The sequence below is a fragment of the Labeo rohita genome, chromosome 1, assembly GCF_022985175.1.
Source record: "Labeo rohita strain BAU-BD-2019 chromosome 1, IGBB_LRoh.1.0, whole genome shotgun sequence".
Classification (NCBI taxonomy): domain Eukaryota; kingdom Metazoa; phylum Chordata; class Actinopteri; order Cypriniformes; family Cyprinidae; genus Labeo; species Labeo rohita.
Genome location: NC_066869.1, coordinates 45,629,806 through 45,773,984, shown reverse-complemented (window position 1 = coordinate 45,773,984; position 144,179 = coordinate 45,629,806). Strand labels below are relative to the sequence as shown.

The following is a 144,179-nucleotide window of genomic DNA, read 5'->3' as shown; positions in this document are numbered from 1 at the left end:
TCATTGTCACATGATCCTTCAGAAATCATTCTAATATGCTGATTTGAGTTTAAACAGAACATTTAATTTTATTTTTTGTATTTTATTTATTTATTTATTTATTTATTTGTAAATCTTCTCTTTTGATGAATGTTTAAAACTCTTAATTTATTAAAAAAAAATCAAAATACATTTCCAGTTACTTTATATTGCACAAATTAAGTTCTTAATGTTAAACTTTAGTGACATGTAAGAATTGACCTCATCTTAACCAACCCAGCTCTGGCAGTTCTGCCATTTAAAGACTAACGTTTTTTAAGAGCGAGTTTTCAGTGCAGGCTTATCATTAAACACGAGCAGGCCTTTGATCGCTGCTCTGGGATCAGGGAGTTAAGAATCAAAGCGGTCCGGCAAAACCTCCTCATCTGTTCCAGTCTGGCTGCGGTGGATGACAGACCCAGATACATCCACAGGCCTCCAGCCGCACTGATCTTCAGTACATCACAGAAAACGGCTTGCTGTCTGCCGCCGAGACTAATGCTGATGCTCGTTAGGTTCGAGTCTGTGACACCAGTGACCCCTCTGGCCTTCTGCTGCCGTCCTCGTTATACCGGCAAGGAGCATGATGCCATTAAGTCAGTCTGTGTCAGCGGTGCTAAATAAGGGTCTCGGGGGCCTGGTTCGGTCTGGAGACTCAATATCTGCGAGTGTGGTGAGGGTAGGAAATGCGAAACTGACAAAGACGACGCTTGAAGATGTAGGATGGCTGGGGAAGTTGTCAAAAAGGCTGTATTTCAATAACTCAGAAGTTCCTAATAGACAAATAGTTTTTTTCTAGAGCAGTGGTTTTATATGTTGGTTTCGGGCAGATTCATATTGGGGCAAGTTGTCACATACAATCTATATTCATATTAATTACAATTTCTTTTCACCAAATCATTGATTTGACAATTATATGTTGTAATTGTTTTAAAAGGCCTATAATAGGCTGATTTCATAGTGGCAACTTATCTGTCTATCTGTCTATCTATCTATCTACTTTATAAAACATTTTTTGCTTCATGATTGTTTAAAATAGCTTGTAATAGGTTGATTCCATTGTGGAAAATAATTGTATTTTATTTTATTTTATTTTATTTTAAATATTTTTGTACTTCATAATTGTTTGAAATAACCTGTAAATAGCTGATTTCATGCTGAAAACTAACTAACTTACATGTTTCTTTCATTCATTCATTTATTCATTCATTTATTTATTCATTCATTTATATTTTATTTTAACATTTTTGTTCTGCATAATTGTTTAAAATGGCCTGTAGTAGGCTGATTCCATTGTGGAAAGATTTTTATTTTATTTTATTTTATTTTATTTTATTTTATTTTATTTTATTTTATTTTATTTTATTTTATTTTATTTTATTTTATTTTGTGCTTTATAATTGTTTTATTTTTTAATTTAATTTAATTTAATTTAATTTAATTTAATTTAATTTAATTTGTACTTCACAGTTTGAAATAGCCTGTAGTAGGCTGATTGTGGAAACTATCATACTTATATATTTAATTTCATCATTTTTTTTTTGTTTACTAATTTATTTATTTTTGTGCTTCATAATTGTTTAAAATAGCCCGTAAGACTTCATTTTGACAACTCATTCTTTGTTGATCTTTTTACATTTTTGCTGTTTTATAAAGCGTTTTGTGCTATATTGCTTCAGATAACTTATGTTGTGTTGTAATTTTTAGTTTTTTTTTTTTTTTTTTTTTTTTTTTTTTTTTTTTTTCCTGTTCAGTAACCATGGAAATGTTCCCTAACTTTGCTTTTTTTGAAAAATAAACCTGCCATAAGAAATATTCACAAAAATAAAAATGTGACAACCAGTCTATTCATTATATATTTAGCACAGGACTAGCAGTGAATAAGTTTCATTACGTCTATAAAAGCATCACCCTTCTTGAGGAGTGATGCATAAAAATATGTTTTTGTACTGTTGCTGATTCACAGCTGATTTTAATTTGTGTATGTGGAGTCCAAAAGTGTATTTTATAGGACTAAATATAATGGTGACCAAGCAACATGGCCATGATAAATCTGTCAGACTAAAGTAGTTGTACTTTTTTAAAGCAGGAGACACAGCTTGTGATTCAGTCATGACCACTCTCTGACCAAATACCCACAAAAAGACCACTGTTATTAATAGAACCAAATGGATTCAGTTTTTGAGCTCTTTGAAATGATCAATACACTCATGAAACTTCACGAACTATGTCTGAACTTGTAGCATAGTTTAGATATTGTTCATGAAACTTCATAGTTGTTTTTTTTTTTTTTTCTTTGCATGGTTCTAGTATAAAAGTTGTATACTGCCAAAAAGAATGTAAGTGTAATTTTATAGGTTAAGTCTTATAAATGTTTAAGTCTCAATATGGTTTTAGGACATTTTTTTCACTCCAACTGACCAACATAAAGCTCTGTTTTAAGTAAAGCTCCTTATTAATGTACAAACTGCATATTAAGGCATTTATGTTTAATGTTATTTTTAACAGCACCATCTTTCAATGACAGCCTCTTTGCCAAAATCTGCAATTATGTTGTGACAGGACCATAAAACAACTTGTGATACACAAAATGCATTGTTAGTTTTACCACTATCTCTTCTGCATATATTAGCTATGACTGGACAGGCTCAGTTTCTGTCAAGTGGTCCGTCGTATGTTAGTGTTTCAGCGCTCTGATGTCAGATTAAAGTTTGAGTCATATTTTTCCATGCTCTTTTTGGACTGGGGAGAAAGTTTTGACTACTGAAAAATACAGTATACATTCATAGATGATCTCTTTTATCTCCGAAGATGAAGGAAAAATGTAATTCCTCATGAAATGTGCCCTTTAGTTCAAGAGTGTCCTTTCTCTTTGTGTTACTCGAGATAGCCAATCACTTCGAGTGTGATCTGATGAATATTTTAGCGGCCCGTTTGATGAGGTATGATCGCATCCGATATCTGGTCAATTATAGCGCTACGAGCCAATCATATTGTTGATCCTTTTTTAAGCTATTCAGATGTGCTCAATTACGATGGGGCTAATGCGACGTGACGTGTGAATGTGTCTGGAGTCAAATACGTCGTATAGTAGCAGGAAACGGAGTCAAGTTTTTAAAGGGAGATAAATGGATGTTGTTATGTCTGACAATCAAGCCCGTGGTCCCCCTGGTGCTGTGTCAACATTGATTTAACGCAAGGCGAAATGTCCTGATTATGTAAAACCAATGTGAAAAGCTGGTGCTATTTATAAACACAGTGCACATCATCACACATCATGGCAGGCAGAGACTAGACAAGGAAGGGGGTTGTGTCAAATAAGCCGGTGGGAGGAAAGATCGGCCAGGCCTGAATCCCCGTATCCATCGCCATGGTGATAAGCATCGCATTCCAGACGACCAAGGTGCCCAGCGCAGCTGCGTATTTGCATAATCAAATGATAGCCTGATGAGAGGAAATTGCAAGACAAACAATAATGCAATCGAGGATGGTAAAGCAATCACCAGGCGGATGAGCTTGACCTTTGGCGCTTCTTCTTTTCTTTTTTAATCCCCCTTTCTCTCGAAATTAGGCACTCATCCCGCGTGAATTGAATGCAGTGAGCTTAAAATGCATTAAAATTTGTATTTCTAGGTGTTGCTAATGAATGACTTCTCAAGAACGGGGGAAGTTATATACATTTATAATGCATGACAATATAATGAAACTAGCTGGGTGAATCTTATGAGAATGTGTCCAGGTCACATTTCACTAATTATATATATATATATATATATATTATTATTTATTTATTTTTTTTCATTGTGCATTCCAATAATCTCAATCAAACTGCGGTTAGGTTATTATGATGAAGTAGAAATAAAGCAATAAAAACATAATAACGTAATAACATGATTTTTGACAATTAAAAAAACCCTGGGTTTCTGTTTTTGCAAAATAACATTGTCACATATATGTACATGTTTGACTGTTGTAGTCAAAAGTTTCGAAAAATTACAAAAAAAAAAAAAATGTTTTTTAAAAGAAATCTCTTATGCACATGAAGGTAAGAAAATAAATAAATAGTTTAAAGAAAAAAAAAATAGTGTACTTTCTTTGTTTTTCTTTTGTATTTGGGGTGAAGAATGACCACAAAAAAATGCAGGTTATGTGAGCTTTGTCTCATTAATTTCCATGCATCTTATATTTGGAAGTTCAGAAGGAAGAAAGGAAAGAAGGAAGAAAGTTCAGAAGGAAGAAAGTTCGGAAGTTTAGAAGAAAGGGCGGAAGGAAGGAAGGTAGGAAGTTCAGAAGGAAGAAAGTTTGAAAGGAAGTTTGGAAGTTCAGAAGGAAGTTCGGAAGTTCAGAAGGAAGGATGTTCGGATGGAAGGTTGGAAGGAAGAAAGAAAGTTAGGAAGGAAGGAAGAAAAGAAGGAAGTTCAGAAGAAAGTAAGTTTGAAAGGAAGTTTGGAAGTTCAGAAGAAAGTTCGGAAGTTCAGAAGGAAGGATGTTCGGACGGAAGGAAGGAAGGATGGAAGGAAGTTTGGAAGGACAGAAGGAAGGAAAGAAGGAAAGATGTTTGGGAGGAAGGACGGAAGGAAGGAAGTTCAGAAGGAAGAAAGTTCGGAAGTTTGGAAGTTCAGAAGGAAGAAAGTTTGGAAGGAAGTACGGAAGGACAGAAGGAAGGAAGTTCGGAAGGAAGGTCGGTAGGAAGGAAGAAAGGACGAAAGGAAGAAAGGAAGGAAGGAAGAAAAGGGGAAAAAAACTATTAAATTCCCCTATTATTACCATTACTAAATTTTACTACTATTAAATTATATAAAGACGGTTGAAAGTTTAAAATATTTAGGAACATTTATTGATAGTAAATTGAAATTTGCTGGAAATGTTGAGTATGTTTTTATAAATGCAATGCTGAAATTATATCTTATTAGGAGGTCACAACATTTTGGTGAGTCAACATATTTTAGAAATGGTATATAAGAATCTTGTTGAAAGTGTTATATGTTTTAATATGACTATGTGGTATGGACTATTGCCAGCAAAGACTGCGTCAAGTAGTTAAAATTGCTAGTGCATTCGTAAAACAACCACAAAGGCAATTGAATGAAATCTATCAAACAAGAGTTAAACAGGTTATTATGAAGACTGCTCTCAACCTTTAAATATTAAATTTCAGCTTTACCATTAAAAAGACGTTTTAGGCAACCTCAAGCAAGGAAAAATGTATATCAAATGTCATTTGTGCCAATTGCCGTTCGAATTTTAAATACTGGGAACTGAGTGTGAGTAGGGGTGACTGCATTACTTGTTGTCTTTCGTGTAATTTGTGCGATGATGGTAAATGTATTTTTGTGGTGAAGCCAAAGACAAATTTCCACTTGTGGAAAATAAAGTGACTAAACTAAAACTATTACATAAAACTATTCAATTCCCCTATTCCTCATGTAGTACATGTGATTATTAGCCCTGACACAGCAGTATCCTTTTAACTAGATGCAGGTCAGGTTCACCCAGACTGACTGATGTAACCCAGCAGGAACATCTGGCGGATTTTCTTCAAGGTTAAGTAGCTCTGCTCCTTCATAGCCTCCAATTAAACACCTTTAGCTAGGTTATTGCACAAAACCTACATCCAGCAAGATAATTACATTACTGCATGCTTATTAAAAGATAATCACACATATTACACTAATTAAAATTAAAGTCACTTCAGACAATTATTCATTTTAAGATTCAAGTGTGCAAAGCTAAACATGCATGTTATGCATTTAATTTAGATGGATTTAATTTTATTTGGATCAAACTGTTTTATTCATTGAATAACAATGAAACAAACAGCCTGCAGAGTGATATTCTGTATGCATTAAAATATCTCATAATTAAACTTCAGAAATATACCGATGTTCTCTCTCTCCCTCCTTTTCCATCCATTTTTCGGTTTTATGAGGTCACAGGCAAGTATCATTGGTGATTAAGATAAAGACGGAGCACTAAATGTGCCTTTCCTATTTTATCTGATGGTTATAACTGTGTACATTGCGGATGACTTGGCTGCAATGCCTACTAAGAGGTTTTGAAGGTCAGCAGTATTCTCAGATGTAGATGAAGCACTCATCATTTTTATTGACAGATTTAAAATGACTTTGATTTATTTATTTATTTTTTTTATTTTTTCTTCTTGTCTATTGCCATTCAAAATACGTCCTGCCAAATTTCCTTCACTTAGACGTCTGGAAAGTTAAGTCACTGGAGGCTACACAGACAAGTTGCAATTTCACTTAACTTAATAGGGCTTTTAAAATCATACTGGTGGTTATGATCTAATAAACAACTTTAAAACCTTGATTAAATTTCCTCTACAACCCATTTACATTTCATTACGAAATCAGCTGATGATTTAGGGCTGCAATTTTGAGGCAATATACAGGAAAATTTATATTCACATGGGGGGCAAAAAAGCTGAGCTTTGGAAACTGCACAGTCGGTAGTGTTTGGGTTGTCCACCGCACTTGGAAAAATGGCGTTTAAAATGCCGCGAGATGCTGTGCAGCTGCACAATCCTGCATATATCTATGCTAGACCAGGTGGGGAAACTCAATTGAGAAGTCAATAGTACACTTGAAACTTGAGTTTACCAAATGCTAAACATGTAATCGCACACTTAAGCCACACTTGAAACGTTTCATTGCATCAGAGAGGCCTAACAGAAATTATGGATTATGGACTTCCACTTTGGCGATTGCATTTCTGTTTGCAGCTGTGTTCAAAGGCACATGTAAGTGATTTCACTTGTAGTCATGCAGTCACTCAGTGTGATGGCCAATTGTCACAGCTTTTCCCTGCCTTTTTACTGTCATCTCCTATCTCAGCCAAATGCATCGGACGGCCCGGGATTGTAAATGTTCCCATCTTCTGAATTGCTGCTTGACATCTTGTACGCTTTGGCTCAGAGGGGCATAGATTAAGGGGGTCAGCGCTGATGCACTAATGACAAGGTCGCATTTGATTTGCCTCACAAGTCCTGGCTCTAGAAATGGTACTCTTTTGAGGGGCCTATGGAGAAATGAAGTAAGGTTTTGTTCATGCATTCTCTGATTGGCAAGCTTTGTACTGAATGGAAATTGAATTAAAGAACTACTACAATCAGTGCAGTGAAACATATTGGAATTTATGAACAAGAAGCAACTCTGAATGTTTCTTTCAAAACTAAGTTTGAGGTCAGTATGATTTTGTAATGAATGAGGTCTGTTATCGTAATAAGGCTGTATTTATTTCATCAGAAAAACATAGTATGGTTTTCTATTTGGATATACACTACCAGTCAAAAGTTTTTGAACAGTAAGATTTTTAATGTTTTTTTTTTAAAGACGTCTCTTCTGCTCACCAAGCTTGCATTTGTTTGGTCCAAAGTACAGCAAAAAGACTAAAATTTAAAAATATTTTTGCTATTTAAAATAACTGTTGTCTATTTGAATACATATTAAAATGTAATTTATTCCTGTGATTTCAAAGCTGAATTTTTAGCACCATTACTCCAGTCACATGATCCTTCAGAAATCATTTTATTTATTTATTTTTTTTCCTTTTCATAAATGCTAATTTTTTGGATCTTTCTATTCATCAAAGAAAAACTGTACTCAGCTGTTTTAAATATTGATAATAGTAATAATAATAATAATAGTAATAATAAAATGTTTCTTGATCAGCATATTAGAATGATTTCTGAAGGTTCATGTGACACTGAAGGCACTGACGTAATGATGCTGAAAATTTAGCTTTGATCACAGGAATAAATTACATTTTCAAATATATTCAAATAGAAAGCAGTTACTTTAAATAGTAAAAATATTTCACAGTATTACAGATTTTGCTGTATTTTGGATCAAATAAACACAGGCTTGGTGAGCAGAAGAGAATTCTTCAAAAAAAAAAAAAAAAAAAAAAAAAAATATATATATATATATATATATATGCTTATTTGCTGCTTAGTAAACTTTTATTATTATTATTATTATTATTATTGTGTCAAAAAAAACTATTGTGCTGTGTTTTATGTATGTAGTATTTATGTATATTATATATTAGTGAAAACAGTTATATTTTTTCTTTACAAAAAAAATAAAAAGAAAGAACATCATTTATTTGAAAAATTTTGAACATTAGAAATATCTTTACTGTCACTTTTAGTTTAATGTAATGTAGTTGAATTTAATTTATACTTAAATTAATGCAAATAACGGTTACACCAAAACTCAAGCAATTAGTTGAGCCAATATTGCTAAGCAATGTTTAGAAACCTGCTTATCAATTACTTGCTCGTGTGCGCATTTAAAACCGTCACAAAAGACGGTGTTTTAACCTCCAACAAATGGCACACTTCACCTTTAATGTAATGCTTGGGAATTGAAATGATAATTGAGATGTTGATTATGAATGGACGCCGAAGCGTTTCTGTCTAAAAGAAATTTCTCATCACAAAATTGCAGTATCGCCACGGTGTTAGTGAAGTGGGAAATTGCTTGAAAACCATCTTTTCATAATTTGCCTCTGTTTTGGTACTAATAAAAAAAATGCAGTCTGTAATAAACAAATTTTAACAAAGATTGCTCTCTATAGACAGATTTATTCCTCAGCACATCAATTAAGAGGTAATGGTGCATTGCATACGGATTTAAAAATAAAACATTGCAAAGGCACACAGACCATCCGAGTGTGACAGATTAACAGTTTTAGTTATGCAAAGAAATATTTGGTTGCGTTTAAGGCCGATCTGTATTCCACATAAACGTTTCCTGCATGCAATTCAAATAAGACTTTGTTTAGGCCTGCAGAACAAATCAATAGTGTTGTTGCAGCACCTGTCATTCCCCTGAGTTGGCTTTACCACAGTTAAATAAGTAAAGATAACCGCCTCGCCCCGGATCCAAGTAAGGCGGTGCAGCGGGGCTGGAGCTGCTTAATCACATCTTTCTCAGGTAATCATTGATTGCCCTTATCTTAAAGGGAAAATTCCCAGCCTCCTTTGAGTCCTTAATGAACACTGGTAGCGATAATAAATGAGCTCGGCCACTAAGCTCAGAGGCACTGGCTTAATCTCAGGGCTGTGGGCTAAACGCTGCTACTATCAGCTGCAGGTAGCTTTGCCCAGATATGTCAATTTACTGATATGACTGTACCTAGAATTATGATGAGCTCTTCTCAGAAATTGTTTTGCTTTCATGTGAAACTCATAGAGATGCGATTGGGGATGACTCATACTGAGTGTGCTATATTGTGCCATTATTATATATTAAGTATGAAATTATACATAATTGTATTCATGTTTTTGCATCTTTAGAGATATTTACAATTATGGAGGTTGTTGTTTACAGCCATGCAACAGCTTAAATCGAATGCATTTCATCATTGTTCATGATTGGCTGATTTGTTGCTTGAAATGATTGTGCATTCATTGAATGTATTTAAAAAATCTGCTTGCTTTGCCACAAAGACGTGGCATAAAAATACGTTTGTGTTATTTTTAGTGGTTAGTGAAGCCTGACACTAGTTAGATTAAAAACTATAATAGTATCGCAGGTTGCCAACTCTCACGCATTTGGCGTGAGACACACGCTTTCAGGCTCTGTCTCACGTTCTCACTCTGCCCATGTGAATCTCACGCCAAATTGGCAACCCCGTTTGCAATATGAAACAAAGTCTCAGCTTTCAAATTTAATAAATACCGTTTCAAATCGTAAAATGTAGCACTTCAGTTAAAGCCAGAGCCACTGAAAATCAGAGTTGCGACAAGCTTTGATGTCGCAGCCACGCGATCACGCAGTTCATTTAATTCTTCAAACAAACCAGCGTTGACAATACATTTGAATGAGTTTAAGTAGGATAGACGACAGCTTCACCATACAGGCAGCAATTTTTAGTAAACATTACAGCATATTAAGAATTGATTATTGCGTGGATGACATTTACAGTATCATTTTATTCTAGAGAGTGATGGGAAAGGCAACATCATTTTCATTTGCAGTGCCATGGTTTACCCACTAGGTACCTGTATCTAGATACATATACTTAGTATTTAAGTATTTATTTACTTATTTGTAAGGTTTTCATTTGAACATTTAATCTGGGCCTCTTCGTTTAGGAGTCACACTTGAAATCATTGTAAAATTTTTTTGCTCGGTAATATTTTTTGATTGTTATTTAGAATTTTAACGGGATTTTATGTCAATATGCAATGTTTATACAATTTTAATGAGCTATTTTTCCCATTAGAATTTATATATATATATATTTAAATAATTATTTTTAAAATAATTTTTCAATAAATGCAACCTTTCATATTAATACAGAGTGAACGCATTTAAAATCCATAAATTTGAAGTGAGAATTGTGCCATTTGGTGTCATTAAAAATAAAAACTTTTTTTTTAATGACACCAAATGTTTTGCTTTTAGATATACATTTAGACGTTTTGTCAAGGTTTAGATATTTTTGGTTAGATAAATATCAGGTTGAATTATGATTACAGTCAAACATTAAAATGTTTTGTTTGTCAGAAAGGGAGCACGTGGGAAGCACTGCTGTTACTCAGATAGCATGAACATCTAAAATAAGAGCAAAAACTAAAATTATCAAACAGTAAATTGAAGAAAAAGAGGTTAAAAAAATCTAAATAACCATAAATAAACATAATTGTAACTATTTACAGATAAACTAATTATTTTACAAGAAAATTGCTCTAACCATCTCACATATTCTTAAAATTTGCTCTGTTGCAGTCATACCAGTTAATTTCTGAGTGTGTGTGTGTGTGTGTGTGAGAGAGAGAGAGAGAGAGAGAGAGAGAGAGAGAGAGAGAATCTTGTATTTTTTCATTTATTCATTTTATTTCACATATTCTCAAAATTTGCTCTGCTGCATTTTATCAGTTCATTTATGTGTGTGTGTGTGTGTGTGTGTGTGTGTGTGCGTGGGTATTTTGCACTCTTGATATTTTAGAGTGTCACCCCTTGATTGCTGTGCACTTTTTATCTGCACAGCGGCTGATTTGTAGTTGGTACCACCAAAAGATTCTCAGAGTTTTCATATATTTTTTGTATTTCCCATTCATTTCCTATGTTGGTCATTTTTGAGTGTGTGTTCACATAGCTAATGCAACAAAAGTCACCAAGTGTCGTCATGTTCGATAAAGCTACAATTTTTTAAATTTCAAAATATACATGAATGTATATACAAAAATGACCGAAGAGGCCCAGAGGGTTAAAAAGTTAATAACTAATATCCTTTTTTAAATGACACTCGTATAAGTACATACATTGAATGCAAGCAAATACTGAATTTAACCCAAGTTTAAAATGGTGCTAAAACAGGCATTTAACTAAACATTTTTATCCCCTTATATGTACAGTATATACATATGAATTGATATTGAATCGAGATCGAAAACTCCAGAAACGTTATAATTAATAGAAGGCTGACTTTCGCATTTTTTGGCATGTTATTGTTAGATTCAGATGGTAAATAGCATATATTATGTTTGGTGTCCATCTTAGAGATAATTGCCGAAATCAGCATATTTAAAACTTGCTGTTAATCTTATCAAATAATGAAATATCATTTGTTACTACTATACTACTATATTCAGTTACTATTGGATCTCATTCAGTGCTTTCAGAATCTTTACATTTTAAGATGATTTTGTTTCTGTATTTTAAAATATGTTTTTTATTACTGTCATTTTAATGACAGTATATTTGTTGAACAAAAATCTATTCTTTTATTTAACAAAATAAGCAGAAAATAGTACAAGCTTTGCTAAAGTGATTGTTTTGAACAAGTATTAACTTAGACTTTATATAATAATAATAATAATAATAATAATAATAATAATAATAATACTTTAGCTAAAGTATTTGTATCAGTGTGTGCTATTTACCCCATGCTGGTGAGCCTTCCATGTGTGGGGTAAAAGGCCCCCCTTGCCACCTCATACATTTATAAGATTTTTAAACAAAATGAACAACTTGTATGATTTATTTTCACAGAAAATATGTTGCTCCATAAATGTTCAGTACAAATGTATGTATTTTTCTGCAATCATACAATTTGGGCACAGTGAAAAGCATATTTTTGTGCCCCATTGTACCCTACAATTTGCTATTTTTCACATTCTTCTTCTGAAGACAATAGATGTAACTTGGATTGGGCAAATAAATGCATCCTAAATCCTCATTAACCAGATTTAAATTTTGTTTTCTAGAAAATTCCAGCCAGCTCTCTAGGTTTTGTAAATTGTAGAATCATAGAATTTAAAATTTAAAAATCTCCCTGTTACGGAATGTTCATCATTCAAAATGTAACAAGCAGTGGTAATGGCAATAATATTTGCATAATGAATTCTGATTGCTGCACTCTTAAAACTAAAGATTCTGTATTGGCATCTAGTTTCATTGTAGTATAATGGATCTCCATACAGTATTGAAATGTTCTTCACATTAAAATAAATAAACAGTTCTTTAAAGAACTATTCATTGAAAGGTTCACTGACATTGCTTACTTTTGGAAGCTTTATTTTTTAAGAGTGTAACTTTAAATTGGAAATAGTTCTTTTTGTGTTTCACAGAAAGATGACATCATATGGGTTTAGAACAACATGACGCTGAATAAATGTAATAGTGAAAGTTCTAGTATACAAATGCTGCTATATCCTTCAGGAAAGCAAATCTACTGTAATATGACTGGATCAACCTGACTGCATAAAAAAGGTTAATTTTCAAATGTTAAATCAAGTAGAAACCATTAATTGAATTAGCAATATTTCCACATTTTTACAGTTTAATGCATAAGATTACACCAAGTTAATTGGCAGCTCAGTAGCTGCATGGCTAGGAGTTGCACCAGCACAGCAGATGGCAGATTACTTTCATCCCAGGTAGCTTGAGGAAGTTAATTAGCATTGACTAGAGAACGAGGGGACTTCAGTGAAGTACAAAGATTAGTCAAACAGGGATTGCTTACCTTGCAAGCAGACAGCCAATGCATAATGCAGTTCGGCTACATCGAAAATAATTTAGCATGCATACATAATGCATATATGCAGAGTCAACTGTAAATGTAATTCTGTGTCAATATGGGAATAAATTGTTTCTGGAATAGTAGCACATCCTGTTTGGTAAATAATCAAACAGCAATGGGAAAGTAAAAATTGAAATGTATGAGATTTGAAAAATTTAATCAGTAAATCTTCAGAAAGCACTGTACAAATGCACATTATCAGCATATGATAATATAATGTCCAGTGAACGACCACAACCCTGTATTCACCATATGGCGATGTTCTCAACCTTTTTTTAGTCTGCAGCCTATTTTTTCAGTATTTGTTCTTGAAGCAAACAAGTATATTAGCACTGGCAGTTTTAGGCCTTGTTCACCTAAATTCCTCTAGGAATGCGCTGTACGTTATAAATATAAAGTAGGCTATGTGATATATTCCACATTATATTTCAAGGACACAAAACTGCACAGTGTGCATATCAGTTATTGTCTAAATACTACAGAATAATACAGAATTTTTATATTATAACATAATGATTGGATTATCTGAGTTTTATTATTATTATAAATATCCCATGAATTAAAAGGTACAATTTATTAAATGTCTTACTCATACTTTTTATAATTAATGACTGTTAACCAACATTCAACAAGAGAGTTTCATTTCCTCCCTTTTGCAATATCCAACTTTCCATGCTCCATATGAGGTGTGATATAGCAATATCCCCAAGTTACCTGAAATTACAACAGTAGGCGTAGAAATTGATGCGCTCTGATAGTAAACTGCCCACATGTAGGTCCCAGCGCAGCTGTCTCTAGCTTCTAGACATCTATAGATTCACAATCACTTACAAACTTGCAAACACAATCAGTATGCTACTGTTTAAGAGGTTTCCCTATAGTAAATGCATGCTTATTAGCTTTGCATCAGCATTAAAGGAATAGTTCACCAAAAAAATGAAAATCTGCTGAAAATGTACTCGCAGGCTATCAAAGATAGGAATGAGTTTACCAGAACAGTTTTGGAGAAATTTAGAATTGCATCACTTTTGCTTACTAATGGATCCTCTGCAGTAAATGGGTGCCGTCAGAACAAGTCCAAACAGCTGATAAAAACATCACAATAATCCACAAGTAACCCACACCACCCCAGTCCATCAATTAATGTCTCGCAAAGTAAAAAGCTGCATGTTTGTAAGAAACAAATCATCATTAAGGGATTTTATCTTTAAACCATGGCTTCTAGCCAAAATATAGTTTATAATTAATAAAAGTGCTTTCTCCAGTGAAAAACTCCATCCCCTGTTGTCCTCTCACATTAAAATCCATTTGTTTACATCTGTTTCAGACCGTTTCCACTTGTAAACGGTGTATATTTCACTCCTGATTTAGATGAGACAACTTTTTCACTGGAAAAAGCAATATTAAGGACAGAGGATTCACATTTTAGCTGGAAGCAGCTGTCTTAAAAATGGATTTGTTTTTTTTACAAACATGCAGCTTTTCACTTCACAAGATGTTAATTGATGGACTGCAGTGATGTGGAATTACTTGAGGATAATTGTCATGTTCTTGTCAGTTGTTCGGACTCTTATTCTGACGGCACCCATTCACTGCAGAGGATCTGTGGTGAGCAAGTGATGTAATGCTACGTATCTCCATATCTTTTTTGATGAAGAAACAAACTTATCCACATCTTGGATGGCCTGAGGAAGAGTATATATATATATATATATATATATTCAGCAGATTTTAATTTGAGTAAACTATTTCTTCTACTGATTCACTATCTCCAAAAAATCTGATGTAGTGTTACCAGAAGCACACAAGAAATTCTTGTTTCCATTGCTTTCTTTCTCCATTTAAGCCTCTGGATAGGATTTGGCAGAGTAACACGGACTTCAAGTCCTTTACAATGCAAACTGCACCACCTTGCAAGGTTCTTGAGCTCAGCTAACCTTGTCTGGCAATGAATGATCCAGCTTTTTCCTTGAGGGAAGAGCAGAAGAAAGTAACAATGAGGGTTGAGTACTACTAACCCGTCAACAACCCTGAGACTCTCCAATTGACTTCTTTCCTGACAGTATTTCACTCCAAGTGTTTGTCTTGTGTCTCTTTTGTCAATCCCACAGACAAAAGTGTGGGAGGACTCTGGAAATAAAGGACAGTGAAGCAGGACCGTGTGCAATTAACTAGAATTCAGTCAGTATAAAGAATCATTACGTACAGTGTAATGTAGCAATTATGGTGCCAAACATGACAGCAGAGAGAATTACCTGACAGCAGATCTGCGAATTTAAAAATAATGAGCAGCATTAAAGGTGTAGTTTACCAAAAATGAATATTGTCATCATTTACTCATCCTCATGCCATTGCAAACCTGTGATGTTCTTTCTTGCATAAAACACAAACGATGATGTTTGATAAATGTATAACTGAATATGCCCGTCTCCAAATTTGCACAGCTCATCTTTTCCAAAAAGGCCCGGGAACGGTAGAAAATTACAGCGGAGATCCAACATGCAGGGATCTTGCTGACTGTCCTCAAAGTTTTTTGTGCCTAGATCTATTTATGAACAAAAGACTCACTGGAGTGTTGAGTTCTGGTCATCCGAGGATTCATTTATCACATTTCTGGAGGAAGGTCTTGCATGAATTTAATTTGCGCCTAGAAGTTCTGGATAATTTTGAGTGCATGAAAAAGAAATCCAAAGGAATGAATTTATTTAATAGGATTCTTTTTACATAAAGTGCAAATTGATTTTGAAACCGCGTGGATCGCCTCTTGAGCTTATTAGGAATTCAATTAATTACGCCACACCACAAATCTATAGAGGACGGAATTGTTTTCTGGTAATTATCGTCATTTTACAAATGAGTGTCTTTATCCCAGTTACAGATACTGAGGATGACCTTCCGTGTTTTTTAACGTGTCAGGTTTGTGAGGAAACACTTAATTCAAGCATGTGATAATGTGATGCATTCTAGGTTTCTTTGAAACAACGACTAAGACTGAATGATGAATCCAGTCTTAGCATCCTCCCCATTATCATCTGTCAGCAGAATGAGAAACACTTCCTCGTCAACGTGCTCTTTAGCAGCGTGGTTATTAATGTGTGCTGACTTTGCAGGGCCAGATTGAAATGGCTTCCCTAATTGAACACAGCCTGTACTACAGATTCTGCATGGAGCGCTGCGCAAACTGATAGTTTGTAAGATTTTAGGGATTTAGCACATAAATCTCCTGAGCTTGTAGAGTTTATAAGGCAATGTTTTCCCGCTCTGAAGGTTATAGAGTGAAGTTCAATGATGGTGAAGTTGCTCAATAAAAACAAACACGAATCAGTTATTCTTGAGTACTGGGAGAAAACGGGGTGATGCTGAGAAATAAATAATTAAAATAAAAGTTTATGTACCAAGGAATTATTATTGGATTATTTTGCGTATAGCAATATCACATGAGTAGCTCTGCAATGTGGCTGTATATCAGCACGGTTGTGATTCAGCCGCAGGTATTGTGTGTTCAACAGCGTTAGTCTGTGTTTGTCTGTTGCCCTACCCTTACGATATATCCTTATCTCTGAAGATGACATCATAATCACTGGCGGACCCTCTCTTAATACCAAATGTGGAATTTTAGTTATATAAAATATTATTTTTTGAACAATAATATATAAATTGACCAACAATAGTCTTTATAAATGTATAATTGGTTTGTACAGTAGGAAAGCAAAAGCAAACAATTCAGTCAAAAGTAGAAAAGCAGCACTCTAGTTAGTATGGGATTTAATTACAAAAAAAGTAATGATATGAAACTTAACTTTGCCCTAAATTGATTTGCTCTGGACTGAGTAATAGATTAATAAAACCAAAGATTGCCCGTTAAATATAACCAAAATGAATTGACCCTTTAACTGTCACCGTCTCCTCTGTGGGATGCCTAAGTTTACTTCACCATATTACAAATAAATCCTAATCTAATCATGGCAAACTATACATCGTTGGAAAGGTCTAAGACTCCTAAATAAATACACTACCGTTCAAAAGTTTGGGGTCAGTACATTTTTATTGTTTCTTTTTTTTTTTTTTTAAGAAATTAATAATTTTATTCACCAAGGATATATTAAGTTAATAATTAAAAGTTTATTAAAAGTTAATAATAAATAATTTACATTGTTATAAAATATTCATATTTTGAATAAACACTGTACTTTTTAAACTTGTTATTCATGAAAGAATCCTGAAAAAAAAAAAAAAAAAATTACAGGTTCCAAAAAATATTTGGCAGCACAACTGTTGATATTATCCAACATTGATCATTCTAATAATAAATCCGCATATTAGAATGATTTCTGAAGGATCATGTGACACTTAAGACTGGAGTAACAGCTGATAAAAATTCAGCTTTTCATCACAGGAATAAATTCTATTTTAAAGTATGTTAAAATAAAAAAGCATTATTTTATATTGTAAAAACATTTTGCAATATTACTGTTTTTTTTTTTTTTTTTTTTTTTTTTTTTTTTAATCAAATAAATGCAGCCTTGATGAGAATAAGAGACTACTTTAAAGACTATTACAAGTCTTACTGACCCCAAACTTTTGAACGGTAGTGTATGTTACCATATTTTTGTGTTACAAATCATGTAGGAAAAGTAAAAGATTAATATATGTCAAAGTGCAAAAAAATCTACATCATAGCATGAGTTCTGACCTTTGTCACAAAAGACTTTCTTCGTTGCCTTTTTCCCTATCACGCAATATAATTATATATCAACTGAAAACTTAAAATCTCAAAGTTCATCCTCTGAAAGGCATTATAAAATCAGACATTGCATTACCATGGAAAATGTACATTAAAATCATATAACAAAATGTTTTCATTCATGAATTATAAATATTTAAGTTTGGATTTTTATGTCTGTGTTCAAAAATGGGTGTGACAGTTAAAGGGGTTAAACCATGTGTAACACCATTAGAGCCAATTCAGATAAAGCTGTTATTGATGGGATCATGAGCATTGAATGGCTGCTGATGCCTTGGAGCACGCAACTCCAAAAAATGTGTAAACAAATGTTAAATATATATATAAATTGCAGATTTGAGGTCTAAACAACTACATTCTTGCCTAAAAATCTCTTAAAGGAGAAGTCCACTTCCAGAACAAAAATGTACAGATAATGTACTCACCCCCTTGTCATCCAAGATGTTCATGTCTTTCTTTCTTCAGTCGTAAAGAAATTATGTTTTTTGAGGAAAACATTTCAGGATTTATAATGGACTGATATGGTGCGAGTTTGAACTTTGAAAATGCAGTTTAAATGTGGCTTCAAACGATCCCAAATGCGGTTGTAAACGATCCGAGCCGAGGAAGAAGGGTATTGTTATTTTTATTAAAAAAATACAATTTAATCTCAATTTTAATCTCAAACGTTCGTCTTGTCTTGCTCTCCCTGTATTCTGACTCAAGACAGTTAGGGTATGTCGAAAAACTTCAATCGTATTTTCTCCCTCAACATCAAAAATCATTTCAAAATCGCCCTACATCACCGCAGAAGTACCGACCCAGTCTTTGCAAAGTGAACATTCAAAGAAGATCAAACACCCTTAACAAAAAAGGTAAAACAGCGATATAAGACGATTTTGAAGTTGAGGGAGAGCATGAGATGCGAGCTTCTCGACATACCCTAACTGTCATGAACTGGAAAAAACACAGTTCAGGCAGAGCGAGACAAGGCGAGCGTTTGACATTAAAAAGGATATTAATTGTATTATTTTTATGAAAGTAACCAATCGTTTCGCTAGATAAGACCCTTCTTCTTCGGCTGGGATCATTTTAAGCCGCATTTAAACTGCATTTTGGAAGTTCATAATCAGGGTAGCATATCAGTCTATTATATGGAGAAAAATCCTGAAATGTTTCCTTCAAAAAACAATTTCTTTACGGCTGAAGAAAGAAAGACATGAACATCTTGGATGACAAGGGGTGAGTACATTCTCTGTCAATTTTTGTTCTGGAAGTGGACTTCTCCTTTAAAACGACATTTCGTGACACAAAAACAGAAGGTGTGCTGATCCTACTGGAGTATCACAACAATTAAAAACACTCTCAGCCACTCAGATTTGAGAACCAGAACGAACTGTTGTGTGTGTGTATTTGCAAGGTACTAAGATCTTAAAATTAGGGAAATTATGTTAAAATTCCAAACAATTTTTATATAAATTGTGCAGCAATGCTAATATCATACACTGTTCAAAAGTTTGGGGTCGGTAAGTTTTTATTTTTTTATTTTTTTTAAAGTAAACTTTTGCAAGATGACTGATGTAAAATATTACTTTGTAAAAGAATGTTTTGTAATATTATATAAATAAAATTATATAAATAACTGTTTTGTAATGTAATATATCTAAAAATATAATTTCTTACTTTGATGGCAAAGCTGAATTTTCAGCATCATTGCTCCAGTCTTTAATGTCACATGATCCTTCAGAAATCATTCTAATATGCTGATTTGCTGCTCAAGAAACATTTCTTATTATTATCAATGTTGAACAGTTGTTATTTTATATATTAGTGGAAACTGAGTAAAAAGTTAAAAAGAGCATCATTTATTTGAAATAGAATCTTTTGTAAAATTATAAATGTCTTTAATAATAAATAATAAATGTCTTATAAATGTCTTATAAATGTCACTTTTGATACATTTTATGGGTCCTTGCTGAATAAAAAAAAAAAATCCTACTGACCTAAAATGTAGTGTATTTGTGACCCAGAAAATAACCACATTTTTAAGCCTGTGAGAATTGAATAATCTTGGAAGATTTATGTCCTTCATAAAAGTTTTCATAAAAATCTTACAGTGTTGACAAAATTGAGAAACACAACTGTGAAACCTGAATTGTTTTGTTCCATGTCAAGTCACATTGATTAGTGTAGCGCTTTTCACAACACATATTGTTTGAAAGAAGCTTATAGCATAAAGAAATGAACACAGAAATCCTGTCTGCATTTGTCCTGATCCCATCCTGCTTTCTCTCTCTCACTTGTTAGTCTCTTTTGACTTCCCTGTAAAATTAAAAGAAAAAAGCATTTTAAAAAATCATGAAAGGAGGAAAATGTGCAAAGTTCATCTACTTAAGAGCACTCAACACCTGCGTGATCAAGCCAATCAATTGCTAAGCAACTGCTGGAAACGGCTCAGTTGGGCCTGCTGTGTTCTTCTGCTGTCAGTGGATGATCGTGGGTATTTTTCAGAAGCATAATAATAAAGTGCTTATTTAAACTTTGCGGACGATGCTTTGTAGTGTAAATATGTATTACAGGCCTAAGACTTGAGGGATACTTACCTCACATTCTTTCATAGTCGTTTTATATATTTCACAAGCACTTTCCTCAATTACAATTGAAATGTCTATTGACATAACAGCCTGGCTTTGCCAATCAATATCAATATCTTGAGTGTAATGTAAAAGTATTCTTTATTTTTCAGGATTAGCAAGATTTATATATATATATATATATATATATATATATATATTTTTTTTTTTTCCCTCAGGAAAAAACAACATTGATCATGTTTTGTGATTAAATATGTGCCTTTTTTATTTTTTTTTTATTTTTTTTTTTAAAGGAATTAATACTTTAATACTTACCACTTTTATTCAGTGACAGTAAATACAAGAATCCTGTAAAAAAAAAAAAAAAAAAAAAAAAAAATGTATTACAGTTTCTTGAGCATTAAATCAGCATACTAGAATGATTTCTGATGGATCATGTGACACTGAAGAGTGGAGAAATGATGCTGAAAATTCAGCTTTGCATCAGATTATTAGATTTATTAGATTTTAAAACATGCAAATAGAAAACAATAATTTTAAATTGCAGTATTATTTCACAATATTTTCTGTTTTTACTGTTATTTTTTCATTTAAAAAAAAGCAGCTTTGATGAGAATAAGAGACTTCTTTCAAAAGCCGAAAGAAAAAAAAAAACTTTTATATCTAGAACTTTTTTTTTTTTTTTTGCTTTGTCTATTTTATTGAAATGCATAAAAAGACAGGAACGTAGAAATGAAATGGCTTTCAATATCTGTGTCTTTGATAGCACTGCCAAAACAAGATTCAATAGAGCGGGCCCTCTTTTTTTGGTTGCTATTCGCCCCTTTAGATGGAGTAGTCCTGAGAGAAAGCAAGCAAGCGAAGGGAAAATAATGAATGGCAGAGCAATCTTCACTGTGCAGCGTCCCAGGAATAGCAGCACAACCAGTTATCCATACAAATTAAAAGCAAGTCACTTATTCATTCCTTTATGTTTAATCTGCTTACTTAAAACAAACATGCTCGTCAGCAGAATGAAAGATTAGTCACTGCCAGGCCATTATCCCCAGAGCGCACTTGTATTAGGTAAACCGCAGAAGAATGGGCTGTATATCGAGAGCCGTTGTTGTTTGACAGAACATGGCTCAAGGCCTCGACCTCCAATTTAATACCAACAAAGACTATTTAAATAAAATATATAGACATTCTGTCTGAAGAAGTCAGGCATGCTTAATACAGAAACTAAATGAGACTAGAAGTGAATATAAAATTGGACTTAATTAGATTCAGATTTAAAGAAAGAGTCTGGTAGTCTTTGACTGTATCTTCTCAAAAAGCATCACTCTTACCATTGCTCATGTTTGGACATGAATACAGTATGAAAATGAATATTATCTTATGCTTTTGAGGAGAGATGAGTTATTAATTCAAGCAAACATGGATTAAATTACTGGATTTATATATTTATTTATGAATAAATTAATTATATTTCATTTAAGCATCAGTTGTCTGAGATGTTTCTCTTTCCCTTGGTGAAATAAAAAACAAAAAGTTGATTGTTTACATCCGTATAGAGTACAGACAATATAAATGAATGAATTAAATATTCAGTTAATAAAAATAATAAAGGTGTGTATGCTGCATAGATAATTTGGTCAATTTGACCAAACTTTAAGGCACAATTTGACACATTATTAAAGAGATAATAACGTTGTTAGCACTTTTAGAAGACAGAGAGCAAATCATAACCGACAGAAATACAAAAACAAATAATCAAATTACTAATTCAGCAAATCACCCACTGTCTGGAATGTGAATTGCAATGCATCTGCCTGTTAATACAACGACCCTTGGAAACTGTCGTATCCAGAGGCGGCACACAGATTGTGAGTGAGGCTGCGGAGCGGGTGGGAAAACATGGAGTGGATTATTTAGCGGAATCAGTGGATCTTTAGCAGAATGCTTTGAGCTGGGTTAATAGGGGGATTGGGGAGAGGGACACCTCTCATGCCAATGAGGGCAGAGGGGCAGTGGCTCTAGCCACCTGGCCACCCACAACCGGCCCCTGGGCGGCAGATCCTTTTCCTATTTAGTGTCCAAACTCTGGAACAATTTACCTAACATTGTTCAGGAGGCAGACACAATCTGTCAGTTTAAGTCTATATTAAAGACCCATCTCTTTAACCTGGTTTTCACATCACACACTAACATATTTCTATTATTCAAATCCATTGAAGGATTGTTAGGCTGCATTAATTAGGTTAGCCAGGAGAGGGAACACCTCCCATAACACCCAATGTACTTGTTACATCATAACAAGAATGGCATCAGTGCAAATATTAGTCAGTTTCGTTCTTATTCCAAGGTCACCGTAGACACCCAGATCCGGTCTGTATATGGTCCAGATGATGGATGACCTCAGATGACCCCTGAAAATTGAGTGTTTGCATTACTGACACACTATTTTCCTATTTAATACTGTAAAGCTGCTTTGACACAATCTGTATTGTTAAAAGCGCTATATAAAAAAAGGTGACTTGAGCTGACTATGGAAGTCAGTGGCTACCAGCAACTGTTTGGTCTTCAGAATATCTTCTTTTGTGTTCAACAGAAGGAAAAACAAGTGGAGAGTGTGTAAATGATGACAGATTTTTCATTTTTGTGTGAACTGTCCATTTAAACTTCTGTCTGAAACTTAAAAAAGACATTTGAGATTCTTTCCCAGGAGAAACATCTGAGAAGCAGAAGACTTCAGAAAGAGTTCCCATTTGTTCTTCATTTAATCTTATTGCTGTCTAGGAGACATAAATGAGATATTGATCTTTTTTTTATTTTAATCTTGAATATTTTTGAATAGCTGATTTCTCAGACTTTAACGTTTTCATTAGCTTAAAAAAATACAATTATGAATAAGAAGTTTGTTGGCATGTAAAAATATTTGGGTTCTCTTATGAAATCTTTGTGAGAAGTAGATGTAAGCATAAATAACCAAAACACTCATTTTCTGTCTGTCACGTGAACTGCTAAAATTTTGGCACTGTTTTACAGCCTGTATTTGGATGCCGACGTGGATTCATACAACTAAAAAGTAAAATAAGAAAAAAAAAAAAAAAAAAAAAAAAACACTTCATGACCTTTTAAAAAATTCCTCATGTAAATCCAAAACATTACCAGAGCTTATTTAAATCCCATTGCAGGCTAAAGTAGCACTCCAAAACCAAAAGCATTTTTTAAACCTTTATTTTGGATCACATTAAACACCTGTTGAACCTTAAATGAGAGCCAGGATTCATTTAACAGCCAGTAAACACTGTAAGCCAGTTAAATTACAAGACACGTTGAGTTGCTTAATCTTCCTGACATGACTTTGCCTCTTAATTTCTCCCACGCTAATTTGGTCATTGTACATTAATCTAAGCAACCCATTCTTTTCAGTCCCCCAGGGAGACTAATGCGGACAAAATGTGACTGTGACTGTGTTCTGAAAGTGCCAGTATAGTTGGTAAGTTAAAAAATATATGCATTTCACATGCTCTGTGTATATGCACTTACTGCTTGACACGGTCACTTGCCATTGCATGCATACATGAATTATTCAGGAATTCAGGAGTTTCACCTTAACTAAACTAGCAATTCTTCACCCTAAAACAGTCTGAAGGTTGTTCGACATGACCTTATCAGTCTCTTTCTGAATAATGTAGTCCATTCATGCATACTTGTTTAAAAAGGGCATATATACTGAGTACACAATACTGGCTGAATGGTGGTTCTCAATTGGTTCTGCTTCAGGAGCCAAATTTTGCATGAAATGGTGACCCAGTATAATACCAGCATTTTATTGTACAAAAATGTCCTTAAAATGAAATGGCGAGTGTTCAGACACTTGCTGGCAATAAAGGTACACTGGAAAAACCCAGGAAAAAAGGAATGACACTTTATCTAGAGTTTTCACAGATAATAAGAAATGTGAATTACATTAAAAACAATATATGCTACCATTTAAAATATTCTGGTCTGTAAGGTTTTTTAAACCACAAAACCAGTCTTAAATAGTCCAGGTATAATTGTAGCAATAGCTAAATACATTGTATGGGTCAAAATTATAGATTTTTTTTAATTTATGCCAAAAATCGTTAGGATATTAAGTAAAGATCATGTTCCAGGTATTTTAAAACTTATTTTTGGATTAGTAATATGCATTGCTAAGAACTTCATTCGGACAACTTTAAAGGTGATTTTCTCAATATTTTTAATATTTTATTTTATAATAATTATTATTATTATTATTATTTTTTTAATTTAATTTAATTTTATTTTATTTTTTGCACTCTCAGATTCCAGATTTTTAAATTGTTCTGTCTCGGCCAAATATCCTAACAAACCATGCATCAATGAGAAGCTTATTTATTCAGCTTTCAGATGATGTATATATCTCAAAATTATGACTGGTTTTGTGGTCCAGGGTCACATATTATTATTTTAAATTACTAAATTGCTACAATTTTTTTTAATTGCTAGTTTTCTGTTAAAATATATTTTGTGCTGCTGAATTTGTATGTATGCATGTATGTATTTACTTATTTACTTATTTATTTGTGGAAACACTTTTTTTCCCCCCCAATTGTTTTGATGTATACATAGTTCACATATGTTACAATACAACATTTGTGCCTCATTAGTAATGGTAATTTTAACATACATGCCTTCTAGTCAAGAAATGTTTGTTTTTGTTTTTTTTTTTTGTTTTTTTTTCTCTCATTCTAAATACAAATAATCTAAAGACATTTTACATAGTGAGCATGCATTTTAATTTATGATTGAGCTGAACAGACTTACAGTAAAGAACCTTCCCCTTATTCAAATACACTTGACTGATTCTGCGTTTCCAAGTGTATTGAACTCAAAGCATCAGCATCAGCGATAGTACAAGCATTGTTATGCGGCACTCAAAATTCAAACAGCTTAAACTTTGACCCCATTAGTCATTGCCCTTCAAAGCACAGCTAATGATTACCAGACAATTTGCAAGACTTATGCAAATTCATCTGTCTTTGTAGTGGCAAGTCCAACTTTGCTTCTGCTTTTTGTGATTTTTCACACTGTTTTGCCTCACAAAGGATGTCTTCTAGAGTGCAAAGCAACGGGACAGAACATTTCTAATTTATATTTACCTTGTCAGTTTTGCATAAAAGGTATAGTTAATGCATGCCAATGCCTCTGCTGAGGGCAATAAATGTCACATATTACATTTCTGTATGCATCAAAAAGGTTGTCATCAAAGTGGTAACCTGCTATTATTACCTTAAATAGTTATTTCTAAGTCATAAAATTAGTTTTGCTGGTATAAATGAATGTATTTAGGTTGATTCAGAGATGTGAAATCAACATTTTTCAGTGTAGTCCGAAACTACAGGTCTTCATGATATCTCAGTTCTCCAGCCAATTTTAAATTCACCAAGAGCATCCACAGATGATAAAGTTTTGTGAACCCACATTCAGCCATTTCTCTCTCTCTTTCTCTTTCTCTCTCATGTCAATGTATCAAAGCAGTCGCCAGGACCTAGCTCAGATGTACTAGCTCAGATACATGTTTTCATCTTTTACTGTGAACACTTTTGTTGCTGCCTAGCAGCTAGACCTTTTCATGTGGTGGCATGACGCTTACGGTGCTTTGAAACACTTTACATTGAACATACATTTACTGTACTTGTCAGATACAGGGAATATAAATAAATAACATGGCCTCCCTGTCTTTGATGTCAAATGTCTGCTTGGGAAGTACATGATGCTTTTATACAATACTGTATACCACTTCTGTTCATTTTTGATGAAATCCACATGATCCACATGAACTATATTTTATTTCTTATACACATGGAAGTGCTTTAGGGTCATCTTTTGTTGGGTTCCAATTCATGTTGGGCTTTCAGGAAAATGAGCGAGCTGATACGGCTACAAAGGAAGTTGAAGAGTGTCAAATTCCTCCATCAGACCTTAAACCTACAGTACAATCAATCATTGTATATTGAATAAGTGACAAGAGGTATGGGATACATGTTCAAACAATAAATTATATGAAATCCATCCTGAAATGTCAGAGACTTTAGATCTCCATTAAAACAAGATTTGCTCAAGTGGTGTTCATGAGATGTAACATCGTCATATAAGATTGACTCATTCCTTTTTTGCCTTAAGGCAAAGACCCAACATTATGCACATTCTGCAAGACCCACCTTTCCATTAAACACATTTTAGTGGACTCTCCCGGTTTTAATGCAAGTAGAAAACCTTTTTTTTTTTTTTAAATGAAGTACAGATTTTACCTGAAAAGATTTTAGTTTATTTATTATATGTTAATTTAAAATGTAAAATCTTGTATAATTTTACAGAGTGTCTATTTACACTTAGTGCAAATAGCTCGCCTATTTAAACTGTGGCAGTCAACACTACTTTTTTTTTTTTTTCTCCCTTTTCAAATCTCACATGCACGTCGGAAAGGCATTTATTCTCTATTATAATGAAGGAAATACTCAAAAAGTTACAAAAAATAAAGTATCAGGGTTAGGATAGGTGTAGAGAGAGCTTTATTGTCCTAATAAGGTGGCATCCTTTTAATAATTTACACTCAATACGTTATTATTCCATATTGTTTTATAATGTACTACAATACTGAGGTGCAGATAATTGCCACTATTTGGAACAAGTATAAATAACAGAAAATCCTGCTATAACATAGTGTTAATAGAATCTATTGCTGTTTGCACTTAGTGTAAATAGCATCCAACGCTATTTGCACTTAGTTTATATAGCATCTATCACTTAGAAAATATGCTGTTTTCACTTAGTGTAAATAGCCTCTATCGCTATTTACACTTAGTGCAAATAGCCGCGGCCATAATTTTATCTGCTGTATTCATGTGCTTATTTGGTTTTATTTTGTTTGTAAATCTTGTATTATTTCAACTCAGTATTTGCCATGAAGAGAACCTTAGATGCTGACATGGCAATAAAAAATAACTAACTTATACGTATTGAGTGAGAGATCTCAGGATCTTGCTGGTTGGTTGCTCATTTTAGATTTGTTGAGACTGCAAAAGGCTGGGAGTAACTAGTTTCCTGAGACTGTCACACTTTTTACTCTGTGAATATTTCTCAGATTAAGTTTGTTTTTTAAATGTATTTTTTGTATAGACACAAACCAGACTACAAAAAAATAAAAAATAAATAAAATATTGCAAAACTATTTTGAAACACTCAAAATGTGTATTTAACTTCATATTGAAATGAAAGTGTAGAAAATAGTAATAGAAATGTAAAACATTGCCACTCCTTTTGAAAAGAAGCATACTTTAGCCTATTTTTAAAAGAGCATTTATTACAGAAATAATATCATTTAAAACTATAATTTATATAACTTATACTTAAGCGTGAACTAAACGTTTAATTAAATGAAAATGTAATATAGTTTACCTTTATATTAAATTGCGTTAGCTATTATATTATTATTATTATTATTATTATTATTATTATTATTATTATTATTATTATTATTATTATTATTATTATTATTATTATTATTAACCTAAGTATAATTCAAGTATGTTCTTATATAGAAAAAAACATTTTCTTTACTTTATATAAAATAATCATTAATTAAAATAAAAATAAACGTAAGAACTTTTTATTTCAGCTAGCTGCCAAGTCAACATTTTAATATCTCATTTTAATTTGGTTGAACTTAGTGCACTAAAATAACTAAAACTAAAGCAGAACTTTTTTTTTTTTTTAATTATGATTAATTATGAATAATTACTGCTAAACTGTTACACTCAAAATGCGTATTTGATTTCAGATTTAAATGAAAGTGTATAAACTAATTAGAAATGTAAAACATTGCCCACTCCTTTTGAAAAGAAGTATACTTTAGCATATTTTCAAAAGAGCACTTATTACAGAAATAATATAATTTAAAACTATAATATAATATAATATAATATAATTTATACTTGCGTAAACTAAATGTGTTTAATTGTAATTAAATGAAAATGTATTATAGTTTACTTTTATATGAAATGAAGTTAGCTGTTTTTATTATTACTGGTAACGCTTAATTATTGGTAACATTAGTTAATGTACTGTGAACTAACATGAGCAGACAATGAACAGCTGTATTTTTATTAACTAACATTAACAAAAAAAATAAGTAGTGTAATAAATGTATTGTTCATTGTACATTTAAGTTAATACATTAATGTTAACAAATGACACTTTATTGTAAGTGCTATTATTATTATTAACTCAAGTAGTACATTCTTATATGAATAATATTTTCTTTACTTGACATAAAATAAATGCTAAATGAAATTAAAAAAAATAATAATAAATAAAAAAACATTTATATATTTATATTATATAATAATATCCCACAGTTTAATTTCGACTAGTTTCCAAGATAACATTTCTCATTTTAATTTAGTTGAACTTAAAATAATGGCTTGAAGCCAATGTGTATTTGTATGGCTTTTTCTCAAGATTTTTTTTTTATATATATTCAGTTTTTCAAATCACATACATTTCAACTTTTACTTGACCATTCCTGTTTGATCATTTACCAAACAGAGAATTTAAACAATTTATTCCCACAAAATCACATTTACAGTTGATCCTGCATATGCTTTACAGTATGTATGCGTGCAAAATTCTTTCAATGTAACTGAACTGCATCATGCACTGAGTGTCTGCTTGTATGTATATATACACTCACACACGAGATACAGCCTTTGTTAAAATGTCCAACTTCCCCATGTGAAACTGGCCCAGTCACAGATGACCCTAATATTAATGCAGTGTTTGTTTATCATGGGGTGCAAAACTGCTTCTAATGTTTTCTGGTGAAAAAGAGCTAAACAATTTTGAACTGAATCAAATCAATAATTTATCAGTTCTGAAGGAAATATGGTACACAACTGGGAAATAATTAAGTGAAGCAGTTTCAAACTGAGTGTTTAACTTCACATAGCGCTGGACGCTGCGGTTCTCTTTAGAATTTGGAAACAGCACAGAAACTTTGAATCGATCACATTTAATGTCTAGCATTTGTTGACACATGGACGTCTCATGGAAACAGCAGCTTCTCTGATTGGTCGATTCTCTCTGTAGTTTTTCGACTTTCGCAGCTGTGCGTTTTTGTGATGCCTCTGCATTTTCACTTTGAGGCGTATTAGTCATTTCTCCTGACTCAAGACGAAGAGTTCACACAAAAGACATCTTTCATCTCAGCAAAAGAGTCTCTTATCTGCTACTCCATGGTTGTCTTCTGTGGCTGCTTGTTCTGGCCTGGCTGTCCCTTGATGTATTACACCAAAGACTACCTGTGACACTTTCACGTCTCTGTGACTTTAAAGTCAAGTTGGAGCCAGAACTCCTGAACTTTTCTTTTTATTTTGAGGATGATCAACCAATACAGTCTATTATCAACAGCTCTGCGCTTCCCTGAGCTGTCTAGAGCTGCTGAAATTAAACAGTGATCCTCCGCGCCTTGAAAACATCCACATGCTGAAAATGTGTGGGTGGATATCAGTGCTCATGCTTGAATACTAGGAAACAGAAGAAATGTCTTATCAGACAGTCGTATTGACATCTTCTGTGTCTTTACTGCTACAATAAAGCCCCAGTACAATTCAACGTAATTAAAACTGCTTTTCAAACTACTAAATATATGCACATATTTAAAACTGTATATTATGTAATGCATGTAAGAATTATAAATGATTAAACTACTATTAAAGTACAAACATCAATTTGCCAATGTAGTTAAAAATGGCCTTATAAATTAATTAAACCGTTTTTACACACACATATATATACATTAATTTGATTAATTAAAGTGGCTATTTTTATATTAATTAGTCTTATTTTTTATTACTTTCTTTTTTTTTAATTATGTTTTTTAAGACATCTGCATCATATTTAAAACTGTATATTGTTTATTATTTTTTTTTAATCTATAAGAATTATTAATTATCAGTTAATTAAAGTACAAATAAAATGCTTTTATCTGTTTGTCAATCTATTTAAAAATGCCTTTATGAATTAAGCAGTTTTTCTGTTTATTTGCCAATTTAAAGTGGATTATTATTTTTTGTTTGTTTTTAATTAATCATACATATATATATATATATATAGACAGAAATATATATATATAAACAGAAAAACTGCTTAATTCATAAAGGCATTTTTAAATAGATTGACAAACAGATAAAAGCATTTTATTTGTACTTTAATTAACTCACATATACACATATATTTGTACTTTAATTAACTCACATATACACACACATATATATATATATATATATATATATATATATATATATATATATATATATATATATATATATGTATATATATATATATATATATATATATATATATATATATATATATATATATATATATATATATATATATATATATATATATATATATATGTGTATATATATATATGTATATATATATATATATATAGAATGATAACATAATTTATGATGTCTTTACTGCTATAAAGCCCCAGTAAAAAACTGCTAAAATATGCTATAGACATATTTAAGAATGTACATTATTTAACATTTTTACACAAATAAAATGCTTTTATCAGTTCCCCAATATAGTTCAAAATGCCTTTATTTATTTATTTATTTATTTATTTATTTATTTATTTATTTATTTATTTATTTATTTATTTATTTTGTTTGTTTGTTTGTTTGTTTGTTTGTTTTTATTTTTTCATTTATTTATTGGCCAATTTAAAGTTTTATTGACTGTCTTTACTGCTACAAGAATGCCCCAGTTCAACTTAATTTAAACAAACAAACAAACAAACAAACAAAAAACATAACTTTTCAAGCTGCTAAATATATAGACATATTTAAAACAATTTGTTATTTAATTCATTTTATATCTGTAACGAAAATATTTTATAAAATGATTAAATTGCAAATAAAATGGTTTTATCCATTTGACAGTCAAGTTAAAAATGCATTAATAAACTAAACTCTTTTGATTTCTTTTATTTGTTTATTTAAAAATATGTTATTAATTATAATCAATCATATTTTATTAATTATTTTAAATGAATAATAATTTGACTACTTCAAAAAATTCTTATATATCTTCTTTATATCTCACAATTGCGAGAATTATAAGAATTATAATTATAAGACTATCAGAATTATAAACTCTGAAATATAAACTCTAAATTCTGACTTTTTTCTCACAATTTCAGGTTTACATCTTGCAAATTTGACATTTTTAATGAAATTCTGAGTTCACGCAATGTTTTTTTATTTTATTTTTTTAAATAAATAATATATTTATATATATATATATATATATATATATATATATATATTTTTTTTTTTTTTTTAAACTTCCATATTTATTTCATACTGACCAGTGTACAAAGTCGAAATCTTCTTATACGTTAAGCTAAAGCCCTTTTGAAAGTTGCTTTAGATGAGAATATCCGCTAAATGACAGTGTAAATGCAAGCCAAGTGTACTTTAAAACAACTAATTCAAAATGTGAAAATACTTTTATTTAAGTTGCTTCTGATTAAAGCAGACTTCTGGCTTGCCAAGAGAAAAAATGTGAGAAAACTCTTTTATGGATTTGCCTTTTTTAGACTGCATGCTTACTATCATTAGCCGTTGTCATTAATTAAAATCACACTTTGCATGAGGAATTATGAAGAGAACAGACGTTTATAAAGCAAAGTTTGCCACGCTCAACCTTGAGCTCGAACGCAATTATGTGCTGTGCCATAAATCCATAATCTAAACTCATTTCTCTCAATAATCCTCTTTTATTTTCCCCTTAACAACTTTTTTTTTATTACTATAACAGGCGAAGTAGTGTTTCAGCCTAAAAAAGAGGCCTGGCACATTAATGGGCAATGGTGCAATAAATATTAAATATCCCACATAGGAAAAGAGGATCAAAAAGACTATCTGATTTTGAACAGCCACATTGGCCGTATGAATAAATGATGGGAAACCCCTGGTTTCCAGAAACCCAGCCCAGATCTAAAGGAAAGAAATTAACTAATACTGAACACTGAACTCTTTACGATAAACTTCTAACTTTACCTCACAAATCCAAAACCTGTTTTTGTCATATAACTGATGTCTAAATATACAGCATAACATAATGATTAAGTTCGGGTATGTTTATAAAATAATTGCTCTTTTCAAGTGTAGTGATGTATTAATATTTAAAAAGAGGGGAAATGCATACAATTGTAAAAGCAGCAGAAAGTAAACATGATTTTCATACTACATATGCAAGAGGAATCATAATGCCAATATGTGCGATTCAAAACAGATTTCACTCAAACATGAAAATTTGCTTAAAATTTAATCAGGCTATCCAACATGTACTATTCCTTTAAAATTAATTTTCATTTAAAGGAAATCTTTCTGATTTAAAAAATTCAACAGCTCTAAGGAATTAAATTCGTTCAGAGAAATTTGTCAGCCTGATTTATTGAGATGCATATGCACTTTTTCCATCACAGTTATGCATAAACATTCACTCAAATAAAATGCATTAAATACTCAAAGTTAGTACATTACTGCTTTAGTTAACATCTGCAGGTGTATAAATCACAGTAAGTGATGTTCTAGGTTGATAATTGCACACCTGCAAAACAAATGCTAGCACTGTCATTTTGTCCATTTATAGGTAATCGTACAAGCATCAGACAACAGAACGCAATGTGATTGTAAGTCAAACAAATAAAGCAGGAATATGCCACATCCAACTTTAAAAGTTTGCAAGGGATGTTTTTACATGAGTGAGTGCAACTTTGAATGGCATGCACTAGGATGTTTTTTCTTTACTTATTAAATGCCATTTAATATTTCTGACAGTTCTGCAGGAGCTTTAAATCTAAAATACAACACCGATACACCATAATGTGCCCATAAAATTTTATTTGCGGTTGTTGGCCCAAGCAATCCACTTAGATGTCATATTCTAGAGAAGAGATTTGCCTGCTGGTGGACCAAAATATCTCTTTTGTAATTTGTGACAGGTCTGGAATGTAAAAATGTCAGCTGTAACCTTTGAAGAAATACCCTTTCCCAAAAGCTTTTTAGGGCCCTGTCAGAGGATCCGACAAAATCAGCACTCGGCTGTCAAGAGCATTGTTTAATGTGCCTCCGTCAAAATGTCTGTAATTTGTAGAAAATGTCATGTCAGCATTACCCGTGTGTGTTATTATTCACTCTTTACAGGTGCGTGCGATATACTTCAAAAGAGGGGAAATCGTGAAGAGCATCTCGGTGTATGGAACAACTGTCACATTATCAAAACAGGCATGGAAATTTCATAAAAGGACTGAGTTCACAGACACTGTATCCGTATTACATTTTAAATGCACTGATTTGTTTTATTGTTCTGATTCTAGTGCTACAAAAAGCAGATACAGTATACACTGAAAAACATGGTTTTCACTCAGAAATTGCTACCAATGAATTTCACAAATAATAACAAAGAAATGCAAGTAACAAACTGTAAGAAAAAGTTTTAGTTTGTAGACAAACTCTGAAGTTGGCTAAACAAAGCCTTGTTTGAAAGTTTGAACCCTAACTATGAAAAGTTTAAAGTTGGAAAGCGAGTAAAATGATACTAACATGGTGTACCACATTGCTAAAATGTTGCTAACATGTTTTAGCACATTACTAACATAAAGTAGCATGTTGCTACCAAGTTTTAACACTTTGCCACCATTCTAACACACTGCTTGTATGGTTTCCCTGCTGAAAAAACTGCTAAAACCAGTTAGTCATAGCTGGTCAGCAGGCTGGTTTTTAGAAGGGTTTGGCCACTTCCCTAGATAGTCAGGCTGATCTTGGCTGGTCAGGCTGGGAAACCAGCTAAAACCAGTCACTGAAAAAAAAAAAAAGGTCATGCTGGTAGGTATGTTTTGATGCTGGTTTAAGCTGGTCCTTTGCTGGTTTATGCTGGTCATGTTGCTGGTTTATGCTGGTCCTTTGCTGGTTTATGCTGGCCATGTTGCTGGTTTATGCTGGTCCTTTGCTGGTTTATGCTGGTCCTTAGCTGGTTTATGCTGGTCCTTTGCTGGTTTATGCTGGTCATGTTGCTGGTTTATGCTGGTCCTTTGTTGGTTTATGCTGGTCCTTAGCTGGTTTATGCTGGTCCTTTGCTGGTTTATGCTGGTCCTTTGCTGGTTTATGCTGGTCATGTTGCTGGTTTATGCTGGTCCTTTGCTGGTTTATGCTGGTCATGTTGCTGGTTTATGCTGGTCATGTTGCTGGTTTATGCTGGTCCTTTGTTGGTTTATGCTGGTCCTTAGCTGGTTTATGCTGGTCCTTTGCTGGTTTATGCTGGTCATGTTGCTGGTTTATGCTGGTCCTTTGCTGGTTTATGCTGGTCATGTTGCTGGTTTATGCTGGTCATGTTGCTGGTTTATGCTGGTCATGTTGCTGGTTTATGCTGGTCATGTTGCTGGTTTATGCTGGTCATGTTGCTGGTTTATGCTGGTCCTTTGCTGGTTTATGCTGGTCATGTTGCTGGTTTATGCTGGTTGCTGGTTTATGCTGGTCCTTTGTTGGTTTATGCTGGTCCTTAGCTGGTTTATGCTGGTCCTTTGCTGGTTTATGCTGGTCCTTTGCTGGTTTATGCTGGTCATGTTGCTGGTTTATGCTGGTCCTTTGCTGGTTTATGCTGGTCATGTTGCTGGTTTATGCTGGTCCTTTGCTGGTTTATGCTGGTCATGTTGCTGGTTTATGCTGGTCATGTTGCTGGTTTATGCTGGTCCTTTGTTGGTTTATGCTGGTCCTGGTTTATGCTGGCTGGTTTATGCTGGTCCTTTGCTGGTTTATGCTGGTCATTTGCTGGTTTATGCTGGTCATGTTGCTGGTTTATGCTGGTCCTTTGCTGGTTTATGCTGGTCATGTTGCTGGTTTATGCTGGTCATGTTGCTGGTTTATGCTGGTCCTTTGTTGGTTTATGCTGGTCCTTAGCTGGTTTATGCTGGCTGGTTTATGCTGGTCCTGGTTTATGCTGGTACTGGTTTATGCTGGTCCTTTGCTGGTTTATGCTGGGTTGCTGGTTTATGCTGGTCATGTTGCTGGTTTATGCTGGTCCTTTGCTGGTTTATGCTGGTCATGTTGCTGGTTTATGCTGGTCCTTTGCTGGTTTATGCTGGTCATGTTGCTGGTTTATGCTGGTCATGTTGCTGGTTTATGCTGGTCATGTTGCTGGTTTATGCTGGCCATGTTGCTGGTTTATGCTGGTCCTTTGCTGGTTTATGCTGGTCCTTTGCTGGTTTATGCTGGTCATGTTGCTGGTTTATGCTGGTCCTTTGTTGGTTTATGATGGTCCTTAGCTGGTTTATGCTGGTCCTTTACTGGTTTATGCTGGTCCTTTGCTGGTTTATGCTGGTCATGTTGCTGGTTTATGCTGGTCCTTTGCTGGTTTATGCTGGTCATGTTGCTGGTTTATGCTGGTCATGTTGCTGGTTTATGCTGGTCCTTTGTTGGTTTATGCTGGCCCTTAGCTGGTTTATGCTGGTCCTTTGCTGGTTTATGCTGGTCATGTTGCTGGTTTATGCTGGTCCTTTGCTGGTTTATGCTGGTCATGTTGCTGGTTTATGCTGGTCCTTTGCTGGTTTATGCTGGTCATGTTGCTGGTTTATGCTGGTCATGTTGCTGGTTTATGCTGGTCATGTTGCTGGTTTATGCTGGTCCTTTGCTGGTTTATGCTGGTCATGTTGCTGGTTTATGCTGGTCATGTTGCTGGTCAAGGACCAGCATAAACCAGCTAAGGACCAGCTTAAACCAGCATCAAAACATTCCTACCAGCATATGCTGTTTTTTTCACCAGGGTTGTTTGTATGTTTTATCATTTGCTACCTTTTTAACACTGCTTGTATGGTTTAATATGTTGCTAGTCTGATTTAACATGCTGCTAGCATGGTTTAGCATGTAGCTAGCCTGATTTAACAAGTTGCTAGCATGATTTAGAATAGCTAGCATGATTTAGCATGTTGTTAGCGTGTTTTAACACTTTGCTACCATTTTTTACACACTGCTTGTATGGTTTGCCATGTTGCTAGCATGATTTACAATAGCTAGCATGTTTTAGCATGTTGTTAGCATGTTTTAACACTTTTTAACATACTGCTTGTATGGTTTAATATGTGGCTATCTGATTTAACATGATATATATATATATATATATATATATATATATATATATATACACAACTAGTGTAGATCTGATAGATCTGTCTCTATAGTCAGTGTAGATCAGAGTCTGTTTTCTAAATTTCAACAAATTCCCCATTCCAAGGACTGTGAAATCAAAATTGACCATATTTTTATATTTTTGCTTTTCTTAAATATGCATTTTTGTTTGTTTTACTCATATATATATATATATATATATATATATATATATATATATATATATAGTCACTTTATAGCAGTGAACTGGGTTATGAATGCAATTTTATGCTGACTTAAGCTTCTGCACTACAATAATTCAAAGATATGAACAACTAGAGAAAATAAAATCAATATTTACAGGCTGCACCGGAATAATTAACCATAAGCCTCCTATTCTGATATGGTTGTAACAAACAATAAAGTAGATGGATTCGATTTACACATTGTCCTCTAATGTATTTTCTTTTATTTTGCTGTGGGTTGAAGGCAGTTGCTGTTCTTTCTTTTCTCAGTCTTTTCAGGAAGCCATCAATAGATACGGCTGAACCATCAGTCTCACCGCTCTGGGAGCCTTCAGGTCTGATAATCGCTTTCAAACATTGTTTTCTGTCAGTGAGTAACACAGCAGATATGAGTGATAGCCATGTTATCATCGCCTGCTGAGTCTGCATGAATTACGAAGTCAGTTTGGTGTCACAACTCCTGTATTTTATGATTTTATGGTGGAGATGCTGTTAATAGGGTGGCTGCTGCTGGTCAGCATGAGGTTTTGATGATAAAATCAAGACTTTAAATGTTTAATTGGGTATTGTTTAAGTTCTTTGGTTCTTAAAGACATGCTTTATCTAACTTGCCATATTAATGTAAGTTATAATTTTGATTGCATTGGTTAATTCAGTTGCTGACAGTGAAAGTGAGCTTTTAATGTGCAAAGAACCTAAATATCATGCGATACAATGCATTGAGAATTATTTCTGGTTTGTAAGACTACTTACATATTTCTCTCTTTCTTACAGACTGCTGCTTCTATAAGGGCTAAAACTGGAATAAAATATACAGATAAATATTAATAAAATTGTATTTTACTTTAACATGATGTATTTAATTTGAATGATTACTCTAATAAATATTAATTTGTTGCATTTTTGGATATCATTAAATTTTACTAAATTGTCACTTAAAATTGTCGGCAGTACTTAAAAATTACTGAAAAACTCCTATAATGCAAACTGTAGAATTAATGTACATTTTTCTACTTATTCTCTGCTCTAAAATATTTTCAGTCTGTAAGTTTAATTGACTGTGTGACTCATTGGGCAGCAAATGTTACTAGCTAATAACCACTTTCAATGGGCCACAAAATGGTCTTCCTCAAGGGGGAATATTCAAATCTCACAACATGTTAATGTTTAAGCTGTACAATCATTGAAATCTATTCATTCAGAAGGATTGGAATCTGAAATACTCACAGAAATCCACCCTATATATGTTTTTTTTTTTTTTTTCCTCTCCTTAGAGTGTAAAATAAACCATGTTTTAATATAAAGTTTTCAGGTGTTTTTGCCTGACCCAGAATAGCATTAAAAGTTCTATTTTTCTCTCGATCCCCCACAGAATAGAGGTCCTTTTATCCTAAAGTGAAGAGCACTTGTGAGCCCACATTATGTCTGGTACTGGCACCTCACTGATGAGCGGCCCTAAAAACTGCAGTGTCATTCTAAGATATTTTACAAGAGGCTGTAGCCTACTTCTAACCTTCTGTAAGTAATACAAAAAAAAGTGTGTGTGCACAATTATACATATATAAACACACACATCAGGAGTGTTTCCTCCGAGGAGAAAAGGGAGGCAGTGTCTCCTCAAAATATTGGATGAGAAAAAAAAAGTCGTAGTAAAAAATAAAACCTTGCCAATATTACAAAATATAACAATAAAAAGTGTATAAATCACTCGTTTTTCTAAAGAAGCATGGACCAACAGGAACACCAGCAGGTAAATTTAGAGCGAGTTGATTGGATTTGACTGGTTATGATCGGCTGTGATTGATTCATCCAATAAATCCCACCTCTAGCATTCCTGCACGTTCTGTGTTCGCAAATTAATCTGAATGAACAATATAATGGCGCATTATAGTGGGAAGACTAATTTTAAAAAGTAAGTAAAGAACTAACACACTTAAATATAACCACTTTGTTTAGCCAACATAAGACTTTACTGTGGGAGTTTTTAGTGAGTTAAAGTAAATTTCTGTCTCTGACCTTTATTTACCGAGCTTTGCTGACTGATGGTCTGAAAAAAAAAAAAATAGGTGTAAATTTACTATTAAAAAGTATAATAGAAATTTTTACTGCCTTGTTATTTTTGGAATAATTGTGAAATTGTTAGAAACACTAATTTGATGAAATTCATATGTGACCCTGGACCACAAAAGCAGTCTTAAGTCGCTGGGGAATATTTGTAGCAATAGCCAAAAATACATTGTATGGGTCAAAATTATTGATTTTTCTTTTATGCCAAAAATTATTAGGATATTAAGGAAAGATCATGTTCCATGAAAATATCTGGTAAAATTCCTACTGTAAATATATCAAAACTTAATTTTTGATTAGTAATATGCATGGTTAAGAGCTTAATTTGGACAAATTTAAAGGTGATTTTCTCAATATTTAGATTTTATGGCACCCTTAGATTTCAGATTTCAAAATTTCGAAAAATTGACCCTTATTTTGGCTTTGTGGTCCAGGGTCATATATGTGGGTTTTATAAATAGAATATTGATTACATTGTTAATGTAAAAATATTTTTTTCTTTATGATAGTATAAGTTTATTTCACCAAGAAAATGTTACAGGAACATGAATTTACATTTGATTCAAAAATAAAAAATAAAAAATAAAAACTCTGAGGACTCTGCCTCCTCATTGCAGAACACCACCGCGCACAACTGATATATATATATATACACACACACACACACATTGCAGCTGGAGCAGGGCTGACTGTGCTTGATTAATGTTAATTTATTCAGTTTTTCTGTTTAATTATTTTTAAAAATTGAAGTCATTTACTCCTTTTTTTTTCTTAGTGAACTAGTTCTTTATTCCTGTTTACATCAGATGTCATAATATATCAGAAATATACTGTGTTTAAGACATTTTTTTATTCTTCATTTTCAGTTTCTGCCTTATACAGAGCATCACAAAATCAAATCTAAATCACAGCTGGGGTTTCTCTTATCGTTCTGTTCTCATTAAACAGTTCTCTCACCCACATTCATTCTGCCAGCACTGCTTATTATTCCTTTTAAATAATAATACGGGAGTCTTCCTTTCGTTCTCATATAAGCAATACTACTACTACTAATAACAACAATATATCATGAATTTGACCATGCAAGAGTTTAAAGCAGGAGTCGATATTTAATCTGAGATGTTTTCCTCTCATTTGTCTTCATGTGAATGATAAATACAAACTGGGATTTGATCCAAATGCAGGAGCATATGTTTGGGGTGCCGCTGATAGTGCTCTTCCCAGCTGAACACGCAGTTCCTCTGCACCTGGCTTACTCGTGCACAAATAAATTGTGTCTGTAAAAGCATGACTTTAACATCCTAGTTTTCTAGAAAACATCTTCCAGGCAGTTGCATTAGAAAGCCTTGCAAAAATACGAGTAAATATTAACTTTGATAATCAAAAGCAATGCCGCAGTCTCATCACAAAGTTTCATAGGCCATTTTGAGCTGGAAATGTACTGTCTGTGAAGCCGGATTTGTAGTGTGATGACTCCCTAAGCCGAGTGTACACTACACGTCTGAAGCTTGCTGCTTTTTCATATTTTAAGTCTGTGACTACAGTCTGCAACAAAAGCCCCTGATCTTTGCTGATTTTGCTTCACAGTAACAAAATCTGATGGCATCCGTTAAACTGACCTGATTTTTTTTTTCTTTTTTAATAAGTTTGGGTGGTTTAAAGCTGGGTTGAGCTAGTTGTTAATGTTAATGTTTTGAACATGCTAAAACATTTTAGCAACATGTTGATCATACTAGAAGCGAGCTAGCAACATATCAATAACATGATAGCAGTATATAATGATACTAACAACATGCTAATCATACAAAAAGCATGTTAGCATCATGCTAATCATGCTAGCAACATGCTAATCATGTTACCAACATGATAAAAGCATATTAATCATGCTAAAAATATGTTAACATACAAATCCTGATAAAAACATGCCAATCAGGCTTCAACATGCTAACAACATACTAATCATGGTAACAACATGCTTGTCATGCTACCAACATGTTAACAACTAGCTAATCATGTTCAAAACACGTTAACACATAAATCATGTTAACAAAATGTTATTCAGGGTAACAACATGCTAGAAACATGCTAATCATGTTAAAAACATGGCAGCAACACATTATCAAAATGAGAAAATGCTAAAAACATGCTAGCAACATGTTAACCATACTAGAAACATGCTAGGATCATGATAGCAACATGCTAATACTAGAAGCATGCTAGCAACATGTTATTCATGTTAAAACATGCTAATCATGTAGCACCATTTTGCCAAAATGAGAAAATGCTAAAAACATGCTAGCAACATGATAGCCATACTTTAATATGTTATCAACATGTTAATCATACTATAAACATGATAGCAACATGCTAATCATACTAGAAACATGCTAGCAACATATTAGCAACATCTTAATTGTGTTAGAAACATGTTATCAACATATGCTATTCATGTTAACAACATGGTAGCAACATGTTGCCAAAATGCAAATCATACTAAAAACACCCTAGCAACATGTTAACTATACTAAAAACATGCTAGCACATGCTAATCATAATAGAAACATGTTAATCAAGCTAAAACATGTTATCAACATGTCAGTCATGTTAACAAAATGATAATCATGCTAAAAACATGCTAGCAACATGTTAGCCATACTAGAAACATATGTGCAACATGCTAATCATGCTAAAACATGTTAGCAACATGTTAAACATGTTAACAAAATGTTAACCATGCTAAAAACATGCAAACAACGTTAACTATACTTAAACATGCTAGCAACATGTTTATCATACAAGAAACATGTTATAAAAATAATAGCAACACGCTAATCGTGCTAAAAGCATGTTAACAACACCCAACATGCTAATTATGTTAAAAACACCTTAATCATGTTAGAACATGCTAACAACATGGTAACAACACGATAACATTATACTAGTCATGTTAACAATGTTTATTGTGTTTGCAACATTCTAACATCTTGCTAATTATGTCAAAAACATACTAACAACATGTTAATCAAGTTAACAACATGCTAGTAACATGTTAACAAAATGCTACCAACATCTTAACCATATGCCAGCAGCATGTTAATTATATTAGAAACATGCTAACAACATGCTAACAAATCATGTTAGCAATGTACTAAATTATTCTAGCAAAATGTTAACCATGCTAAAAACATGCCAGCAACATGCTATTCATACTAAAACATGCCAGTAACTTGTTAATCATGCTAGAAACATGCCAGCAACATGTTAGCAGCATGGTAACAACATGCTAAATCATGCTATCAACATCTATCTAATCCATCTTATGTAAACTTTCAAAGTTCATTTATGAACTTTACTCATCTACACTGTAAAAAAAAAAACACAACTTGTTGAGTCGATTAAAATAATTTGTTACCCTGCTGCCTTAAAATTTTAAGTTCAGTCAACTAAAATAAGTTTAGTCAACTTGAAATGTTAAGTTGTACTAAGTAACAACTTAGATATTTGTGTTTGCTAAACTTAACAGATTGGTAAGTAACCCAGCTGCCTTAAAATTTTAAGTTGATTCAACTCAAATATCTAAGTTGTCACTTAGTATAATTTAACATTTCAAGTTGAATAAAATTTTAAGGCAGCCAGGTTACAAATTATTTTAAGTTGACTCAACAAATTGTTTTTTACAATGTAGTTCTAATATGATGATTTCCTCAAGAAACTGTTGTGATTATTATCAAATAATAATAATATAATAATTCTAATAATTCTCCGACCCTAAACCTACCCCTCACACAACATTTCTGCATTTGTAGATTTAAAAAAAAAAAAAAAAAAAAAAAAAAACTTCATTCCGTATGACTTAGAAGCTTATTTCCCTGTGGGGACCAAAAATGTCCCCACAAGGACTTTGGATATTGCCATCTTTGTGGGGAGATTTTGTGCACATAATGCAGGGTACAAATGAAGCACACACACATATGTATATATTTCTTGGTCAGCAGATTTATGGTAGTTTGTGAGATATGCAGGGAAAAAAGGATAGTATTGCCCCTAGCTTTGCCTCTCTTAACTGCTTTGTGAAAAAGCATTACATCCACTCTACTTCCTGTTGAGTCTTTCAGCACTACATTAGAGACTTTAGTTCTGAAAATATACTGCATTCATTGCTTTTTGTCCCTCTTTAGACTGCTAAATGTTTCCCGGTCAAAGATATTGAATGCCAAAGGACAGAGAGCAGCGAGCAGCGAGCAAAAAAAAACACCCCAACAAAACATTTGTCAACACAGCTTGAACTACAACACAAAGAGCAGCTCTACCACACGATAGCATTTGAACTATTTATGTGTCTCTCACAACAAAAGTCCCTGCTCCGGGGAGCCGAGAATCAGTCACCTCCGTGGGCCGTGTTTATGAAGATGAATTTCTCATTGATGGGTTTGCAACAGGGGATTTTTCAGTAGCTGTGGGCCTAGTAGTTGGTGGGTTAGAGTTCAATGAGATGCAGAAGGCCTCGTAAGAATGCGCTTTGCTTTGGCAAACGTTTCGTGAATCTCAAATCAATTTGGATAAAAAGCATCCGCTAAATGAATAAATGTTAATGTGAATTTCGAGTGCTCTGTTGTGCACTTTGGCACGTCGATGCGTAATTTTTCTAGGCTGTCAGGCGTCAGTGTTCATCTCATCAGTTATTCTTCTGATATCCTGCAGTCTTTATGAACCAAAAATTTCAATTTTGCACAGGACTCGCTGCCATTGCTTGTCACTTCATGCTTTCTGGACTATTGCACGCTGTAATCTCTTTTCCTGCTGGCCTTTTCTCAAGAATGGTTTCTCAGGCGCAAATCACCCAACAAAACCGACTCTTTTAAGGCTTCCCGTCATTGAAACATTTACCTTGGTGGTGAATGACTCCTCCAGATGCTGAGCAAGCACTTCACTGGATTTCCAACACATTTCCACTCTTTGGCTCCTTCGAGTTTTTCATGAATGTTCGACAGCTTAAATAACCCAAAATCAATTTCTTGCTGACCATGACCTTGTTTGATACAAAAGTGTGATTTTGAAGTGTTTTAGCATGTGCATGACGTTGTTAGATACCACAGAAATCACTGTGGTTGGCTTTTGTGTTGAGTGTGGATGAAGCATTTGCCAAGGGAAGATGGTTTCAGACTTCACAGTTTGATGACCTCGAGTGCATTTGTAAAAGCTCCCGAGGTTGCCTTTTGTATCCAATAAACACGTGTGAAAAGACAGTGTTATGCTTGTTTGAGGAATAACGTAAGAAGACACACAGTTTGAGACGAAGGACAGAGATGGCGGTCAGTGTGTTTTCATTGTCTATTAGAAAGGTGAAAAGGGAGGTAGAAAAAGGACACTTTCCATTAATACGACAGAGATTCTTTACATTTAAAGGCCACAAATTATTTACTGAGGCAAAAAAAAAAAAAAAGTTTATTTATTTATTTATTTGTTTGTTTTATTTTATTTTTACTATATATTGAACTATAAAACTTACCTTTTGCTTTTCTCTATCAATTTTTTTTGTTATATTGTTATAATAATAATGTTGTTATTATTATTATTAGTAGTAGTAGTAGTAGTAGTAGTAATAGTTATTATTATTATTATTATTAGTATTATTATTATCATCATTATTAAATGAATAATAAATTAATAAATTTGAAATTAAATGTTATTAGTAGTAGTAGTAGTATCAATAATAATAATAATAATTATTATTATTATTGTTATTATTAATTGAAATAAATGTATTTAATTTGCTTATTTTGATTATATTGATATTTTAAACTAATTTATTTTCATTTAAATATTTATTTACATTTGAAATATTTTAAAATATAAAACAAAATTATTAGAGATAAAAATCATCATCATCATCATCGTTTGATAGAGACAGATTGATTTGCTTTTAAACGTTTCTATGATGTTTGTAAAATTGTGATGTTTATGTGTTTATTTAAAGCATTCATTGCTAGGAAAAAATTAAGGTTTCATTTTGGTAACAGGGTTGCAGACCCTATAAAATGAATAGACAATAAAACAGCTCAAATAAAATTTTATTGGAGGCTGATAATCACCATCTTCTGAAAGGTTAAGTACCTCGATTCTTTTTCACTGACCATCTTGTTGAAAAACAAAACTAAATTATGTTTAGGCCTTACTATGTTAGCCAACATTTTACAAGTGCAGTCTAATTATACAAATGTAAATAAATAAATAAATAAATCATTTATTTCTTTACTTTTTACAATATAAGGTCATTTCTGTTTTGTTTTTAATCTAAACAAAGAGTAATTAAGGTAATTAAGGTAATATCACATTTATTTATTCCATCTTACTTACATTAATTGTAAAAATGAAATGAAAGCCATGTCTCACATAATTTTAACTAATTAGATTACACTAAGACCAAACTCTGGACATGTTTGGAGGCATTTTATGGGGTGTATTGATCCGTGATGGCCTTTCAGAAATGCCTGTTTGATAAAGTAGGAGAGTATTCCAGCGGGGCAGTCCTGAAGGGATTTCTCTTTGACAGGCCCCTCTCAGCACGTTTAATGCAATGCACAAGGTCATGTAGATGTATGCATAATGGACCTCACGTTGCCAGTGGCTCATTAACATTCTGTGAGATGCAAACCCCAAGAATCCCTCACAAAAACCTCAATTAAAGCTGTTAGCTTCACGGTGTCTCAAGGAAAATAAGAGTGGCGGAGTCATTTGTTAATGTCTGAACCTGTTTATCACATGGAAATGAATAAGTCAATATTGTTGCTACTGAGCAGAACTCATATGAAAGCTGAGTAGTAATGCTACAGCTATACCGTATGACGAGTGAATCGGTCATATAATGCAAAGTGTTAAGACGTGGTAAGTTCCTGGCTGTGTCTTCAACTTTTCAACTTTCCCAGGGAAAAGTTTACAGTATGTCTCTCTATTTATGTAAGTATGTATTTATTTATTTGCTCATTTTTGTGCTCTATCTATCTATCTGTCTATCTATCTATCTATCTATCTATCTATCTATCTATCTATCTATCTATCTATCATTAATTAAGGTAAATCAAGGTAATTAAGGTAATTACAAATTTACATTTTCTATTTCTTTTCTTTTTCTTTTCTTTTCTTTTCTTTTCTTTTCTTTTCTTTTCTTTTCTTTTCTTCAGCTTGTTCCAAACCCATAACTCCCATTCTTTTATTTTATTTTATTTTATTTTATTTTATTTTATTTTATTTTATTTTATTTTTTTTATTTTTATTTTTATTTTTATTTTGCAGTATCAAGTGTTTTTTTCCTAGAAACGGCCGTCCAATTTTAAAATATGACATCCACAGAAAATATATTAAAGTATTTATACATTTTGTGTGTTATTATGATCATCTAAACAAAGAGTTAACATTTATTTCTATCTATCTATCTATCTATCTAATGTAATGGTAATATCCTATTTACATTATTGTTTTATTGCATCACCCATCTCTATTTTTATTTTATTTTATTTTATTTTATTTTGCAATATAAGGTGTTTTTTTTTTTTTTTTTTTTTTTTTTTTTTTTTTTTTTTTTTTTTTTTTTGTCAAACGGTTTAAAATATGACATCCATAGAAAATGTTTGAAAGCATTTATACATTTTGCTTATTATTATGATAATCTAATATTTTATTATTTTATTTTATTTTATTTTATTTTATTTTATTTATTTATTTTATTATTATTTTGCAGTATAAAGTCACTTTATTATTGTTATTATTTTTAAAAATTGTCCCGTAAGTTAAGATAAATAGCAAATTGGCTTAGGTTATTGTTTTCTTGCATTATGAAACTCATTTCGGTGGTTTCTGTGAAGTGACAATCTTGATATCATGTGTTTTATAGACACTTGCAAGGTCCATTGTTGATTTGTATTATGAAAATGCTTTTAAATGAATAGATTTCCGTCTTAGTCTTAGTATAATAACCCTAGACTGCGCTTTACTAGTTGAATTGTGTGTTGCGTTGGGTGGATTAGCGAGGCCGTGTGACGTTTGTGTCCCAGAAACGATACTTTGATCCGGCCGTGCTTTTAAAGTTGATAATGGCACCAGAGTGATGTTTTGAGATGCGCGGATGAAAGTCAGCAAACTGATGTTTCCTTATGAGATGTGTTGCATATTTAGCTGTCCGTTGCTCTTGCCAAAATGCTCTTAGTCCCTGAACAAATCTACTGAAATTTCTCATAAAGACATAATCAGTTTTCCCTCTCTGTTTGCCTAATAGCACTCCACTATTACAATAATTGAGCTCTTCCATTTCTAGAATGCACTTTCATTTTGCTGTCATATATTATCTACTAAAAGTACACTACGGACGAAGGCCACACGGCAATAACGCTTTATTGCTGCTGTTTTGGGAAATCCGCGGAGCCGATGTTGTCGTAGGTATCAGGAAGAGTTTCTGTGCTGTGTTCTGAATACTGATCTTATTATGAAGACAAAAGGGGAGGTGTCGAGGGAGTCATTAGGGCAACTCTTCTTGCTTTTAAAGGAGCATCGTTTGACCTTAATTACTGACATGAGCCTTTGTAAAGAGAATTAGAGGATGTGTCAAGTGTGAAATTACATCAGTGAATGTAATACCACACTTGTAGCCTTTAGGGAAAGGTGACAATCAGTAGAGGAATGGTAGCAGAGATATAGGAGAGAGCTTTGCATTTCTTTATAGCTTGTGTTATAACTAAACAAAAACTCCATTCATTCATTCATTCATTCATTCATTCATTCATTCATTCATCCATTCATTCATTCACTCATTCATTCATTCATGCATTCAGTTTTTTCTTAACCTATAGCTTCAAGTGCTTTTCATATGCTTCCCCATATTTTGTATTTTATTTTATTATTTTTGTATTTTTTATTCAATGTATGCCAAACCTTCCAGTGCATTTAATGTTTATGTTCTTTTCTTTTCATTTCTTTACTTTTTGTTTTATTTTATTTTATTCAACTTGTTCCATACCTGTAACTCTCAGTGCTTTTATATGCTTATTTTATTTTAATTATTTTATTTTATTTTATTTTATTTTATTTTATTTTATTTTATTTTATTTTATTTTATTTTTGTTTCGTTTTGTTTTGTTTTTTTTTTTTTTTTTTTTTTTTTTTATTCAACTTGTTCCATACCCGTAACTCTCAATTCTTTTTTTTATGCTTTTTTATTTATTTTAGTTTAGTTTAGTTTAGTTTAGTTTTGTTTAGTTTATTTGTTGTTAACTTGTTCCAAACCTGTCTCTGTGCTTTTTATACGCTTTTTAATTTGTTCTAGTATTTTTATTTTTTTTCTTTTCACCTTGTTCCCAACTCATCCAGTGCTTTTCATATCCTTTCCCATGTTTTTTAAATTAATAATTGTACTTTACTGGCAAAACGATGCCATTGACGTCAAACCTGTTGTGTCACATATCTAACTGCGCTAAATTTGATTTGAGAGCTGCAGTGGAGAGGAAGAGTTTTAGTAAATAACATAATTGTATAGCCCATGAGTCATAAAGATCACTTTTATGCTGTTTCATGGTCCGTTCTGCAGCATAAAGGCTTGGAACGACGCAAGGGCGAATAAATAACACATTTTCATTTTCGCTTCTTTCCTTTCTTACATTCCTCTGCAGTTCCTCAAATTTTCTGTATTTTTTAACCAGAAACTCTTCCTCTCCTGCCTTGTATGTATTGGCATTTCCTTCAAAGAAATGCAAATGAGCTTTTTCAAGATAATTTGCAATCTTCTATGGAAATGATATCTCATAACCTATTAACAGAGCAACTCTGCATTGAAATTGACATGAATATACATAAATTGTGCCCACAGAGGGTCAAGGAAAGTTGAAGCACTCCATATTATTGCAGTAAATGTTAGTATGGCTTCAGGTTCAACAATTGGGACTGCAATAACACAGCTTCCTCAAAAGCTCATTTGAATTTATGAGATTTCATAGGAGAAACCAATCCAGCTTTTATTTCCAGCTCTAAAATTAGCTAATTTTGAACCGGGGTGATAATTACCTCACCTCTAATGCACCTAGAAGGTAGATTACTGGATGTAGCCCTGGACTCAATCAGGAGACGCTTTTGTGATGGAAAATATGACAGACATCCAGCATATTCGTATATAATATGCAGTAGAAAAAGGACTGTCTAGAGCGCTTTTCGAGACAAGCCCATATTTCCCTCAATTACGACAGAATCCTCCAGTGATGAAAGCGCCTATCTCAGATTTTTGGTCTCTCATTAGACAATAATTGGACTGCAAATCAAATGTTTACCCAGACCTATGCATCATATTTATGCAACATATTTTTTTGGACATTACATTACCTTCTATGAAATAAAACGGTTCAGAGCGCTGGAACGAAAACACCCAGTGGATGTTTAGTAATTACTGGATAAAGTGTTCAGTATTTACCACGTAACTGAAAAAGGTCGAGAGTAATGGAATTGTTATTTTTCTTCTCAGTTTTTACGTAATAACGGTTGCACCCACCTGCGTCGTGCAATATTGGGTTTTCACGATCCTCATATGAAGTGTCTTGTAATAAATTTGGTTCAAAGTGAATATTCTGAGAAATATTCACGTTATTAAAAAGAATCTCTAGTCTCTGCGGCACCCACCTGTTTCTCCAATGATATGCAAGATTTGATTTAGCGGTATATTATTCTGGGCGTTTAAGACATTGAGCTGTCAAAACTTAAGAAAGAATGACAGCTAGGAACAACTGTAGGGACTCAAAATGAATGCTTTCTTTTTTTGTTTAAAACAAGGGTATTCCTTCATGTTGTGGAAAAAAGCAGTTCAGATTTTATTAGAGAAGTGTCTAACACCACCTACAGACGTTTCCCAAATCTAAACTGAGAACTTTTGTTTCCAGTTTGATCTGTGAGATGTACTTAAACAGATTTTATTTTATTTTATTTTATTTTATTTTATTGTTTTATTTTATTTTATTTTATTTTATAATACTTAATATAATACTTAATACTGTTATTCTATATAAACTCTCATTTCTAAATCGCTAGAGATTTATTTTATTTTATTTTATTTTATTATATATTTTATATTTTTTTAATATATTTTTTATTTTTATTTTTTTTTTAATCATCCTTAAAATTATTATTATTTAGCTAAACTTAGCTAAAGGTAAACTTCCAAATACCTAAAGCTGAACTTTCCTGTTTTATTTTATTTTATTTTATTTTATTTTATTTTATTTTATTTTATTTTATTTCATATAAATTAAATGAAAATGAGAAATGTTTCTTTTGTCAACTAGCTAAAATACAATACGTTTGTTTCATATTTTATTATTTAACAAATATTTTTTCCATGGTTTTAATTTTACTTTGTTAACAACCCTGGCTGAAAAAATAAATTATATATATATATGTAAATATATAAAATAATACAATACAATAAAATACAATAAAATAAAAGTGCATTTGATTGCATTTTATTTTATTTTATTTCAAAATTTCAAACTTGCTGTTATTGTATATAAACTCCTCGTTTTCTATTATTATTATTATTATTATTATTATTATTATTATTATTATTATTATTATTATTAATTTTTAAGACCTTTTTTATCCCTGTTTTGGAAGTGCTTTATATTTAAATTAATAACTTAAGCCTCTGTTAAAACATTATTTCATTAAATTCTTTCATTCACTCACTGAAGTGCTATTAAGATGTGGTTCCTGACATGTAAACTAGGGTTAATAGTAGCTAATGAACTACTGCTTCATACCAAATCTCTTACACTGTGTATTTTAGCACGACTGGATCGATCAGCATCGAGGACTGGAACTATCGGCCGTCACCCACACACTCTATTTTGTCTTTATTTATTTATTTGTCAACACAAACATGGCCTGCATTGATATTTGTGCCCCATCACAACTCGAAATCTGCAACTGACACAAGCAGGTCAAACCCAGTAATTCCCTTCAATTTGACCTAAAGTTTTTCACACTTTTGTTGAGCTTTTTCCCTCTCAAGAGGCAGGGCAGTTCACCGATTGCATTATTAGATTGATTGTGCCATTTGCCCTCGCCAAAGGAGTCCCCCTGCATTTATCAATAACTTTGTGTTGATTTTTTTTTTTTCAAACTCACAAACATATCAATAAAGCTTTCATGACCAAAATAGGCTTTCACAGAAAGCTGAGGCATGCTGATGTTTGACGTAAGACATAGCAGTCTATTAGTGGACATAAATAAGGATCTTAAAGGAACAGTTCATGCAAAAATTAACATTATTTCATTTTAATAATACAATAATTATATATCACTATATATAATATATAATATTTATCACTGTATTTTATATATAAAAATACAGTGTGTGTATATATATATATATATATATATATATATATATATATATATATATATATATATATATATATATATATATATGTGTGTGTGTGTGTGTGTAATTGAATTGAAGGCCACGTAAGCCCTTTTTTATATTATTATATTTATTTTATTTATTCTACATTTTTAAATAATAATTTTATTACATTTTTTTTTTTTTTTTTTTTTTTTGTGGCTGTTATTGTATATAAACGCTTCATTTCCAAAACCTCTAAAGCTGAACTTTCCGATTTTTATTTTATTTTATTTTATTATATAATTAAAATAATAATTATAATATAGAATTATAATAATATAATTTTTATGAAAAGGCCACTTAAGTCTACTTAAAGAAGGTAAGATTTTATTATTAAATGTATTAATTTATTAAATAAACATTTAAATAATTGTATTTTAAGTATCTTTTATTATTTTATTTCCTATTTTAAATTTTAAATTTTAGTAAATTGTTTTTGAGTGCTTTTGTTTTATGTTTTTATTTTTTATATAGATACGTTGTTATTCTTTTTACATTTCAAAATACTTATTATTAATTTTATTTTTTATTATTTTATTATATTGTATTATTTATTTCAATTACCAGACATATTTTTCCATAGTTTTAATTTTACTTTATTAATCCTGGCTTAAAAATAGAAATATAGGAGTATATTGTGAATGTTTGATGAAAGTTTGTGAAGGAATTAATTACATATTAAAATTTAATTTAATTTAATTTAATTTAATTTAATAATGTGCACATAAAAAGTCCAGAGAAATTGACATAAAAGTATGATTTGAATGCTATATTTCAAGTTAGTTCAGTGAAAAAAGACCTATATTTTTTTTTTATTCATCTATATACTGTAATAAAAGTATAAAGAATGACTTTTATTTATTTATTTTCGCTCCAACAAAGCTATCATCTGATTTCTGAAGATTTGAAATGTAGCACACAAATTGTGCTCCTGTCTTGCTTTTTTATGCTTGAAAGCTCATTGTAATTGCGTGTATACAAAAAAATAAGAAAGTAACCAACATGAGGATGAGAAACAATGGCAAACTTTGCATTATTCATAGGTGTTTCTTTAAAACTTTGACGGAAAGCTTTTATTTCTTTGTGTGTTATGATTGGTCAGCAGGTGCAAATAAAGCACAGGTAATAAAGCGTGAAGAGCAAAAATCCTTGAAAACAAAAGCATGTGCTCTATACTAATCGTGCCATATCACCGCTCTGAAGGTCTTAAGAACAATCCGATGAAAGTGTAATGACATGTCTGCCTTTATTTAATGTGACGAAAACATTATGCAAGCACAAAGCCACAACAACATTAATAATGAATTTGCATTAAATATTAAAAGGTTGGTTTTATTGCATTTCAGCCACTTATGAAGTGTAAGCGCTATATGTGTGTGTCTGCGTACTCTCGCACTGCCAAGCTACACTCATAAGGCAATATTTATTATAATAAGGGCCAAGGCCGGCTGCGGAGAGCTGCCTTTGAGATGCATGCGAGGATGGGTAATTAACACAGCCAATTATGAGAGAATAATCCCGCATGGGTCTTAAAGAAGCTCACATCTGGAGTCGGATCAAACACATGGAGCCATGGGACTACAGTGGCAAGACCTCCGTCTAATGCAGGCCGCTGTTCACTAGTTTGATCACGGGTTTTGGAAGTACAAACTGTTGTGTACATCATAAATAATCCAAATTGCTACCGACGTGTTTCATTTTAGCGCTAATTGGTGCCACGATGCATTAAGAGGATTTGCTGTATGCGGTTTAGTGTGAATGCAGTCGACATATCGCAACTACCTCAATTAAGTACAACTTATCAAATATTGAGATCCATTAGCATGCTGATTTAGCCGGGAATGCTCTGACGTTGTTTGATAGTGGCTTCACATTTGGTGAAGGAGAACAGAGATCAGAAATAGTAAATAAATCAGAAAAGTGTCTCATTTTGTCAGGTTTTTAAGTCTGCGTTATTGATGTGCATTGTTCAGGTCAATGGAAAACACAGTTTACAACTCATTTTACTTTTATAGTCTATATGTGTATTGTATTTTTAAGTTAATTGGACATTTAGTGATTAAAAAAAAATGTTGGGTAGGACTTGATTTTATATCAGTAATTGAGTTGATCAAAAATGTTCAGCATAATATAATATGTGTTTGAAAGGAAGAGGCTGAAAACAGTGTTATGTTAGTTTAATAGAGAGGTTATAATTTTTAGTTATTTTTAGAGTTTTATCATTAAAATTTTAATAATTTTAGTTTTTTTTTGTCATTTTTTTAAAAATATAATTACAGTTTTTACTGAGACAGCTTTATACATCTATAGCTGAAATAAAGTAAATTTGTGATTTAAATTTTATTTTTTTTATTTTTTTTCAATTAACACTTATTTTACTTCAAGTAACAGAAATATTTTTCAACTATATTATTTTTAGTTTGTTATAATATCTCTGGCTGAAAAAAACTGAAATATAGGAGGGAAGTTATGAAGGTTTAATGAAATCTTTTTACATTACATCTTTTTACAGAAATTACATTAAATTATTAAAATTAATATTTATTGTGCACAAACAATCAAAAATTCACATATGACTTGAACAGTATATTTTAAGTTGCAGTTTTCAAGTGCAGTGGAAAAAAAAAAAACTTAAATTGCTTCTGTATTTTAATTCAATTAACAATTTTTAACAACATTTTATTTCAAGTACAATTTTTTTAACCCTGTGTGTAAAATAGAAATATATGAGGAAAATTATGAAAGTTTAATGAAAGTTTACTATGGAATTATTAAATTAAATTAAATTAAATTAAATTAAATTAAATTTTAAATTATTAAAATTGATAATGTGCACTGATTTATTGTGCATTCACTATATTTCAAGTTATTTCAGTAAAAAAACAAACAAACAAAACAACAACAACAACAACAACAAAACTTAAATTGGTTAATAAAATTGCTTTAAATAACAGACATATTTTTCCATGGTTTTAATTTTAGTTTACTATAATAACCCTGGCTAAAAAAAAAAAAAAAAAAAAGAAATATTGGAGAAAAATTATGAAAGTTAATTTATGAATTTAATTTAATTTAATTTAATTTTAAATACTTTTTATTTTATTTTATTTTATTTTATTTTATTTTATTTTATTTTATTTTATTTTATTTTATTTTATTTTTAATTGTGCACGAAAAAAAAAAAAAAAATCCAGAACAATTCACATAAAAGAAAGACTAGAACACTATATGTTAAGTTAATGCAGTGGAAAGGAAAAAAAAAAACAAAACGTAAATTACTCCTATTCTTCATAGAAAGCTGTTGTTGTTTTTTGTTTTTTGTTTGTTTGTTTGTTTGTTTGTTTTGGTCTATTCTGTGTACTGTCAATGCCTACCATCAACTGTTTGGCTACCAACATCCTTCAAAATATCTTCTTTTGTGTTCAACAGAAGAAAGAAACTTGTGCAGGTTTTGAACAACTTGAGGGTCAGTAAATGATGACAGAATTTTCTTTTCTAGATTGAGATGCAGTCATAAAGTGTAGGTAAGCTTTGCTTTGTTTAACTATCTTTATGAGAATGGGTGTTATGATTTGGAGTTAAACTAGAGACGTTCAGAATTAAAGTGCAGCCCCACTTTAAATTCTTAACAGGATGTTGACCTGAATTGACAGGAAGATGAATTAACTGAGTTGCCTCATCCTAAATTGCACACTTGAAGTGCACTTGTGGTCTTTCGTGTGGCCGTGAACTCCATGAGGCTGTAGGGTGTCCTATTTGTCATTTTATATTTCAGTAGGGTGCTCAAGTGACCCTCCAAGCACTTTTGCCCATCCCGCGCTGGCGTGGACTCTGCTGCACACAGCAACCCGACAGTTTATGCGGCATAACGTCACTAGAAATGCGGCTTCGGAGGACTGACGGGGTTTAGAGACTCAAGTCCCAGCAGACGGATTTCATTACTGCATAACAAGTTATTACACCAAAACATGAATAATTACATCATTTATTTCCCCAAATTAATTATGCGTATTTATTCCCTGATATGTAAAATATTACTCAACTGATTAAATGTATTTGACACAAATTATTTCAGTAGTGTTAAAACCAAGAACAGCACCACAGAATGTGCTCCACATCATTTTCAAACAGCTTTATCAAATAAATAGGCCTATCAAAAATAATAAATTATAGAAAATAAAATGAAAACAAAATTAAATGTAATTGTATTATTTCAAAAAACCTAATTCAAGAATGGATTCAAGAACAGAGCCACAAAATAAAATCATTTTCAGATAACTTATACTAATAAATATTAGAAAATAAAATGAATACTAATAAATAATAGAAACTAAAATGAAAAAAATATATACCTAATTATTAAAAAAAAAAAAAAAATACTTGATTTCTTGAAAAACTTATATATATTTATATATATACACACTCTACCGTTCAAAAGTTTGGGGTCAGTAAGACTTGTAATAGTCTTTAAAGAAGTCTCTTATGCTCATCAAGGCTGCATTTATTTGATTAAAAATATAGAAAAAAAAACAGTAATATTGCAAAATGTTTTTACAATATAAAATAATGTTTTTTATTTTAACATACTTTAAAATAGAATACAGTGTTTATTCAAAATATAAATATTTTATAACAATGTAAATGATTTATTATTAACTTTTAATAAACTTTGAATTATTAACTTAATACATCCTTGGTGAATAAAAGTATGAATTTCTTAAAAAAAAAAAAAAAAAAAGAAACAATAAAAATGTACTGACCATATATATATATATATATATATATATATATATATATATATATATATATATATATATATATATATATATATATAAATAAAAACTTGATAAAAAAATTAATTCAATTGTTAAAACCAAGACTAGTGCCACAAAATGTGCATTATCTTGCAGATAACTTTATAAATGCTAACAATAATAAATATAAAATTAAACTAAAAAATATATGTATAATTATATTATTAAAAATAAATGCAAATAAATACTTAAAATACTTAAAAAACTTAAAAACAATGCCACAAATTGTGCACCACATCATTTTTTCCAGATAACATTATAAATACTGAATAATAAATAATAAATAAATAAATCTATAATATAAAATACAAAAGTAAACAAAAATGAATAAGAATAATAATATTAAAAATAAATAAAAAAGACTAAATGTTATTAAAACGAATTCAGTGGTGTTAAAACAAAACAAAACAAACAAAAAACAGCACTACAAAATGTGCACCACATCATTTTCAAATAACATTATATAAAAATAATACATACAAAAATAAATATGTTATTAAAAATAAACACAAAATGTGATTAAAAAAATGAATTCAGTAGTGTTAAAAAAAACTGCACCACAAAAAGTGTGCCACCTCATTTTCAGATAATTTTATAAACATAAATGTTAAGAAAAGTAATAACATGTTATTAAAAATAAATAAAAAAGTAATACAAAATACAAAAATACAAAAATAAATAAATAAATAAATAAAATAAAAATAATAATAATAATAATAATAATAATAATAATAATAAGGTTGTATTTAACATGTTTTATTTATTTATTTATTTATTTTTCATTTGAAATCTTTTATTAAATTATATTTAATTTCACTTCTTTCAGTTCTGTGAAAACAGGCCAAAGATATGAGCATGTCTATATGTTGTTTTAATAACAAACAAATCAAAAACTGTGTGATCTTAACACAGTCTGTTAAAATTCAATCCAAAAACTTTTTGCCTTTTGACCAAAACACCACAATCAGCCCAGTGCTGTAGTAGTCCAATGTAATCATAATTTACAGCACAGCTGTTTTTGGTTTTAACACACACAAATATTTACTCTCTGAATACATTCTCTCTGAAAATGCAGATAATAAATCATAAAAGTGATGTAGTACTCATGCAAAACATTTTACTACTAAATGAATGTGGGCACCTGCTTGTTGAATATTTTATTCCAAAATAATTGTCATAAAAACTGTTCCCCATCTGCTACTATAATAGCTTCCTCTGGGACGCCTTTCTACTAGATGTTAGAACATTTCTGCGGGGATTTGCTTTCGTTCAGCCAGAAGAGCTTTAGTTACCTCAGGCGCTGGTGTGGGGCAAAACGCTGCGGATTATATTTGATGGTCCGGTTCACTGGAGGGTGTCGAGTGGGGTAGAGGTCAAAACTCACTCACTTCCACAAAGCAGCCCATATGGACCACGTTTTAGCAAAATGTGCTAGGAGTTCACATTATGGATTATGATGACTCCCCATCTATGACTGAGTGTTGATTGTGTTTTAATTATTGTAACACAAATTGCTAATTACTGAGTCTTTGTTAAATTGTCATATAACATGTTAAAACTTTTAAATTCTGTATAATACTGTCTCCAAGTAGATAAATATTACAGCAGATGAAATGGCCCATCCTCTAAATTAAACTAGCAGTTGATTCATTTCTTAATGTTTTTGTTCAGCTCGCTGCGGAATAGCAATGCTATCTATAGAAACAATGCTATAAAGTTTTCAAATCACCTTGAAAGTTCAAAAAGTCCATACCTGACAGTCTAAAATGAAACCAAATCCCAAACCATTAAAACCGGAGTGTGTATCCAGCCATAGTCATTTATCTGGCATTCATTCAATTAATAAAACATCGCTTTATACTCAAGAGCTTTTACATGCCCTTTTATGAGATATGTGTGGCTCAGCTGTTGAATGGGTTGCAGAAATGATTTGAAGTGATTATCGTCGCATTAGGGGAACATTTTTGGTCCTGACAAATTCTGGGAAGTTGTCAAAATGCAACCCTATGTAGTCTGCAGAGGGCTCACAGAAGGGGCTTAAAGTGCTCGAATGGAGGTTTTAGGAATGCAAGTACTTGAATACCTAGAAAATTGTTCTGTTTTGTGGAGAAGTGCTGGAAATAAAAGCAGAATACGTGTGTGCACTTAGCATGCTCGGGGAACAAAGATGAATTTTCTATAAATTTCTTTTGTGAAGTTGAAATCTGGTTTTAGACCACACAGGCAAGTGTTTTTTTACAATAACTTTGATCTACAATAGCCTTACTTAGACAGAAAGTCAGGAAAAAAGTTTCAAGTTTCAGCTGCAAACCTTAAAGGGGTCATCGGATGCCCATTTTCCACAAGTTGAAAAGTCTATAATATACTTTGGTTAAAAATTCTCAATGGTAGTGTAAAGCAACACCCATTTTACCTTGCCAAAATCAGCTCTGCAAAAGTCATCCCATTCGAGGCTGCTTTAAATGCAAATGAGCTCTGCTCGCCCCGCCTCTCTCTTCTCTCTGTAGAGTGACGAGCCTGTTTACTTTAGCCGTGTTTAGCCGCTAAACTTGCTAACTAGCACATTATTAGGAAAGGCGATATCCGTTTTGTTTTGATTATGTTTTTAAAACACTCAAAACATGCAATAGCGAGGGCGCGTTGATACTGTTTCCAATGCAATGACGGTAGCCAATCATAACAATGGCCATTTGCTGACTGAAGTCTTAAAGGACCCACCCCTTATAACAGCTTTTTTTCTGAGAGAGGTTCAGAATGAGGGTTGAAAATAATAATTTTTCCACTTTATTTATTTATTTATTTATTTATTTATTTTATTTATTTATTCATTCATTCATTCATTTATTCATTTATTTATTTATTTTTGTGCAAAAAACTTTATTAACATTATAAGTAAACCTCAAGGAACATATTAAAATAATAATAATAATAATAATACATCCATGACCCCTTTAATTTGTCTTGAAATTATGATGTTCAATGGAGAGTATAAAGACAAATGTTTTTTATACAGCTGATTTGTTGTTTGCAACAGTAGTAGTTCACCATTTAGAATGAAATTTTAAGTTACAGTTCATTTCCAGAATTTGAATCAATGTAACAAACAGTACAATGATCTGATTCCTTTCCACAAAATTCAAAACTTGACATAATTTGCATTTGCATTAAATAAAACTTTTCTGAAATATAGGTCAAAACAAGTCACTCAGCTGACTTGAGAATTGTGAACTAATTTGTGAATGAAAAAAGATCCATTCTGAATTCTGAATTCTGAAATAATATTACAATTCAAAATAGCTGTTTTCTATTTTAATATATTGTACAATGTAATTTATTCCTGTGGTGCAAAGCTGAATTTTCAGCATCATTACACCAGCTCTCAGTGTCATATGATCCTTTAGAAATCTTTCTAATATGCTGCTCAAGAAAAAAAATCGCATTATTATCATTGTAGAAAACAGTTGTGCTGCTTAATGATAAAATAAAAATCTTTAGTAAAATTATAAATGTCTTTTACTGTCACATTTAATTGATTTGATGCATCCTTGTCAAATTGAAAAACTGACTCTGACTTTTGTGCTCATCCTATGACAACTTCCAGGGAACGAGAACAATGGGTTGTTCGCTTAAAACAGGACTAGAAAGAGAAATGAGACAAACCCGGAGAGACTGGAGAGGGAGAATGTGCTCTCAACTAATATTTACAGGGTAATTAATGTTCCCCTCCTCTTGCCAAGGTACATCTGGCATGGAATGAAAGACAAAGACACAGTGCTGTGGTTTCGCTGGCTGCCACGAGAAACGCTGCAACTACAACTCTTGGCTCATTGATCGCGAGGAAGGCCATTACTTTAATTAGATGGTGTGTCCTTGGCTAAAAACTTAAACACATAAAAGCTGTAAAAGTTCTGCAACTCTTACCCTTTCATGAAATTACCTGCAGATGGGTTTTCACACTACAGTCCGTACTAAAGCTGTGCCGAGTGGGATGAAATTCTATTGCTCTTCGGAGAAAGAGTGTGCTGTCTAGTGATTAATGGTCGGAAGTGGTCTTGTGTTGTTTGCAGTAGTGGCTCCTGAGGGGGGAAAATGATCATATGGCTTTCCTTTTCTTCTGGACTATCTAAAATACTGCCTCACCACTGGTTGGCCAACATTTCAAATTGGTTAATTCGTAATTCATGAGTTGGAATTTGCAATGGCCACACCCCTCAGGATGTTACATTACAGTGACAGGAAGAGCAATGTATTTTGATTATTTTCATTTACTAAATGTGTAGCTTAGAACTTTCAGCTCTGTTTTTGCCTAATTTTAAATCCATTCCATGGAACTTTGCAGACTTTGTCCCCGATTAAAAATAAATAAATAAACAAACATAGGTGTCGACTGATGTATTTATTTATTTGTTTGTTTCTTTGTTTGCTTGTTCGTTTATTATTTTGGCATTTATGCATTTATGCATTTTTTTTTATTATTATTATTTTATTTTTAGTGGCATATTTTGAAAATAAATAAATAAATCCTTACTGAGCCTAGACTTTTAAATGGCTGTGTATATAAATTGCCCGCTCATTAACTGTTTGTTTATTGAATAGTTTGGCTAATTTTATTATTTTCATTTACTAAATGTGTAGCTTAAAACCTTCAGCTCTGTTTTTTGCCTAATGTAAATCCATTCCATGGAACTTTTCAGATTTTGTCCCCAAAACAAAAAAAAAAACAAAACAAAACAAAACAAAAACATAGGTTTCAACTGATTTAAACGTTTTTATTATTATTATTATTATTATTATTATTATTGGAATTTTTGGGTTTCTGATTTTTTTTTTTTTTTTTTTTTTTTTTTTTAGTAAATAAATCCTTACTGACACTAGACTTTTAAATGGCTGTGTATATAAATAAGGGTGGCATTTAAAACACTGTTTATAAAATGATTATATAATTTAATATTATAAAACATTATCTGTTTTAATTAACGCAAAATTATCCGCAGGTATCCCACGATTCAGCTCAATTCGTTCCTGAAAGTCCTTAATTAGTGTTAGTTTGGAATTACAATTAAGGAGAAAAAACTGCGCCTCTGCCCCGCATGGGGTTTGCTCATTTGGTAAACATAAGAACAGCCTTTTGTCTCTTAACACCAGAATTCAAACACTGCTTAACAAGGTAATTACCCGGCCCACTTGTGACCCTGTCTGCCTCTTCAAGTATCATTCACTATTAACATACAGCGAATATACACAATGAGTCATGCTTAATTTGACGAGACATTTTGACCCCAGCTTCAAAACTGTGTTTTGCATAAATCATTACAGACAACTGTTAGAAAATAAATTAACAGATGGATATATAAATAAATCTTTACATGAAACAAGAGAAAACAGTACTTTTATGATTTTAAATGTGACCCTAGTCAGAGTACATAATTTAACAGAACAAACAGCAAAAATGATTATGATGTTTTGTTGACAGAATTATTTAGTTTTATTATTTTATTTTATTTTATTTTATTTTTTATTTTTTGGTTTCTAAAATAAGCTTCAATGTATATGACTGTTGATATGAATAACTTTAAGTGGTTCACAGGCAACCTTTCATGCTCTTAGCATCTGACATTGAAGCTGTTTTCACATCCAGTATTTTATCTAATCTATAACCATCAATATAATAACCGGCCTTGAATCGGTTCTTACAATATAAGCCACAAACGTATTGCCCAACTGCCTCTATAGATCCTGCTTGACCAAGCATTCAAGCCCTGCAGTCACGAGATTACGCCTGCATCACCACGAGGGAATTCTGGGAAGAGATAGGCTATTCATTCTTGATATTTACCACAAACGGGGGGCTGTGTGTATTGTGTGACACATCTAAGTCTTCTTGCACAGATATAGAAGCATCAGAAAGCCATCCAGAGTGCTGGAGAGGACAGAGTGCAGAAACTGAAGCCAAGGCATTAGGCTGCCAGGCCCAGAGGAGCCGTCATTTACCAGCATTACTGATCACATCCAGGGCTTCCATTAGCCCATCTGGCAAAAGATCAGCTAGCTGATCCAGCTCACTGAATTAAGAGGTTGGATCATGGAGGTAGATCCAGTGGTGGATGAATTTCTTGTGGCCACATGCTAAAGGTCGATCGAAGGAAGGCTGATCAAAGTATTCAGCTTCGACTTTTGGTCGGTATGGGTTTGAATGAAATGAAGGAAATGAAGTGACTGTGAAAGCCTCCTGTTGCCTTATTAGTCTGAACACTACAAGGTGCAAAAGTGTGAGGCAAATATCTAAGCAAAAGTCAATTTAGCATTCAACATGCAGTTTTCCACCCCTAAACCTAACCGTCATAAACAAATGAGATTTAATATATGCAACTGATGGAAAGGTTACTTTGGAAATGTAATAGATTACAGATTACAAATTACCCTATTTAATGTAATAAGTAGTGTAACTGTTGCAGTTACTTTATTAAAATAATGTAATGGATAATTGGAACATTTAAACCAGGCAGGGTTACCCTTACAGAGTACTCAACACTGATTACGGACTTTCAAAATCCTTCACCACATGAATTATTATTATAATAATTACATTTTAAAGCACAGCCACCACAAAATCAGACTTTAGCACCTGTTTTTAACTTTAAGATCATTCTGAGGTTAAATACAGACTTAAAATCATAACAAAAAGTAGTTTAATAGCTATATAATACTATTTTTTTTAAAGTCAGTTTTTTGCATAGCTATGAAAGGAAACACTGGTATCTAACAATGCTTTGGAAAGCATAATATTTAAAAATAAAGCATTGTGCACATGAAGATTCTAAGATTAAGAGAATAAAGTCGAAATGTTTTAGGAATAAAGTATAAATATTTCAAGAATAAAGTCGCAATATTACAAGAATAACGTTGAAATATTATAAGAATAAAGTCGAAATATTTCAAGAATAAAGTCTAAATGATTCAAGAATAAAGTCTAAATATTCAGAGAATAAAGTTGAAATATTACAAGAATAAAGTCGAAATGTTTAGAGAATAAAGTCAAACTTATGAGAATTAATTTGTGGCAATTATGAGATTAAAGTTATAATGTTTTCAGAGTATATTCTAGTTACGCTTGCAATTGGCTTGGATCGGAAGCACTGGAAGAAATTCCAAAGTCTCATCTCTGAAATTATGTCAGTTTTATAGTGAAATACAAACAATTTATCTTACAATAATGTGTTTATCACGCTCGTTATTGTGGCGTGACAGATCGGTGTATTCACTTCAGTTTAAGCAGCAAGTCAATCATCTTTCCAATTACAATAATGAGACATTTGTTTCATTAAATTAGGCTATACTGATTTTTTTTCATGCCTTCTGTTGTTCCTTCACCTTTATATCTTGCTATAAACTTGAAATAAAGAGGAAAACACATTTATAATTTGTATTTCGTGATAAAATTGACTGAATTTGAAAGCTGAGCTGTGTTATATTAAAAGCAACAAGCACAAAATTATTGCGATTACTGGGTGGCTGGCGCACTACAAATAATGAATGGAAGACTTTAAATATTATGTACAATCATTTACTGTATCATACCGGGAATAAAACAGCTTGTGAATAGTCACTTAATGCTATATACTGTATTTCAGAAAAGACAACAATGTAACTTTCACTTCAACCTTTAGAATGTTTTATTGTTGTTTTTAATTAAATACATGTGAGGAATGAAAGACTGGATGCCACAGACATTTTTGTGAACTGGATGGTGGAATTTTTACAAAGAAAACAGTATAATTTAATGAATTGATTCACATGAATACAGCGATCTGTCATGCCACATTAAAAAAGCTTGAAAAACACATTGTAAGACACATAGTTTGTATTTTACTATAAAACTTGAAAATTTGAAAAAGCTAAAACTTTGTTTTATATTAAAAATGCCAAAAGCATAAAGCTTATTGCTATTGGTGGGCTGGCGCATTACAAATAAAGAATTCAATCGAAGACATGAAATATTATTTCCAAGCATACTGTTCCTGTGAGTATGACACATGGTATGATTTCTGCTAATGATCCCACATATATGTGTGGTGCATTAAAAAGGGTTAAATAAGAGAGCTACGGTGCCCCCCAAAGGAATGTTGATTGGCTGTCTGAGCTGATGTTAAGATCCTGTTCAGTCTGTTAATAAATATTATATTGTTGATATTAAGCTGTTTCCACGAGTCCTTATTAATTAAAATATTATAATTTTAATTTCTGTTTTAAATTTAAAAACTTTAATTTTTAATTTCTATGTTAATTTCTATAATTTTAATTGACATTTCAACTTTATTCTCAAAACATTTAGACTATTTTCAAAACATTTTGACTTCATTTTCTAAACATTTCCACTTTATTTTCGAAACACTTTGGCTTTATTCTCTAAATATTTCAACTGTATTCTTGTAGTATTTCGATTTTATTATCGTAATTTCAACTTTATTCTCAAAATATTATGACTTTAATCTTGTAATCATTTAGCGTGGCACTAAAACACGGTCATAAAAACAGGCAAAGCAACAAATTAATATTATTGTAACTGTTACATTATTATAACTGTAATGTAATTACACATTTTTTTCTCAGTAGCTGTAACAGATTACAGTTACATTTATTTTGTAATTTAATTACATAACGGTATTACATGTAATTTGTTATGCACCAGTTCTTCAAAACATTACAAATTGCCATGGGATTATGTAGTCAATTCTCAAAAAAAAAAAAAAAAAAAGAACCAACAATTGTCACACACACACACAGAGGAGACGAGAGGTGAGTGACAATCCAAACCAACGTTTATTGAACAGAATGTAAAACACATAGGGTAGAGACAGATGGTAAATGAAATAGCTTAGCTGACGGTCCTTGTAGCATGAGCAGGTAAGAGTCCAGTAAAGCCACGTAGTAAATCCAAGGAGCAACGGAGAGAACAACAGGGAGACATGCAAATGGTCAGGAGCTGTAGTCCACGGGTGTGAATGGTAGACCCGACAAGAGTAGAATGCCTCAGAGTCTCTTTATATAGGGTGTGGCTAATGGATATCAGGTGCCCGTGATTAGTGCTCAGGTGACGATGAACGGGTAGGTGGTGCTCTGGGTGACGCGGCAGGTGAAGGTGGCTGTGGTGAATGCCTGACAACAATCTGGCAACCATCGTCAACATTATCATTGGGGCAAATTTTCCGCAGACCAAATGTCATTAAAGATAAAAATATTCATTTGTAAAGTTCAAAAAATTAAATGTGATTTAAAGAAAAGATGCATCAAGCACATGTGGAGGCTAAGCCAAAAAGTGAAATCAAATCCTCATCCTCATGAATTGCAGAGCAGTCTGCTTGTCATATGGCGCATGGATAACAGGCCCTGTAAGAGGCGGGATGAGTCAGCATGGGGAAAAATGGAAGCTGTACTTTGAAGTTTTCATCCTTCCTTTCAGATGGACTAGTTACCCGAACTGACACAGGCTAGTTTGACTCAACTGCACAGAGAGACATATTTTGATGAAATTGAATTACAAAGCATGGCCTTGCAATCATATTTTTACATTTAAAATATGACTAAAGAATTTTCTTATGCTAAATGTGGTAAATTATTAATTTGGAGAATATATTAGTGATATTTGAGAGTATTTCAAAAGTTTCAAAAACCATTCTAGGATGCACCTCTCTAAAGACATCAGCATGTGCAGCATCATATTATATGATTCCCTGCTTATGACTATAGTCATATTTATTGCATGTCAGATGTTGCATGCTAAAGTGACTATTTGCCTCATATTTTTTGCACTTTTAAGTCCAAACTAATCATGCAATTGGAGACTTTTATGGTCACTTCATTTCTCTGCCTATCGTTTCATTGTCTTAATCTTCTTAAAATGAAATCCCAAATGACATAGAACAACAACGTGCAAACAAGAGTTTATCCTGTCTTCTACTTGGGGTTTGACAATAAGGTTGTGTGACTGCTCTTTTCTGGCAGTCTCTGCACAGCCCCGCAACCGCTGGACCAGAGCTATCAGACTTGCACTCTAATTCCCGGGCTCCGGCCAGTAGTCTGTCAAGCTCTGGCAACCTCAAATTTGCCTGGCAAAGACATTCGAACAAATGTTTCGAGATAAAGCTGATCCTTTCACCATGTGACTGAGCACGCTAACAATGCTAACAACAACACCACAGCGTCCGTCGAGGAGCAGCAACCTTTAACTCGCCAATAGCGTCATACATAACACATTATTTATAGGCGATCAGTCACTTCAGAAAGTTGACGCTCAAACAAACAAGTTCTCTCATGCCAGCTAACTTGGAAAAGATTATGACAGCACTTCAAAAGGCCGATTGTTCAGGGTTGCGTCTGGCAGGATGTGTTTTGGTAACGCCGGGCAGGTGTCCCATTGTAGCGGGGGGATTATTGCGATCGTGAGGTAATCCTCTCATTTGGACCCCAGGGAACGCAGCTGTATGGGTGTCAGCGCACCTCCGAAAATTCAAGAAAATCAGGGTGTTTATGCCTAAAGTGGAGGAAACCCAAAACTTCACACTCTGTTAGAGCATCTTCATTTCATTGGTTCTCATTAGAGATTCCTCTCTAAGATGTGTGAATTTGATCACACTTCTGAGGGTTAACAATTCTAGTAATTGCACAGTTGATAAAATTATTGCAGCATTAGGTCGAAATCCATCTGAGGTACAGTTCTTTTTAAATATTTCAATTATATATATATATATATATATATATATGCAGAGTGAATCTGCATTTATAATCAGCCTGTTTGCTGCTTTTGTAGCCGTCAGTGTTGTAAATTTTAACCGTTTGATGCAAAATAATAGCAATATGGATAATAAGATATCTATTATTTGACACTTTGATTCTTAGTATTTCAAATGGATCACATAGACACAATTGGTCTCATTCATGTAAATTGTGTAAATAACATGTAAGTTTGTTTAATTCAGAGTAATTTGCCCATAAAACAGACCTTCCCAAAAATTCTCCTCTGGATTCACAAACGCTTTATAGGCATCAGATTTGAACATTAAACATGTATGTTAATGAATAATGAAAATGTATGCACGCTCATTCACAGTTAGCATAATCCCCACCTATAAATTACAACTACGTGTCCAAGAACGCAGTAGATTCTTCTTGACTCCCTTTCTCAGGTTTGGCTCCTGTGGAAGCCTGTTTCTGCCATTTAATAAAAAAATAAAAAACGATTATTGCTACTAACTTTTTTCAATCACAGATAGAAACTTGCAATTCAATAAAGGCAGAATTGCATGATAAAATTGCAATTACGAGAAATAAAGGCAGAATTGCAAGACGAAAATCTGCAACAGAATGAAAAAACAAAATGTGAGTTTGTACCTAGCAATTCTAACTTTTTTTTTTTTTTTTTATCTCGCAATTGCAAGTTTATATCTTGAAAATCAGAACTGTGACATACAAACTAACATTTGCAAGAAAAATAGTCAGAATAAACTTGCAATTGTGTGTTATAAAGTAAGAATTGCACAATTCTGGGAAAAAAAGTCACAATTTTAAGGTATAAATTCGCAATTCTGAGAAAAATAGTCATATTTAATAGTTCTGACTTTATTTCTCAGAATTGCAACTTTATGTCTTACAGTTCTGACTTCACAAACTGTAATTGTAAAAAATAAGTGAATTGCAACACAGAAAGTCGCAATTCCCTTTTTTACATTTGTTATTCAGTTGGCTTTCCATTAGAGATTTGCACAAAACATTTGCAATATTTTATAAATGTCAGTAAAAAAAACCTATTGGTTCACACTTTCAATTTGTACATTTTGTAGGGAAATAGAAATGTGGCTAGTGATGAGTGCCGCAATTTAAAATCAACAACAACAACAACAAAAGAGCAAACGAGCTTGTGAAATAATTTTGCATCAAAATGCAGTGTCTTCAAAACAAAGATTGTTTTACAAACCTTTTACATGTGGTAGGGAGCAGGTGTATATTTCTTATGTACCAACTAACAATTTGGAAATACATTTTCATGAATTTAAAAGTTTACCTCACTTTATGAAAGATTTACACAAAAATGTATTCTGCTCATGTTTCATGAATGAGGCTCAATGTTTTTGACTCTCTTATGAGGGTTTCTTATACGTTTAAACTAGTCAAGTTGGTTACAAATTTCCATTTAAATGGCAGTGAAATTAGACAGTGCATATCCCTTCTAGCAACCACATAGCAATGTGCTGAAAAGCACTCAGAACACCTTAGCAACTGCATAGCAATGTGTCCAAAAACCCTCAAAACACCTTAGGAACACGCTGTAGCAAAGACCAACACTAGCATAGCATCTTGGCATCTGCTTTTGCACAGACAAGCTCTCACATTTGCAAAAATCCAGCAATTTCAAGGAGAAGTCCACTTCCAAAACAATGATTCACATATAATGTATTCACCCCCTTGCCATCGAAGATGTTAATGTCTTTCTTTCTTCAGTTGGAAAGAAATTATGTTTTTTGAGGGAAACATTTCAGCATTTTTCTCCATATAATGGACTGATATAGTGCCCGGATTTTGAACTTCCAAAATGCAGTTTAAATGTGGTTGCAAACGATCCCAGCCGATATAGGGCAATTTTAAAGTTGAGGGAGAACATGAGATGGGAGTTTTTCGACTTACCCTAACTGTCATGACAAAAAACAGTCATGCAAACAGTAAGACAAGATGAGCGTTTGGCATTAAAAAGTATATAAATTGTATTATTTTTATGAAAATAACCGATCGTTATGCTAGATAAGACCCTTCTTCCTCGGCTGTGATCGTTTACAACCGCATTTGGGATCATTTGAAACCGCATTTAAACTGCGTTTTGGAAGTTCAAAATCGGGGCACCATATCAGTCCATTATATGAAGAAAAATGCAGTAATGTTTTCCTCAAAAAAACATAATTTCTTTACGACTGAAGAAAGACATGAACATCTTGGATGACAAGGGGGTGAGTACATTATATGTGATTCTTTGTTTTGGAAGTGGACTTCTCCTTTAAAGAGTTTCCATGTAGCCACCTGTTTCCAAAACTCTAACACAATCACTTTAAGGCCTGTTAGAAAGTTATTAAAGTGAATTTAGTGGTATTATATGAAAAAAATCCTCAGTAAGCACCATAATAAATTTACAAAGCTGGCTGACCTTGATCTCTCAGTTGTGCATCCTCACATTTTAAGAAAGAATCTCAGAGTTTGCTGCACATTCCCTGTAAGCTAATTAAAAAAAAAAAATTCCAGCCACATTTGATGACATTTTTAATCAAGCCATTGCTGAACCGCACGATCCCTAGCTGTGTGCTTTGTCAAATCTAGCATCTCTTACATAGCACTCCGTTAATTGTTAGCATGCTTATGCATAAATTCAACATGATGAATATTAGAATGCATGCAAATCGCTCCAAGACCCAGATTCTTGCAATTAGGATTAGCGCGTGACCCCTGGCTGTTCCATAAAGCTTTGTCGATTACCTCCCTGCATTACCAGTTGTCATTGCTAAAGGCTTTTAGGTTATATCGGCGGTTATCTATCCAATACAATTATGGTTGTAATAGGAAAGAATAAACTCAGAGAGGTTGCGCAGCCTGGATGCTAATTAATTGTCTAGCTGCCCTCTCGAGAGCTTTTTATAGGTGTAGAAAACACATACGCTAAAAATAGCCATATAGCCTCATACAAGGCTTGTTCCCAGACCGTCCGTTTGAGTTATAGCACCCATTTAGATAGGAGCGCTGAGGTATGATCTGAAACTGAGGAGGTCTTCAGCCTAGAGCTTTTATTCGATGCCGAAACGGCCCAGTCCTGCTGAGCGATTCAGCATCCCGAATGAGAATTGATTATCGGCTCTATCTTAGCAAGAAATCTATTCTTGATATTGGCTGACAGTTCAATATGTCTGCGACAGGGGAAAGGCAAGGATTTACTCCATATAATGGAATCCAGCCTGATGTTGAAAGCCAGAGGGAAATCTCAGACACAATGCTTCCTTTTGTTAGTGTTCTTTCTTAATTTTCCTTTCTTCATTGAATTGGAGAAGTGTTCAGCAGGCTTGTAGGCTATCGCAGTACTAGGAAAAGAGAGAAAAAAGACATGATGAAGAGACATAGTGAGACAGTCAATGGGATTGAAAAGACCGCAGAGCCATTCTGCGAGAATGAGAGCCTTTTCAATTTTGCAAAAAAAGTAAACTTAGACAAAGTCTTATGCAACAGATTTGTGTGAGAGTCAGCCCACAACTGAAACTTTTCCCCAAGTGCTCTTAACCATTTGTTATTGAACTCCATTGCTCTAAAAAAAAATCCAGTACTGTATTAAAAATGTCAGTTCATTATTATATTTATATGCACACAGTATCTCTCAAGTTTTGTTTTTGTTTTTAATGCTCACCAAGGCTTCATTTATTTCATAAAAATACAGTAAAAATAGCAATATTGTAAAATATTGTTACACTTTTAAATAACTTCTCTGTTTTCCATTCCATATGTTTCCCATTTAAACATATTTTTAAATGTAATTTATTTCTTTAAAGACAAAACTGTTTTTTATATATATATATTTTTATTATTATTAAAGTTGAAAACTGTTTTAATAATATTTTGTTATATTCTGTAAATAAAGTTTAACATTTTGTGACTTTTTTCACTTTTACTCAATGGATCCTTGTTTAATATATTAATAAAAAAGAAATCTTAATGAAAATAACAGCCTATATAGACTTTTAAAAACCCCTATATATGGAAGCTTGTTCAGAATAAAAATTTTAAACATGTAATTTTGATACTTTTTCCCCCCCCAGTAGATGGTAAGTATTTTTATGTAATGATATATAATATAATATAATATAATATTATAAACTATGAATATATATACAAAAATATGTATGTTTTTACTATAGTCATTTAAGTTCTAGGTTCAAATAATTTTGTCCATATATATATATGTGTGTGTGTGTGTGTGTGTGTGTGTGTGTGTGTAAATATTTATGTAAATATGTTTTGGTGAATTTAAGTTTATAACTTGTGAGAAATAAAGTCAAAACTGTGAGAAAAAAAGTCACAATTACCTTTTTTAAAAAAAATCTTGAAAAAAAATCTGAATTTTAGAATTGAAAGAACTTGAAAACTTGGAACTGCAAGAAAAAAAGAATTCTGACCTTTTATATTTTATATATTATAATATATTTATTAATATAATTATATTTAATATATTTTATTCTCAGAATTGTGAGTTTACATTAGACAGAATAGCAAGAAACAAAGTCCAAATTGTAAGTAATATATATATATATATATATATATATATATATATTTTTTTTTTTTTTTTTTTTTTTTTTTTTATTCCATGGTGGAAACAGGCATCCACCACAGGCTTCTACCTGTAAAATATATATATATATTTTTTTTTAATTTTTAAATATTTAAAAAGACAATATCATCATATTTTGATAGAACAGTTGATTCTGTGGTGATACATTTAAGCTAGCAAAACACTTAATAGCAGATGTTGGTGTTTAGTGCTCTTCATCAAATGTTGTGGGCACGAATGGTCGGCTACTCCTTCCATTTAGGTGTGTTTTAACTGCTGGCAGGCTACCAGAGCAGCAGACGGCTAATCTTACAGAGAGACACATCCATTACGCTGCTGCGGCCACTTTACATTTGAAATTAACTCCACCGGTGGAGGTCAGTGGGTGTCATTCCACTAAATATTTCATGACTTTCATAGATTGCAGTTATTCATCACTGCTGAAACACAGCTTCAACATCCCTGCATGTTATTACACATGGCATGAGGCCCATGACCGACACCATTCAACCCGAAAAGAATTAGTGTAAGCCACAGAAATATTTTGATTGATCTATGCATTACGACTTGCGGAATATGAAATTATCAATGGAGTAAAGGTGAGTTAATAGATCCGCATGTGAAATTGTCAGTAGGAATTGAGGTCAAGGTGAAAAGTCCCATAGTTTGGAACATTATGTGGAAAATAATGAAGGTGATTGAAGTAATTCATCAGAGTGTAAATATACACCCGTCAGGTGAGAATAGGATCTTAAACAGGGACTCAGATGAGTTTAGGGGAAAAAGGAAAGCAAGCCAACCATTTCCATAAATTAGCCTAATGTTCTCTTGTAGCTCAGCTTGAGAGCTAGTTAGTAAGAGCTGCAAAGTGAGAGCAGTGCCTTATGGGTACAAAGTCCTTTTTGTGAGCAAGTCAGTCCATTTGGCAGCCATTTTGGTGAAACCCCCAGGCACTTGGAATCTACATGAATGAAGAGTGAAGTCTCTAAAACAGTTTTTAAAGCTAGCAGTCTGGTAAAATATCAAATCACAAATAAAACCGGACAAAATTAGATCATAAAGGTTACTCTTTAGCTCAAATGAGGGCACAGATATGTATTTTTCGGGTTAGTTCAGCTAACCTAAATTCGCATTTTGTAAAAGGTGGCATTTCCTTGAAAAACTTTAAAAACATTAACAGCTGCAACTACAGAGATTTAGGATGTATTATATGTACCATTATAACATAATTTTGCATAATGACCAAAAAACTGTTTATAATGTGGCTAGTTTAAAAAAGACAGGTTTATTTTACATTACATTACATTTGTTATGTTTCAATATTATTAGCTATAAATAAATATATATGCATATATATATATATATATATATATATATATATATATATATATATATATATATATTATTATTATTATTATTATTATTATTATTATTATTATTATTATTATTATTATTATATATATATATATTTTTTTTTTTTTTTACTGTAATCATCATCTTAAAATTTAAGTTCTAGGATCAAATGATTTTATTCATGTATAGTTATGTAAATCTGTAATATATGTGAATATAATATAATATAATATAATATAACATAATATAATACAATACAATACAATATATATATATATATATATATATATATATATATATATATATATATATATATATATTTTTTTTTTATAATTTTCCAAAAGTCAGTACTTTACATCTTGAATACATCTTGAATCTAATCTAATCTAATCTAATATAATATAATATAATATAATATGTATGTGTATATATATATATATATATGTAAATCGTCTCTCTCTCTCTCTCTCTCTTAAAATAATAATTAATTAATAATAATAATTATAATACATTATTTTTATGTATATATATTTATTTATTTTAAAATAAATGTTAAAACATTTCTAAAATACAGTACTTTATATATTAAATCACTACAGACAGTGGGTCTATTAAATATAATATAATATAATGTAATATAATGTGATAATATAATATAATCTAATCTAATATAATATAATCTAATATAATATGTATGTATATATATATATATATATGTAAATCGTCTCTCTCTCTCTCTCTCTTAAAATAATAATTAATTAATAATAATAATTATAATACATTATTTTTATGTATATATATTTATTTATTTTAAAATAAATGTTAAAACATTTCTAAAATACAGTACTTTATATATTAAATCACTACAGACAGTGGGTCTATTAAATATAATATAATATAATGTAATATAATGTGATAATATAATATAATATAATATAATATAATATAATATAATATAATATAATATAATATAATATAATAAATGTGTTTTAACGGTAGTCATTTAAGTTCTAGGATCAAATAATGCATATGTATATTTATGTAAATCTTTTTTTACATCTCTCTCTCTCTCTCTCTCTCTCTCTCTCTCTCTCTCTCTCTCTCTCTCTCTTAAATAAATGATATTCATTTTCCAAAATGCAGTACTTTACATCTTAATTTAAACCGCTACAGACAGTGGGTCTATTAAATATAATATAATATAATATAATATAATATAATATAATATAATATAATATAATATAATGCAATATAATGTAATATAATATAATATAATATAATATAATATAATATAATATAATATAATAACCATAAATAATATTATATAGTCATATTTTATTGTTATTTAATAAAATAGACTTTAATTGTTAATGACTACAGAAAAAAAAAAAAAAAAAAAAAATCATATTGTGTGACAATAGCACACTATATATTATATTATATTATATTATATTATATTATATTATATTATATTATATTATATTACATTATATTATATTATATTATATTATATTATATTATATTATATTATATTATATTATATTATATTATATTATATTATATTACAGATAACAGATCTAAACATATCTCATATATTCTGTACTTACTACAAATACCATAGTTCAACTATGGCTATCCACACAAAGTCAGGGGTCACAGCATTGTCATTTAGTACTAACTTGGTTACGAACTGTGTGATGCTAAAGGGAGCTGAAGACAAAAGGGCATCACATGGATTGTGATCTGTTGTGATGTAGTGTGTAGAGTGACTCATCCAATAAATGTAACAGACTCATCAAACTGAGTGCATAAATGTCACTTACATACATGCTGCATTTCAATCCACTGATGTTCCTACCAACATTTCTTAAATATTTCACTGCTTCTGACACTGATATCAACTTTATGTGATACAACCCGTTCTGACGCATATTAGTCTCAAAAGTAATAAAGAACAAAAGTGCACGATGTGCCGTTTAATATCTCCTCACACTCCATATCTCTTAAATTTTTCAGTCTAAACTTGACTCATCATTATTCTTTAAAGCTAACCTTGAAACGTGTTTCAATCCCGTTCACATCAGCCCGTGAAGTCAAGCGTTGCCACACAGCTCTAACAAATTCCTGCAGATATGGTATTCCACCTGCCAGCGATAATGGAGTAAGTCTGTGCTTCTGTTATGCCCGCAGGTGTGACATTATGCAGGGCGGTTAACAGTGTGTCAGGGAGCGAGCCCATTAAACACAGTAGTGGGTGGAGACGCATCCCAATAGGGAGGGAGACTTAGTCCAGTTAGCATATTTCATCTGCCTTAATACCCAAATAAAATGTAAAATAGCCAGGGGAGGATGTGTCAGGACTCCATCGAGTATGTCGAGCGTTTGAAAATATGCAATGTGAGAGACCGAGTATTCTTACTAGAACGTGAGGCTCTTTATAAAATGCTTTCATGTTGCTCATATAAAAGTGACATGCAAATATCATGATATATCATAGAAATATGATCTATGAAATTATAATCATACACGACATATGATGGGTTTTAAGGTTTTCATTATATATGACCCTTGACTACAAAACCAGTCATAAGGGTCTTTTTTTATTATTACTGAGATTTATATACAATCTGAAAGCTGAATAAATAAACTTTTCACTGATGTGTTTTGTTAGGATAGAACAATATTTGGAAAGCTGGGGGTACAAAAAAAAAGAAACAATGCATATTACTAATCAAAAATTAAGTTTTGATACATTTATGGTAGGAATTGTACAAAATATCTTCATGGAAATCGCTCATTTTGACCCATACAGTGTATTTTTGGCTATTGCTACAAATATAACCATGCTACTTAAGACTGGTTTTATGGTCCAGGGTCACATTTGATCATTCTCTTTCTTTCTTTCTTTCTTTCTTTCTTTCTTTCTTTCTTTCTTTCTTTCTTTTTTTTTAGGTTAAAATTAGTCTGTATTTCACCATTTAATCATTAATTTCAGTCAGGTTTACTCTGATTAAAATGACATATTTAGCTGATTAAAAACAGCATTTTACTTTAATGATAATTGTGCAAAATGTGGAATAGATCAAATTTTAACCACAGTTTTTTTTTTTTTTTTTTTTTAATACATTCAGATTAATTAATAGTTCAGATTAACTAATAGTTCAGTTATGTTTAGATATTATCATAAATGTAGCACTACTATTCCCAAAGCTTATTTTATTTTATTTTAGAATTTTTAAAAGAAATTAATATTTTTAAAATAAATTTAATAATAGAAGAAAAAGAAAAAGAAAAGAAAAAAATAATTTTAAGAAATGTATAATCATACTATTCCCATAGCACTACAATTGCCAAAGTTTATTTTATTTTATTTTATTTTATTTTATTTTATTTTTTTATTTTATTTTATTTAAGAAATTATTATGTTTGTTCATGAAGAATGCATTAAATTGATCAAAAGTGACAGCGTAGTAAGTAAATATATTTATATTGTTACAAAAGATTTATAGTTTACAAAAATGCTGTTTTTTTTTTAAAGAAGTTAATAATCTTCAAAAATGTATAATAATACAATTCCCAGTGCACTATTCCCAAATGTTATTTTATTTTATTTTATTTTATTTAAATTTTATTTTATTAAGAAATGAATACATTTATTCGGGAAGAATATTGTTACAAAAGATTTCTGTTTCAAATAAATTCAGTTTTTTTTTTTTTTTTTTTTTTTTTCTTTTTTTTTTCTTTAATAGAATTGCTTCTTGAGCAGTAAATCAGCATATAACAATGATTTCTGACAGATCATGTGACACTGGAGACTGAAATAATGAGGCTGAAAATTCAAATTTGATCACAGGAATCAATTACATTGTACAGTATATTCGAATAGAAAATTTTTACCTTTTTTTTTTTCAAATAAATTTAGCCCTGCTAAACATTTAAAACAAACAAACAAAAAATATATATAAAATAATAATTAAAAAAACAACCTCAAACTTAACTTTAAATGTGTCAAAAACTTGAAACTGTCCTTAAAAACCTGAAACCAGAATTTCAGTCTCAGACTTTTGGACTCCACACATTGCAATCTGTTCCCATCACTGCGCTTATGGATCCACCACAGTACAGTATAACTCCCAGAAAGTTAATTAGCTTTACAAATCTGCCAAGTGTCATTAGATCCAGAACCTTATCGCATGCTGCAGATTTGTTAATCTTTGAAGCGGTAATTAACTTATCAATAAAGATCAAGGAACCAAAACCTCGCTGGCCAGAAACAAAACGAGGAAGCAGACCCATGACCTTTTTTATATTTCAGCATAAAAGAGCATCAGTATCACTGTGAGAAAACGGCAACGACAGCCTCGAAGAATGGACTATGCAAACAATGTGCCGTTAAAGGCAATTTGCACCATCGACGCTCTTGATAACTAAGGGAAGGATTCCAGCGGAATGAAGTAATATCAAATATTCCCTGGTGTGGAGGCATTTAATGGTTGCCATAGAAACTGTTATGAGGAAGTAAATCAAATGCTGTGGTGTGCTTATCAGGATTCATTGGGATTCTGGAGGGCGTTCGCACAACCCTACTCTAATAAACCTGAAAAGAGCATGAAGAATGATCATAACCCTGAGCCCATAGACACGAATCTCCTCAAATTGATTGGTTGTTGTTGGACGTGGTGATATGTTATGATCTCGTCTTTCTCTCTGGCCCAGTCGCTTCCTCTTCACACACTCTTCCTAGGATTTGGAGCTTTGTCTTTGCAGCAGGGTGAGAAATCTTGGGAAGGAGCATCAGTGCGTTTTGTTGCTCAATTAAAAGTTGCTGGAAACTTTGTCCAAAGCTCTCCTGCCTCCGCTTGTTACTCACAACTTAAAAGCGAGTAAAGAAGCGCGCTGGAGTCTTGCTACTAATAGGGGTTTCTCAGCCATGCGGACAGCTAATGCTTCCATTAAAATAGATTCTGGTCTAGACTGTTACGCTCTGCGGTCAACATATGATTTAGAAAATGAAACACTTTTCAGAAGGGCACTAGATGTCTCGGAGAGAATTTCTGCCCGCTGTGCATGCTGGCAAGCACATAACCCCATGCTGGCTGTGGATTGATGATAGCATCACCTTCTTTCCTTATAGATCACCTCTACCTGTGCCTAAAACTATAAGGGCCTTTTCACACTGCAGACCCGAGTCCATTAGAAGTCAGAGTTCAGTTCCTCTGGGCGCTGTGAAAGCTGTTTTCTGCACCCGTGGGAGCTTGAGCAAAAGTTGGTCAGTCACAAAAGATCTGCAACATGCTGGAATACACAATTTCAACAGCATTTGCGACATAACTGAAAAAAAAAAAAAAAAAAAAAAAAAACATTCTGTTAAAGGAACAGTTCACCCCACCCCAAGAAAAAAAAAAAAAAAAAAATTCTTGAAAATGTACTCACCTTCAGGCCATCCAAGATGAGTTTGTTTATTTTTTATTTTTTTCAAATAAATTTAGCCTTGGTAAACATTTAAAACAAACAAACTTTAAATGTGTCAAACATAAAAAAAAACTGTCTTTAAAAATCTGAAACCAGAATTTCAGTCTCAGACTTTTGGACTCCTTTTGGAATCTGTTCCCATCACTGCGCTTATGGATTCACCACAGTACAGTATAACCCCCAGAAAGTTAATTAGCTTTGGAGATTTTGGAGATTTCGTCAGATTTGGAGAAATGTAGTATTACATCACTTGCTCACCAATGGATGCTCTGCAGTGAATGGGTGCCGTCAGAATGAGAATCCAAACAGCTGATAAAAACATCACAATAATCCACAAGTAATCCACACCACTCCAGACCATCAGTTAACATTTTGTAAAGTGAAAAGCTGCACATTTGTAAGAAAACCAATTCATCATTAAGAGATTTTTAACTTCTAACCGGGAGTCCTCGATCTATGGCTTTCTCCAGTGAAAATGTTGTCTTGTCGAATCAGGAGAGAAATATGCACAGATCAAGCATGCTCAGATCATTTACAAGCAAAAAACGTCCAAAACACTTCTAAACAAATATGCTGGTGGATTTTAAGGTGAGAGGACAACTGTGATGGACTTTATCACTGGAAAAAGCAATATTATCAGCTGTTTGGACTTTCATTCTGACGGCACCCATTCACTGCAGAGGATCAATGGGGTCGATCTGTTAAGAAAAAAAAAAAAAAACTCACTTTCAATATTATAGCCAATATGTATGTTAGCGATTTTAGTGATTTTAAGGTATTGGGTGTAAAGTTATATCCAATTTTACAATTTTGTTGCCATAACATAATGTTAAACAAACTAAACATGATTTAAACATTTTTTGGCTCAAATAAATACATACTTTAAAAAAAAAAAAAGTTAATTGTAAGTGATGTCAAGTTTGTTTTAGGATCATAAGCTTCCTATTTCTTTGAAACATTCATTTTTTGTAAAGCTGCTTCAAATCGATGTGAATAAAAAATGTGAATAAATGTGTGTATAAATGTGAAACAAATTTCTAAAATGATCACAAAAAAACTCAATTTTAAGTGCCATGTGTTTTTTTTTTTTTTTTTTTTAATACTGCCAAGCTTAAAGGGATAAGTCACCCAAAAACGACAACTCTGTTATTAATTACTCACCATAATTGAAATTAAAAGAAATTGTTGAATAAAGTCCTTATTTTTGTTTTCTTTGCTTACAAAAAGTATTCTCACAGCTTCATAAAATTACGGTTGAACCACTGATCACATGGACTATTTTAACAATGTTCTTACTACCTTTTTCGGCCTTAAATGTCTCAGTTGCATTGCTGTCTATGCAGGGTCAGAAAGCTCTCGGATTTCATCCAAAATATCTTAATTTTTGTTCCCGAAGATGAACAAAGGTCTTTCAGCTTTGGAACGAACTATCCCTTTAATTTGTATTGCACCTTGAATCAAAGACTATTAAACATCTGTCACAATTTTGCATGTCTTCAAACACTTCAAGCTCAGTGGAAAATAGAGTTCGTCTAGGATGTCTAGGATGTTTTTTTTTTTTTTTTATTTCCAGAACTCCAAAATGTGAAATATGCATCCCATTATGCCAGCAAAATAAAAATATTATGAACAAATCATGATGTCTTCACATTTATGTGACAGGTGCAGTTTCTCAGAGAGATAAATACTAGCTCATGATGCAATAACCTGCTCTATTATAGCAAATAATGGACAAACATCTAAACATTTCATAACCAGTAAGAAATAGTCATGGCCATTAAGTGTGACAAAAAGGTCATTTTGGACCCTGGGATGTATAATTCATGTGGTAAAGTTCACAATAGGTGTGCAACTGAACCATTCTTGATATGTAATTCCCATTTCCCCTGCCATCTCTTCTTGTGCTGTTACTGATACCATAGTCAAAGCTTGTAACTAGTATTTAGGGTGGTAATCGCACTGATGATGCATATGTATTATGGTTTGAAGCCTAATAATACAATGTGGAAAAATAGACCTGGAATGAAAACTCTGCTGAAACGACTACTGTATGAGAAGTTGTGTTTTGGATGATCGCCAGTAGGCTTGGTCAACCAGTTTCACTTGAAAGATAAAGTAGTTGGCCATCCTCAAAAGCTAAATTTTTCTGGTGAACAGCATGGACAGCACACAAAACAAACAAACAAGTGAAAGCCTGATTTAGCTGCAAAAATGTAGTGTTAAATACACAAAATGTGTGTAAATACTGCAAATGTCTTTCATATAATCACAGCAAGACAGTGAGACTGAAACAACACTTTCACCAGATGTACAGGGCAATAAGTCGAGACTGCTGAAGGAAACAATGCTAACAATGAGCTGAGCTCCTTTAGTCTGACAGTGAATCAAACGGCTCAGTTGCACATGTATGATGCCAGCCACATTGATTGATTGCTCGTTCTACTGATGAAAAAAAGAAATACTAACACTGTCGGGTTGCAGGTGTCACAAAGACTGAGTAATGTATTACACTTTCTTACCACTCCCAAGGTTGCCTTGCTTTATGAAGGCAAAAATAATAGATGAATCCGGTCCAGTGAACTGCAAAAATACATTCCCTGGAATAGCAGCGCAGAGGAATCAAACCCGTTCAATGTATGTGTGGCTAAATAAACAAATGACCGCTCAAATAACATGTCTGCTTGTCACTTTTATGAATTCCAATAGAGAATATGTAAAATAGAAAGTCTGATTTTGACAGTAAAAGAGAAGTTCTTTTCCAGAACAAATATGTACAGAGTATTTACTCACCCCCTTGTCATCCAAGATCAAAAATAAAAATATTCAGTGGACTTCAATGGTGCCCCCAAGTTTGAACTTCCAAAATGCAGATTAAATGCAGCTTCAAATGGCTCTAAACAATCACATCCGAGGAAGAATGGTCTTATCTAGCAAAACGATCTGTCATTTTCAAAACAAATTCGCAATTTATATACTTTTTAACCTCAAACGCTCGTCTTGTCTAAGTCTGCGTGAACTCCCATCTTGTTTTCTTCCCCAACTTCAAAAGTTGTTTACAAAGTGAACATGCAAAGAAGATCGTCCTTTACTAAAAAATGGTAAAACAACGATGTAGGACGATTTTGACGTTGAAGAAGAAAACGAGATGGGAGTTTTTCAACATACCGTAACAGTATGTTTAAATAGATTAAACAGACTACGCATGTGCATCACAGAGATGAGACCAGACAAGCATTTAAAGTTAAGAAGTATATAAATTGTCAATTTGTTTCGAAAATGACAGGTCGTTTCGCTAGGTAAGACCCTTCTTCCTCGGCCGGGATTGTTTATAGCCCTTTGAAGCTGCATTTAAACTGCATTTTGGTAGTTCAAACTTGGGGGCACCATTGAAGTCCACTATATGGAGAAAATTCCTGAAATCTTTTCTTCAAGAAATATAATTTCTTTATGATTGAAGAAAGAAGTCATGACAAGGGGGTGAGTAAATTATCTGTAAATTTTGGTTCTGGAAGTGGACTTTTCCTGTCTGTTTTGTTGTTTCATACAGCAAAAATGCTGCACAAAATAAAATCTTAGCCATATCCAATGTAAAATAGAAGCTGCTGAGCTACTGCTATATAACATGGCATATAAATGAAATAATTATTGAAACTCAGTACAGAAGCATTAAATCCACAGCGCAGAAGGTTTCGGCTCATTCAGCGTGATTCAGAAATGTGAAGTCTTGCAGTAAACACTCACACAGAGCAAAGCTCTCCACCAGTCATAAGCTGCAATGAGGCCTCTTCGGATGCTGCTTCGCTAATCTGCTGAACAAGATTTTCCATACTGGTTTACCAAACACGTTTTGGATTAAAGCCATTCTATTACAGAGCGGGGCTCCAATATATAGCAGAGGGGGAGAAAAAGAAATAACACGACTTGAGCCATGTTTTCTCAATAGCCCTTAAAGAGTATTTGCCTCTTGGTAGGGGATCATATGCAGCGGGGAATAAAGAAGGCTTCCTAAAATGGGACTTTGTGGGATTACGGCGGTTGTGGGTGAAAAGCAAGAGTTACAGTTTCTGTTCAAATGAGCTTAGCAGCGGTTTTAGCGGGAGTGTCAATCAAGGAAGCGTGGAAGACCGCCAAATGAGCCACTAATTGGAGGTCAAGTGGTCAAGAGCCGACACTGAAAAGCAGTTAAAAATATAGTGCGCTTTAAGGATCTGATAGGAATCACTCACCTCTCAAACAACAACAACTTTAAACATGGACTTTTAAGGACATATGCATTGCCTACGGGACTTTAATGACAAGTACTGCGTTTTTTAATTAAGATAAGCATGCTCCTGGAAACAATAATTAGTGATTATGGCACTTATTTTGAATGACACATTTCATTATGCATCAATGACAGTGCTTTGGGCTCACTAGAGTAACTCATTGTCCAAAAGTCAGTGCCACTGTGCTCCCATGGAGCAGCGTAATTGGTCTCAAAGCAGACAAACTGTGAACATGAGCCCCATGTCCATTAATCGAGACATGTTTGAGGGTGAAGATTCATCTTTGTGGGCTGAGCTCTGACGATATTACCAAAGGGAACTGAAAGCCCCTGTACGGCCAAATGAAAACAAAGCAATTTGTTGTTTGTGTCTTCCACACTGAAAAGACCAGAATAGCTGGTTAGATGTTGTGTTAAGGATGTTCTTCCTCAGTATTGGTATGCTGGTGTGTTGGCAAGGCTACAAATCTTCTTAGAACTCATCTTTGATCATTAAAATGAACATTAAAAAGTTTTTCCTGATAAAAAAAATAGTTTATTCATGCCTTAAAATGGCTTGAATATACTCTGCGCTCTTACCTCATTTAGTAAATTAATAAATATGCAAATGAATCCCCACCTCCACTAAATTACACCAGCTCCACTTTCACTTAATGGTTAACTGAAGTAGTAAATGCTACACAATAGCAAGTGGCAATATTGGATTGTTTCAGCCATATATAAAGTTGAGGTAAAAAGTTTACATTCCCTTTCAGAATCAAAATAAGAGGGCTCATACAAAATGCATGTTTTTGTTTATTTAGTACGGACCTGAATAAGATAATTTTTACATAAAAAATGTTTACATATAATCCACAAGAGAAAATAATAGTTGAATTTATAAAAATGACCTGGTTCAAAAGTTTACATACCCTTGATTCTTAATATTGTGTTCTCATCTGAATGATCCACAGCTGTGCTTTTTTTGTTTAGTGATAGTTGTTTTTGAGTCCCGTGTTTGTCCTGAACTGCCCGCTGTTCTTCAGAAAAATCCTTCAGGTCCCACAAACTCTTTGGTTTTACAGCATTTTTGTGTATTTGAACCCTTTCCAATAATGACTGTATGATTTTGAGTTCCATCTTTTCACACTGAGGACAACTGAGGGACTCATATGCAATTATTACAGAAGGTTCAAACACTCACTGATGCTTCAGAAGGAAAAACCATGAATTAAGAGATGGGGGTGAAAACTTTTGAACAGAATGGAAAAGTGTACATTTTTCTTATTTTGCCTAAATATCATATTTTTTTGTTTTTAAATTCAGTACTGTCCTTCAAAGCTACAGAAAATAGTTGCATGTTCCCCAGAAGACAAAATAAGTTACATTAACCCTTTAAATTCAAAAAGTTTTCACCCCCTGTTAAGTGAAACGATCAGTCTGTACAAGAAACTGAATATTATTTACAGCATTATTACCTGTAATCCAGAGCCAAAAAAAAGGAGAAGTCTGATTCTTTTTTGCAAATTGGTTCTTTTGGACAGTTCATTTCAATGAACTAGTTCAATTCCCTAATTTGTTTACATAATTAAGCAAAGAAGTAACGTATACATACTTATATTGTTAAAGAAAAAAATGATGTGAAACATGGATGTTTTACATGTCTAAAGCATATAAAGTGACTAAAATAGTCTTCTTCAGCTCACCTTTTCTCATAATCAATGAACAACATAAAATCTTTAACCTTACCCCTTATTCAAGTGCTTAGTTCATGCATGCGCACGTATCACCAGCTCATTCATCTTCTGTCCGAGTCAGAAGTGTTTTTTCAGTTCTGTGACTGGAGCATCATAGGATCAAACCAGCATCATACGATCATATTGGTTCATTGTGAGTCTGAGCGACTGTCCGAAAGTCCGTTTTGATTGTGTAACTTGTAGATCTGTGCTGCTCAAGCTGTGAACGATTTCACGATTCAGTTCGATTTGGTGAACTGGTTCAGCTAGTTCACTAAAAAGAATTGGTTCGAAAGAATGATTCGTTTGAGAACCAGACATCACTTCAGACCTCTGGATTACAGGTAGGCTAATAATGTTGTAAATAATGTTCAGTTTCTTGCACAGACTGATCATGTCACTTCATAAGACCTCAATATATCATCATGAGCCATGGGTATTAATTTTGTGTTCCTTGATGTGGTTTTTTATTCTCAAAGACTGGCAGCTGCTGACTTGCATTTTATGAATCACCAAGGGCTACGGTTCCAGCTAAAACTTTCTTTACTGCTCCACTGAAGACAAAAAGTCACCTACATCTAGAACTGCCTGAGGGTGAACAAATTAACAGCAAATTTTCATTTTGGGGTGAACTACGTTTTAAGGAAAAAATGTTCAACAACGGTGCTGACTGATGAATTTGCACATGCTATGTCATTAAGCATATTGAAAACAGCAGGCCATGGGGAGTCTTTAAAAGTTTCTAACTAGGAAACACTGCTCTTTATCAGACCAGTCCACTGCTCATCATCGAATGCTTCCAGACTTTGTCCCCACCTACCCTTCATATTTGCTACATTATTGATCACCTTCAATTTTCCGTCCTGCCACTTTTCCTCAGTCTCAACAATGCATTTGCACCAAAGAATCAAGACCACGGCACCTCACCTTTGATAAGGACATCGATGTTAGTCATTACGAAAATATGACTCTGCCCTAGAAGTTTGTCCTCCCTAGAGGGTCTCTTGCATCAAATCGGAACTCGTTCTGACTTTCTATTTTCTCTTTGAGGAACCTTGAGTTCACTCAACAGGCGCTAATGTCTTCAGATGTCTCTCACCCCCTCGGGCCACCAGACTCTTCCTGGACCACCCAATCCTCAGAGGAGCCCTACATATCTCCAACGTCTTCACTTTTCACCAAGCCTGCAAAGTACCTGAGAGGAAATTTGTTTTGGATGAGGAAGCAAAGGACTGAGTGCCAAGGTTTTTCTCAGCTTGTCACAGTCTAAAATGTTGTAGATCTGGAATTGCTGTGATAAAAATCACTGTTTAAAGAAGCAGGAGATTGGGATGGGGTGGATTTATTTCATATTTCAGTCTCATATTAACGCTCTGATGTGTATGATCGCATTGGTAGATCATTTCACACTGGCTCCTGAAGTTTATGATCCCATTAGATTAGAACATCTTGATTAAATAAAGGCAAAATCATATTTGATGCACAAATTTCTAAGGCAACTAAAATCATAATCAAAACTTTGCTTTAAAAAAAGAAAAACCTTTGGGCACACATGCCTTCTGTCATCTGATTAATATTTCATATTTTCTTTAGCAAGGCCACTTTTGTAAGGCCACTTGTCTTTTTGCTGTGATTTTTAGAAAATTACTTTTATTATTATTAATATTATTACGATTGAAACAACTTAGTTTTACTTGATGATCTTATATTTTAACATGAAAATCAATAAAAAATATCAAAAGCATATATCAAAAATGATGCATCAAAAATTATACATCAGGCTTTTGAGTAATATTTATTTGTTTATCTCTCATTTATTATTGCATTGCATCGCATTTGATAGCTGATATTTTTTATACATTTTATAATAAGACTGATATAATTAGACTGATATACTGTTATAAAGATTTCATTGGTTTACATTTAAATGATTTACATAAACCTCTGAATAACATTAAAATGTGTTTTTCTCTTCCCTAAGCATGAACTTCATATTCTTCTATATCATATATAAACTATAAAAGCCTAATTTCTCAGATATTTCCTCAAAATATTAAATAAACTTCCATTTCAGAGAAAGAAAGAAAGAAAAGAAAGAAATTCAACAAAATACAGTAATGTTGTAAATTAGTAAAAAGACCTGTTTAGCATCAAAACATGATATAGTCAATTTAGAGTCTATTTAGTGCATTTAGGGAACTGATGTGAAACGTTAACTGTCCAATCTTAGCATAAGTTTCAATAAAACATATAATTTAGCAAGTCTCTTGTGAAACAACCTTTTTATTCCATCTGCATAGCCAATAATGTGTCTTGAGAGGTAATATAGGGTCACTGCATGAATATGAATTAGTGAATATGGAAATAGAAATATGCCTGAACAGACGGTGGTGATTAAAATGGTTTTCAGTCAAGTCATGAGGCCCTAGTGTTATGACATATAGTATATTACTGATAATGAGGAACAGATTATTTACTGTAATCTGTTCTGGTGCTCTCACAGAGATATTCAACATGAAAAAGAGAAAAAAAAAATACACATGCAAAAAAAGAGAGATGGAGAGAGATGTAATCATTCAGGGAGGACTTCACGGAGAAGCAAATTGAGAATGAAGTTGAAGTGGGTAAGTTAAAATATTGGCAAACGAGCAAGATAGAAAATAACCATTAGATTTGTCATTATCGGGGGGACTTGTATTATGTGCTTTATACACCAGCTAATTTTAGTCTTGCAGTTTGATTCACTGAGTGGTTAAGAGGGCTTATATATAATTCAGAACAGCATGCTAACTGTGTTTACTGCTATATTTACACTATGTTTACTATTTCTGCCATATCTAGGCCTATTTCAAAAATAGTAAGAGTATTATGTGGTATTCTGTTCCAAACACAGAAAATTAACCATGGTTTTATTACAGTAAAAGTGTAGTAATCATGTTTGTTGTCATAATGATTACCATTTGTAAAACCACAGTTTTACTACAAATACCATGGTTAAATTATGGTTAGAATACCACAGCCATGGTTAATTTGTTGTTTTTTTTGTTTTTTTGTAGTAAAACCATGATTAATTTTCGTAAGGGTAGAATCCATCCATGCTGGGTATTTTTTGTGTATAAATGAGCCTTTAATTAAATCAAATGATTTGTTCAAAAATACTAATCCATTCAGGAATTAAACAAATGAATCATTTACTCAAGCAATTTGTTTGAAAGAATGAGTTGTTAATATGTGCTTCATTTACTCAAATGATTTCTTTAAAACACTAATTCATTCAGTAGTGACTCTCTTTGATTAACTGAAACATTCACTCAACCAATTTGTTCAAAAAGACTAATTCATTTAGAAATGAAATGACAGTCTATGTGAGTGAGTCAGTGAATCATTTGCTCAACATATTCATTCAAATAGGTACAAAACCAGTGACTCTTTTAATAAATGAAGCATTTACTCAACTGATCCATTCAAAACACTCAAGAACAAAGCAAGTGACTCTTTTTTATAAGTGAATCAAAAAGCCATTTTCTCAACTGATTTGTTCAAATATCTTGATTCATTCAAAAACAAAACAACTGACTGTCTTTAATGTGATTCTTTGAATCATTCACTCAATATTCATTCCAAAACATTGATTCATAACAACCAAGCGTTGCATGGTTTTGCACAATGGTGCGCTTTGGATTTGTTTGGAATTATTTTCAGTGGTGGGACAAAGTAATTTGTGCCATTTTACAGTTAATGTAAATTACTTGGTATTAACTGTTGTTTAAAAGCAATGTCACATTAGAAAATGGTCATTGGAACAACAGCTCTTTTGCTCATGTGAAATTGTTTGACTGTCACTCTGCCATATATGAAACTAGATAATCTAAATGCAACCTTCTGAATAGGGAACAAAATTTGTATTGGGCTGCTTTGCTTTCCGTTTGATGTCCGTGATAATTGCAGTCAGTTGCTAAAATGTTCTGTATCAGCTTTTATTGATTCAAATACAAGTGCTTTTACTAACAAGTACAATTTTTTTTATTATTTATTTATTTTATACAGAATTGTAACCTATTTTGATGGTGATTGCTAGTGATAATGAATGTGGAAAAACACTCAAATCATATGTTTTGTTAACAAATGCAAGCGTTAATCAGAGATGCTCAGACGGGTAACCTAAACTCATCTGTTGTCTGGGTTTGCAGATCTAGACCAAGATTACTGCTCTTCTTCTTCCTGTCTCTGTCTATCCATATTAACATCTCTTCATCCATGTTTTCCAGTGATGCATCATCTTGGATGGATTCGTTTCCCTTAGTGATCAAACAGTTTCTGGAGTCTGTGTAAGTCAGTGATTAACCCTCCACATGGTTTAACTAACCAAGCCAAAACAAATGACAGAAGCATCATGGCCTTAAAGGCATAGTTCACTCAAAAAATTTTGTTCTGTGCTGGAACAAAATGAGCAATTTTGGTGAATATAATTCAGGTTATTGCACAAAGGTGGTGCAACTATTTAATGCATGTTCTCTCCTGTCTTTGCAAATCCCAATAACATCCATTATTGTAAGTGGTGTCGAGAGGGAAGCCTTTGGCTTGCCCCCATATATTGTCGCCAGGGCAGTGGGGCATGTCTGATTACACAATATTTCCAGTGTGGCGATTGCCACTGTCCTTCAAGCTTGAGTCAATGTGATAATGGCCAGAGGAAGATGGAGTTTATAATGAACTGTTGACAGCCGTAATGGCGCTGGTTCATCCTGTTGATTATCTGTTAATGCAGGATGGTCGGTCGAATGTCGCTGTTTGAGATATTCTTCAAAGAGTGTGTGTGTGTGAGAGAGGAAATTCATAAAACCAGTGAGGCAGTCAGACTGGTAATTAATTACTTTAATACCATACTTTACAAGCAAGGCTGGCGGTATGACAGTAAATGTAGAAATTTGTCAACCGGTAGAGATTATGCAGTGGTGTTTGTACATTTGCTTAGCTATGATTGGAGAGGATTGCTTTGAGTTATGTGCATGTTTCAGTCATGGATAAACATGAAGTAATTGAAAATACAGAGTGAGATGAGTCCTGAACAAGTTAAGGACAGACTTGCTAATGGGTGTTTTTTCTAGTTTTCTAATATGGATGCTCTGAAATTTTGGTTGGAATACATGCAATGCATGTAAATGAACACTTTTTTCTGTTTTTGCAGGAGTCATTATTCACTTAGACGATTTGTTCAAAACATAGAATCTTTCAGGAACAAATAAAGCGACTCTCTTTATAAGTGCATCATTGAATCATTCACTCAACCGATTCATTCCATTTTCATGTATAATGCTGCAACTTGTTGTTTTAAAGGGGTCATCGGATGCCCATTTTCCACAAGTTGATATGATTCTTTAGGGTCTTAATGAAAAGTCTCTAATATACTTTGATTAAAAAATTCTCAATGGTTTTGTAAAACAACACCCTTTTTACATTGTCAAAATGAGCTCAGCAAAAATCGTCTCATTCTAAGGGTTTGTTCCTTTAAATGCAAATGAGCTCTGCTCGCCCCGCCCATCTCTTCTCTCAGTGGAATGACGATCTTGTTTACTTTAGCCACATTTAGCCGCTAAACTTCCTAACTACAACGTTATAAGGAAAGGCGATCGCAAAGATTCTTTAAAAAAAAGCTTATACGCACTTCTGCTGTAAGTGAAGCTGGGTCATGAATGATTCGCGCGAACATAGACGGATATATGTAGATCGGGAGGTGCATTCCCTTCACAAACAAACGTAATCTACTGCATCTTCAGCTGCTCAGATGTCGGGAGTAAATGATGACCACTATGTTCATTATTACATCCAGCAACACAACACCTCAATCGCTCAATTGGAGATATTCTTGTCTAACTTACATCCCTGCTTCAGCATTGAAACAAGGGAAAGTTACTGTGACAGCTTGTCTGAGGTAAGAGCTCGTGTCAATCAACTATCGTGGGAGTGGCCTCTGTCAGTGTGACGCCACACCGACAGGCACCTGAGAATGGCTCGATTTGAAAAAGGGGATATTATTTTTACAGATTACTTAAAAACCACTGCATGGATTTTTATCATTATAGGGTAGATTTGTACATACACTGCCAACACACATTAATGTTCAAACAACATGTAAAAGTGAACTTAACCCCTTTAATATAGAATATGTATATTGACTTTGAAAGTGGCTTCTCCAAACAGTCAAAAACTAATTTTGTATAATAATATTTTACTGTTTTAAATCTTTCTATATTACAACTGCATATTGTGATACTGTTTGGCTAATGATAAGGCTTAATGCTTTCTGTTTTAAGAGGACATTAGTCATTATAACATATTGAAAATAGTATTTGGAGCTGTGGCATCATTATTTTGTGTTCTTCCATCAGTAGATTTAATTTATTCTGCATCATGACATACACAATTACTGATAGTCCCTAATAGGCCCCCCAAATATTTTCTAGAGTGATGTTAAATGTCCTGGCATGTGGCGCCCAGAGAAAACAAAAATACAAAATCAGGTCATATTTCAATTATGACATTAATTTCCTCTCTCAAGGAACTTGAAACCATGAATATTTTATCAATAACCTACTTTTGTGATAATTCCCCCTTCGTGTGTTTGGGAAAAATAGAACATTTTTAAATCAACATTTATTAAGTCTCTCAGATATTTGTATTGCATTGTGAATTGTCACAATAATAATCTTAAACATTAGCATCTTGATTTGTTTTTAATTCCATTACTAATTCAAAGGCAATATTTTTTTCGTAATTGCTGCAACATGCTGTTTTCTTTTAATTTTAATGAATGTTTTGTTTGTCAGTAATTTATCATATGGCTTCAGAAGAGGTATATAGTGTATAAGTCATATTAACGCATGCGATAAAGCTCAATGTTTTTGTCCATTATGGCAGTTATATCACATTGATAGAGATAGTAGAGAGAGAGAACAGGAAATGAAGGGAAATGAACCAGATTTGAACTCCCATCACTCACATGAATGCTATGATACAACAGGTCACAGCACTTACATGAACTACAAGGCCACGGCAAAATGATGCAGCCCTGTGCGCTAGTTTCATTTCCTACACTCGCTCAACTAAAAAGTTCTTCACCCACATCAATGCAGGATCAAATTGCATGATCAGTGAAGCATGACAGCTATTCCCATATTCCCAAACTAAGCCTCCAGTGTGGGATATAATAGTAGTTTGGTGGATCCACTCCACCAAACTACTATTATAAACATGAGCCCCGTCAGAGTGGTCGTGGTGGTGGTGTTGCAACAATATATAGTGATATTCTCAGTGTTACTCAGAAAACAGGATACAGGTTTAATTCATTTGAAATACTTTTGCTTAATGTTACTCTGCCAGATATGCAAAAGAAATCTCTCCTATCTCTTGTTTTAGCTACTGTGTATAGACCGCCAGGGCCATATACAGATTTCCTAAAAGAATTTGCAGAATTCCTTTCAGAACTATTGGTTAATTTTGATAAAGTGCTAATTGTCGGAGATTTTAACATTCACGTTGATAATACAAATGATGCGTTAGGACTTGCGTTTACTGACCTAATAAACTCTTTTGGAGTCAAGCAAAATGTCACCGGGCCCACTCATCGTTTTAATCATACGCTAGATTTAATTATATCGCATGGAATTGATCTTACTGATATAGATATCGTACCTCAAAGTGATGATGTTTCTGACCATTTCCTTGTATCGTGCATGCTGCGTATCACTGATATTAACTATATGGCTCCACGTTATCGTCTTGGCAGAACTATTGTTCCAGCCACCAAAGATAGATTTACAAATAACCTGCCTGATTTATCTCAACTGCTCTGTGTACCCCTTAATACACAGGATCTAGACAAAATGACTAGCAATATGGGCACCATCTTCTCCGATACGTTAGAAGCTGTTGCCCCCATCAAATTGAAAAAAGTTAGAGAAAAACGTATTGCGCCATGGTACAACAGTAATACCCATTCCCTCAAGAAAGAAACTCGCAATCTTGAGCGCAAATGGAGAAAAACTAACTTGGAAGTTTTTAGAATTGCATGGAAAAACTGTATGTCCAGATACAGACAGGCTTTAAAAGCTGCTAGGGCTGAGCATATCCGCAAACTCATAGAAAATAACCAAAACAATCCAAGGTTTTTATTTAGCACAGTGGCTAGATTAACAAATAACCAGACGCCACCTGATCTAAATATTCCTTTACAGCTTAATAGCAATGACTTTATGAATTTCTTCACTGATAAAATAGATAACATCAGAAATACAATAACCAGTGTAGATTATACTGCATCTAATATGTCAACTTCTTTCGTCGCACCCAAAGAAAAACTGCAGTACTTTACCGCTATAGGACAGGAAGAGTTAAATAAACTCATCACTGTGTCTAAACCAACAACATGCCTATTAGATCCCGTACCCACTAAATTACTGAAAGAATTGTTACCTGTGGCAGAAGAACCGCTTCTCAATATTATCAACTCATCGTTATCTTTAGGTCATGTCCCTAAACCATTCAAGCTGGCGGTTATTAAGCCTCTTATTAAGAAACCACAACTAGACCCTAGTGAACTGGCAAATTATAGACCCATTTCTAATCTTCCATTTATGTCTAAAATTTTAGAGAAAGTTATATCTGCTCAACTGTGCTCATTCTTGCAAAAAAATGATATTTATGAAGAATTTCAGTCAGGTTTCAGGCCCCATCACAGCACAGAAACTGCACTTGTTAAAATCACTAATGACTTGCTTCTTGCATCAGACCAAGGCTGCATCTCATTGCTAGTTTTACTTGATCTTAGTGCTGCGTTCGACACTATAGATCATGACATACTAATAGATCGACTACAAAATTATGCAGGTATCCAAGGGCAGGCTTTAAGATGGTTTAGATCCTACCTGTCTGATCGCTACCACTTTGTTTATTTAAATGGGGAGTAATCTCAGTTATCACCAGTAAAGTATGGAGTGCCACAAGGATCTGTTCTAGGTCCTCTACTATTTTCAATATACTTGCTGCCCCTTGGTAATATTATTAGAAAACACGGGATTAGTTTCCATTGTTATGCTGATGATACTCAACTATATATCTCAACAAGACCAGATGAAACTTCTGAATTATCGAAGTTAACAGAGTGTGTTAAAAATGTAAAAGATTGGATGACCAACAATTTTCTGCTATTAAATTCAGATAAGACAGAAATATTACTTATTGGACCTAAAAACAATACACAGAATCTTTTGACTTACAATTTACAACTAGACGGATGTACTGTTACTTCCACTACAGTCAAAAGCCTGGGTGTTATATTAGACAGCAACTTGTCTTTTGAAAATCATATTTCTCATGTTACAAAAACAGCATTCTTCCATCTTAGAAACATTGCCAAGCTGCGAAACATGTTACCTGTTTCTGATGCAGAAAAGCTAGTTCACGCATTCATGACCTCTAGACTGGACTATTGTAATGCACTACTAGGTGGTTGTCCTGCATCTTCAATAAACAAGCTACAGATAGTCCAAAATGCAGCTGCTAGAGTCCTTACCAGGTCAAGAAAGTATGATCATATTACCCCAATCTTAAAGTCTCTGCACTGGCTACCTATTAGGTTCCGCATCAGCTACAAAATAGCACTACTTACCTATAAGGCACTTAACGGTTTAGCTCCTGCGTACCTAACTAGTATTCTACCACGCTACAATCCATCACGCTCCCTAAGGTCGCAAAACTCTGGACTGTTGGTAGTACCTAGGATAGCAAAGTCCACTAAAGGAGGTAGAGCTTTTTCACATTTGGCACCCAAACTCTGGAACAGCCTTCCTGATAACGTTCGGGGTTCAGACACACTGTCTCTGTTTAAATCTAGATTAAAGACGCATCTTTTTAGCCAAGCATTCAAATAATGCATCTCAAACTTTTCCTGCAGCTATATCTGATCAAATGTTCATTATTAATCTTTTAGCTCTGGTTTAACAAACCTTCCTTTTCTTAGTTTGAACAGCAGCTACGCTAATTATGTTCCTATTTGTTCTCTGTTTTTGCCATGGGATTGACATCCCATGGTAACTAGGAATTCACAAGCTCCAGTGTGGATCCAGAACACTTAAGAAGAGATGATGCCAACCCCACAGAGGACTTCAGATGATGCCAACCCTGAAAACATACAGCACTACCGAATTCTGCTACTAATTTATAGTGTTCTTTGTCTGTTTGATTACGTCATTAATTGATCTTTACCACACATCTCTGCCATATGTGCATCAAGCTACTACTACATATATTGTAAAAATGTCAATTTGGTGTAAAGCTGCTTTGCAACGATATGTATCGTGAAAAGCGCTATACAAATAAATTTGAATTGAATTGAATTGAATTTTCCTAAAATTTATCATGAAATGCCTTGGCAGCATTAAACCTGAAATAAATTATCAATGCTCTGAGGGGGGGAAAAAATGTAAAAACAATTTTCATTTTATTTGCTAGTAAATTTCATAAACAGCAACAAGTAATACATTGAATCAAACATTGAAAACAAAAAAAAACTGAAACAGTATTTACTTTAAAATATATATATATATATATATTTTTTTTTTACAGTGTAAATAGATAAATGAATGCAGAAATAAATAAATAAAGAATTGCATTTTGATTAATCTATGGCTGTAACGATTCCTCGATTCAAGTCGAGTACAAAAAAATAAATAAAAAAATTCCTCGATTGCATTTTGTCCCTGTCAAGTAACCGGCAAAATACCGGAAGTGGCGCATTCCATGAAGGAGAATGTGTTATTAGAGCGTTTTTCAAGGCTGCATGATATATTAAACCAATTTTTAACATTCATAATAAAGAATAATGCTATTGTGAATTCACAAACGCTACGATTAAAATAAATAAATACATGCGGTGCAGATTTAATATATGACCTTTATTTACAAGCGTGTAGGTTACGTACGTGCGTCTCAGAATGGCTCCATGCTGCGTCACACGAATTATCATATAGTGGCCAAATATTAAAGATTAAGTGGACATTTGAATTATATGTTGTTTGGTCAATATTAAACAAGGATTAGATCATGTAGTAAAGTGTAAAAACAATCGTCATGACAGTGGTGCCCTCAGCAGCCACTTGTTGTAATGCCTAATGTACGTCAGCTCTATTGTTTATAATACATTTTGTATTTTAGCAAGCTGTTCAAGCTTTTGATTCTTTATTTGCCCTAATTATTGCTGTCTCATTGCTATTATTATTTATTTCATTTTTAAAATGTTGTTCGCTTAGGTCTATTTTTGTTACCACAAAAAAAAAAAAAAAAAAAAACCTTGAATAATTGTCAAAAATCGATAGATTACTTGATTACCCTACATTAAACAATCAATCAGTCAGTCAATAAATCCAATAGACCAATTATCAGTTTGTAAACATTCTGGTTGCGTGCGCATCATGGTTGCAGAAAGCCCAAGAGATATAGCTTTTACAGCCAGAGAATTACAGGGATATGGTACAAAATAGTTAGATTTAAAAATATTACAGATTATATTGATTGGGTTTAATTTTCAAAATGTTCACTGCATATTACAAGAGCTTGTCACCCAGCGATAAGCACTGTTATTCAACAAAATTGACATTAGATGGTGAGATCTTATAGATCCGTCTTATAGATCCAAAATAGGCATGACGATTTTGTTGGCGGTTCAAGTAGCAATCTATGGAGCCATGGAATAAAAGAATAAAAAAAGTAAATTCGATTTGATATTTCAAAACTTTAGACTTTATTGTCGCAATTCTAATAAGGAAAAACAACTCGTCATTCTGTTTTTTTCCCCTCGGCTTAGAGTTTATATCCCACACTTCTGGCTTTTTTTCCCTCAGAATTAACTCACTAGTTTTGAGTTAAATCGAGTTATAAAGTCAGAATAAGGAGATATAAACTTGCATTTGCGAGAAAAAAAGCCAGAATTGTGACATAAAATAAATCAATGCTATGTAAAATGTTAATAGTAATAGGTTTAAATAATATTTCATGCTGTAGGGCTAATACAAAACGTCCCCTAACAGCATATGTGAATATTATATAGACCTATTGTTTAAATCAAATTCATGCTTTAAAAGTAGAGTAATCATAGCAGTTTTCATGTCCATTTAAATGTCTGCATTTAGCTTCAAATGATGTCTTTAACAACAGTATTCTGTAATAATTATTTGCATTCCGATTTTGACATTAAAAATATTTTTCTTACTTTTATTCCATGGATTTTACCTGTTTACGTCCACTTGTTACCAGAGTTTTTCTGCAACCACTATGCACGTGCAGCTGCAAGTGATGTAACTGTGACGTCTACTCCAAATTGGTCAATAATGTGCACTGTTCAGAAATTCATGTTGACTTTAATATCAAGTATAGTTTCTTTTAGTCTTCTGATGGGATCCTGCAATTGTTGTTTCAACTTAGCTCTCTGGACCTGGTTGACATCTGAGGGCATGAGAAGCCCTTCGTTAATTGGGTGTCAAGGGATTTCTGGTATTGCTACGGCGGCAGTAAACCCATCTTCTTAATTGGTTTGTTTGAGTGTTCACCGAACAATGTAGAATCTTATCTAATCACACTCTCAAACATCAACCCTTACAGTGAGCTCTGGAGATTGTTGTTTGAAAAAACTTTATTGGGCCAATCGTGCATGCCAGTTTTTTTGTGTTAAATGCGTTTTTATTTTAACAAACCTCTTCATACTGTACATAACTTGTACGTATGCTCTGACAGAAACTTGGGAGTTTTTAAGTTTCCATCCAAACTTTTAGGAAACATTGTTCCCCAACTCCAATCCTATTTTAAGTGTGTAGGTTATCTTGACAGGTGTCAGTTGTCCTTCGCTGCTTCTGAGTAGTTCTAGTAGGTTACAGATGAACGCAACCGAGTTTGCTGGTGAAGTTTAGTATTGCACAGACATTAATAGTTAATATATATTGAGGATGTGTTTTGCCCCTAAAGTTTTAATCCAGATGACATTTTTCTTTCTGGTAGAGTAGATATTCAGGCACCATAAAGCATTTTAATATCTACTCTACTGGCTTTGCATAATAGTGTTAACAAGCAATTTGTAAGTACTTTCGAGCTCTACCTAATTGGTTTGCTTTGGAAACTCTTCAATTTTTAATCAGAACTCAAAGCTCCGCAGTGAATTACTTGATTCCCCGAAACTTGCAGTTTTCTTCCTCTGTGAAATGTTCTGCTTTATGAATTTGTTTGGAGATTTTACTTGTCAATTAGCGAACACTTTCTGTCCGACATGTGCTAGTTGAAGAGACGCTGGGGACTGGAATAGCCCATCACACAAGAGAATGATTAAGAAACTAATGTGTGAATGTGCAGAATCATTCAACATCACCAATCTTGTCCTGCATAGCTGAACTTTTGACTATTACCATAAATGTGAGCTTATTTTAACCAAGAAGCACCTACTTTTTCTGAATAAGAATTATTTCCATTTTACACTATAGGAAGAATTAAAATTGCATTAATATAACATTATGTTTTTTACCCTAGTTAACTAACAAATGGTCATTTGCACATGCAACAAAGCGGTATGTGGGCATGCTGTAGTTCTTGACATATATTTCCTGGAACTCACTAATGCAAAGTGTAGTCATAAAATGTATTTGAATTATGACAACCTGCCATTTCAACAAAAGCTGAGGAAAAGCACCAGAGCAACACGTTCGTGTTGTCAGTCACGCTGTCTGCTAGTGCAATTTGTAATTCAAGATGCTGTTTTTAATAGCTACATGTTAATTAGTTTATTGTTTGTCATTTTTCATCAGTGACCTCTTTCATCCCGCAGTGATTGAATTTTTACAATTCGCACAGCAGATATCGCCTGTGGGTGATTGCTTCTGAAATGAATTTTAAAATAACCCTGATATCTGAAAAAGAGGGTGACACGCATGTTCCCGTTTTCGTGTGGCGCATGTGATGCTTTGTGCTAGATTCGATGCTGGTGCGGAGTGAACACATTTCCACATGCTGTTATAATTTTTAATGATAACTAGTGGTCATGGGTTGGTGATCAGGGTTGTTATCATCAACTAAAACCAAAACTAAAAATGAAATAAAAAATCAAAAATTACAAAAGATAAAAATAAAGAATAAATACATAAATAAAACATTAACTGAAAATAGTAGTAGTAGTAGTAGTAGTAGTAGTATTTCTCATTTCTAATTTCTAATTTTCTTTTAGTTTAGCTTGGAGCACTAAAATAAAACCATAAAATCAGCTTTTTAAATAAATATAAATATATAATATAATATATAAATATTAAAAATAATAATAAATGACAAAAACACAAAAAAATGACTAAAACTTGAAATGAATTTAAAATGAAAATAGAAGAATAAACACTAATTCATAAATAAATAAAGAAATGAAAATATATTATTATTGTTGTTGTTGTTATTGTTGTCAAGGCACCATTTCTCATTTTCTTTTAAGTACCAAAATAAAACGGTTCCTAGAATAAAGTGAAATGAATGAATGAATGAAAAAATGAATGAATAAACTATTATTACTATTATTATTATTAATTTGTCACTTTTTTTGTTAATAATTACTAAAATAACTAAATCTAAAGCTGAAATAAAATGAATTAAAACTATATATAAACATTAAAAATGGCAAAAAAAAAAAGCACAAAAAAATACTAAAACTTTAACTGAATTTAAAATGAAAACAAAAAATATTAAAATAAAAACTGATTCAAAACCAAGTAAAAAAAAAGAAATAAAAGAAATGGATGAATAACTATTTATTATTATTATTATTATTAGCATTAGTATTATTAAAAAAGATTAATATCATAATTGAATTAAAATAATTAAATAATGAAACTCAAACTAAAACTGAAACAAAATTACTAAAAACTATATAAACGTAAAAAAAAAAAAATACTAAAACTTGAACTGAATTTAAAATGAAAACAGAAAATATAAAATTACTAAAAACTATATAAATGTAAAAAAAAAAAAAAAAAAAAAAAAAAAAAAACTAAAACTTGAACTGAATTTAAAATGAAAACAGAACATATAAAATATAAAATATAAAAATTCAAAAAATTAATAAAAACTATTAAACTGTATAGCACTGGATCGGATGCATATTTTCAACCTGCAGTTATAGTCGGTCCCTGTGAAGAAACACTGCTGGGTTTTTCCAGCCTTTTTTCCCCTAAACAGGGTCCTTAAGACAGATTTGTGTGTTACTATTTATAGCCCCCCAAATGTTACTTTCTAGCCCTTTTGCTATTTTGAATATTTCATAAGCAGCCAGTATGTCGTGATAATAGCCCTGTCAAACATCGTGAGGACAGTAAGCTGGCATGCAAATCTCTGGGATGTAAACCGAGGAGACAGATTTGATGAAGCCCGCAATAGCATGCAAATACAACACAAGAACAACAGCACCCTCGAGAGACCCTGCCACTGACTCACGCCTGATTTGATTCGATTAGATACGCACGCGATAAGAGACCTGAACTCTGTATATTTGCAACGTGAGAACGCACAACCGTTTCCGGCGTTGAGGTTTGTGTCATTCAGACACTCGTTTCGTCAGTGACAGCGAGCGCTGCGTTTGTTGAGCCATAAAAAGACCATCGGCAGAATTAGTCCATGCCCTTATGGATTCGCCTCCCTACTAAGGCGGCTTAACAAAACACATTTAAAAATCCAATCTACAGCTTCCAGAACCACAGTCTTCGATCCAAAAGCATTGATGTTTTAATTCAATCACATTTGCCTTTTGAACACACTCTGGGAGATTAATGTACGTGTCATAACGAAACAGCAGCATTTAACGTAAAACGGTGTAGACAATTTTTTTGAAGTTTACTTTTTTTTTTTTTTGGAATCAAGTATATTTCTTACTTATTGTAGCATCAGAAGTTTAACCTTAATGCACAATCTACTATAACACTGCACTGCATCATATTTGCTGAATGAAGTCCAGTATTGTTTACTTATGCAGCTGATTCCAAAAATAGTGAAAAATATGATGCATTTTGTAGCACTGTTGTGTTTGAAAACTATTTGTAAGGTGAAGAAGTCTTGTCTGTCACAAAGACATGATTCCCATCTAAATCTTAGCCAGATTACAACTATTTGTTGAATTCCCGGCCCATTTTCTCATGTGTGATGTGATATCCACATTTTCACAATTTTTTACACACTTTGCAGATTGTAAATTAAATTTATATTCTGCCACTGGATGGATGGATGGATGGATAGGTAAATAAAAAAACAAACAAACATAAAAACAACATTGCAACTTTTTAGCTCACACTTTGGATTTTCTCAGACCTGTGAAAAAGACATGAGAAAAAAAACTCAGATTTATTTATTTATTTATTTAAAATCAAGGGTATTATATTATTAAATTATGTATTTTCATATAATAATTAAAATAAAAATTAATAATAATTAAAATAAAATAATTTAATAATAAAATAATAAATAAACACACAAACTTAACTGCAACCTTTTTTATTTCTTCTCAGAGTTACCAGTTTATATCTTGGAGTTAAAACCTCAAAAATATATTAATATCTCACAATTCTGCATTTGTTTCACAGTTCTGAGTTTACACCTTGCAATTTGGAGTTTATATGTCAAATTGTAAAAAAAAAAAGAGGGTCCAAATTGTGAGATATAAACTCAAAATTTTGAGATATAGACTAGAATTGTGCGGGGAAAAAAAAGTTGTTAATATTTATTTATTTATTTATTTTATTTTACTTATTATTTATTTTATTATATGTGCCAGAAAGTTTTTTTTTTTTTTTTTTTTTTTTTTTTTTTTAATTTTATTTTAATAATCGGACCAACCCCCCCACACACACACACACACACACACACACACACACACACACACACACACACATAAAATAGGTAAAATTAAAGAGATGAAAAAAGATTAAAAAAAAAAAAATCACCCAAAAATGAAAGTTCTGACAATTTTTCACCCTGATTTTGTTCCAAACCTGAAGAGTTGAATTTGTGATCTAAATATGAACGAATGTCTTGTGGGTTTGGAATGACATAACAGTGAGTAATTAATAACAGAATTAAATTTTTTGTGTGAACTATCCCTTTAAGGACTGTTTCACCTGGCTTTTCTCAATCAAACATATCGTTCAGAATGAAACAGTGCTGTATGTCTAGACAGGCACAAAATATATACAAAACTACAGAATATGACTTCAAATAATGTTCCTCCGCACACGCTCAAATCCGAGAGTCGCGCCATCAATAAACGTCAATAAATTTCTTCTTTTTCTTCAGGCAGAGTTTTAAAATCTGAAGGCACTGAACTCCACAGTGTAATCGATTGGAGTTGTTGCCAATGTACTTGTTGTTTAACTGGCTAGGGATGTGTAGGATTTTTTGGACAGAAAAGCGAGCAAAAACAGAACCAGTCCGCTTGAGTCTTAATTGTTAATTGTTAATGTTTTAGATGCCTGTAGGCTCAGAACCGTTTTGCTCCCTTATCATGATGTTCATGATGATATGTAATGAAATACTGTTTATATTGTATGGAATCAAATACATCTGTAAGCTATCCATTAGCATTCCCATTCATGTCAGTGGTAGTCACTAATAATTTATAATGAGAAACAAATGCATTAAATAAGAGAGCATTAAAATACAAGCAGTCTTTGCTTATGGACGCTTTTCACTGAATTGAGATGCATTAGTTGTGTTAATTTTTCTGTAATTGTTGTGTTTTTGCTGTTTTTGGCTCTCGAAAAATACAGTACTCGGCACTCAGTGACTGTAAATTTCATGCTGCTTGCAGTGCTTTATTAATTGAAAGTGTAGTGATGTTGCATCATTCTGCCTAGCTTGCAGTGTAAACATGCACTGCATGTGCTTGTGTGCTTAATACTTATTTGAAAATAGTAACATGGGTGTAATCATGTAAATAATAAAAAAAAAAAAAAAAAAAAAAAAAAAAAAAAAGGTAATGTTTCATAACGTGCATGACTTGGAGCATGTTTAACCTCAACACAGAAATGAGCATAAAGTGGGACTACAGCAAACACTACATCAGCCGTCTGTGAGAGTGAAACATGAAGCAAGCCACGAGCAAAATCTCCCTGCTGCATTGAAAAAAGCTGACCCAGAAAACTCAACCTGAACTACAGAAATCATTGCAGCAATTAGGAGGTTTTTAATATAGATAAAGTTGATGGAAAAAGCTGAACTCTGAAAAATACTCTGAATGGGACGGCATACAGTCTTTTAGATATATATATATATATATATATATATATATTAGGGCTGTCGGTTTAAAGCATTAACTTAATTAATTAGTTATGAAAAACAGTGCGATTTAAAATATTTTAATGCAGTTAACACACTGGCCCCCAGACCTGTATATCATCTTATATTTCATACAGTTGACTTTTGACAAATATGATGCAGGGTGACAATTCCATAAGATGTTGGGGCAAAAATGTTCCTGTATGAGTTGTCATATTTATATAATATATATCACATATCACACAATATCACACGGGTAACAAGAGCAAAATGACACGAGTGCTGATTTTGTTCCGATCAATCACAAGCTAAAATGTGATTTTATACAGTTCATAAGAAGTCTGATATTGTGTTATATTTTAAACACAATATTATGTGTTTTTGCTCAGTTTTTGCAGAGAACATATTACCTTTGAAGCCACAGCAGAATTGTTGCACATCTCCAAGCAACACAGTGGTGTTTAGTTTTTGAATGATTCCGCATTTTGAACAAATCATGTGAATCAATGATTCAAAGACCCGTCTATAAAGAGACCATTTACTTAATTCCTGAATAAATCAGCCGTGTGAACAAATCATATAGACATTTACCGCTGGCAGATTTAGTTTCTTGTTTAGAATTCAGAGTATCATTTTATTAATAATAATAATAATGAAAACATTAAAGGAATAGTTCATTAAAAAATGTTACATTTTGTCATCATTTACTCACCCTCATAATTTTTCTGTTTAGCTTTAAGGTATGAGGCTTAAATAAATGTAGTATTATTTGTATATTATTATACTATTTAATAATGTTTTAAATGAGCTTTTTTTTGTTGTTGTTGTTGTTTGTTTTTTTTTTTAAATTTTATGTGGTTTTATTTCTTTATTTATTTAGCTTTATTCTAAGAGGCATGAGGCTTAAATAAATGTCTCTATTTGTTTTCCATTAGTGGTATTTTATTATTATTTCCTTATATAGTATAGTGTTTATTAATAGTTATCAATATAGCTTTTTTTATCATGTAAATTTTAGTAAGTTTACATTTTTGTTTTATTTTCAATATATTTTCTATTAAATTTAATTGACTTTTAGTAAACTATTACTTGTGCTTAATTTCAGTTATCTAGCAAGGCAACATTTCTAATTTCCATATTTATTTATGTAATATTTTTATGTTTATTTGATTTCAGCTAATAAAAACACTAAAACAATTATTAATAGCTTTATTAATTAACAATAGCACCACACAAGGCAGCAATAGAAAACGAAAATGTTGTATAATATTTAAAAATCATATTTAAAAATTCTAAAGATTAGTTCGATATGCTACATTTACACTTATATATATATATATATATATATATATATATATAGGAAGTCTCCTGGAATTAAATAGCTTTATATATATTTATATATATATATATATATATATATATATATATATATATATATATATGTATATATGTCTCCTTTTGTCTTTGTCTTTTTTGTATTTTTATTTAGTTTTAGTAATGTGGTTTTATTTATTTTAAATATTCTATTTTGCTTTAATTTAAGAGGTATGAGGCTTAAAGAAATAGTATTATTTGTATATTATTATAGTATTTATAAATGTTTTGAATGAGCTTTTATGTATTTTAATTTTATGTTCTAGTAATTTTGTATGGTTTTATTATTTATTTATTTACTTAATTACTTTTTTAAAATATTCTATTTAGCTTTAATTTAAGAGGTATGAGGCTTAAATAAATGTCTCTATCTGTTTTCCATCAGTGGTATTTTAGTAATATTTACTTATATAGTAGTGTTTATTAATAATTTTAATTAGCTTTTTTAATTTTAGTTTGCTTTAATTGTACACAGCTTTAATGTTTTATTTGTTTTAGTAAATTATTACTTGAGCTTAATTTCTAGCAAGGCGACATTTCTAATTTTCATATGTAATATTTGTTTATTTTAGCTACTAAAAGAACTAAAAACAATAATTAATAGCTTTATTTTTAATGACCAATATCACTATACAAGGCAGAAATAGAAACATAGTTAAAAACTCAAAAGATTAGTTCGATATGCTACAAGTCTCCTGAAATTATATAGTTTTGTGTTTTTTATGAGCTTTGTTGTATGTAAAGGAGCTGCTTGAAGATTTTCTAAAATGTCTTTTGTCTTCCACAGTAAAAAAACAACAAGCAAGTTTTGAAACAACACAGAGGTGAGTTAATAAAGACAGAAATGTATTCATTTAGTATGTGAGGTCCTGAAGCAAAGAAAGGCACGATCTAATGCACTCCTTTTGTTGCTTCAAAAAGATCACGATGTTCCCTTTTCTCCTTTCTTTGATACTTCGCTTCAATTTCCAGCAAATCCATGCAAGTTTCTCCATCTATTTATAATATCAGGCGAATCTTTCATCTCTCGCCCACTTCATTTGACACGACGCGATGCATCCTTATGCTTAAATCCAGGTTTCAAAAGAAAGCGAAATTCCGCCTGAGAAACAAAAGAGGGGAAAGTTTTCGGATCATTTGCGATTTTCACTGGGAACGGGCCGTCGGGGTGGCGTTCTCACTTTCTTTACTGTAGTCTCTCAAGGTTAACTCCTGTTATTCGTCTATGCCTCCCTTGTCACTGATTGAAGATGTGATGCAGCCAGGGAAACCAGCTTGCCGTTGCCTAGCAACTGGACCAGAAGCGGCAGCGAGCGAAAGGATGCATAGAGGCCTCCCCCCCACCCCCTCTTCTTAACTACTGGCTCCAAGGTAAGAGGACTGCAATGAAAGGGAGAGAAACTGAATATTTCAAAGTCCATGATCCAATTAGGGATGTCTGTGCTGTGTATATAATTAATGTGAAAGTAGCAAGGCAACAGAGAGTGAAATATTTGGCGGCTTAGATTGGTTCTCTCAGGTATAGCGCATCATGCTTTAGGACTCCTAATCCCAGCGAGAGCGACGAAGAAACAGCAGCATTTTCAAAAATAGATGATAAAACATCTAGGTCAGAACACAAACTTCTGCATTGATATGAAAGCGCTGCGGGAGCGATTCGCTCGAGTTCGCCTTTTCAAGGTTACCCTTATGTGGCTAGTATAAATTATGGACCTGACGCAAAGGACAAACGATCAGGCCATATTACAACTTGTTCAAAATTATTATTTAAGAGATGAAAAGAAAATGTTCTTTCCTAGTTTCTCGGCCAAAAAAGAAAAGCATTCGAGTCTTTGAGTTCTGATCCCTTTCCTTCAAGACTGGCATTACGCTGACCGGCCTTGAAGGCTCCAGGCAACAACATAAGCACTTTTTCCAGCTGAAGTAGCTTTTAGCAGTGCTGTCAACAGTTGTTGAACTGTTCTCAAAACAGAACACAAACAAGGTTGAAAAATGACGTCCCAAACATCATAAGATGTTTCGAAACATGATTATTTTACAGTGCATTTCGGAGAAAATGACGTATATTTTTCTAACAAAAGCACCAGATTAATAGACTGGGATTTTTGGACACTACTGATAGATGGTAATACTATAGTATTACATTGTGTACCTTACAGTACTGTTAAAGTTCGAGAACATATCAGGAATTCAAAATCTTTTTCGAACCTGGAGGGTTATAAAACTTTCTGATGTAAAATGAATAAGAATGATTTAAAATTCTGCATTTCTAGATCAATAAAACAGGAGCATAACAAATGCAAAGATAGTGTGTTAAAATGATAACTATGCTGTTGGACCTTACTGTAACTGTCACATGGTTATATAAGTAATTATAAATGAAATATATGAAGATATAAAAAAAAATCTATATATTTAAAAAAAAAAAGGAAAAATAAAATAAAATTGTGTGTGTGTGTGTGTGTGTGTGTGTGTGTATATATATATATATATATATATATTTTTTTATAATTTATTTTTGTATAATTTCTTAATGAATTTAGCTAATTTATATTTATTTTTTATATGAAACAGCAAAATTCATTAAAAATAAAAATGTTTTACAAATGTGTGCATTTGCATTTATTTTGCATATATAGAATATATTATAAAAACAATATGAAAATTCAATACTGAAATGTATTTTTTATTTATTGTAAAATTAACTTTAATAATCTTTGTTTTGTTTACAGCATTGAAAAAAAAAATGCTACTTTTGGACTTGATATAAAAATATTAAATATATTAAATATAATAGCAAAATTCATTTAAAAATGAATAAATATATATATATATATATATATATTATATATTATATATATATAATTTTCTTTTTTTTATTTTTTTTTTTACATTTTTGCTAATATATATATATATATATATATATATATATATAACTTTAAAAAATATATAATGAGCATTGCCATTAAAATGTATAAAAATGGTGATATATTAATTCATGCACACCAGCCTTTCTTTTAATTTATGCGTATTTAAATAAAATACTATTTTATTAGAGTGCTTAAAATCTAATGAGAATCACTAGAGAATGAAAAGAAAAAAAAACGCTAATGTAAAATGTCCATGTTAATGAGAAGTTGGTGTGGTTTGCTGAATGTGCTTAATTGTCATGAAAATAATGCAAATAATCTTAATGATCCTAAAAATAGGTTCCATTTTATTTATGCAAAACAGTCCCTTTTTTTATTTAGTTTGCTTTTGGGTAGAAGTACAACCTGGACTCGATTTTGTTGAAAGTCACCCTTTTATCAGTGATTTTGCTACTGTATGTATAATATAGAGCAGTGAAAGAGAGTAATTGTACCTCAGGTTGAAAATAAATCCCAAAGCCATCTGTCTGGTCAGGTCTTTCCGTTCACTGCATAAAGTTACTCGGAGGGCTTTTCTCCAAAGCTGTCTAAAACCTTGCTAGCTTCTCGTCCAATACATACTGAGACCCTTATGGGGCTCCACGTAACAGACAGGTGTGAAACCTCTGCTGACTGGAGAGGCGCTTCGCAGAGCCAAGTCTGAATGTTCTTATTAACTTGCTCAGTCAATCGTAACCTCCTCACACAAAGGATACTGCTGTCGGGAGGTGGAGAGATGGGAAACAACTAATGATACACAGGGCGAAGAGACTCTACTGTGATAGATGTAATTGTGCATGTGGTAAACTACGGTGCGTATAGAGAACATCAAACTCTGACCTTAGTGCAGATGAGGAGGAGGAAACTAGCGGTTTGTGAAACACGGGTCATACTACCTTGGTGTGGCGCATCACTTTTGTTTGTTTAGGAAGTTCAGGGGTTTGACAAGCATATAAAGTGGTCATATTGTGGAGAAAGAGCATCTGACATCCATACTGATATCAAGGTTGCATTTTGTTTTTTTTAGCATTACTAATCACTGTATCTCGGAAAAAAAAACGTGTGAATTTCCAATTTAAGTCATGGAAGTGCAACCATGGCCACGCTCAGATGTACATAGAGCTAAATGTTAATTGTTTAACAAATTAACATGAACTTACAAGTTAAACTTTGTTCACCTAAAAAGCTAATGGTAACATTATTATTATTATTATTATTATTATTATTATTATTATTATTTTAATTTGGTATTATGGAGTGTGTCATGAAGTGTGGAAATGGGGTAAAAATAGGCATATATAAATTATTTTTGAAACAAGTCTCTTATGCTTACTCAAGCTACACTGTAAAAAACAATTTAAGTCAACTTAAAATAATTTGTTACCTCGCTGCCTTAAAATTTTAAGTTCAGTCAACTCAAAAAAGTTTAGTCAACTTGAAATGTTAAGTTATACTAAGTGACAACTTAAAAAGGAAAAAGGAGGATATGATATTTGAGGATATTAGATATTTGAGTTGATTCAATTTAAAATTTTAAGGCGGCTGGGTAACAGACCCAGTTTTTAAGTTTAACAAATCAAATTTTTAGTTTAGTCCATTCAAATATCTAAATTGTCACTTTGTACAACTTAACATTTCAAGTTGTCTGAACAAATTGTTTTGTATTGTGTTTTACAATGTGCATTTAAGTGCTCAAAATGCAGTAAAATCTGAAATATTGTGAAATATTATTACAATTTGAAATAACTCTTTTCTGTTATATTATATATTATAAAATGTAATTTATTCTTTTGATGCAAAGCTGAATTTTTAGCATTGTTACTCTTCAGTCTTCAGTGTCACACGATCATTCTAATGTGCTGATTTGCTGCTCAAGAAATATTTCTGATTATTATCAGTGTGAAATCAGTTGTGATGCTTCATACTTTGTAAAAACCATGCTACATTTTTTCTAGGATTTTTTGATAAAAGGAGATTTCAAAAGAACAGCTTTTATTTAAAATGTAGATATATTTTCTGAAAATAATTTACTTTTTCATTTCTTCTTGCTGAATTCAAGTATTACTTTTCTTTAAAAAAAAAAAATTTCTATACTATTTATTATATAAAAATACTATACTAGTATTTTTATACTATTTAAAAGTATTTCTATATTTTTAATGCAGATATTTTTCACTTTCATAATCTTGGGGACATTAAATCAAATAAAATTGCTTTGCTTGATTCTAATGCAGCTCATCGACTCAATTAGAAATGCCCTCAGAGTTATATAACTTGGTAGTGAATATCTTCATATTCTTAAAGAATCACTTAACTCGTATTCTTAAAGACTTTCTTATCCACCATATTTTATTCCATCTTCAAAACATAGAATTAGTCACAAACAGATATTTTCTTTATTATTTTTTTGCAAATGTGAGTGAAACTTGAAAGGACCCCCTTAAAGTAAAATAAACCATTTTGAATAATAAAATAAAGATGTTTATGCAGTTTTCTTCTAGCAGTGTTTTTCAGAAAATTAGAACCCCCAGGAATTTGCAGAGCAATTGTGGGTGTGTGTGTGTGTGTGTGTGTGTGTGTGTGTTTGTGTGTGTGTGAACATTTTAATCCAACAAATACACTTTTCATTCCACATTCATTTGTAATTCAGCAACAGTGAGACAAATTCTCGCAGCTCAATCAGTGTCCCTGTGAGTTTCACACTTCACTGGCGACCTCCTATGTGCTTTGCAAACATAATTTCTCAGAATGAGACCAAATTATTTAAATTCGGTAACAAGGAACAAAAGTATATTAACATTATGTGTTCATCACCATGGAACATTTGTGACAAGTCGAAGATTGTTAAACATTCCTCTCTAAAGCGTACACAGAATTATTTGTCTGGTAGCGTCTCATTTGTGTAAACTACGAGAATGGCTCATTGATCAGTTTCCAGACGTCTACAGTCGGCTTTAAACGTTGCAAACAGCTAAAGAATAAAAGACACACACAGTGGAACTCTTTGAATTTCCAGCTGCAAGTCTTAATTAAATGGACTGTCGTTTTCTGTTGTCGGTGTAATTTTCTTTTGCCGTCTGGGTTAGAATAAGCAGTTAAACAGACGCATTTTCAGCTTCTTTGAGCAGGAAAAATAAAAGGAGCATTAAAATCCTGTTTTACTTCTTTAACTTGTCATGCTTTTGTATAAAACAGAACAGGACCTATAATTTTATTAATCAGGAATCGATTAGACTGTTAAAAAGCAGGTATTCATGTTGTTAGAGGCAAGGGATGGCGACATCAGCTAAAAAGAAAGAGTATTTTTAGAATTATAATTAGTTTAAAAAAGATTAAAGAGCATGTCATATAGTTTTTTAAAGTGTGGTAATTGTGTTGGAGTCCCCTACAACAGGTTTAAATGCATCTAGGGTCAGAAAACATTGTAATTTTCTCAGAATATACATTTACACATACAGTCATTTGTCAATGATTTCGAAACAGTTCTTCGAAGCATCTTTGAGCATAATATCTTTTGCCAAGTCTGCAGGTTGAAGCGACCCCAATAATGTCATATTTAGCCCCTGGAATGCGAATTTACCAGGGGAACCCTGACAAAAAGTGTGTATTTAACACCCCAGATTGCGATTTTTAATGGGGCCCCCCTCGAAATGCGATTGGGCTGGTTTTGAGTAGCAGTTGGGCAGGTTTTGTTGTGGAAACCTGGCAACCCTGACATGCACCTTTACATTTACTTTACACTTTTTAAGCATCTTTGAATGTGGCCACGCCTGTTGTGATTGGCACAGAGAGGAGTACCTGAGCAAGTTAACAAGCTCTACCATCTGTGTTGCCAAGTCTGCGGGTTGAAGCTACCCCCAATAACATCATATTTAGCCCCTGGAATGCGAATTTACCAGGGGAACCCTGACAAAAAGTATGTATTTAACACCCCAGATTGTGATTTTTAACAGGGCCCCCCCTCAAAATCGGATTTGAGTAGCAGTTGGGCAGGTTTTGTTGTGGAAACCTGGCAACCCTGACATGCACCTTTACATTTACTTTACACTCTTTAAGCATCTTTAACCATAATGCCTGTAAACCCCTTCATTCCATAAGCCTACTCTGCTCTGATTGGTCAGCTGGCCACGCCTGTTGTGATTGGCACAGAGACAAGTACTTGAGCAAGTTAGCGAGTGCTACCATCTGTGTTGCCAAATCCACAGCTGGTTTTGATCTCCGCGGATTGAAACGACCCCAATAATGTCATAGTTAACCTCTAGAATGGGAATTTACCAGGTGAACCCCGACAAAAAGCGTGTATTTTACAACCCAGAACGCGGTTTTAAACGGGGGGAACCCCTTCGAAACGCGATTAGAAAACATATGGTGTAGAAACAAGTATTACTTAAAAAATAGCTAGTACATTTTACGAATAATTACTAGATAATGGCAAGTAAAATACTGAATGAAATGTGAAATTTAGTAGAAAGTAGAAAAATAATATTTTGTAAAATCATACTCCTCAAATCTTTATTTACAACTTAAAAGCCACGATCCAGTTGTGATGCCCTTGGGTCTTTAAGACAGTAAATGTGGTGAATTTTTCATTTAGAGTCATCTTTGAGAACTCTTGCCTAACATGGAGAGAAAATCAGCCAGTCCTTTCACACACGAGTAACACACAAACACCTCTATCTCTGGCAGTCTCGCTTGTGCAATTAAGACCTAGCCAGTGCTCTGCTGCGTCCCCCTCACCTCTCGCTCTTGCATGATAGTGCGTTTTGGCATTCAGTCGAGCTTCCCCGCGTGTCTTGTCAGAATGAGGCAGTGCGGGTGCTCACGGGGGCCACGTCTTTCAAAGCGACACCGGCTGCAGTGAAGGCCACAGTGGCCTCCTTAATGCTGCGCTGTGTGCATGTCCTGTTGGCACGCGTGGGAGGCAGCGCTCGTAAAGGACATGGGACGCTGATGAAACGAATTGTGATTTGTTAGCTGGGCTGTAGGAACCCCTACGGTGGCTTCGTGTTGCCACAAGCAAAGAAACAGCACCCTAACTGCTTTTTATTTATGTACCAACCAGAGGGTCTATAGTCATCCATACATGTAGCTTTGCATCTGTTACGCGCCTCCCACAGAGAGACAGATGTTTTTCTTTTTCACTTTCATTCCAGCTTGCCTTCCCTCCCACTGTCTCTGTCTTTCATTCCCGGTCTTTCATGCCTTTCCATGTCTCTGCGTTCCTCCCGTCTTGCGTTGTGTTGGTTTCCTGTCATTTTTAAGATGGATATCTTCATTGCTTTTGCTGTTACCGCTCTTTCAGCTCAGAAATTGATGTTCGTCTCTTGTAAGTTGACTTCTGACAAACGGCAAATTCGGTCCATTCTGCAGTTTGTTCTGGCCAACAGCCACCCACTTAGACAGAAGGAAACGGTCTAAATGACATGCAAAGTGACCGACCACAAATTGGTTTGTTTTAACATATCATTTAGATGTGGGATTTTAAATACAAATAAAGAATAAGGTAGAATAATAAACTAACATACACCAGTTATCGGCCTGGCCGATTATCGGTTACAGTATTAAGAATTTATATGGTTATCGGTATTGGTCATTTTCAAAACCAATTTAAAAGCATTTAAAGAACGTTTTTGTCAGAGACCTTGTTATTTTTAATTTTAGCATTATTTTTTTTTTATTTCTACACCAGACATATATATCGGTTCAAAATATCGGTTGTCAGTCTACTTGATCTGTAATAATCGGTATCGGCTTTGGCCAACCCCTGCCATACACTGCTTATTAAGAAAGAAAGAAAGAAAGAAAGAAAGAAAGAAAGAAAGAAAGAAAGAGATTATTGGAGGTTTTTTTTGCAAGAAATTTCAATCTTTTTACTTAAAAAACTCACATGTAATTCAATGTGTTACTTTGTGTTTGTGATACCTTTGTAATTATTTCTGAAATCTGAGTGAATTTTTTCAGTTCATAAAATGATTAATTCAAATAATCACTGAGAAAAATTGTACATATAACACTAAAAAATTGCGTGTGTAAAATACTAATAACAAAATACTGCGATTGAGCATGTGATTGAAAAAAAAAAGTAGTAAAAGTTTTAGCAATGTATGTATTTAACAAAAGTGAAAGTAAGGACATTTATTACATTACAAAATATTTAAAATTTACATCTTTAAAATAAATGCTGTTCTTTTGAACTTTTTATTGATCAGGGAATGAATGAATAAATGAACTAAAATATTAGGGTTTTTAAAAAACTAAAAAAATATATAATAAAATAATATAAATATAAATCAGCAACCGTTTTAATATTTATAGTAACAAGAAATGTTTCCTGAGCAGCAAATAAGCATATTAGAATTATTTCTGAAGGATCATGTGACAAAAAGTGCAGGAAATTCAATTTTGACATTGCAGCAATGAATTGCATTTTAAACTATATTTAAAAAAAAAAAAAAAAAAAGTTATTTTAAATTTTAAGAAAGATTTTGGGATATTTATTATTTCTTGCTGTATTGTTGAACAAGGAAATGCAGCCTTGATAAGAGACTTCTTTAAAAAACATTTAAAAACGTACTCACTGCAAAACCTTTAAACAGATTTTTTATTGTTGTTGCTTGTTTAACCAACATTATAATAATAAAAAAAAAAAAAAAAAAAAAACATAAAACATAAAAAGAAAAGCTTTATTTCAAACAGTATTGTTCATATATTTGATGTCATTAACCTGTAAACCTTTGGTAAATCTAATATATATATGATAATTTAAAAACAGTTTTCTTTGTCTTTTATATCAGTCCACCATGAAACAATGTGTCCATACTCCCAGAAGTTGTTTAAACGACGGCAAGAAGTGTCAGCCAGTCAGGTTAGTGCTTGTTAGGTAGGGAAAGTGGTAGGCAGTTTTGTGTGAACAGACTGTGGGCGGTTTGTGGACGTGTCGTCTCTGGATAGAAAATCTGAGGAAAGAAAGCGAACACACAGTAATATTATGTACAGAACATGTTAAGCACAATTAGTTTCCCATTGTTGCTATTTACGCTTGATTTTTTTGCACTGTGAATCATTGTACCACTCATAACTCTTGTATGTGTTGTATTTTTACTATTGACGCAATTAGTGTTTGTTTCTTTTTCTTTGAGGTTAACTGCTGTCATGGTAAAGCAACAGTTTGAAGATAATCTTGCAGAGCAAGTTACAGTAATTGTTGATGTGTTTATAGCTTGATACCTGATTAATATCTTATTTAATGAAACAAGCATGTGAAGATAATTCTAGCACTTCCTTGAATGCTGAGATCTGTTATGCAAGTGCAGCAAACAAGGTTGCATATAACGGCTCTGTCAAAGAATCTAGAAAGATCACTCTTGCATCTACAACAGAGGAGGATCTAAAGATTTCAAGGGATAAATTCAAAGGCTTCAGATCCCTCTGAAACGCTGGTATAGGTTGTCAGAACAAAAAATACCCAAGGCTACATGCAACAAAAGAAGAAAAACCACAAGCCATTACTGCTAGTGTGCATTAAAAACAAGTTTTGCACATTTAAAAGAAAGCTGCCTTTGACAACCTGAAGACAACTGCCTAAGAATAGCAAGACTGCGTGTGAGATTTATCATTCATCAAAATAGAATTCAAAATTCATAGAATATTGTCTTTACAGGATGTGAATGTTTCATTTGTGAAAGACAGTTGTTGAGCTTCATAGATGGAGGCAGAGTTTTCTTCATTAATGCATTTTAAAGGATTTCAACTTTAAACTTTTAAACCTAAACACACGGCAATAGGATTAAACGATAGAAAATAATGAAATAAACTGGGATTAAACAGCTCAGTGAACACAGGCAAGTATTAGTAGATCTCTGATATCAAACAACTATGTTTCATTTAAGTATCAGCCTTGATGTTTCTCTTTAAGATAAATAAAATAACGCAGCTGAGAAACCTGTAGCATTAAAGGGATAGTTCGCCCATTTAAGACATGAAGTTGTATGCAATCCTTACCAGCACTATAGTGTATACACGCTGACCCACTCTGTGGTCACCTCCCTGGTCAGAGTTCTGGCCGCTGGAAGTTTTTCAAGAAAGTAGGCCCGGTTAGTTTCCGGGGCCTCAAAACAGTGCGTTTTTACGTGAAAAAATTATATGCGTTTCAAAGCTTGATTAATTTACATCACAGAAAACACTCCAGACAAAATTCATACCTCAGTTTTAATCGGCACTATTTTCTTTCCATTTCCATCAATCCGCGCTGCTGTCAACGTCAACAGTGCGCACGTTCCGATCAGCTGTTCCATAGTGTTTACACACTCGAATGACAACGACGTAAAAAGTAGAAAATTAACAATGGTGCGAACTTGTAAATTCCCAGGTTGTGACCACAAGAATGTGCCGGGATCACCGTTCAGATTCCATCGTTTTCCTGTTTCGGATATAGCTATGAGACAGCTTTGGCTGGTTGCCATCGGCTATTCTGCGGGAGCTAAAATATCCAGTATCGAGGATTTTCGTGTGTGCAGTGCTCACTTCAGCAAGACGATTACATCCCCAACCAAGGAGGAAAAAGCAAAAAAACGGATTTTAAAGAGTTCTGCTGTACCAGTACCATGGGTAAGCTCTATTTACTAACTTTATGTCGCATACGACAGGTTTATTTTGAAGCTAACGTCAGTTTTTAGGCTACACTGAGAATATGCTAACCGGGGCAATGATTGCATCGACAACAATCGACTGTCTATGTGGTGAGAAAATCGGCAAATGTCTTTACTAATGAATTGAATTGAATCTATATAACACAACAAAATATGATGCTTCGCTATTGCTGTTATTGTCTGTAACTATGCGGAACCTGTGTCGGTATCATCGTGTTTATAAGTGTGCTTGAAAATCTTTAAAATCCGTTTTTTGCTTTTTCCTCCTTGGTTGGGGATGCAATCGTCTTGCTGAAGTGAGCACTGCACACACGAAAATCCTCGATACTGGATATTTTAGCTCCAGCAGAATAGCCGATGGCAACCAGCCAAAGCTGTCTCATAGCTATATCCGAAACAGGAAAACGATGGAATCTGAACGGTGATCCCGGCACATTCTTGTGGTCACAACCTGGGAATTTACAAGTTCGCACCATTGTTAATTTTCTACTTTTTACGTCGTTGTCATTCGAGTGTGTAAACACTATGGAACAGCTGATCGGAACGTGCGCACTGTTGACGTTGACAGCAGCGCGGATTGATGGAAATGGAACGAAAATAGTGCCGATTAAAACTGAGGTATGAATTTTGTCTGGAGTGTTTTTTGTGATGTAAATTAATCAAGCTTTGAAACGCATATAATTTTTTCACGTAAAAACGCACAGTTTTGAGGCCCCGGAAACTAACCGGGCCTACTTTCTTGAAAAACTTCCAGCGGCCAGAACTCTGACCAGGGAGGTGACCACAGAGTGGGTCAGCGTGTATACACTATAGTGCTGGTAAGGATTGCATACAACTTCATGTCTTAAATGGGCGAACTATCCCTTTAATGTAGAGTAGCTCTGATCATTTGGTCTTTGGAGAATTGAATGAGAAAGGGTTGAGTTCATACTGAGTTCACTGGCTTTTTATTGCAGTTTTTAGTGTCAGAGTTTGATACATTTATCGAGATACTTCTGAAACTCTAGAGGAGACACATTTGAATTTAATGAGAATTTAAGACCTGATTTAGGACTAGAAGAAATGTCTCTGTTTGAGTTACATCCAGTAATATTTATAACCTAAATATATTTTTTATGTATTTATTTATTTGTTTGTTTGTTTATTATATAGTATTAGTTCTGTGATTTTATTTATCATTTTAAATATATTATTAAATTATTATTTTCAGTTTTTGTTTTATTTTTTTAGTAATTCAACTTGTTTCATTTCAGTTAGTTTTCAAGCAACATTTGTAATTTTCTTTTAGGTTTTTCATTTTAAATATTTAATAATGTTTATTTTTGTATTTAATTGTTTTTTATTTTAGAAAGGCAATACTTCTAATTTAAGTTTTTTATCTGATATCATATTCATTTTATTTCAGGTTTATTTCAGTTATCAATAACAACACAATTTAATCTGGTTGCTTCCTTGGTGAAACAATTGAAAAATTATATAGAAATTAAATCACTTTGTTTTTATACACTATATTCATATTTCAGTGGCACTTCTTTGTCCAGCTCTGTATGTATCTTCTTGCTGTAGCTTGTGTGTTTGCTAATGCTAAATATGGATATTTCAGAATTGTTCTCCATGTCAATACTAACAATGTCTGGTTGAGGCTATTGGTGATTACTAAAAATTATTTTCAGTTGCTGTGTGTACTCCAGTAATATGATTTGGACCTACGTCCATTCTCAATAAATCCAATATATGGCAAATTTTAAGATCTATAGCTCAATCAGTGGCTGTCTGAGTGCTGCCATGTAATAACACAGGGTATTTAGACAATTGGCAAACATTCTCTGAGACATCTTGTTGAGATCAGACCCTCGAAGAAACTCATTCAGAGTTTTAGACATTCAAACATCTCGAAAACTTACATTTAAAGCTCTTTGAAGTGATTACTTGGAATTTTGTTTGTTATATTTAAATGACTTCTGACTATTTCATTAAATGCAACTTCTAATCAGTTAAGATCATAATTGCTTAAAATTGCAGGCTAGTTGTGTCATTGTTTGGGTTCAGTGGAAATGCAGGCAAGTTTAGAGAGGGCAAAATATGTGCAGTGTAATGTTTAATTAAACAATGACTGAATTATGCAGTTAATCACAGACCCCTAAAATGAATCTATCCTCTTGACTGGTGTCAATAGTCAAGTACTTCACCTCTTAGAGGAGCTATAGCAGTTATTTATGACCCTATGTTCCACCTTGAGTACTAGCTATGAATGTTAATTCATTGAAGATCATTCTCAGCTTTGCACATAGGAAGAAACAGCACAAGTTTCTTCTGTTGGCAATAACAGATTAAAGACCGTGCCAGTGACAAGTTTGGACAAACTTGCTCATTTTTATATTAGTACTATTAATAATCCATCCATCCATCCATCTACCCATCTATAAATTGTGCCCAAGTATGGATTAATATATTAATATATAGATGGATTAATATTAGACCTGTCTGTGAAATCCAGGCTGAAGTCTCAAAAACTCAAAAACTGGACTTGGCCTTACTCAGTCAGTATTACATATATCAAGGTTACATTTTCACAGAATGTTCTTTATCTCATGAAGGATGGTTTTATGTAGAAAACAGTAAATCACAAAAAAAAGAGGAAAAACATTATATCTTTTTTATTTGTTTAGCATTTCTAATTACTGTGTAATTCTTAAGTTTCTGGTATTTTATAGTTTTGGTTATGATACATATCATTATTGTTGTTGTTGTCATCCATCCATGCACCAATCCATGCATCCATTTATCCATCCATTAATCCATCTATCCACCCATTCATCCATTCACCCATCCATCCACCAATCCATGTATCCATGCATCTATCCATCCATACATCCATCATCCGTCCATCCATCCATCCTCCCGTCCACCCATCCAACCATCATCCATTTATCCATCAATGCATCCATCAAGCAATCCATCAGTGCATCCATCCATCCATCCACCCACCAATCCGTGCATCCACCCATCCATTCTTGCATCCATCCATGTTTAATATTTCTAATTACTGTATAATTCTTCAATTTCTGTTATTTCATAGTTTTGATGATGATATGTATTATTATATGCATCCATCCATCCATGCATCCATCCATCCTTGCATTCATCATGCATCCATCAATCAGTGCATCCATCCATCCATCCACCAGTCCATCCGTGCATCCATCCATCCATACATCCATCCACAAATCCATCTACCAGTCCATGCATCTATGCATCCATCCATCCATCCATGCATCCATTCACCAATCCATTCATCAATGCATCCATCCATCTATCCACCCATCCATCCATCCATCCACCAATCCAACCATGCATCCATCCATCCTTGCATTCATCCATCATCCATTTGTCCATCCATCCATCTGTCAGTGCGTCCATCCATCCATCCATCCATCCATCCATCCATCCATCCACCAATCCATCCGTGCATCCATCCATCCATGCATCCATCCACAAATCCATCTACCATTCCATGCATCTGTGCATCCATCCACCAGTCCATGCATCCACCTGTCCAACCGTCCACCCACCCATCAGTCGAGTCGTGGCCAAGTATGGATTAATATATGTGACCTGTCTTTAAAATCCAGGTGAAAGTCTCAAAAGTCCCATCCCAAAATAAAAAAAAAAACATCTTTAGCTGTATTTTCACAGCCAGGGTCACATATTTCATCCAAAATACAGAAAGGAATGTTATCGAGGAATAGCCTTCCTCTCTCTAGAACATGAAAGAACCAGCCAGCCTCAAAAGCAATTCCCTTGTTCTAGTCTATACCAATCCTGTTCTGGCTCCATTTCTGTAGTTTTACAGTGAAATAGATGCTGATTTGCCTCTTATTTTATTCCTTTCAAACAGTTTTCATACTGTTTACTTCTCTCAAAGTTCTGATGCCTCTCCACTGCCAGTCTCTCATGTTCTCACTGCTGACTTCATCAAAGAAACCTGGCTGCTCACCACAGTGCCCACCTTCAAATAAACACTGCCATTGCCAGCCCTAGTTCTGGACTATTGATGTTCCTGGAGCATAATAATTTAAATTAATCATTAGTAATATCTAGTGCATTTCTAATTCCAGGAAGATGCAAACACACTATTTCTATATAAATACATATGTGCCTACTTCTTTTGCCGTCACATTTTATGTTAAAAAGGAGCATAGACATTGAACTGAATAAAGTTATTGTTTTAGGCAAGAAATCACATGCATGCAGAAGGTTGTAACAAAAAGAAAAGATACACTGAAGAACACCAAATCCAATATAATAATAAATACTGACATCTGAATCCATGACCTATAATGCACTATTGCGATTATTTTTCTGACCTGCTTTCAAAACACCATTAGCATCAATCAATCAAGCTTAAAGCCCAAGATAAAATCGCTGCTGTTCTGTTGTGCATTAGTGAGGTGATTCATACCAGACAAAAAATATAATTTATTCATGTGATCAAACCTGAATTTTCAGCATCATTACTCCAGTCTTCATTGTCACGTGATCCTTCAGAAATCATTCTAATATGCTGATTTGCTGCTCAAGAAACATTTATTATTAATATCAATGTTGAAAACAGTCATTCTGTTTAATATTACTGTGAAAACCATGATACCTTTTTTATTTCAGGATTCTTTAATGAATAGGAAGTTTTTTAAAAAAACAGCATTGTTTAACCTCATCTGTCAGTCTCGTGTTCTGTTTGCTATGTTTCAGTTGTCAGCACGAGGCAATATTCAGAGATGTTGCATAATATAGATTATAGAGAGAGAGAGAGAGAATAGAGTATCTATATATAAAATTTGTGTTATCGACCTTATATCGTGCACATAGTCATAGCAGCTGAGAGCATGTCAGAGCATGCGAGGTAACACGTCTGACCTCAGTAATTTACGATCCCCATTCAGACTAGTTTTATGACAGGAGGTCAGCAAAGAGGCAAATGTATTGCCAGTAAAAATAAGATGTCATTCTATTTTGACAAGAAATCAGTTTTCTTGCTGCTAAAACTGAACATTCTGGAGGAGAAAAAGTGTTTGTGTATAAATTGCAGCAGTGCATTATACATCATATCATGAACAAGATGAATGGTATTCACAATTTTTTCATGTATCACTTTTTTTATTATATCCCTGTATGTGGGCAGAGACAAATCATAGCGAACAGGGAAATTGCTCATAGTCTTGCTCCAGCACTTCACTACAGTTTCTCAAAGGGGACGAATCACATGAGTGCTGATTTCCCTCACTCCCATTGGTAGTTGCCGCATTGCGTCGCTGCATGTTTGCATAAAATGGAACTTTTCTTAACTTGATCACAGTGCTGCCCATGTGCTCATTATTCAGTTTCTCAATGCATATACATTTAATGGTATACTGATTACAGTAATAATACATTGTTTAACATGTGCATGTGTTATGTGCAAGGAATAGTTCATAGCATAACATTCATTACATAGCATTACACCATTTGCTTACCGATGGATCCTCTGTAGTAAATGGGTGCCGTCAGAATGAGAGTCCAAACAGCTGATAAAAACTTCACAATAATCCACAAATAATCCACACCACTCCAGTCCATCAGTGAATGTCTTGTGAAGTTAAAAGCTGCATTTTTGTAAGAAAAGGCATTTTTAACTTTAAGATGTTGCTTCCAGCTAAAATGTTCACAATAATATTAATAATCCATAATACTCTTTTCTCCAGTTAAAATGACTATCATTTTTTGTCCAGAAATGTTGCTTTTAACTTCACAAGATGTAAATTGATGGACTGGGGTGGTGTGGGTTAGTTTTGGATTATTGTGATGTTTTTATCAGCTTTTTGGACTTTCATTCTGACGGCACCCATTCACTCCATTGGTGAGCATGTGACGTAATGCTACTGAATGCTATGAACTATGCCTTTAACACAGTTTTGCACTTCACAGTGCCCGATGGTCACCGCTGCTCAGACGGCTAACTCGTATTGAAAATAAATAGCTTTTGGCATTACTATTTTTAATCTACTACTACTTCCACTTTTCACCCGTTCTATCCTTCTGTTTTTCTCTCTTGTTCTTTGTATAATTCTCCCATTCTCTTTCCTTCTGTCTAGGGATGTAGGATTGCTGCGTGAAGCTCCCAGGTGTATGGCAGCAGAGGGAAGTCGAGGCAAAGAACAGCTTTTAGATTAGCAGTTGTTGTGGCCTCACCACTGGTGATTAATGATCTGAGATGCGCTTTGTTCTGAGATAACACACAAATCTTTATTTTAATAGGGTGTGCTGGAGGTGGAGGTGGGGATTCGGGGGCGATATGACGAGAGAATTAATGAACAACCTCACGAGAACACGTGTGCAAACGCTCTCGCTGTGTTGCGGCAGAAAGACAATTGATGTCATTATATTCACGCTTGACTACTCGACTGTGTAAGTGCGTTGTGAAGTAAAGCATATTGTGGAAGAGGCCAAATGGCAGACTGATACTGCTCTTAAAATGATTACTGCTATGGCTAGCCATTATATAAGAACTGTGTACACGGCATTAATGAGCTTTATGGGAGGACTTTAATTAAGATCGTAAGTCTTGGTTAAGCACTCGTGATTCGTTCACCTTAAATGAAACTTAACTGAAAGTCGTTGTTTATGTGTGCATGTTTGCGAGTCAGTGTGAACATGCATGTCTACATACTGAGTCACCTGAAACACATTCTGTATTCATAAAATGCTTTTTTTTTTTTTTTTTTTTTTAAACTGGTTATTGCTAGCACTGTGTTCAATTACATAAATATAAAATATAGAATTATTAAAAACTAACTTTTTAGTATGTATAGACAATCTCAGTAGTAATGTTTGCTCTGAAATGGCTTTTTTATTGTAAAAGCGTTCTGTTTTTAGTATGTATAGACAGTCTCAATAGTAATATTTGCTCTGACATTGCTTAAAATGGGTATTTTTTTATTGTGCAAGCTTTAATTTAATCGGTAATTATTAGTGTTAAATTATAGAAATATAAAATATTAAAGAATTATTTTATTTGTTTTGTTTTTAGTATGTATAGACAATCTCAGTTGTAATATTTGCTCTGAAATGGCTTTTTTATTGTAAAAGCTTTAATTTAACTGGCATTTAAATTATATAAATATAAAATGTAAATTTTTTACTTTTTATTTTTTTCTTCCTGTTTGTATAGACAATCTCAGTAGTAATATTTGCTCTAAAAATGGCTGAAAAAGCTTTGATTTAACTGGTAGTTACTAACACTGTGTTAAAATACATACATTTTTAATGTATAGACAATCTCAGTAGTAATATTTGCTCTGAAATGGCTACAGATGGCTTTTTTTTTTATTTGTTGGAAAAGCCTTAATTTAACTGGTAATTACTAGCGCTGTCTGTTAAATTATATAAATATAAAAAAATATAATTTCTTTTTCTGTTTTTAGTATGTATAGACAATATCAGTAGTAATAATTGCTCTGACATGGCCTAAAATGTCTTTTTTTTTCCCTAAAAGCTGTTAAATTATATAAATATGAAATATAGAATTCTATATTATTAGTAATATTTGCTCTGATATTTTTTTTTTTTTTTTTTTTTTTTAAGGCAAAACATAATTTCACCTAAACAGCCACTGAGTGTGTTTACATACACAGATTATTCTTAATAACCCGACAACATGTGAGGACAAATTAAGTGGCTTAATGGTGTTATTTTACTGTGTAAAGGTCAAATACTGCAAAAAGCATGAAGCAAAATCCAGTCAGCACTTTTTTTTTTCCCTTTCTAATTGCTTGATTTTTCAATGCATATACATTTAATAGCGTTCTGTCAGTTTATTTAGTGTGTATATGTTTTGCAAGTATTAAATATATTATCTTGTCATTCCTTAATTTACTCTGAGGTTTTATTTGAGTTGCATGTTGGCCAAGAAAAATGTCAAATAATTCAAAGCGTATTCCCAAACCTATTATTGATGTATGTTCTGTTTTCTCAGTGAAACTACAAATTAGTGCACAAGGGAATTTTTGCAAATGGGAGGATTTGTGCATTAAAGATGCGTTTTAAGTGAGGACACAGCCTGGATATGGTGCGAGAGATGTGTTTTGCCTTGCCGCCATCCCATCACATAAAATATAGAAGAGTGAACTTGTGCTCAGACAGCGATTGGAAATGAACGGTGCCTGGGTTATGTGTGGATATGTATGTCAAACAGCATCACTTAGCGCTGTCTGTCTGACAGGTTGAGAAATCTTCATATGTTTTTGCCATCATATGTACACTCACGAAGTAAACGCTCTTTGAAAATTAAACTTAAGATAGCTACATATGCATCAGGCAATCCCTAAATGCACTGCGACAAACTTAAGATGACAGATGGAGTCGAGGGAAATGAAGATTATAAATATAATTTATTAACTTTGCATCATGGTAAGAGTCAGTGTTATTTGTGTGGTCCATATGAGTGACCGTTAACCGAGTTGCTGCCATTAATCAGTCACTGACAAGGTTTTTTTTTTCTTTCCAGTCAGGATGCTGCCTTAAGCGTCGTTCACACTGACAGGGATTTGCAGTGGGAGTTGTTGATTTGAGTCGATGTGAGCGACAGGGACTGTCACCGATGCGACAGAGTTGAGTTCCACTTTATGCAAATATGCAGCGATGTAGCGCAGACAGTGAACCTCGTTTGATCTGTCACCTGATAGGGCACAACCGGTTAACAAGGAGGTTAAAAAGTCCTATTTCATTTTATCTTGTCTCAAAGGAATTTACAGCAACAGATTTAACACATTTAAGTAGCTAATGAGCATCCCTGAATCGATCACTTGTATGCCAGATTAATGAGAAATCTGAAATATGGAAATATGATTACATTTTTTTTCTAAATAAGAAACTAAAACTGCCAAGAGGTGGCAGTAAATGCCTTAATGAGTAAGTCACTGAGTCATTCATTCATTTGATTCATTCAAACGGCTGAATCATTCAGCTATGACGTAAATTCCACTCTTTCTGAATGGTTCACTGAATAATTGATTCATTCAAGATTTGTTCAAATCGTGAATTAATTCAGAAATGCATTACCGCTGTGTTGCCTGGAGACACATGTCAGTTCTGCTGTGGCTTCTATGAAAATATGAAGTATAAAGTATGAAAATATAAGACAATATTTTTTTGTAAATAAGAAACTAAAACTGCCAGTAGGTGGCGGTATATGCTTTAATGAGTAAGTCATTGGGTCGTTCATTTATTTGATTCATTCAAACAGCTGATTCATAGAGGTATGATATGAATACCTCTCTTTCTGAATGGTTCACTGAATCATTGGTTTGTTCAAGATTCGTTCAAATTGTGCATTAATTCAGAAATGCTTTATCGCTGTGTTACTCGAAGACGCACATCAGTTCTGCTGTGGCTTTAATGAAAATATGAAAGTATAAAGTATGGAGTATGAAAATATGAGTCAATATATTTTCTAAATAAGAAACTAAAACTGCAAGCAGAGGGCGGTATATGCTTTAAAGAGTAAGTCATTGAGTCATTCATTCATTCGATTCGTTCACACAGCTGATTCATTCTGGTATGATGTAAATTGCTCTCTTTCTGAATGGTTCACTGAATCATTGGTTCATTCAAGATTTGTTCAAATCGCAGAATCGTTCAGAAACAAATCGCAGCTGTTTTGCTAGGAGGTGCACAACAGTTCTGCTGTGGCTTTAATGAAAATATGAAAGTATGAAAATATGATTCAATATTTTTCTAAATAAAAAACAAACTGACAATAGGTGGTTGTAAGTGCCTTAATGAGTAAATCATTGAGTCATTCATTCATTCGATTCGTTCAAACAGCTGATTCATTCTGGTATGATGTGAATTTCTCTCTTTCTGAATGGTTCACTGAATCATTGGTTCATTGAAGATTCGTTCAAATCGCAGAATCATTTAGAAACGAATCACCGCTGTTTTGCTAGGAGGCGCACAACACTTCTGCTGTGGTTTTAATAGGTAATTTTTGTCAAAATCGGGCAAAAACAGACAATATTGTGTTTACAGTCTAGCACAATATTAACTTATTATTCAAAAAACAGCACTCGTGTGTTATTGCACTAGTTGCTGGTGTGATATTGTTTAACTGTGTCATATGTGACCCTGGACCACAAAACCTCATAAGGGTCATTTTTTTTTTTTTTAAATTGAGATTTCTACATCATCTGAAAGTTGAATAAATAAGCTTTCCATTGATGTATAGTTTGTTAGGATAGGACAGTATTTGTAAATGTGGAATCTGATGGTGCAAAAACAATTAAAATATTGAGATAATCACATTTAAAGTGTCCAAATGAAGTTCTTAGCAATGCATATTACTAATCAAAAATTAAGTTTTGATATATTTGCGGTAGAATATTTACAAAGTATCTTCATGGAACATGATTTTTACTTAACATCCTAATGATTTAAAGAAAAAAACTGACCCATACAATGTATTTTTGGCTATTGCTACAAATATACCTGCGCTACTCAAGACTGGTTTTGTGGTCCAGGGTCACATATATGATATAAATATGGATGCAAACTATATAAATTGCGTACAAACTTCCTTTGGAAGGTATGTGGCTATAGGATAAACACAGTATTCTAAAATATTTGTTGAACGGGATTTTTAGTTTTTTGAGAGTGAGATTAGAGTCCAACAAGTGTTTTCAGATATTGATTTATCCTCACAAACTGCAAACTTACAGTTTAGAAGAGATGAATAACTAGTGCAGAGTAGATTGCTGAAACTAACTCACCTCACACAGACATTATCTGAAAGATGTGAGACTGAACTAAGGTCAGAAACCTTCACTTTGATGACAAGTGAGAGTGAAATGGACATATATCCACATCCCGTCAAACAGATCTAGCTGATTTCATCAAGGGCGCCATTTGAAATAGCTGGAATTAATCTTCAGTGTCGTCTTTGAGTCATCCAGGTTCAATGTAGGCCTCTGCAAGACTCTAATTGCAATATAGAGGTAATGACAAAATTACTTTAATGAGCATCTGATTATCTTTCAGTTTAAGACATTCATTTGAATAATTGCGGTGCAAACTTCATTGTTTGAGTCGCATCCAGGGAATTCCTTTGGTATTTGAAGACACCCTGGGTGATTTGTTCAAGGTGGCACTGCGAGGAAAAAAAATCATATTGTAATTAGCATCCTGTTGTGAAATAAAACGTCTGAGCATCCTCAAAACTAGATACATTTGATATTGATGTTTGATAATATATTTAATATTAAATCTTAATAATGTAAAAAATATAAAGGCATGTATTTTGTGTGACTTGTTCCACTGACAGTTTTGTTTATAATTATTATTATATATGTTTTTTTTTTTTTTTCTTTTCCACTAATTTATAACCTTAATACATTCAGTGGCAATAAAACAATACAGTTTTTAAAGAAGTCAATGTTTTGTTTTGTTTTGTTTTGTTTTTGTTTGTTTGTTTTTTTCTTTAGTTATATTTGTATAGTTTTAAGTGTGTTGTGTGTTACCAAGACAAAAGCTAAAAACTAAAATCTTTCTCTATAATTTCATTCTTATTATAGTTTTAATTATTTATTATTTTAATTTATATATTATTTTTAATATGCTATATTATTGTTTTAATTATTGTTGTTATTTAAGGACAAATATTCATTATTATTATTATTATTATTATTATTATTATTTAAGGACAAATAATGAATATCTAAAAAGTCTATTTAATTATTATAACAAAATAAGAACTTGGATTAAAAAAGTAAGATCTACAACATAGATATAAAAAAATATTTATATAACAATTATAATTTACAATAGTACATTATTATTATTATTATTATTATTATTATTATTATTAATTGTTTTAAGCAAAAAACTAATGTTTGTATTTATAACGTATTACAGTAATGAGAATTATAGTAATTATAATTTAAAATAAAACATTTTATAGATGCACTACAGCAATGCAAATATGAAAATACTGCCACAAACCACTTTTAATAATGGTCAAAAAAAAAAAAAAAAAAATGCTGTGTGCAGTGCTTTCATATTGCTTTTGTCATACTGACTAATCTCCAGGAGTAATCAGAAGATCACAGCATCACTAGAAAGATTCTCATCAAAGATTCCCCCAAAAACCCTATACCTTTATAAGATATGACTTACTAAAAGACTTAGCAGAGTTTGTTCACATGAAAGAATATTGCCTTCAGACTCTGGTCTACCCGTGGGGCCAACTAGCAGGCAGGGAACAGTGTGTGTAGTGGACCAAAACAACTAAATGACTTGTTGTTCTGCCAGTGCACATCAAAAAGTGGGTGCATTAACTCCAAATTGGACAGTTCAGACAGGTTATACACTTCTATTTCTCCTTTGTCTCTATTCGATTTTTCAGCGGCAAAAGTAATGTGCTACGCCGAAGCGCAGAAACAGCTGTTCTATCAAAGATATGGATGGCCAAAGCGAGGTCCCATAATGGTGATGTGCTTTATGGCTGCAATGAGAGAGCAGAGTGCAAAACAAATGTGGACAGAGAGATCACAGTGTTGTCTAAATTGGCTCGGTGGGCACTGTTTATACGAAACTTCCAGCCAGCGCTAAAGACGGCAACGCTAAGACATTTATAACCCGCTCTTAACAAGAACTGCTGGCACATAATGGATCACGGATAACGCAAAAATGCTAATGAACCAATTAGGCTGCATATTTCTCTGGTAATTATGCATTCTGCAGATGAGATCCACTCTTATTAATTAATTAAGTGCCCTTCGTTTAAGAATATATCGACATTTTTGGTCATTTGCAACCAAAATAAAGATGTTTGTATTTATTAATGTTCCATTATATTGCATACAATATCAGGTAGCACAACAAATCCATAATGCCTATATTCATAAATACAAAATCCATTTGCATTCACCTGATTGTCTTTACTCCTGATGTAACCGGGAATGTGGTGTAAATGGGTATCGAACAGCAAATTTGCATATCGACTCTATGTGAGGGTGTAAGTATACATAAGAACAGAAACTATATTAGAGAGGAGAAATACGATTTGAAAATCCGATAAAGATCCCAGGACACTGAGCACATATCAGTGGTCTGTTATAAAGATTAAAGTGTGTTGTAGTGGAGTGGAATTATGGGTAGGTGCATGTGGGTCAGTCAGGTTTATTGGTTCACCATGATTCATTCTTTAGGGCAGCAGCTGTTGTTGATGATACTGCCAGGCCGTGGGGAAAGAACAATTTGTGGCCCGGCTACAGAAAGGACACCAGTCGTCTGATCAATGGATGATTGGCCAGACTCTTCAATTCTCATAGCAGATGTCAAGATGTTTCTGTGCTTTCGGTCTGGCCTGTGTGACACCAAAGTGCCACACTGTGAGATTCAGCACTTTATGTACGGCTTCATCACTCGTTTTAATTAGTTTAATGGTTTTGTAGATAAAACTGCATATGGATGGAAAATGGATCACTTTTAGGAACCATCCATCCATCCATCATCTGTCTATTATCTTACGATGTTCCTCAGGTTGTTATTTTTATTTGTTTATTGCAGTAGATTTGAATCTGCACTCACTAGCTTGGTTTAATTATGTTAACTAGTTTGTTTTATTTTTGCTATTTTTTACTACTCAAATTTTTGTCTAATTTTCACTCATTTTCAAGTTGGCTTTAGATAATTGAGGTGACACATATCATTGCAAGGGTTTTGACTATTAGGGTTATTTACTTACTTGGTTGTATCAAATGTAAGGCCATAAAAGTCTTAAATGGTACAAAAAAATTGTCTTAAAGGGAACCCTGGGTATTAAGACTTGTATAGCTTAATGTAGCGTAAATGGTGTCCACCAATGTCTCTTACTGAAATGTGTAGTAGAAAACCCATGAAAGATGTACATCGTTATATACATGATTTGGACTTTTGTGCGTTAAAGGAGAAGTCCACTTCCAGAAAAGCAATTTACAAATAATTTACTCACCCCCTTGTCATCCACGATGTTCATGTCTTTCTTTCTTCAGTCGTAAAAAAATTATGTTTTTTGAGGAAAACATTTCAGCATTTTCCCCCATATAATGGACTGCTATGGTGCCCCAATTTTGAACTTCCAAAATGCAGTTTAAATGCGGCTTCAAACAATCACAAATGCGGTTGTAAACGACCCCAGCCGAGGAAGAAGGGTCTTAAATACTTTTTATTCTCAAACACTCATCTTGCCTCGCAGTGCTTGAACTCTATGTATTCTGCCTCAAGACAGTTAGTTTAAAAAAACTGACCGAATTCTCTCCCTCAACTTCAAAAATCATTTAAAAATCATCCTACATCATTGCAGAAATTCCGACCCAGTCTTTGCAAAGTGAACATGCAAAAAAGATCAAACACCCTGAACAAAAAAGGTAAAACAGCGATATAGGACGATTTTGAAGTTGAGGGAGAACATGACATGGGAGTTTTTCGACATACCCTAACTGTCATGAACAGGAACAAAAACAGTCCAGGCAGAGTAAGACAAGACAAGCGTTTGGCATTAAAAGGTATATACATTGTATTATTTTTATTAAAATAACCAATTGTTTCGCTAGATAAGACCCTTCTTTTTCAGCTGGGATCATTTACAACCGCATTTGGGTTTGTTTGAAGCCGCATTTAAACTGCATTTTGGAAGTTCAAAATCAGGGCACCATATCAGTCCATTATATGGGGGAAAATGCTGAAATGTTTTCCTCAAAAAACATAATTTCTTTACGACTGAAGACATGAACATCTTGGATGACAAGGGGGTGAGTATATTATCTGTAAATTATAGTTCTGGAAGTGGACTTCTCCATGGTTACGTTAGTAACTGGAGTGATACAATTTGATGCAGAATTTTCAAAAAGATTGAAACAACAATTAAAAAAACAATGCTGTGCCACCTATATTGGAACAAAAATCGGAACAAAAGTGTAATTGTTTTTATTTTGAATTATTTGATATGTACTGAGTTATTTATGTTTTGAACCTAAATCACAGCAGTGTCCATCTATGAGGAATGAATGTATGCTGTTAGACAATCAAAGCAGTGGCCGTTTACTTCCGAGTCAACAATCTGCCACATCTATTCAAACAGTGCATTCTGCTGAGGGGGGTTGAAAACAGCACAGAAAACGGCCTATTACTTCTAAATCATGATGTTTTTATGTAAAAATCTTGATAACATTATAAGTGGACCTTAGAAAACAGTACAAAATAAAAAAAAAAAAACAGGCAGTTCTTGACCCCGTTAATGTGATGATTAAACTTTAAATAGCGCTACACATTTCAAAGTCAGGTGCTTCACTGCTTTATGTACTGAGGTTACCAAGGAAATATATTTCTGCAGTCCTGAAAGCTCCACCTGCTGGCAGAGAATGAATTTGAATTTTCAAGAATCCCGTCTGCTGTTTTTGTTCAGAACAACACTAAAATCGACCCATACAGAGTTGTAAATAGAAGCCGGTTTCCTCCATTAAATAGAAACAAAAGAGTTAATTGTGACTTTTTTTCTCACAGTTTTGATACGAACTCTCAATTCAAAATTTTTTCTCAGAATTGCGAGATATAAACTCCTAGTTTAAAAAAAAAAATCAGAATTGCAAGCTTGTAATTGCAAGAAAAAAACGTCTGAATTGTGAGTTTGTATTACGCAAATCAAAAAAAAAAATCTGAATTTGCAAGAAAAAAAGTCAGAATTATGAGATAAAAAGTTGCAAATTACTTTTTATGGAATGTAGATTATAGAATGTAAGAATGCATTATATTAATTAATTTAATAATTGATACTTTTGACTTTATATATATTTTTTGTTTTTGTGAAAACCTGTATCTGAACTGTAAATCATGCTTTTTACAGTTATTTTACAGTTACTGTTTGCCCTGCTCCGTTCATGTGGTATTAATTTTGTTTGTTCAGGTCTTTAAAAAGTCTTAAATTTGAGCTTTAAAATCCTGCAGATACCCTGTTATAACTGATTAAATATTCTACAGTTAGTAATGAAGAGACTCTTTTTAGTTTAGAAATATATTTATACAGTTGTATTAAGGATTCAGAAAGGCCTAGAAAATACTATTAAAAATTCCCTCCAAGTTTTACATTGCCATGGAAACCCTGTGCTGGTCAAGAAATCCCCAAACTTGCTGTTTATACAGTTACATTTGGAATAATTTATCAAGGCTTGGGTCAAATCAGTAGACTCATAAGTAAATGAGATTAAATTTTATTTTACTTCCGTTGCCTTCTAATTTTCTTGTAGTACTGACTAGCAATAGTACACAATTTATTAAGCTATTTAAAACAGAATTTAAACTCATGTATTCAAGTGAAATATTTTTTCATAGTAAAAGCAGTATTTCATAACTTAAAAATTTCTTTTTTTTTTTTTTTTTTTCTTTCTTTCTTTTTGTTGGCCAAATTTGATTAAAATGTATTTTTTTGTATTAAAGCTATAAAGAGAACTCTTGATCTTGAACAGTTTTCTGTGAAAATGCCCGGTCTGAGTATCAGGTCACATCAACCTGAGGTTCAGTGCAGTTCTCAGAATTTCCTCCATTCACTAGGAATTAAGTTTCCATTCATAATATCATTCTCCACAAGGTCAAACCTCCATATGCTGCTGCATCATTCCAGGCAGGTACAAAGACGGCTCTGAAAAGTGCTTTTTTTTTCTGTATATATGAGAGATATACAGTCTGATCCTTTTGAAAGCCAAACAAGCGTCCGTCCAAGAACAACTGATCTTAGCAAAAAATAAAGAAACGACTAAGAGTAAGCAAGTTTTTCTGCAGCTTTTTCTTCCTCCAGTGAAGTAAAGAGAGAGAAAATGATGTCCCGTTTTGCTGCGTGTACTTGCGCTAGATTTATTTTGTGAGCTCTGTAGTACAGTCCCATTCTGCTTTTCTTTTCAGTACAAAGGCCTTTAAAATGGCATGTGTATGAAAAAGAGAAAAAAGGAAATTTAAAGAGAGAACGAACTATTTATGTAGGTGTATGATGTTTCCTTCTTTTTGGTCAGCATGTTCTCACTCGTAATGTGTCACAAATTGAAGTACTGTTTGAATACAAGTCATTTTTCATAAGAACCTCTTGGCAATATTTGTCAGCATGACGTCTGTAGAAGAACATTTGCATGGGTTGTCCATGAATGCAATTCATTAGCAGGGATGAGAGTGTTGTGATGTGATTTTATTCATATAGGCTACGTCACTCACACGTGGAAGCTAAATACAGTCATCACTCTTCTTTTAAGTGATTAACGTCATTTTACACATACGTAGGAGTTCAGCTGTTCAGTCAGGATTTGCTCTTGAAAATTAGGATGATTTTACTCCCAAAATGTTGCGATATAAATAAGTGTAGATAATTTTAGTTCTCTATTCATAGATATTTATATGGAATATTTTTATATATTTCAAAGCTTTTTATGAAATACAATTAAATTAATTTTTTACACTTTTGTCATAATTTGACAAAATTACAGCATTTTTATATTTGTTTTATATATATAAAATATTTTACAATTGTAATAGATTTTATACTATGATTTTTATTCAGAAGTTTCAAATATTATTTAATGTATTTAAAAGAAGTGGCTTATGCTCACAAATACTTTTTAAACGGAAACACAGTAAAACTGTAATAATGTGAAATAATTTTATAATATAAAATAACTGTTTCCTGTTTGAATATGTTAAAACATAATTTATTTCCGTGATGCAAAGATGATTTTTCTTGTTACTATTAATGTTGTACATTTGTGTTGCTTATTATTTTTGTGAAAACCATCATACTTTTTAAAGGATTTTTGATCAGTAGAAAAAAAAAAAAAATGTTTTGTGGTAGCATTAAATGTTTTTACTGTCAGTTTTAATCAACTGTCATTTTATGCATACATGCTATAAATAAATAAATAGCATCAACGACTTCAAACTTCGAACAAAAGTCTGTCTCTTTTTTTTTTTAAGTTCCAACCTAAATTTGTGTAGTTAATTTCTTTTTTTTTTTGTTCACAGATATTTATATATAAAAATATTTATTATACATGTAGACTTATTTCATAGTATTTTATGAAATACAATTAAATAATATTTTCTACTTTTTGCATAATTTGACATTTCTGCATTTATATTTAAAAATAATTTAAAAATATGGTATATATTTTTAAAAATGTAAGATATTTTATGCTAAGTTTTATGTTTTTATTTTTTTTGTCTTGTGCTTACCAATGCTTCATTTTTTTATCAGAAATACAGTAAAAACTGTAATATTGTGAAATAATTGTACAGTGTAAAATAACACTTTTCTGGTTGAATATATTTGAAAATGTAATTTATTCCTGTGATGCAAAGCTGATTTTTCATATTATTATTAATGTTGCAAACAGTTGTGTTTATACATTTTTATGATTTTTGATAAATAGAAAAAAATATATAACTGTGTTTTGTGATAGCCTTATAAATGTCTTTACTGTCAGTTTTAATCAAATTAATGCATACTTGCGGAATTCAGTTAATTAATACATTTTTAATATTTTCTGAATATTATAATTTTTAAAAAATATTTAAATATTCAAAAAAAGTCTCACTGACTTCAAGCTTTTGAACAAGTATGTATTGTATGTATTTCAGTAAATAAATAAAGACCTACAAACACACACAGATGCACACCATTTTATTTATTTATTTTTAATATATTTAGCTGAAATCTGTACATGAAAGTCATCAAGGAGTTTCTAAGACAATTTTAAAGGGTCCTTAATATAACAAAAAAGAAAAGATAAAAGTAAAAGCATCTGTAGTTGAAATTCTCCTTACAGTAGCTCCATCTCCTCTTTTGCATCACTGGATTGACTCCAAAGGTTTCTCATTGACAGCAGTGAGGCTATTGGCTGCTTCAACCTAAAAACGCCAAGGGGTTCCTTTGGCTTCTGCAGCGAGATGCTTCAGTATCTGATGCCTTGGGAGTGAAAACACTGATGTGATCTCATCCATGCGGTCTGCTCACTTAGTGCTTCCCTTCGTGTTGTTTCCAGCATCCTCTTGGCCGCGCCGCATGACACAAATCACCAATCATTTCTAGCGATCCGGCTCGGACACCTCCAGGCCGCCGCGTTCGCATGCTTACAAGCGTCACACATGCCTCCCTTTTAGTCTCCGTGCAGAATCAATTGTTCTCGATTAGCGGCCGCTGGAGTGGATAATGAATTAAATCAAATTGGATTCTGCATATCTTGTTGATTCTAGAGGAGCGTTCGGTCTCAGCTTGAGACAATTAAGAATGCCACTTAGCAACAGAAGAAACTATCTCTTCGCCCCAAATCCTGGGTAAAGTTATCACGGAAAAAGCTTCTTAATAAGTTCTGTGCCTAAGATGAATATCGTCTTGAAGATTGTGGTGAATTAAAAGAGCTGACGGCTTGCACACTGTAGTGCCATATGGCAAAGCGTCGCTTGAGTGAACTCACCCCGTCTAGTCTCGAGAGAACAGTCGAGTGCAGTCTGTCTAGCCGTGGGCCTCTGAATATGGGAGAGGGAATATGTGGGTGATCTGGCAAATTGATTCATTAGCAAAGAAAATGAACCAATAAAACAAATTGTACAAATGTGTACATTTCCCGGACAGCACGACCGAAATCTTGAACCGTTTTTAAGGCATTTGACTGCTTAAAAATATCTAATTGCGGAAAATATCTTTATGTAGTCCGCTCATTCAGTTTGTTTTGTATAGAAAAGTTAATAATATATTTTTTTAAAGTAATTAACAAGTACATAATGTGTACATTTGCCAATTTAATGTATGTAGCAGAATATATTTGATATTATAAGTCTTATTTATTTATTTATTTATTTAAAGCAACATTAGCATCCAAAAACATTGAAACCATTTAATTATATAGAGAAAGAAGGGAAAAATCTAAAATTTATTTTGTGTAGTTCATTTCTTTGTTTTGTTTGTTTTAAATTAAAATGTATATAAAAAGACAAAAACTAAATAAAAGTGAATATTTATTTATTTGTTTATTTTTATTTTTTAATTTATTATTATTATTATTATTATTATTACTATTATTATTATTTTGTTTGTTTATTTACTTTTTTATTTGATTTGATTTGATTTTTTCATTTGATTTTTTTTTTTTTTTTGGGACACTAGAGTCCAAACAGCACATAAACCCATAGAATTTAACTGTAAAGAGAAAGTAAAATAAAATAAATTTATTTTATTTTATTTTATTTTATTTTATTTTATTTTATTTTATTTTACAATGCAGCCCAAACAGCACATAAACCCATTTAATTAATTGTATAGAGAAAGACTTAAAATAAAAAGGGTGAATATTTATTTATTTGTTTATTTACTTACTTATTTACTCACATACTTATTTACTGTCCATCCCTCAAAATATTAAAATAAGTAAGTATAGTAAGGAAATCAATAAATAGATTAATAAATAAGAATGAGTGAATACATTTGTATATATGTATGTATGTTTTGAGGAACATTGGAGTCTAAACAACACTGAACCCCACTGACTTTTATTTTAAGCAAACAGCAAGAGAATTAATTATTTATTTATTTATTTATTTATTTATTTATTTATTTATTTATTTAAGAAATGCTTTACAGATGAAAGAACCTTCATTACATTTGAATATTTATTTATTTATTTATTTATTTCCTTGCATGCAGCCATACTACCTGGCTTTTGTATATATTTCCAATGGTGCATTTTTCCCATATTGCTTTTGAGGATAAAAAACATGTTTACCTCTCAATGAATACATACTCACCAAAAATGTTTCTTTTTTCCAGAGCAGAGCTCTTTGTAATCATGTGTAAGCGAGTTTATGGGCTGCCGGACCAAATCGGCAAGAATGTGACTGAGAAGGATTTGTGATGCCTTTTTGGCTCTGAAAACCCGGGCTTAGGAAGGATTTTCAAGGTCTTCATGGACAAGCAACAGAGCGGAAGGTCCACTCAGTCCTGAACATGATAAACAGAATAAACATCCACAGCACTTTTAGCTGTACTGAATGTCAAGTTTCGTAATTTCCTGCTCCTGTTGTGCAATATTTATTGGTGTACTTTACGTTATTATGAAATATTTTCACAATTTAAAATAACTGCTTTCTATTTTAACATATTTCAAAATGTAGTTTATTTCTGTGATGCAAAGCTGAATTTCCAGCATCATTACTCCAGTCTTGAGTGTCACATAATCCTGGCTTCAGAAATCAGAAAACATCTGTGCATCTAAGGAAGTAGAACAACACATGTAATGGAGAGCCAAGTGTTGCAATCGTCCGGTGATTATAACAAGACTGATATAACCACATATCTGTCTGTATTATTATGGAGAAAGAATTGCTGGGAAATTGGAGGTAGAAGACTTTGTTGACAAATGAAGAAAAATAACACCCTGTGCAACATCAAAATAAGTGTTTTGTTCTTCATAATCTGCGTCTGGACCACCGCCACACTTTCCATTGATTGTCATCAGTGTAGAGGGGGAGTCGGTGGCAGGCTATCATTTTTGTTCTTACTAATTAGTCTTTCTTGGCTTTGGTGTTGTCAAAAGAAAGTTGTCTGACATCATTCAGCTTAATCAGTGTTGTACAGTTTAATCTCTGGGTACCTGAGAAAGTTTGTTTGGAAAACCAAAAAATGTAATGGATTTTGTACAACCCTCATTACAAGTTTTTGACCTTTTTTTTTTTTTTTTTTTTTTTTTTTGAAGGAAAAAAAAGAGGCAAATAATCAAATTAAATTATCTTGATTTTTACATATTTTATATGTATTTGTAATACTTAACCATTCATGTTACCAAAGTACTTTTAAGATAAAATGATCAAGCAAATATTTCTTACTGAACAATTTATTATTATTTAGAAATAACTTTTATATTTTTAGTTTTCATTTTAATTTTGTTCATTTTTGTCACACACACATATACAATTATTATTATTATTATTATTATTATTATTCTGTTTTAGTCATTTTAGTCTTTATATTTTTAATATATTTTATTTCAGTAAGTTGCCATGGTATAATTTCTCATTTTAATTTTTCACAATGTGTTATTATTATTATTATTATTATTATTATTATTATAGTAAGTTTCCAAGGAATTATTTATAATTCTCTTTTTATTATGTTTTCTTATAATATATATATTTTTTAATTTCCATCCCAATATTTAATTTACTTACTTACTTATTAAATCATTCATTCATTCATTCAGTTTTAGTCATTTAAGTTCATTAAATTTTCATAGTTACTATTTTTATTTATTTATTTATTTTCAGTTTATTTCAGTTAAATAAATTTATTATTATTTTATTTTATTGTATTTTTCTGTCAATATATAACTTCATTTTTTATTTCAGTTTTAAGTCATTTTAGTGTTTATATTTTTAAAGAAATTTATTTCAGTAAGTTGCCAATGAATTATTATTATTATCCTTATTATTATTATTATCATTATTACTATTGTTGTTGTCAACAATAGTTTAGTTATAGTTACTGTCGTGGAAATTCTCAAAGCTAATCTGACTTCACCACAGACAACTCGAACAACTACATAAACTACAGTCTCTCGGGCTAATTCCCTGAACTCCCCGAATACTTGCAATACAATCCAAAGAACTACTATAGCTCGAGCTAATTCCCAGAATTCCTCGAATACAATATAATCCAATACTTCCCTGAAGTATGGTGACGGCGTCCCTTCAAGAAGCTACTATCACTACCTCAATCACACATGGCATGCAGGTCTTTAGCATCTATACACTCTCACCGCCCTTCTCAGCTGTACGCTGTTACCTCAGCCCGAGGACGGCTCTGTAGTCTTTCAACACTATCACTGTCTTTGCGGTGGTCTTTTGAGCGTAGAGTCTTTAGTACTCCTATTCCTCAGCTGTGCAGCAAATGCCAGATACCACTCCCAAGTTGCTCTTTGCAGGAATGAAAGTTTTATTCACGGCCGGGAGCCCACTGGTCACAACAACCAAGAGAGACTCCCTGAACAGAAAGATACATGTACATTTATACCTTGTAGTTGAGAAAAAATCAATATCACTCAAGTCTTCTTCACTGTAATTGGTTACACTGATCTGGTCATTGGTTTGTCATGTGACTTAGTTCTACTGTTTAAGCACTTTTTGGGTAAGTATAGATTATTTAATCATGGAGACATGGTCTTTGATTTGAGCATCACTTAGACTGCACTTTTCTAAACAAGTCTGTGTTGAACACACCCTTTCGACGTATTCTAAGGCAATTAAATAAAACTTTCCATCACATTACCAATAGCAATATTACTCTTTACTGTCTGAGAAATTTATCTGTAACTACAAACCACAACTTATTACTTATTCATTCATTTGCTCAACTTCTGAAATGTCTAATTTAATTTCATCATTATTTACTCCCCCTCATGGTGTTCAAAATCTGTGTGACTTTTTCTTCTGCAGAAGACAAATCATGATATTTTGAGGAACATTGGGGTCCAAACAAAACTGAACTGCACTGACTTTCATTGTACAGAGAGAAAAACATCAAAAAATTGATTTTTGGAGACATTTTTCAAAATGTCGTCTTTTTATGTTCCACAGAAGCCATGAAGGTGAGCAGACGATGACCAAATGTTCATCTTTAGGCGAACTATCCCTTTAGCATTTAGTTTGACCTCTTTAGGTTGACCATTAGCATTATCTAAAGGTTAAATGTCTTTTGTCACTAAAAGAAAACCAATGCAATGAGTAGAAAAGCCAACGGTCTAGATTTGGTTGCATCACTTTTATCACTGTATGGTGAACTAGATTATCAGGATGAGAGCCGGCAATAAATCTTAACTTAGCATTTGTGTTTACGTTGCATGGGCGGAGGAGGCATTTAGACGGGCTGGAGGCGACAACAAAGGAAGACTTCCCGTTGAAAATGGAGGATGGGCGGGCTAATTCGAGAATGGGGATTGGAAATGTAATGGTCTTGTCTTTCGACTTTGCCCCCAGGCCAATACAGAGCCATCTATCCATCGTTCCTCCGAGGACGAATGGTCTACGGGTGAGAGCGGCCACTGCGCTTTCATCAGTGCGACACAATCAACAGTATTGTAGTGCTGCTAGATCAAGTGGAATGCCGCCATTGAGCAAGACTTATGAGTGTTGGGTAATTTAGAATCAATAGAAGAAACTGTTGTCTTGTGTCACATAAGCATCATCTCGCCTTGAGCCCTTGCAGCGGTGCTCTTGTTTTAGACACGGGCCTTTACTGATTCCTCCTGTGAAGCATTCAGATTTTTCAGTACTAGATTTATCTGCCGCTGCCATTCTGGCCTGTGACCAAACTCATCTATATCATTCCATGCCATTTTTTAGGTCAGAGCAAGGACAGAAAGGAATAGTTCACCAGAAAAAAAAAAAATGTTTTGGAGAAAACAAAAGGTGAGTTTTTGAAGAACCTTCACGGTAGTTCATAGTAACCACATCTGTCAAGCTTAAAATAGATGATATTTTTGAGTCTTTATAAACATTCAGTGTTTGTGTCACTGTTATTTTAGTATTATTTATATACTATTTTATTTATATATTATTGTAATAATAGCTGGAGTTAGGTTTTTGTAAATTTATATGTACTTTTATATTATTAAATGTTTATATTTACAGTCTTTATTATAATTTTACTTTTAGTGACCTTATTGTTTTTCCCCTTTTCATTTTTTTAGTGTTATTTTTATTTCAGTTTTTGTCATTTTAGTACTTAAAAATAAATGGAATAGTGAATAAATTATAATAAATTATAATAAATTAATATATATATATATATATATATATATATATATATATATATATATATATATATATATATATGTGTGTGTGTGTGTGTGTGTGTGTGTGTGTGTTGTTGTAAGTAACAATTCAGTTAATGTTAATTAAAATAAAAAAGTAAAAGAAAAAACTTATATTACTGTTTATATTGCAAATTTATAAACAAATATATATACTAAAAAAACAGCAACAACAGCAAAATTACCAAAACTTTAACTACATTTAAAATAAAAAGAAAATTTAAAAACTAATTTAAAATATTAATAAGATCCATAATTTTATCTAAATAATACTAGAATAATAAATAATACTAATGCTTGTGTGAGGAACAGACCACAAAGTAATTCAAACTAAACAGAAATATTAATCAAATTAAATAAATAAATTCTAAAAAAAAAAATTAAAAAGATAATAAAAATGTCAAAAGCACATAACAAAATTACTAAAACCTAAACTGAATTAGATTGAAAAAGGCAAAAAAATAATAATAAATAACAACTTTAAATATTACATTTAATATAAATATTTCATTTTTTTTTGTTACCTAAATAAAATTGGAATAAAAGTGACAAAAACACAGCAAAAATTACTAAAACCTAACTGAATTTATAAAAATAAAAGGCATAAGAATAAATTAAAACACTAAATAAAATAAAATAATAAAAAAACTAAACTAAAATAATAAAAAATTACTAAATTACTAAAACTTTAACTAAATTTAAACTAAAAATGGAAAAACTTAAAAAAATAAAAATAACAAAAACTATCATTGTATCTCAGTAATACTAGAATAATGTCATTTAAAGTAATTCAAACTAAAAATACTAATAAAAATAAATAGATTATATAATATAAAACAATAACAAAATCACATATCAATACAATCCACTATTTTTTCTTAGTGAAAGAATTAATATAGTATGCATGTACGATTGGGAAATAATTGGATTAGATGTCCTTATTAGTTTAGTTTAGGGCGTATAACCATCCATAATTGCAGGATTGGCATTTGGATGAGCTATTCCTTTAGCAAAGCAATCCACAGAGTTCAAGTCAATTCCTTTTAGTACGGTTTCCACTTTGCATGCCAAATAAGAGCATCATTGACAGTTCAAATGAATAATTCATCCTTTATTTGACGCCACAGCAAAATGCTAAACGCTTGCTGTTTTTTTGTAATCTTTTGCTACTTTTTTGTCAACTCCTACACGATTCAGTCATGATTCAGAAACAGGAAATAAAAAGGCAGGAAAGCGACGTGCCAGTTACTCGCCAATGGAACATCTGGGTGTCTGTGAATGCCGTTATACGCTTTCTCTTGTCCCTTGAGCCGGAAAATGAAAGGCGACACGCCGAGGGGTTGACAGGTAAAGTGATTGCCCCCTGTTGAGAGGTTGGCAGCATCACTCTCTATACTTCTCTCCTTTGTGCTTCTTTTCCTTGAGCCGCTCTCGACTCAAAAGTGGCCCCTCGTGGGGCCCCGAAAACTCGGGGAGAGAGAAACAAACAAACACAAAGCGTAACCGTTGAGAGGGGCTTATTTGCTATTGGCTTTAGATGAACGTTCATCAGGTCACGCCGTAACAAAAACCATCTCGGACATCATCGCTGATGTTGTTTATGATGTGTTTGACAGATGCAGCACTGGCATTTAATATTTCTCCCTTTCTTGTTCTTCTTCTCCAGCTGGCGGGCATTGAAGGCAGAGAAAGGAAAAGCACTTAAACGTTGGATTCAAACCAGCATGTTTGACACCTTTTATAAATGCACTGACACAGTCAGACCTCTCTTTATGTGACACCTCTATCATTTTGAATGGCAAATCTAAATATGGAGGGTTGCAGTATTCAATGGCTGACAGAGAACATTCTCTTTGGCTTGCTAAAAGCTGTCTCAATGCAGCTGACAGCTGGAGAGGAAAGTGAAAAAGCTTCACTGGTACTTCAAACATAGGTAAAAATGACAAATGGCAAATAATGGCCTCCAAAATATTTTGGATCATCCGCTCTGTCTGAATCCAAAATAGGGCCTGAAGCTGCTATGGCTGGTAAAAGGTGCATAAGAAAAGTAAAAGCCTTACTTAAAGATATATGAACCACGTTATATGGAAAATTAAAAGGCTTTTTCTAATGTATTAAAGACGTCAATCTTATTCCAGTTTCATTTGTTCATTTGTCTGCCTTAGTGGATCCTATGCCACAAAGACATTATTTTTTTCGGGGTGTTGGAACAAATCTGAAAAATTAAAACCGAGGAGGACACATTATAAATCTCATCAGCTTATGTCATGAACATTGAGTAGTTAACATAACATCTGCACAGTCATCCTAACTAAATTCCTAGGAAAGGCAAATGGTCACTATAGCTATATAATTTCAACTTCTTTCTTGGTCAAATATGTAAGAGGACTTTACACAACAGCATTTTTGACTAAAAACAAAACTTTTTAAGCGTTTTGCCTGTTCATTTACACGACAAAAGTGTTTTAGAGGCCTGACAATACAAACTTTTGAAATCAGGTTTCGAAAAACACCATTAATCCTTTCAGTGTGCAGAACACGATTTTGTAAAAATGTTGATTCCGTACGCATTCGTTTTACGTGTTCAGTCTATAAATATGTGACCCGGGACCACAAAACCAGTCATATGGGTAAATTTTTCGAAATTGAGATTTATACATCATCTGAAACCTGAATAAATAAGCTGAGATACAACTATTTGAACATGAAACATGATTTTGACTTAATATCCTAATGATCGATTTTTTTTTTTTTTTTTTTTTTTTTTTATCGATAATTTTGACCCATACAATGTATTTTTGGCTATTGCTACAAATATACCCATGGTACTTAAGACTGGTTTTGTGGTCCAGGGTCACATATGTGTTCTGGCGTATTTCTTTACAAAGTGACATTGCCAACTACTGGCCTGGCATGCATAATACAGTGTTTTTAGCTGTTTTTCTCTCTACACAAAACTTTTCAAAAACATAAACGTTAAACTTCTTTTGTTTTTAGCACATTGCTGTGATGAAACATACACTAAGTTGTTGATACTAGTCAGCTAGTTCTACATTACTATAATATTGAAGGTTAAAATGATACAAACGTTTAACCTTCTGGGGTCGACAAATGCGCTGGCGTGTTTTGTGGCATTTTTTCCTGATAATGCAGACAAGGAACTTACATTCCATTTTTTATCATACAGATAAGAACAATACATCATTCGAAAGGGTCTACTTTTATTTGTATACACTCATAATAACAACAAAACTCTGTGCTTTTGTAAAATAAAGAAAACAAACAGGGTGCGATTTCTGCCTTCTCAGTCTCCGAGACCTTCTTTTTAAAACACAAAAAAGAACCAAATCTCAACAAATACTTGACACACAGACATGAGATATATATCTAGAGAAAGCTTGAAGTGTCTACTTTCAAAATGAAGTCATGTTGAAAACAAATATCTGATAAAGTAACCTGAAACCAAGGCGATGTACAGTCTTTCCCATCTTTGCTCATTATATCTAATGTGATCACGCCCACGAGTGCCTCAGGTATTGATATGACAATTGTTCATGTGAGATGTGCGAACATGCAAATGCCCACATGGGATTTCCATAGCTACTGAATCTATATATATTGTTATAAGAGTGTACATAAATAATAAAAAAAAAAGGAGTCTTAATGAAAGCCCTACAC

The 144,179-nt window shown here is 32.7% G+C and overlaps 1 long non-coding RNA gene across 1 annotated transcript; it reads left to right on the top strand.

Moving 5' to 3' along the window:
- Nucleotides 1–23,810: 23,810 nt before the first annotated feature.
- Nucleotides 23,811–105,404, top strand: LOC127170853 (uncharacterized). Its single transcript, XR_007828415.1, has 3 exons — nucleotides 23,811–23,869; nucleotides 104,827–104,863; nucleotides 105,290–105,404. It is a non-coding gene; the product is annotated as an uncharacterized LOC127170853 (long non-coding RNA).
- Nucleotides 105,405–144,179: the final 38,775 nt, after the last annotated feature.